This window comes from Taudactylus pleione, unplaced genomic scaffold (assembly GCF_031769625.1).
Source record: "Taudactylus pleione unplaced genomic scaffold, aTauple2 ptg000021l, whole genome shotgun sequence".
NCBI lineage: Eukaryota > Metazoa > Chordata > Amphibia > Anura > Myobatrachidae > Taudactylus > Taudactylus pleione.
In genome coordinates, this window is record NW_028284423.1 from 8,240,577 (window position 1) to 8,384,755 (window position 144,179).

Below are 144,179 nucleotides of genomic sequence, written 5' to 3' on the forward strand. Positions count from 1 at the left end.
ATCACCTTTCTTCCATTTTTCGTGTGATGCCCTGGGAGTGGTCCTTGGCTGGATTCTTTTGGGCTCTCCTGCGCCTCGGACATGAACCCCTTAATGTTAGGGATGCCGGTATAGAGGAGCCTTGACGTTGGCCCGGCGCTTAATCATATATTTGCAAATGTCTGCAACCAATACCTCTGAATTGCTATTATCATGTAGGATTCAAGTATTTTTGCTAATATTGCTGCAGTGTGCTGGAGGGAATCTCTTTTTTTTCTGTGGTTCAGTGTAAACCCCGCCCTTTACAAGCACCTGGGCAATATCATTAAGCTGATGTGAGCGACCACCATAATTTCTACTAACATCACTGCCAGAATCACGCCCCAGAATACCGTTCAGAGTTTGGTACATAGGGGTCAGACGGCAGTCCGCATTGACATTAATTGTGTCTGCAGTCCACACCGCTAGTTAGCTTTTTGCATTAGGCTGTTGTTACATATTTTGCATTAGCCTGTTGTTACATATTTTACATTAGGCTGTTGTTACATATTTTGCATTAGGCTGTTGTTACATATTTTGCATTAGGCTGTTGTTACATAGACGGGATACATATAATTATGCAGAAACTATATTTTGTGCATATTTATATGAAACACCGGTTTGATAAAAAGACCCCATAAACTGATTGCCCAAGAATGGGAGTCAGGCCAGATCTGAGCATAAACACTTATTCTCCTGACACTCTTTTCGCTGTATTTTAAAAACAGCTTTATCAAGGGTCTTAAATGGTTGGGTGTTGCCACTTTGCGAACTTAACATGTTGGATTTTCCCTCCCTCCCCAAATAGGTGCTCAGGAAAATTTGCAATGTTTCACTACCATACTAAGTGGTAATGTGAGCAGCTAAACATTGCGTCTAAATTGATTCCCCACTATAGAGGGAGATTTAGTTATTTGAGATGTGCTGCCATGATGTTTGTGCACATGATGATAGAATATAGCAGCCCAACATCGCTATCATTCCTGCACATATCTGTGAGAAAATTAGCGCTGATACAGGTCCGACCAGTTTGACCGTTCGGGGAGGAACTTTGCGGCTGTTGCTGATGACCAAACCTAAACTTTAAAGTGCCCTATAATGCAAGTATAAGATGTCTGGAAATAATACATGTACTGTGCATGTCCCTTATATGGTGCATATAAAGTTGTGACTTGTGAGTGTTACTAATACCCTTTTCATTTAAAGTCAGTTGTAGTGCTGGGCTAGGTTAGTTTTTTTTTTTTTTTGTCAGAAACCACCAGTCTCTTGGTCGTTGTGCAGCCGCTCTGATGACAGATTCCATTTAGAGCCAGAGATGTTTCATATATACAATAACCAATGTTTAAATCTCTCCAGCAGCTTGATGGTTATTGCACAACGATGTCACTCTTAACAAGGTGGAAGTGTAGATTATAGCAGGGTAATCATCACAGCAAGGTAAGGATGGCTGCAGCATCAGTTCGTTTTGTAACTCAGTGAATCGCCAGAAATAATGAAAGAAAGGCTCCCCGCTTAGTCAGGGGGCCTGGCGTATTTTGAGGTCACGCACCTATTGTGTGAATGTGTGTTAGCTGCAGGAAGTTGAAGCTGCTGAAGAGTCTAGACAGTGCTGACCTTGGAAGCTTAAAAGGCAAGACTAGAAACAGAAAAGATAATGAAATGTCTCCTGGGAGAGCCAAGCTAAAAGCCAGATTGCATGTTGGCCATAATTTTCCAATACTTTTCCTCCCAATGTGAATAATATCTGGAAAGTGAAGTGATATTGCTTGTAATATTTCCATCACTGCTTTATAGGCTGATGCATTGGTTGAGGAGTATGTGCCATAGAGGAGTAAAGATGATTCAGATTTGATTTTCAAATTCTGTAATAAAAAATGTATAAATGGAAAAACTAATGTTGTTATTATGTGCTCTGTATTATTATGAGAATATATTAAATTTGTGACTTAATAAATGTATAAACTCCCATAAATAAATACTGGTTCATTTCACAACTCACAGATGCACAAATAGTATTTCCTACAGATCCTGCTTCTATATGCCCCTGTGTAGATAGCTGCTTGGTTTCAAATCAACTAAAAAGATCTTGTTACATCACTCCTTGCTGTGACAGAATAGGCAGCTAACCTGATGATGATTGGAAGTAGTGTTTTACTGTATTGAAAGGCTGTGTCTTATATGAATTGCTTGTTAGAGTCAGTGTGACATTGCTCTGGGTACCCAGTTGTCAGTCAGGCCTTGTTCTGGGAGCACAAACAACAAACTCCCAACTGTCCTGATTTCAGCAGGACAGTCACGCTTTTCAGAGGCTATCCCACCCAGGGGCAGTCGGTAGGTTAGGAGGACACTCTGGCACCACTGCCCTGCATAGCAAAGCAGCGGTGAATGAATGCTGTGGGAGACAGGGGGCAGCGCAGCAGCTGCTGAAGTGCTGGGCTCACACCCAGGCAGGCATGACACGCAGTCACGCCCCCAAAAGATAATCCATCAGGGGGGTGGCCTCGCAGGTACAAGGCTACACCTCTTTTAATCGGGAATGTTAAATGTTGGTGGGTATGCAATAAGATGACTGTAAGAGGGAGATGCAATTCAAAGCAATGATAGCAAAGTACCAGAAAAAGGTCGGGACCTTTGTTGCCACCTACATCTCTAGAAACGCCCCTGAGCGTATCTCATACAGAGGCGTGTTTGGTGTATGTCATACACAGACATATCTGATGTGTCTCAGACACGGAAGTACTTAGTGTCTCAGACAAAGGAGTATTTAGTGTCTCATGCACAGGAGCAGGGGCGTATTTAAAATGGCTGGGTCCAGGGGGCCCGCACCGCACACACCCTGCACCCATATTTTAATACTTACAACTCCGAAGCCCCACATTGCAGCCGGTTTCAGCGCTGTAGAAAACACGGGGAAATGGCTGCCGCACCATTTTCGCGATGACTTGTGCATGCGCTGTAGACTCTGGGCACAGTCTGAGAGAGGAGGGGGCCCAGACAGAGACTGCACATGGGCCCCCTCCTCTATTGAAACACCCCTGCACAGGAGTATTTAGTGTATTATGCACAGGAGTATTTAGTGGCTCATACACAGGAGTATTTAGTGTATTATACACAGGAGTATTTAGTGTCTCATACATACACAGGAGTATTTAGTGTATTAAACACAGCAGGATTTAGTGTATCATACATACACAGGAGGATTTAGTGTCTCATACATACACAGGAGTATTTAGTGTATCATACACAGGAGTATTTAGTGTATTATACACAGGAGTATGTAGTGTATTATACACAGGAGTATTTAGTATCTCATACACAGGAGTATTTAGTGTCTCATACACAGGAGTATTTAGTGTCTTATACACAGGAGTATTTAGTGTATTATACACAGTAGTATATATTGTCTCATACACAGGAGTATTTAGTGTATTAAACACAGGAGTAATTAGTGTCTCATACACAGGAGTATTTAGTGTATTATACACAGGAGTATTTAGTGTCTCATACACAGGAGTATTTAGTGTCTTATACACAGGAGTATTTAGTGTATTATACACAGTAGTATATATTGTCTCATACACAGGAGTATTTAGTGTCTCATACATACGCAGGAGTATTTAGTGTCTCATACATACACAGGAGTATTTAGTGTCTCATACACAGGAGTATTTAGTGTATTATACACAGGAGTATTTAGTTTCTCATACATACACCGGAGTATTTAGTGTCTCATACACAGGAGTATTTAGTGTATTAAACACAGGAGTAATTAGTGTCTCATACACAGGAGTATTTAGTGTATTATACACAGGAGTATTTAGTGTCTCATACACAGGAGTATTTAGTGTATTATACACAGGAGTATTTAGTTTCTCATACATACACAGGAGTATTTAGTGTCTCATACACAGGAGTATTTAGTGTATTAAACACAGGAGTAATTAGTGTCTCATACACAGGAGTATTTAGTGTATTATACACAGGAGTATTTAGTGTCTCATACACAGGAGTATTTAGTGTATTATACACAGGAGTATTTAGTGTCTCATACACAGGAGTATTTAGTGTATTATACACAGGAGTATTTAGTGTATCATACACAGGAGTATTTAGTGTATTATACATAGGAGTATTTAGTGTCTCATACACAGGAGTATTTAGTGTCTCGTACACAGGAGTATTTAGTGTATTATACACAGGAGTATTTAGTGTCTCATACACAGGAGTATTTAGTGTATTATACACAGGAGTATTTAGTGTCTCATACATACACAGGAGTATTTAGTGTCTCATACACAGGAGTATTTAGTGTCTCATACACAGGAGTATATAGTGTATTATACACAGGAGTATTTAGTTTCTCATACACAGGAGTATTTAGTGTCTCATACACAGGAGTATTTAGTGTCTCATACACAGGAGTATTTAGTGTATTATACACAGGAGTATTTAGTGTCTCATACACAGGAGTATTTAGTGTCTCATACACAGGAGTATTTAGTGTATTAAACACAGGAGGATTTAGTGTCTCATACATACACAGGAGGATTTAGTGTCTCATACATACACAGGAGTATGTAGTGTCTCATACACAGGAGTATTTAGTTTCTCATACACAGGAGTATTTAGTGTCTCATACACAGGAGTATTTAGTGTATTAAACACAGGAGTAATTAGTGTCTCATACACAGGAGTATTTAGTGTCTCATACACAGGAGTATTTAGTGTATTAAACACAGGAGGATTTAGTGTCTCACACATACACAGGAGGATTTAGTGTCTCATACATACACAGGAGTATTTAGTGTCTCATACACAGGAGTATTTAGTGTCTCATACACAGGAGTATGTAGTGTATTATACACAGGAGTATTTAGTGTCTCATACACAGGAGTATTTAGTGTCTCATACACAGGAGTATTTAGTGTCTTATACACAGGAGTATTTAGTGTATTATACACAGGAGTATTTAGTGTCTCATACACACACAGGAGTATTTAGTGTCTCATACATACACAGGAGTATTTAGTGTCTCATACATACACAGGAGTATTTAGTGGCTCATACACAACAGTATTTAGTGTATTATACACAGGAGTATTTAGTGTCTCATACACAGGAGTATTTAGTGTCTCATACACAGGAGTATGTAGTGTATTATTCACAGGAGTATTTAGTGTCTCATACACAGGAGTATTTAGTGTCTCATACACAGGAGTATTTAGTGTCTTATACACAGGAGTATTTAGTGTATTATACACAGGAGTATTTAGTGTCTCATACACAGGAGTATTTAGTTTCTCATATACAGGAGTATTTAGTGTATTAAACACAGGAGTATTTAGTGTCTCATACATACACAGGAGTATTTAGTGTCTTATACACAGGAGTATTTAGTGTATTATACACAGGAGTATTTAGTGTCTCATACACAGGAGTATTTAGTGTCTCATACACAGGAGTATTTAGTGTCTCATACACAGGAGTATTTAGTGTATTATACACAGGAGTATTTAGTGTCTCATACAAAGGAGTATTTAGTGTCTCATACACAGGAGTATTTAGTGTATTAAACACAGGAGTATTTAGTGTCTCATACATACACAGGAGTATTTAGTGTCTTATACACAGGAGTATTTAGTGTATTATACACAGGAGTATTTAGTGTCTCATACACAGGAGTATTTAGTGTATTAAACACAGGAGTATTTAGTGTCTCATACATACACAGGAGTATTTAGTGTCTTATACACAGGAGTATTTAGTGTATTATACACAGGAGTATTTAGTGTCTCATACACAGGAGTATTTAGTGTATTAAACACAGGAGTATTTAGTGTCTCATACATACACAGGAGTATTTAGTGTCTCATACACAGGAGTATTTAGTGTCTCATACACAGGAGTATTTAGTGCATTATACACAGGAGTATTTAGTTTCTCATACACAGGAGTATTTAGTGTATTAAACACAGGAGTATTTAGTGTCTCATACACAGGAGTATTTAGTGTCTCATACACAGGAGTATTTAGTGTATTAAATACAGGAGGATTTAGTGTCTCATACATACACAGGAGGATTTAGTGTCTCATACATACACAGGAGTATTTAGTGTCTCATACACAGGAGTATTTAGTGTATTATACACAGGAGTATTTAGTGTCTCATACACAGGAGTATTTAGTGTCTCATACATACATAGGAGTATTTAGTGGCTCATACACAACAGTATTTAGTGTATTATACACAGGAGTATTTAGTGTATTATACACAGGAGTATTTAGTGTCTCATACACAGGAGTATTTAGTGTATTATACATAGGAGTATTTAGTGTATTAAATACAGGAGGATTTAGTGTCTCATACATACACAGGAGTATTTAGTGTCTCATACACAGGAGTATTTAGTGTCTCATACACAGGAGTATTTAGTGTATTATACACAGGAGTATTTAGTGTCTCATACACAGGAGTATTTAGTGTATTATACACAGGAGTATTTAGTGTCTCATACACAGGAGTATTTAGTGTATTATACACAGGAGTATTTAGTGTATCATACACAGGAGTATTTAGTGTATTATACATAGGAGTATTTAGTGTCTCATACACAGGAGTATTTAGTGTCTCGTACACAGGAGTATTTAGTGTCTCATACACAGGAGTATATAGTGTCTCATACACAGGAGTATTTAGTGTATTATACACAGGAGTATTTAGTGTCTCATACACAGGAGTATTTAGTGCATTATACACAGGAGTATTTAGTTTCTCATACACAGGAGTATTTAGTGTATTAAACACAGGAGTATTTAGTGTCTCATACACAGGAGTATTTAGTGTCTCATACACAGGAGTATTTAGTGTATTAAATCCTGAAGGATTTAGTGTCTCATACATACACAGGAGGATTTAGTGTCTCATACATACACAGGAGTATTTAGTGTCTCATACACAGGAGTATTTAGTGTATTATACACAGGAGTATTTAGTGTCTCATACACAGGAGTATTTAGTGTCTCATACATACACAGGAGTATTTAGTGGCTCATACACAACAGTATTTAGTGTATTATACACAGGAGTATTTAGTGTTTTATACACAAGAGTATTTAGTGTCTCATGCACAGGAGTATTTAGTGTATTATACACAGGAGTATTTAGTGTCTCATACACAGGAGTATTTAGTGTATTATACACAGGAGTATTTAGTGTCTCATACACAGGAGTATTTAGTGTATTATACACAGGAGTATTTAGTGTCTCATACACAGGAGTATTTAGTGTATTATACACAGGAGTATTTAGTGTATCATACACAGGAGTATTTAGTGTATTATACATAGGAGTATTTAGTGTCTCATACACAGGAGTATTTAGTGTCTCGTACACAGGAGTATTTAGTGTCTCATACACAGGAGTATTTAGTGTCTCATACACAGGAGTATTTAGTGTATTATACACAGGAGTATTTAGTTTCTCATACACAGGAGTATTTAGTGTCTCATACACAGGAGTATTTAGTTTCTCATACACAGGAGTATTTAGTGTATTATACACAGGAGTATTTAGTGTCTCATACACAGGAGTATTTAGTGTCTCATACACAGGAGTATTTAGTGTATTATACACAGGAGTATTTACTGTCTCATACATACACAGGAGTATTTAGTGTCTCATACACAGGAGTATTTAGTGTCTCATACACAGGATTATTTAGGGGCCTATTCATCATTACTAAAATTTTGTTGGAGGTAATTAGGTTTAGAACTTGCATGGAGTTCTACCTAATACCCGGAGGAATTGATCATTCCTTCTCTCCATAAGTATCTATTCCGAAAAGCTGTAATTTTTGCGATGACAGCTCTTTGAAAAATAGATACTTTTCCCTGCCTAGTCCTATCTTACTGCAGCTGTAGTCAGTGCTGCGCATGCGCCGTTATGTTCTCAAAAACGGCGCATGCGCAGCACTGATTACAGCTGCAGTAACTGGATATAAAAAATGTCCCAGCACCGCCACACACACACACACACACCCACCCCACCTACCCGACTAGCTGTCAGGCTGCAGCCACGGACCCCGACCTCCCGCCTGGACCCAGCAGCTACAAGGACGGCCAGGCAGAGGTAGCTCTAAATTTTTTTTTTAGTTATAACTTTATTATATTCTCCCCGTCGCAATGCTGCTGCCGGGCAGCGTCTCCCCTCCCCTCTGTTCCCTGGTGGCACTTGTAAGTGCTTCTTTATTTAACTGTTTATAGTAAATACAGTTAATTGAAGAAGCACTTACAAGTGCAATCGGGGAACAGAGGGGAGACGCTGCCCGGCAGCAGCAGCAGCATTGTGGCGAGGAGAACATATAGCCGGAGCCAGAGAAGGGGGACCAGAGCAACGGAGTGAGCCGGAGGAGGAACTGCCCAGTTGAAAGCAGGTATCACCCGCTATACGCCACCTGAGAGTGGCGTATAGTAACACCATCAAATTCTGAAAATACATAATTTTCGGACTTTGATGAATAGCCTAATTTACATATCCCCATAGCATTATGAGTCACACAAGAAATAAATGCTTTCGGACTTTGAGTGTGGTTCCAAAGCACAAAAAGTTATTATTCAATATAAAAACAGATGGTTACACGCTGTGATCTAAATACAATTAGCGCAAAGAATTATACAGACCCAAGGTATAGTCATTACATACGCAGGTGCTCTAGACCCAGATCCCGGCATCCACATAGAAACCTCCGTCAACAGCAAAGCAGAAGACTGGCATCCAGGTTTAGAGAGCCCACATATATACTCTAGCAGAGATAGGCAATACAATAGAACAGTTTGGCATGATTCCATTGGTTCTTCTTCGTGGTTCTTCTGTTACAGTACAGTTCATAGGTCAATTCGAATGGATACAATCCAGCCTCCAACAGCTCTTTGTGTCCTATTTCCCGCTGCATAATAAATCTAAGCTGGCTACATTACAGGGTACATTTTAATGTTTATCTCTCTATGGTCCATAGTTTGCAGACACATGTTGCGATCTTCTCACCAATGATACTGGAAATCTGCAAAGACACAGTGGATCAGTACAACACCAAACATGGTCTGCTTACCATGTACTAAACCTTAGATATCAAATGACATTAATTTCACAACATTAATAATACTGAATAAACCTTGAATATTACACTTTAATGCTAGGGAACCTTTTTATGTTAGTGTGCAGTGTGTAAGTATTGGGGTATTGAGAAAAGACACTAGTTTGCGTTGTGCGACTACGTCTTTGTGGAGTACACCATGGTATGTGTTTTGCAGGGTTGATCATTTTATATGTTTTAGTGACTGTCTGTATTTATATGATGAGGACTTTTAACTTCTTTCTATTGCATGGGAATCGCACGACGCTAAATAATAGCATCGCCGTATGTACTTATAATGGGCGAGATTCACTAAAATGGCGCTGGGCAGCCAGTCGCAAAATGGCGTCTCATTGCCATTCGCAAAATGGCATTGTGAAGATTTAATTTTAAACCGATCCTGTCTCAGCCAATTATCCAGCTTCGACAGTCCACCCTTTGATAGCAAACAACATGCTATCATACTCCGATTTTAAAATTAATTTAGGCTTACATTATGACATATATTATATAATGTTATATTATGGGATGGCACAAGGTGGTTCTTAGACCATCAATAATGTGTCTCTAGGAGGGGACATAAAACTACCCTTATACGCACACAGCGGATCTTGGAAGATCATGGGAAAGATGTGGGGATGCACCAATCCTATAAACGAAGTCTTGAGGGGGAGTAGGGACTTACATTATTTAAGATGTTTTAAAGTAACATTTTAAGAACACATTTCATGCATGTCTAAATCTTATACATTGTATGATGGTACCTTCTAGTTCAGGGTTGTAATGCAGTCCTACATTTACCTCAGTATTCATATTGTTACTACTGGCCACCATCATAATTTCATTCTTTTGATTCACCTTATCTTTACATTTTCCACATTTCAGCACAGTAGGAACACACCTGACACATAAGCCAATTACTATGATGACAACCAGTATGAGGATCAGGAGTTTACCTATACTCGCAATCATTTCCTGGACACACTCTCCTAGACCTGAGAACCATTTCACTGGGTTCAACCAAGAACCCCATTCCTCTACCTTCTCCTCTACTTCAGCCACTGAAGCATTATGGTTCTTTTGAAATTCCCATTTTAACTGCAGAATTTCATCCATCTTCCGGTCTATTACCTCCTTGGGATAGCTGGTATCGTTTGTAATGTAAGTGCAACATTTTACACCAAATTGGGTGGCCAAAGTTACGCAATACCCTCCAGTGACAGCTGTTAGATAATTTAACACTAGTCTATGTTGCACGAGTTCTTTCTTGTAAGCTTACAACTCCTTACCTGTATACCTGAATGTGTCATCATACATCTCGGTGATATTATCTATTAATTTAGCAAGAGCTTAGATATATCTAAAATTTAGTGTACCCTGAGTGATCCTGGTGGGATCCAATGCTACCAAAACTTGAAAGCCAGTTGTCTTACTAATTAAATGTATGGCTTTATGCACGTCACCAGGTATCATATTTCTTTTTTCTCTGTGTTCATACTGTGTGAAGATATGGTGATGGTGTGTTTTTATGAATACTAAGCATTTCACCATGTGTAAGGGTCATAACCTCTGGAAGTACTCTTCCCAAATAACACAAACCTTCGGAACACGGAGAGAGCCACTTATACGCTTTCCTTCCACATATAAAATATACATCATCGGGGAGAACATAGGGAATAGAATGCATCATGATGATCCAACACATTTCCCTCACAAACGATCCTATCTCAGGTTTTCCCATCTGGCTAATACCTGTTTCTGGTTTTATAACCCTAGCACAGTACCCTTTTGGTATTCTGCTAACCATTTCTTTGGTGTTACTTAGTGTATATTTATACCGGAAGTTTCTTCCACCTGACCTAATTGTGCGTAACAGTTCTTAATTCATAGGCACACAATCAGCTATTAGTGAGAAGGTCATCGTCTGGTTATTCCCAGTCACCTCCCAACTTCCTGGTTCATTGGAGTTGGTGATGTTCAAACTACCTGGTACTGGTGGAGTTTAAAATGGGGTGGTTTGGTGTTAAGAAACTTTCCATCCAGTGTCTTCCCTATTTGTAATTCTAAAATGTCAGAGACATTTAATGGGAATGGCACTAATCCTACATTATGCTGTCCTTGGGGCACGTGAGAGCACACCCAACAGTCGGTTTGGTTCAAAATTTTGCCCACCATGGTATGAAAATCCTCTAAAGGATACCCACCCCAATACTGGTTATACTTTGGTTGGCACTGTTGGATGCATCTCTCATTGACTATGGACCCACAGAACTCACACATACAATAATCCTCATACGATAGACCTTCACACTGTCTCTGAGTATCCAGAATAGCAGATCTCCTAACAATTACTGTACTGGGTTTGGTCAGATACTGCCCTTGTGACTGTATTGCTCCTTCTCCTGACTCCACTCCGTTGATATCACCATCAGTTCCCCTCTCCGTCCTCTGTCACAGAAACCAGAGATCCCAAAACAACCCAAGCTAATGAGAACTCTGGGAGAAAACACAAAAATAACCTACATTATCTGCCTCGATTCCACCTTGTCTCTCCACCAATTAGTTGACCTTCTTAAAGTAAGTGGAATGGACCCAGGTATCTCTCACCGCCACCTTCAATGTTGTACTCATCAGCAACACCTGATATGGACCTTCCCACTGATCAGTCAAACAACCTGAACACAAGAAATTTCTGATCATAACAAATTCTCCAGGTTCAACATCATGACAGTTTGTTTCAGGCATATCATGTGACAACGATTTCAGTTTCTGCTGTTGCTGTTTTAACTGTTTACTCATTGTTATAAGATACCTTACAGTTACCTCGTTGTTACCTTTAAAATCTTCCTGCGGACTTATAATCAAATGAGGTTGTCTACCAAACAGTATTTCAAAGGGGGACAGATTGAGAGGGGGTCTAGGAGTTGTTCTGATACTATGAAGGACAAGTGGTAGTGCTTCTGGCCAATCCAGTCCAGTTTCCGACATGATTTTACTTAATTTGTTTTTAATAGTCCCGTTCATCCTCTCTACCTTGGCACTGGCTTGCGGTCGGTAGGGGGTATGAAGTCGACTATTAATACCCATCATCTTACACATATTTTGGAAAACATCACCTGTGAAATGAGTACCCCTATCACTCTCAATAATTCTAGGGATACCATATCTGCATACAAACTCCTGAAAAATTTTCTTGGCAGTAAACGCAGCAGTATTAGTGGCAGCTGGGTGTGCCTCAACCCAATTAGAAAACACATCCGTGCACACTAATACATACTTGAGATTCCTGCAGGGTGGTAATTGGATGACATCAATTTGTATTGCCTGAAAAGGTCCGTCGGTCGGAGGAATGTGGGATGGTTCGGTAGGGATCATTTTCCCAATGTTTTTCCTCAAGCAGGTCAGACAGGACATTGCTCTCTTTCCCGCTTGAGAAGAAAAACCTGGTGCACACCAGTATGCTCTCACCAATTTGCACATACCTTGCTTTGCCCGGTGAGTCAGACCATGTGCTGCCTCAGCCAGGCTTGGGTAGTACGCCTTGGGGGCCACTGGCTTACCTTCTCCATCTCTCCAGAGTCCAGAAGACTCTTGCCCTTGGACTTCCAGACTGCCTTTTCCTGAATGATACATTTTGCATCTCAATTCATTTCAGCATATCAATCGTTTGAAAAGTCATCATTTGTTCAGTTGGTACATTCATTTGGCAGCTTCGTCTGCCCTGTTGTTGCCCAGTGACACCGGATCGTCCTCACATGTATGGGCTTTACACTTAATTACCGCCACTGTCTTAGGCAATTGGATTGCTGTCAATAGTCCTTTTATATGTCTGGAATGTGCAATTGGTGTGCCTTCTGCTGTCATAAACTTTCTCAGGCGCCATAGAGTGCCGAAATCGTGTACTACCCTGAAGGTGTACCTAGAGTCAGTGTAGATATGAGCAGATTTACCTACCGCTAATTCACGCGCTCTCTTTAGTGCCACCAGTTCCACCACTTGGGCCGAGTGTGGTGGGCCTAAAAGTTCAGCTTCTATAATGTCCTCGTCAATTAACACAGCATAACCTGTACATAACTCTCCAGTGTCAGTTTGTCTATGACAACTCCCATCCGCGTAAAATGTCACAGCTACATTTTCTAAAGGTGTATCCCATATGTCAGGTCTTGTAGTAAAGGTTTGATTGATATATTGCATACAATCATGTGCATCAATATACCTGCAGAACTCACCTTTCGCCAGTGACTCACCTCTCTCCACCCTTTGTGCATCATGTTGCACATATGGTAAATATGTAGCTGGGTTTAACATACTGCACCTTTTGATGGTGATGTTTGCAGGTGCTATTAGGGCCAGTTCCTATTTTGTGAACCTAGCTGAGGAGACATGTCTGGTTTGGGCAGAGCTTAACAAAGCAGATACAGCATGGGGAGTATAGACAATCATATCATGGCCTAGTACCACATTCTCACTCTTACTGACCAATAGAGCAGTTGCTGCTACACTTCTTAAACACGTTGGGAGTGATCTTGCCACAGTGTCCAATTGTGCACTGTAGTATGCTACGGGCCTACTGGAATCACCATGTTTTTGTGTGAGGACACCTGCTGCACAACCATCAGCTTCAGTGCAATACAAATCAAAAGGTTTTTCATAATCAGGTATACCCAATGCAGGTGCTCTTGTCAGACTATCCTTAAGATTAAGGAAAGTCTGCTCTGATTCCTCTGTGTGTATGACACGATCGAGCTTTGAGGAAGAGACTAGGGCCCTTATTCAGAGGCGGTCGGAGGATGCAAGCGGTCGCTCAGAAACTGGGCGGCCGCTTGCATCCTGACCGGCCGCCTCTGTTTCGGTCGTTAGGCTGTGGGTTAACACCCACAGCTCTAATGACCGCTAGGGTGATGGTCGGGATGGTCATTGACCATCGCGACCATCGGGGCTTACGACGAGACCCTAGGGTAGGGTCTCACTTGTCGTAAGCCCTGGAGAGCTTCTGGCTCTGTCAGAGCCGGAAGCTCTCCACTGACATCACTAGTGATGTCAGTGGGGCCTCCCCCAAACAGCAGGCGTTCCCATGGGAATGCCTCCGTTTGGGCTGCCACCCCCCCGGCCCGCCTTCTAAATGGGGCGAGCTGTCAATCAACATTGACAGCTCGCCCCCTTTGGAAAGAGACCCGCTACGACCGGCGCTGTCGGTTGTAGCGGGTCTCACGCATGTGCATGAAGGAGCCGGCTCCCTCGTGCGCATTCGCACTAGACAAACATCGAGGCGGCCGTGCGGTCGTAGACCGTACGGCCGCCTCAGAATAAAGCCCTAAATCCTGTAATGGCAGAGCCAAAATAGAAAAACCTGGGATGCTCATTCTGTAGTATCCACACATTCCCAAGAAGGTATTTGCTGTTGATTCTGCGGCAGTGTCATGGTCTGTATGGCTTGGATTCTGTCATTTGTCAGATGTCGTAACCCCTGGGTTAGGCATACTTGTCCCAAGTATTTAACCCTGGACTGGCATGGCTGTAGTTTGTCCTTAGCAACCTTGTGTCCTGTTTGCGAGAGACGAAGCAGTAAACGTTTAGTATCATTTAAACATGACATAAACGAATCAGAACATAACTATAAATCGTCCACATATTGTATTAGAACAGATCCATTGGCAGGTTGAAAAGATTGTAAACAGTCGTGTAAGGCCTGGGAGAAGATACTGGGGCTGTCTATGAAACCCTGGGGCAATCGTGTCCATGTGTATTGTATACTCCTGTATGTAAAAGCAAATAGGTACTGACAGTCAGGATGAAGAGGTACAGAGAAGAAAGCAGAACAGAGGTCAATGACAGGGAAATGGGTTGCATTTGGTGGGATATGCATAAGAGTGACAGTTGGATTTGGCACTATGGGAAATTGGCTCTCTACTACCTTATTAACCCCTCTAAGGTCTTGTACCAGCCTATAACCCCTCCCACCACTCTTCTTCACAGGAAAGATGGGACTGTTGGCTACACTTGCTGTACAGACTAAAATTCTCTGCTGTAATAACCGCTCAATTATGGAATAAACCCCTAACTCTACCTCCTGTTTTAATGGGTACTGGGGAATTTTTGGAGCTTGCCTACCGCTTTTTAGATTTACCATTATGGGAGCTACATTTGCCATTAATCCAGTGTCCTGTCCATTCTTGGTCCAAAGTGAATCTGGAATTTGGGATAACATTTGATCTACCTGAGATGGATTTTTAGCTGAACCGGTAGAGTGATACATTATCCTTTGGGGAGTGTCCGACATATCCCTCACCTCATGCACAACTCTCTCTGGGATATCTAGAAATATACCATCAGGGGTACAATACATGACACATCCCATCTTACATAACAAACCCCTTCCCAGTAGGTTATTAGGAGCCGCTGCTACCAGGAGGAACAAATGCTTGGTATGCAATGGCCCGATAGTGACCTCTGTGGATTTGGTTAAAGGATAATGTTGCACTTTACCTATTACACCCATTGCTGGTACTGTCTCGCTGGTCACCTGTAAATTAGCTGGAGATTTTATCACTGACCTGGTCTTGCCTGTGTCTACAAGAAAAGGATATTTAGTACCAGCTACATCAACCATCATCACCGGTTCTTCCCTAGTACTTCCCATTAACCTGACTATCTGTAGACTACAGGTATGACCTGACCCCTAGTGTTGACTCTCACTCTCCAATACAGCATTTAAGGCCACAATTGGAACTGGTGACTGTTGGAAATTTCCTGTACTCTGTGTATATCCTTTATGTGGATATCCTGGTACTCCCTGGTTAGGGGGTCCTACCTTCTTCACCTTACAGTTCCTACTTACATGTCCAACTTGGTTGCAGTTAAAGTACCTTCCTGAGCGGGGTGGCTGAAAGGGTTGCTGTGTGGGTTGAGCGGTAGGGAAAGATTGTGGGTGTGGATAAGGATTTTGAGGGTAATATGGTGGCTGTGGATAGTATGAGTTTTGTGCCTGTGTGTGATAAGTGGGGTAGGGTTGTGTTTGCGGTGGTGCAGGATTGGTGAGGACATGTAGCTGTGCAGGTGCATGTGTGTGTGGTGGCTGTGATGTTACAGTCATTCCTTCTAGAGCTTGAATATTAACAGCCATTAGCTTCTTGCTCTGGGTCTCTCTCTTTTTGAGGATGTTTTTATCATGTTCAATAGCGGATTCTATGAGTGTGTCTACAATAACTCCTCTCCAGCCAGGTAGTGAGGTCTGTACTCGGGTCTTTAGATTGTCTTTTAGACCATCCATAAGTACCGTGATCATCATTCCCCTGTGATGAGTGCTATCTTTAATATCCTCTATCCCAGTGCACTGGGTGATAGCCTGCAGAGCTCGGTTACAATAATCTTCTGCAGATTCACTCTCTTTTTGTTTTATGGTGAAAATTTTACTCCAGTTAACTATTGCTGGAAAATATACACCCAATTGACTTATTATTCGGGTAATGTTACCTTGGTTACTCTCGTCTGTTAAGGGACCATCTCCATCCAATATGCAATCCGTGATAAACTTTTTCACGTCGGTATTGTGTGGAAGACAAGCCCTTAACACCACTCGCCAATCTTTATTGGTTGGCTCATGAGCACTACCCAAATTTTTCAAAAATCTTTGGCATTTAGCTAATTCCTGTTTAGGATCAGGGAAATCGTTCATTATGGAATTTAGCTCCGCTCTTGTCCAAGGACAATGCATTGCTAACTCCCTTGTGGGCACTACACCGTTCGCAACCGCATTCCCATGTTGACCTTGTTACCTGGCTGGGGATTGAGTTTATTACTGCTACGTATGTGGTTAACAATTTCCTCTATGGGTGCAGTGGATGTTAACACTTCCTGTACTATCACTGATGAAGATGGGGCCACCACTTGTGCTTGTTGTGATGGAGCATCTAACATGTGTACAGCATTGGAAATGGCAGACATAACAACACGTTCATCATCTGCATCATAAACATTTTCATTGTGATTACTCAAGAGAGGGTGCAAGTTACTTGTTAAATTTTTATGGGTTTTTACTACGACTGTACCTGCACTCCCATCCACATAGGGCGGTGGTGGTGCACGTGAACCACCCACAATACCTTCCACAACGCTACCTTGCTGCACATGCACGCTATTTCGCATTGCGCACGCACTGCAGTTTAGCGCCGCATCTGCACTCTCCTGTAACGTGCTCGCGACGCTAGTTTGTGTTGCGTACACACCTTTAAGCCATGCGTCCCCCTCATGCTGCCACAACTTTAAACACTCGTTATATTTTACCTTTTTCATTCGAGAATACACCCTACAGATGCTCTCGGACATTGTTCAATACCTCCTTATCAAAGCTGCCAATTCTAGGGAAAGGTCTAACACTCTTCATCGTCATTTTAAACCATACATCACAGTATCTAGTTGAATAAGCACTGTACCTAGTATGCATAATATGCCGTGCGGACCCAAGCGGCGCTTCCAACAGCAACACATCATCTAACATCACTACCGTTTGCTTCACTCCCATTCTGGGAGAACCCTAAGCTTTTCAATAGAGATTTAGACTGGTGAAAGAAAGTCAAGATACTTTCACTTTACCTGTGGACGATATTAACAGGATACGCCCACACACCTAATCCCTTTTTGACTACCTTTCAACTGCTAGCATGTAGGCATTCCAATAACACTTACCCTTTTCAGTGATTTCGTCCACCCTCTACTCAGTTCACAATCACAATTTAGCCACAACTGTGCGGTTCAATTACAATGCTCAAATAACCCTAACTGATCACTGAATACTGCAATCACACTGAGAGCCGAAACTACATCAAAGACAATAACTACACCTGCTTATGTGTATAGACTGCGGTATCTACTACCGAGCCACTAGGCCAACACCAGGCGCCTAGCACTTAAGGGTCCTACGATACCCTTAACTAGGGAACATGTTACGCCTACCAACAAATATTCACTGTTACACACCCTTTTCCTGCGCAGAAAAATACACGTTTTCCCAGACTATGGCAACACTGATCAAGATATTTACAACAATGCTATCAATGCAATCTCAACGGCTTTGTTTAAAACACATGGCAGCAATACAGGAAATACTTATACGCTATTGTGCGAGTAGTCGCATACACAATAATGCGACTACTACACAAAACGTATTATTACCCTTACGCTATTGTGCGACTTCCCCTTTTTAACATAAAAAAAATCTATCAATGAAGGAAAACAAACTTTTTCCTCCCTTGTCCCTGGATTCTAATAAGCGCTCCTTAAGCCATAATAACGGGTAGCGGACTCTCAGCAACAAAGTGGTAGCAGATTTTCAAAGGCACAATGCATTCTCCTGCTATGGCACCTCCACACTTTTGCTGAGAGAATGCTGACCGAGTGTTACCAAGTGACCGGTAGCGTGATTTCACACTACGAGCCCCCAACTATCGATTCCTGCTTGTCTATACCTTCTAAAATTGTCGCTATTTAGCGTTATGAGTCGCACAAGAAATAAATGCTTTCAGACTTTGAGTGTGGTTCCAAAGCACAAAAAGTTATTATTCAATATAAAAACAGATGGTTACACGCTGTGATCTAAATACAATTAGCGCAAAGAATTATACAGACCCAAGGTATAGTCATTACATACGCAGGTGCTCTAGACCCAGATCCCGGCATCCACATAGAAACCTCCGTCAACAGCAAAGAAGAAGACTGGCATCCAGGTTTAGAGAGCCCATATATATACTCTAGCAGAGATAGGCAATACAATAGAACAGTTTGGCATGATTCCATTGGTTCTTCTTCGTGGTTCTTCTGTTACAGTACAGTTCATAGGTCAATTCGAATGGACACAATCCAGCCTCCAACAGCTCTTTGTGTCCTGAATCCCGCTGCATAATAAATCTAAGCTGGCTACATTACAGGGTACATTTTAATGTTTAACTCTCTATGGTCCATAGTTTGCAGACAGATGTTGCGATCTTCTCACGATGATACCGGAAATCTGCAAAGACACAGTGGATCAGTACAACACCAAACATGGTCTGCTTACCATGTACTAAACCTTAGTTATTTCACAACATTAATAATACTGTATAAACCTTGAATATTACACTTTAATGCTAGGGAACCTTTTTATGTAAGTGTGCAGTGTGTAAGTATTGGGGTATTGAGAAAAGACGCTAGTTTGCGTCTTTGTGGAGTACACCATGGTATGTGTTTTGCAGGGTTGATCATTTTATATGTTTTAGTGACTGTCTGTATTTATATGATGAGGACTTTTAACTTCTTTCTATTGCGTGGGAATCGCACGATGCTAAATAATAGCATCGCCGTATGTACTTATAATGGGCGACATTCACTAAAATGGCGCTGGGCAGCCAGTCGCAAAATGGCGTCTCATTGCCATTCGCAAAATGGCATAGTGCAGATTTTAAACCGATCCTGTCTCAGCCAATTATCCGGCTTCGACAATGCATATTTGGTGTGTCTCATACATAGGTATATATATACATACTTTAATAAAAATATGAACATTGCATTTAAACTGAGTATATTAAAATAAATGGCTGAAATAAATCATAATATGTATTTACTCTGGAATAATAATATATAATAAAAATTCATATAAACGGCAACTTTATGTACTTACAGATTGGCCACAGCCCCCTAGTGACTGTCATGCCCCTTTAGGCCACCACTTCTTTATTTAATGGGCCTCTACCATTGAATTCCCCCGTTAGGCCCTTCATGCCCCAGAACTATACTAGATAATAAGGGCAATATCTCACAATCATGCATTTGCCTATCATTTTGAGGCACGCACATAAACAAAATGCAGAACAATATGACATTTTGGCTAGATGAACTTGTAGTGCACAGATCAGCAATTATAGGGACCTTATTGTTTCACAGTAATATGTACTAAAAAGATAATATAAAAATGAATTCATAATCCCGTGCAGTTACAAATGTCCACGAAGAGGCCAGGACCGGCTCTCATAATGAGTGTCACTAGGGATTAACATGGACATTATAGACAAGTTACAGATAATCATGTGAGACAGGTAGTTAATATTTATTCTGTTTATGAAATACAGTTTGTCTTACTAATATTCATCATAGGAAAATGCTAAATACAGGAAACTTGCTGTTTGTCTACTTGTTTCAACACTGAACATTAAATCATGCAGTACACTCGGCCTGACTCGGGGCCTGATTCAGAGACGGACGCTATTTGCGCTCGCTCGTTCAGAAAAAGGGTCCGGCTATTTAAATTGAGCGCTCGCTCTTTGCGGTCTGTTGACGCCTCTATGTCTGAACGAGCGAACAAAACATGCGCTCGCTATTTTTTAAAAAACGCCCCCTGGCCGCTCGCATCCTACGTCATCTCCGCTATTTATTAGATTAATCGAGTACATCGAAAGGCATCTCAACTGCTCGCAGTGCTTGTGGTAGCATTTTCCTACCGCAATCATGCGAGCAATTCAGGCTAAAAGACAACCAAGTGACGTGGTCGATGACGCTGCTTTGTTAATTATGCATACCCTTAAAACGCCCGTTTTGACCATTTGGCACGCCTGCGTTCGTATCTCCACTCCCCGTTTTCAAGCACCTTCCCCTGTTACCACCCACAAACGCCTCATTCTGTCACTCAAATTAGCAGGCATTCGCTATTTTGCGAGCACACAATTTACGACTGCAATGACTGGTTCGCGCATGCGTATTACAACCCATATGCATGCGCAGTTGTGCGAACATCGCTCGGAGCGAACGAGCGGCCGCTTACGAGCGGCTCTGAATCAGGCCCTCAGTACGGATCGCAACTGCGAATGCAATAGGGATTACACACGCAGTCTCACAGCGAAAATATGCTAATCCTCTGTGATCGCTATGCCGCCGCAGCACAACATAAGGACACCCACCTTACCTTACACACATCCATAATAGTTAGCAAGACTACAAAACCATCGGTAACTTCAAGTAAAATCGCAGCCTCACGCACACTTGCACAAGCTCTGACCTTACTCAGGAATTGCTAACCTCGTCACACGCAGTAAGTACACAAGCTGCATATGGCATCGCAGTGGATAATTTATGCACGCCCATGCACCCATGCAACGGCGTTCAAATGCACTGGCACGCCTGCGTTCGCCGACCACCCAGTCACCACCCATAAACAGTACTTCCTGTCAATCACTCTGCGATGGGTCTGCGTAGTGACTGCAATCGCACTGGAGTGCTTGCGCACCACGATGCACATGCATGCGCAGAACGCAACAACCGGTCGATTGCATGCGTAATCGCAGTTGCGATTCTTGCTGAATCAATCCCTCTGTCATTTAGACTAGTTTATTGCAAAAATAATAGTAATAAATATTTTATTAATGGTGATGATTTGTCATTGCAAACAATTTGTACTTTATTTTTTGTGTGTTCTAATTAGTTTGTTTGTTTAAAATCATGGCTATCTGCCATGCGTTCTCAGTTGTTTTGACACCATTGTCTTAAGTAGTACAATCCTTCTTTGTTTCCATGTGTGAGCTGACATGATGTGGAAAGTGTCCATCTCTACAAAGCTATTGCTGCTATACTTTGTGTTTAGAGGGAGGCTACAAACTGGTTATCAATTTGACCATTTCATAGGGTTATCAACTTTTAATTTTCGCGTTCCCGGACAGGGTTACAACCAATTTATTTGTCAGATTTCAGGCCATTTTCTTACCCCTCTACTCTAATAAACACTTGCCTCTTTATATTAGAGATGTGCAGGTTCGGTTTTACTCGGATTTACTCGGATCTCAAGAACTGCAGTTTATTGGCTATCGGCTATCACATGTTTTGGATAGCCAATAAAATAAATACAAACTAATCCGAACTTGCAATAAGTTTTGCGTAAAGAACCAAGTAAATCCGAGTAAAACCGAACCCGCATATCTCTACTTTATATACCAGAGCCGCCTCATGCCTCTTTGTATGGCATCAGAACCTCTCATGCCCCTTTATAATATGCCACTAATGCCAGAGCCCCCTTATCCCAAATCCATTTGACTCTTCTTCCTATATGGGCTGTTGGCTACAAAGTGGGAGGAGTCAGAGGGATGTGGGCAGAGGCAGAGTAGCAGATGGGACCATAATTTTCAGACACTGCCCATCCAGGATTGCCAAATTTCGGGATTTGGACAGACATGTGGCTTCTGGGCTGTCCGGTGGAATCCTGGAGAGGTGACATTACTATCGCAAGTCCCATTCGCAAACATCCACTTCTCCTTTAACATTTGAACCAATAAAAATAGAATGTTGTTGTGAGTGTTCTTGTTGTGAGTGTATTGTAGTGTGATATTCTGCATTGCAGCATGCTGTTATTTTTAATTGTGTGTTCTTATTTTTTGCAGTCCTTGGGTGTGTAAATGAGAGAAAATGTATATTATAGCAAATGTTTTGTTTTCATTTATCTTTTTCTATGTGTGTGTAGTGAGACCTGTCCTGTGATATCCACCAAATATTTGCAAGATGGGCCAATTATTCCTTATCTATTGACAGGTGATTCAGAGGTGGATGCAACCGCATCTGTGGCACTGATTCAGAGACGCTCGCTATTTGTGAGCACTCGCTCTGAATCAGGGCTGGACTTTTTTTTTTTTTTTTTACCGGTCTCCAGGCCACTCGCTAAGCTGTGGTGACCACCCACAGCTTTAGCAGGCAGCCTGGTGATGGCAGTGACCATCGGGCTTGCGACGAGACCCTTGTGGTAGGGTCTCGTCCACCGCAAGCACCAGTGTACTTCCTGCTCTAATAGAGCAGGAAGTTCACTATTGACATCAACATCGACAGCCACCCCGTTTTGCTGCGAGCCCCGAACGAGTGAAGCTCTCACTCGCTCCGGGGCTCGCGCACGCGCAGTGTGCACGCCATGCGCGTGCACTGCCCGGCCATCGACCCGCTTGCGAGCGCTATGCGCTCGCGAGAGGGTCTGAATCAGGCCCTGTGTCTTTATGCAAATGCTGCAGATATTTCTGAGCCTACTGAGATGTTCACTGGCAGCATTACTATTCCGTTTCAAGTCGTGCGCGACCCCTGTGTTTTGGTTTTGGTTCTAATTCATCATCGTGTTTTAGTTTTGCCAAAACTACCCTCAAGTGTTTTGGTTTTGGTTCTGGATTTTTTTTTTTTTTATTTCATAAAAAGAGCTAAAATCATGTAATTTGGGCTGATCCTACAGCATTAACTTCAATAACATGAATTTCCAGTCATTTCCAGTAATCTTTGACCACCTCATGGCTCACAATATTGTTTTCACCCACACTGGCCAAAGGCTGCAGCGAGCTGACTGACTAAACTACAAAGCAACATGAACGCTCCAGTAAAGTACAATAATATACACTGCCTGTCAAACACACACAATCTTGGAAAAGACCTTTATGAAGAGTGGCACATGATGGAATTGTCCATTTTGTATATTAAAAAGGACATGTACTATTTAACAAAGCAAGGATTTCAGCGACAGGGACTGATCTGCAATCTCCTGTTACTGAATTGGTGCAAATGTAAACTGGTTTTCTGCAAATGAAATCACATGTCTGTAGTCCTCTGCTTTATCTGTTAGTTTCTGATATGTTTATCGATCTGTATGTGTACTTCTAGAACTCATAAAAAAAGAGTTAGCAAACACGGTCAAGAGTATTGGACACTCTGCAATATCACAGCCTATATTGAGCTATTGGCCCAAGATTACAGCATGAGTAAGTTCTGAAATGACTGCAAACAGTAATTATCCTATTGAAATTGATTGAGTAGGATCATTATCAGGCATAGATGAAAAGTTGGTCGGTAGATGACTGCTATCAGCCAGTGTGAACAGATCTCTTTCATCTGCAATGAAGCTGAAAAAGAACTGGAAAATGATCTTAGTGCTCGAATCTGCCAATCTGTTAGTGGGAGCATCAACATTTGTACAACAGTCAGATACCTGAAGGTCCATTTATAGAGCTACCTTTCATTTATATTAGAAACTTTACAAAGGTTGGTATAATAATTGAAAGAGTGGAATTTGTTTTTAATCAAGCAGAAAAGGCAGCAGTGTGAACAATGGCAATGGATAAGTACAATGAAATGTATATAGTCAGGGCTGTCAAGAGCTTGGGTGAGCTTTGTTACAAGGAGAGGTGCGTGACATTGAGTGGGCTGGGCTGTGCCATCGTGGGGGCATGGTTTCAATGCCCCAACAAGCCTGTGCCCCCCTGAGAAACCCATCCCACACCCCTCTCGGCATCACTGCATGTGAAGTCTGCAGTAGATTCAACTGGTCAGGGCTGCCATCTGGAAAATACTGAATTCATTATAAATCTTTAGGCAGTGCCCCCTTGGTCTCCCAGTTTTATTTATCTATGTTTCTTCACTGTACAGCAAATTGTTCGGTAAATTTCCATACGTACTTTTTGCCACCAAACCTTATATAGTGCAAATTCAGGATTTTCAGAGGGGGTTTTCCCAACGCATGTATGGAGAGTCCTATTTAACATGTAATGCGGAAATACTTGTACCCCTGCAATACTAGTTCGTAAATTGATATGCTCCTGAGGAAGCTGGATGGGATTTGAACCAGCAAAATGCGTTGAGCTTGATATTGCACTTGGAGGTACTCCATTCCGCCATTGGCTACTATCATCTTTGGACTTTAGGAAACCCTTGTTGACTTTGGCGAACTATTGCCTTTTCGGAGGAGGACAACGACAGCCCCACCAATATCTACATCGGCCAATGCATGTTGCCAGGGACTGTGAAAAAAACACCTTATTTGATTTCGGTAACTCTTTCGCCTAAAGGGATATTTAAGTCCTAATTTACTTTATTAGCCTATATGACTGTGTTTTTTTTTGGAAGGAGGATCCACCAAGGATTTAGCAGACATGATTTATTCATACTAATATGTGGCTTTTTTATTCATTTATTTCATTATATTATGTGCATAACTTTTTTTTTAATGTGTTTTTAGGGTATTAAATTTGAATATTATTACGACCTAACTGTCCATTAGTAATTACGTTTATTCACATATAGCGCTTTTTTTTTTCATTCCTAGTTCTTAAATTGTCATCTCAGGATGACAGTGACATATTAATAAAGTTAAAAATTTATTTTAGTCTTTGAAAAAATATATTTTAATGAATGAAGTTTTGTAAATATTTTTTTTCATTTGTTTAATAAATGTATTCTGCGCCTGCACAGCTGCAGGGGTGACTGGAGCTTGAGGGGGGCAAGTTCTTGACAAATCGAAGTTCCTTCAAATGTGTGCTTTAGGTACATATGGGATGAGGGGTGACAAGGATGACAGAATGCATAATTAAACATAATTAAACAAAGACACAAACACCTACTATGTAGAGACAACGACTAATAAACACCGGAGGGGGGTAGACGGGGGAAAAGGGAAAGAGGCACAGGCAGATGTGTCCACATACATACATGCAGATGTGTCCACATACATCTGTTCTCAAATTGTGCCAAATAGTTCTACTTGGCATGCTATGGACTTTGCGAATTAGCCATGTCATGCGACTTTTTCTTAAAATATGCATCTTAATGTACTATGCTAATCATAAGTACTTACACTATTAGCGACCCAGATTATGTACTTTTTCCTGAATTTTGCGTCTTAATTCACAAATAGTGTACTAAGTATTGTGTTTAGGATTAGTATTTTTTGTTGCAAAGGAATTGGTATAAAAAGTAGCAGAGTAAGCAGTATGAGTGACCCGCGCCACGCATCGTTATGCTCTATCGTCTCTTTATACCAATTCCTTTGCCACAAAAAAATACTAATCCTAAATACAGTGTTTAGTACACTATTAGCGACTTAGGGCCTGCTGAAATTCAAATACTGCAGGTGGCATCTTAAGGGAAGAGACACCCCTTGTCAGCATCTGTGAACCGAGCGATGTAACCAAGGTCGCAGCCTGGGATCACCATCGTGACCATCGGTTTACACGGGCTGGCCGGCTTGCGAGGCCAGAAAGTCTGCATCCATGGACACAGACCTTGGCCTCGTCCCTCTTGGAAAGTGGGGACAAAACGCCCCCGTATCTGGGAACACCGGCACTCTCCGCCAGTGTATTGAAGCCAGGATGAGGAGGTCTTACTCCATCCATGGATTTTAGAATATTTTTTGGCAGTGTATGGGTTGTTGTCTGGTGATCACACCAGACAATAACCTGTAAGGGAACACATATGGCTTCATACTAGGGGTGAGCGGGTTCGGATTTCTGAAATCCGAACCCCCCCGAGCCCCCCCGATCCGAGGCAGATCCGAGTCAGGCTCGACTTTTCCCGCCTGACTCGGATCTGAAATCGAGGCAAAACGTCATCATCCCGCCTTCCGAGTCTCGCGGGTTTTGGATCCTATATAAGGTACCCGCGTCGGCGCCATTTTCTCACTCGGCTGTGGACAGTGAAGAGGGAGGGTGGGAGTTAGGGCTGTGTAGTGTAGTGTAGTGCTGCTGTTGTCCACTACTTCAAAGTCCATAGGGGCTGACTGTGTTGTGCTGTGCTGCTGTTGTTAATAGGGGCTGTGTCCACTACTTCAAAGTCCATAGGGGCTGGCTGGACTGTGTTGTGCAGTCAGTTCTCCATAGGGGCTGTGTCCACTCCAAAGTCCTGTGCAGTGTCCCAGTCCTAAAGGGGTGCTGTAGTGTTGTCCAGGGGGTGCTCTGTCCATCAGGGGTGCTCCCCCAAGTGCTAAAAAAATAATATATTTTCTGTGTTTGTGAATTGTGTGCGCAGTAGCCGCACGTGCATCAACAAAGTAGTGCCAAGCGTGCGCCTGTGTCATAAGTAAAGGGCCGGCTGGCTTGACCGTTAAAGGGTGCTGTAACCCCCGAAAGTACACTCCAGTCCAAACCAAAAAAAAATTATATTCTGTGTTTGTGAATTGTGTGCGCAGTAGCCGCACGTGCATCAACAAAGTAGTGCCAAGCGTGCGCCTGTGTCATAAGTAAAGGGCCGGCTGGCTTGACCGTTAAGGGTGCTGTAACCCCCGAAAGTACACTCCAGTCCAAACCAAAAAAAAAATTATTTTCTGTGTTTGTGAATTGTGTGCACAGTAGCCGCACGTGCATCAACAAAGTAGTGCCAAGCGTGCGCCTGTGTCATAAGTAAAGGGCCGGCTGGCTTGACTGTTAAGGGTGCTGTAACCCCCGAAAGTACACTCCAGTCCAAACCAAAAAAAAAATTATTTTCTGTGTTTGTGAATTGTGTGCGCAGTAGCCGCACATGCATCAACAAAGTAGTGCCAAGCGTGCGCCTGTGTCATAAGTAAAGGGCCGGCTGGCTTGACCGTTAAGGGTGCTGTAACCCCCGAAAGTACACTCCAGTCCAAACCAAAAAAAAATTATTTTCTGTGTTTGTGAATTGTGTGCGCAGTAGCCGCACGTGCATCAACAAAGTAGTGCCAAGCGTGCGCCTGTGTCATAAGTAAAGGGCCGGCTGGCTTGACCGTTAAGGGTGCTGTAACCCCCGAAAGTACACTCCAGTCCAAACCAAAAAAAAAATTATTTTCTGTGTTTGTGAATTGTGTGCGCAGTAGCCGCACGTGCATCAACAAAGTAGTGCCAAGCGTGCGCCTGTGTCATAAGTAAAGGGCCGGCTGGCTTGACCGTTAAGGGTGCTGTAACCCCCGAAAGTACACTCCAGTCCAAACCAAAAAAAAAATTATTTTCTGTGTTTGTGAATTGTGTGCGCAGTAGCCGCACGTGCATCAACAAAGTAGTGCCAAGCGTGCACCTATGTCATAAGTAAAGGGCCGGCTGGCTTTACCGTTAAGGGTGCTGTAACCCCCGAAAGTACACTCCAGTCCAAACCAAAAAAAAAATTATTTTCTGTGTTTGTGAATTGTGTGCGCAGTAGCCGCACGTGCATCAACAAAGTAGTGCCAAGCGCGCGCCTGTGTCATAAGTAAAGGGCCGGCTGGCTTGACCGTTAAGGGTGCTGTAACCCCCGAAAGTACACTCCAGTCCAAACCAAAAAAAAATTATTTTCTCTGTTTGTGAATTGTGTGCGCAGTAGCCGCACGTGCATCAACAAAGTAGTGCCAAGCGTGCGCCTGTGTCATAAGTAAAGGGCCGGCTGGCTTGACCGTTAAGGGTGCTGTAACCCCCGAAAGTACACTCCAGTCCAAACCAAAAATAAAATTATTTTCTGTGTTTGTGAATTGTGTGCGCAGTAGCTGCACGTGCATCAACAAAGTAGTGCCAAGCGTGCGCCTGTGTCATAAGTAAAGGGCCGGCTGGCTTGACCGTTAAAGGGTGCTGTAACCCCCGAAAGTACACTCCAGTCCAAACCAAAAAAAAATTATTTTCTGTGTTTGTGAATTGTGTGCGCAGTAGCCGCACGTGCATCAACAAAGTAGTGCCAAGCGTGCGCCTGTGTCATAAGTAAAGGGCCGGCTGGCTTGACCGTTAAGGGTGCTGTAACCCCCGAAAGTACACTCCAGTCCAAACCAAAAAAAAAATTATTTTCTGTGTTTGTGAATTGTGTGCGCAGTAGCCGCACGTGCATCAACAAAGTAGTGCCAAGCGTGCGCCTGTGTCATAAGTAAAGGGCCGGCTGGCTTGACCGTTAAGGGTGCTGTAACCCCCGAAAGTACACTCCAGTCCAAACAAAAAAAAAATTATTTTCTGTGTTTGTGAATTGTGTGCGCAGTAGCCGCACGTGCATCAACAAAGTAGTGCCAAGCGTGCGCCTGTGTCATAAGTAAAGGGCCGGCTGGCTTGACCGTTAAAGGGTGCTGTAACCGCCGAAAGTACACTCCAGTCCAAACCAAAAAAAAAATTATTTTCTGTGTTTAGCCGCACGTATATATCAAATCGATATAACATAAATGGAGGACCAAACTTTCTCCGATAAAAATAAAATAGAGAAAGATCAAGAACCACTTCCTCCTAGTGCTGAAGCTGCTGCCACTAGTCATGACATAGACGATAACATGCCATCAACGTCGTCTGCCAAGGCCGATGCCCAATGTCATAGTAGAGGGCACATACAATCCCAAATGGCAAAGTTCAGGAAAATGACGTTGAAAAAGACATTTAAATCAGCTGAAGAGAAACGTAAACTTGCCAATATGCCATTTACGACATGGAGTGGCAAGGAACGGCTAAGGTCGATCCCTAGTATGTTCATGACTAGTGGTTCAGCTTCACATGACGATGGAAGCCCTCCTCCCACTAAAAAAATCAAAAGAGTTAAGCTGGCAAAAGCACAGCGAAGAACTGTGCTTTCTAAGAAGATATCACAAATCCCCAAGGAGAGTCCAAGTGTGGTGGTGGTTGCGATGCCTGACCTTCCCAGCACTGGACGGGAAGAGGTGGCTCTTTCCACCATTTGCACGCCCCCTGCAAGTGCTGAAAGGAGCACCCACAGTCCACTTGCTGATATGCAAATTGAAGATGTCACTGTTGAAGTACAACAGGATGAGGATACTGGTGTAGCTGGCGCTGAGGAGGAAGTTGGCGAGGAGGATTCTGATGGTGATGTGGTTTGTTTAAATCAGGCTCCGGGGGAGACAGTTGTTGTCCGTGGGATGAAAAAGCCCATCACGGTCATGCCTGGGCAGAAGACCAAACATTCCACCTCTTTGGTCCGGCAATATTTCTATCCAAATCTGGACAACAACTGTCTTGCCATATGTACCATATGTAAAGGTGAAATAAGTAGGGGTAGGGACGTCAACCACCTAGGAACATCCTCCCTTATACGGCATCTGCAGCGGGTTCATAAAAAGTTACTGTCAAGTTCAGAAACTTTGGCTAAGACCGTAAGCAGTCCAGGGACACCTAAATCCCGTTGTCCTGTTGTATCCAAGCGCCTGCAAACCACACCGTCAACTCCCTCCTCGTCAATTTCCTCCTTAGTCAGGATCGGAAGTAGTCCTGCAGGCCATGTCACTGGCATGACTGACTCTCCTATCCGGGATTCCTCTGGAGGATCCTGCATTGCTACGCCTACTGCTGCCGCTGCTGCTGTTGCTGCTGCTGGGAGTCGTTCATCATCCCAGAGAGGAAGTAGGAACACCACTACTTTTACTAAACAATTGACCCTCCAACAGTCCTTAGCGAGGAGGATGAAGTACGACAGCAGTCATCCTGAAGCAAAACGTATAACTGAGGCCTTGACTGCTATGTTGGTGTTAGACGTGCGTCCGGTATCCGCCATTAGTGCAGTGGGATTTAGACAATTGATGGAGGTAGTGTGTCCCCGGTTCCAAATCCCATCTAGATTCCACTTCACTAGGCAGGCGATACCGAGACTGTACAGAAACGTCAGAAAAAGTGTCCTCAGTGTCCTTAAAAATGCCGTTGTACACAATGTCCACTTAACCACGGACATGTGGACAAGTGGAACAGGGCAGACTAAGGACTATATGACTGTGACAGCCCACTGGGTAGATGTATCACCTTACGCAGCAACAGCAGCAGCGTCACCAGTAGCAGCATCTCAGAAACGCCAGCTCGTTACAAGGCAGGCTACGCTGTGTATCACCGGTTTCAGTAAGAGGCACACCGCTGACAACCTCTTAGAGAAACTAAGGGAAATCATCGCCCAGTGGCTTACCCCACTTAGACTCTCCTGGGGATTTGTGATATCTGACAACGCCACCAATATTGTGCGGGCATTACATCTGGGCAAATTCCAGCACGTCCCATGTTTTGCTCACACAATAAACTTGGTGGTGCAGAATTTTCTGAAAAGCGACAGGGGCGTGCAGGAGACGCTTTGGGTGGCCCGAAAAATTTCTGGCCACTTTCGCCATTCAGCGACTGCGTGCCGAAGACTGGAGCGCCAGCAAACACTCTTGAACCTGCCCCGCCATCACCTGAAGCAAGAGGTTGTGACGCGGTGGAACTCAACCCTCTATATGCTTCAGAGGATGGAGGAGCAGCAAAAGGCCATACAAGCCTATACATCCACCTATGACATAGGCAAAGGAGGGGGTATGCACCTGACTCAAGCGCAGTGGAGAATGATTTCCGTGTTGTGCAAGGTTCTCCAGCCCTTCGAACTTGCCACACGTGAAGTCAGTTCAGACACAGCCAGCTTGAGTCAGGTCATTCCCCTCATCAGGCTTTTGCAGAAGCAGCTGGAGAAAGTGAAGGAGGAGCTAAGACGGAGCGATTCCGCTCGGCATGTGGGACTTGTGGATGAAGCCCTTCATTCGCTTTGCCAGGATTCCAGGGTGGTCAATCTGTTGAAATCAGACCACTACATTTTGGCCAACGTGCTCGATCCTAGGTTTAAAGCCTATGTGGTGTCTCTCTTTCCGGCTGACACAAGCCTGCAGAGGTGCAAAGACCTGCTGGTGAACACACTGTCAGCTGAAGCGGAACGTGACACGTCAATGGCTCCTTCTTCATTTTCTCCCGCAACTGGGGCTGCCAGGAAAAAACTTAGGTATCCTAAGCAACCCGCTGGCAGTGATGCAGGGCATGCAGGACCAAGTTTGGACATCTGGTCCGGACTGAAGGACCTGGCAACAATTTCTGACATGTCTACTGTCACTGCATATGATACTGTCACCATTGACAGAATGGTGGAGGATTACATTGGTGACAGCATCCAAGTAGGCATGTCAGACAGTCCATACCTGTACTGGCAGGAAAAAGAGGCAATTTGGAGGCCCCTGTACAAGCTGGCTCTATTTTACCTGAGTTGCCCCCTCTCCAGTGTGTACTCCGAAAGAGTGTTTAGTGCAGCCGGGAACCTTGTCAGCGAAAGGCGTAGGAGGTTGCTTCCACAGAATGTGGAGAAGATGATGTTCATCAAAATGAATTATCAGCTCTTCCAGGGAGACCAGCCTCCAGAAGGTACAGAGGGACCTGTGGTGGTGGATTCAAGTGGGGACGAGTTAATACTTTGTGAGGATGAGGATGTACACACTGAAGAGGGTGAGGAATCTGTGGATGAGGAGGATGAGGATGACATCTTGCCTCCGTAGAGCCAGTTTGTGCAGGGACACATTAATTGCCAGCTTGTTTTGTGGGGGCCCAAACGAACCAATCATTTCCGCCACAGTTGTGTGGCAGACCCTGGCGCTGAAATGATTGATTTGTTAAAGTGTGCATGTCCTGTTTATACAACATAAGGGTGGGTGGGAGGGCCCAAGGACAATTCCATCTTGCGCTTCTTTTTTTTCTTTGCATTATGTACAGCTTGGGGCCTAGTTTTTCTAACTGCCATCCTGTCTGCCACTTCAGTGTCACTCCTAGATGGGTCACGTGTTTGTGCCGCCCACTCGTGTCGCTTAGCATAGTCATCCAGCTACCTCGGTGCAACCTTTTGGACATAAAAACACTATTGTGAGGTGTGAGGTGTTCAGAATAGACTGGAAATGAGTGGAAATTAAGGTTATAGAGGTTAATAATAGCATAGGAGCAGAGAAACCAACAAATTCTGTGATTTTAGCTGTTTTTATGCTTTTTTAAAAAAAAATACAGATCCAAAACACAAAACCCAGAACCCAAAACACGGAAGGGTGGTTTTGGCAAAACCAATCCAGATCCAAAACACGAAGAAAGATCCAGATCCAAAACCAAAACACAAAACACGAAAAGTGGCCGGTGCACACCCCTACTTCATACAGAGATGTACACAAACCAAATGGTTTGTACACATCCCCATTGGTGGGGCACCTGGGCAGGACTCGTTCTGTACATGTGCAGAATGGGTCCTGCTTCATTGCATGCAGTGCCCCCTAAGCTGTTTGGTGGCATTGCTGGCCTCCATTCTTCACTCCCATTTTCTGGGAGTGCTGAGGACTGGGTTTGCCTCACCTACGGAGCTGCGTGGGTAGCCACAGGGTTCTGCAATGCTGTAGGAAGGTATCCTGTCTCCTCAGATGCTGCATTAGAATATGTTAGCATCGCTGCTGCATCCAAAGACGCAGCAACAATGCTAACTGCATCCATCTCTGAATCAGGCCTATAGTTTGAAAGAGTAGACAACCCTCTTTCAAAGGAGTCCCAGCTCGAAAGGTTCCAGGATGCAGAAGATAGAGACATTAAGGATCTGATTCAGACCCGGTCGCTAAGAAGTGTTCACTCGCAGCTGGCTGATTTCCGCATTCTGCGCATGCGTATGCATCGCAGTGCGCGAACCAGTGTGAGAGATTGGGAAGCGGTCACTCGCTGTGCATAGACAGCCCAGCAGAGTGAGTGACAGGAGAAGCCATTTGTGGGTGGTAACGGGCAGGCCACTAGCATCGGGGGAGTGGAGGTGTGAACGTAGGCATGCCTGGGCACCTTAGTGCCATTTCAGAGGCTTGCATAATTAAGAGACATCATTATAGTACACGTCATCTGGTTGAATTTTACACTGAAGTGCTCGCAGTGCTTGCGGTATAGTCAACCTCAAGCTCTGCGTTTGCTTCCGATGGTACCATATGTACCGATGGTTGCATACACTTCCTGGGGATAATGTGCGCAAGTGGGCATATTAAGACAGGCTGGTGGGCATCTACATACACAAAGCGATCGCATGCCAGAACATAGTGGGCGTGCTCATGCCTTGCCATGCGATCGACTGACATGCCGTCACTTAGCTGAATTTGCATACACTGGGTGCGAGCGTACACATCTAGCGAGCGGCTCTGAATCGAGCCCTAAGTCCTATCCCCCCTAACACTGCACTTCAGTTTAGTATCTTTCTGCAATGGAGAGTAAGCCCTGCCCCCTCAGGACATCATTATGTGTTGCCGCAATGACGCCATTACAGCCCTCTTCCCCTGCTCCATGCCAGCTAGGTATGTATTTTATTTACTTGTTTGAAGTTCAGTGCTGATAAAGAGTGGGACTTGTCTTCAGAATGTTTCATGTATTTGTTAAAGACAAGTCCCACTCGACCTGTAGATAACAGGTAAGTATTTATTTGGGAAAAATCTTAACCCAAGGTTCTTGATCCATATGTGAAATACAATAAAAGTAACTCTACTGGAACAACAAGACACAAAAGCTTTCCCTGATGTTTTTTCTATCCTGAAATAGCTGGGCAGCTAGTTTCCGCATATTTAGTTTACCAGGCTATTCATCATCAGGGCTCCGGTAGGATCACCTGATATTCAGCAAACTCCGAAAACTGAAAGTTTTCGAAGTTTGCTTCCGAGAACAAGCACCGTCTTCAGACAGCACTTGTTCTCGGATCCCCGCTCCTTCCTATGGGAAGGAGTTCCGGGGATGTGAAAAGGGATATGAGCAGATCCCCCCGCCGCATACTCACTACCTCCCCGGTGGCTGTGCACTTGCGTGACCTCAGGTCACTCATGCGTACATGGGCTGATGGGGAAGAGGTAAGTAACGCTGCTACTTTTGTAGCTGCGATACTAACCAAGGGGACAGCTGCTTTTCGGAGAAGATGATGAACTGCTCTGGTGTCAAGTTTCCCCCACTGCGAGTTGGATACTTAAGTATCCCTTGCAGCTAGACCATTCCTAAATCATCGGAGGCCATGCGGCCTTCAATGATGAATAGGGCCCTTAATCATGGTTTATTTGGAGGTGAACATTGCTGGAGATGTCTGGCAGTTTGAAGAGCATCCCCGAAAAAATCCACTGGGGCTGAGAAGTTGCCTGAATGCTTCCCATAATAATAAATACTATATAATGTAATGTGACACTGTTTTGGACAGCTCTCTTCTACAGCAACATCTAAGCATGAATATAAAGCCAAAAAGAAAGTCCCATTTCAAGCTGTGCTCTTGTAAAGAATATTTTGATGTATCATCTGCATTATGGTGATATATTTCCAGTGATTACATTGAGCAGTCAGGTTTTGGAAGCACTTCAAAACGTGAAATATGGAAAGGAACATCGCATCGTGAGGACTGCAGTGCATTCTAAATATCTCTATCAAGAGGGAATAACTCTTCATTACTTTAAGTCAACAGATATCATCCTTCTTTTTTCGGAGGCCAGCAAGCTAAATTATTAGTGGACTTGCCAAGACTCTTGCACTTTTTATGTCACAAAATGTTTCGCAACATCTTCCTCTTGCTTTATTTTGATATGTTTGGTTTATGCCCCAAATATATGTGAATCAATCATTTAAAGGTTGACACTTAAAAGCCCTATATTAATGCGGTATAAATTATATGTATTTTTTCATCTATCTAATGAATTTTAACATATAACCCAATCTGCTCTAAAACTTGCACTACAGTCAACTATTTTCATGACCTAATTAGAGCAAGGACTGTATTGCTGCATCGATGTTGTAAATCATTCATAGATATTCTGCACAGAAATAAAAAAGCTATTTTTAATCACTTGAACAATTTTGCATACGCATGCAGAAGGTTATTACTAACAATTACATATATTTGGTGGTGACTACATTAAGGACAAATCCTACTCTATAAAAGTCATATGTCTGGATTGTATTATCAGGCAAAGTGATCCAACTAACTGAATAGAATGTTAAGTCACCCATTTGTTTTACCATTCTATTTGTTAACTTATCTTAACCTAAGCCTAGAAATGAACACACTGACACATGTAATGCAATTAAAGAGGTCACAGCCAGAATTTATTGATCGAATTTGAAATTGGTAATAGGTGGCAGGACAAAAGCAGTGCTCCGAGGCCACAGCCTTGCTGGAAACAATAATAAATAAAAGGAGGCGGATTCCCGCCCCGCGCAGACTGACCTGAGGTAGTACCATCCCCCCTTCGGCCCTTCCCTTGGACAGGGACCAGGTCGCCCTTATGGGCGGTGACCAACTTGCCGCTCTCAAAGGAAAGATGCTACCCAGGCACTCCTGCGCTAAATAATAGGCCGCCCAGGAGCACTGCTTCCCGCCAAAGCCCGGTTCATAGAACCAGGCCCGCCACCAAACTGTGACCCTTCAGTACCTAAAGGAAACTTCATAAGTCGCTGATAAACAGCTCTAAACCTACTCCCGTTAGGTGTACCCCATCAGGCCTATAGAAGCTCTCTTCTTCGTAACGTAAACGTGGATGCCGTATGACGCGGCCACCCACACTGAGGACAAAACGGCCAACTGCCATATTGACCTTACAACGAACTCCGTCTAATGCCTTACCACCCTGGGGTCCTCGCCAAACTCTCCGCGGAACAATGTCCGACCAAGCGATACGCACATTGGGCCAACGGTTAACTAGCACTTGCAAGTCATTCCTAACAGCGTGTATCAGCTCGATGCCTTTGCAAGTGACCAAATCGTTCCCCCCCAAGTGAATGACCACCCAGTCCGGGGCCCCGAACTTATCCTCTTACGTCCATAAGGCTTCCAGTAGTCGCTTCCAGCGCATACCGCAGAAACCCAACCAACGGACGTAATCTGCACCTAACAAAAGGGGGACCTGCAAAGCTAAGGGGTGCTGACCAGCCCAAAATATAAATGAGTGTCCTACAAACCACACCCGACCATTAGCATTCCTGGGTAACCCTGCAAGAAAAGTTACCTAGTCAGAAACTGAATCACAATATAATAAATAAATGCATCTTAAGGAAGGGAAACAATAGTTGGGTGACCCAGCTGAAGGTGAAAAACATAAAACCTCTTTGAGGGCAAAACTGAAAAGCCCCTCAAACTCCAAAGCGGCAGTAGGCATAAGGCCCCTGGGTTCCCCAACAAACTCGCAAGGAGCGCAGCTACTTAAGCAACTTGTCCACCCTTAAATACGTTTTATAAGCTAATGACTTCCATCGACCCAACTTTTGTAAGGTGTCGACCGAAGCACCATCAACCGCTGCGCAGGTTGCTGCCCCTATCCTAAATGAATGTGTCCCGAACTGGTCTGTGGGCAGGCCTAAGGCTATAAGGCAATTTTGAAACAGCTTTATGAACTGAAACTTAGATAAAGGTGTAAGGTTAACATGGACAAGCCACAGCGCGCCACTTGGAGGGCGAAGAGCATTAAAATGCCGCGCCAAGGCAACTGGGCAAATTACAGCATCTGAGTGTTCTTTGATAGAAATCCAACGACCCCTGCCAAGTTGGTCTGTCTTGGACCTATGAATTTTACACAATATCAATTCCGTCTTAACTACCACGTGTTTTAACAATAAACCCAACGTCGCGAAACTCTTACTAGACGCCACAAGCTCGCCGATTCTAAACGCCCCAAAATATGCCAATGAAAAAGCTAAACTAAAAAGATCTGATTCGTATTCGCCTAATGCAACCCCTGATACTGATATTCGAACGAGGTGATGGGGCCTCTTGACACCCGCCGTGGCTCTTTCGAGCCGCCTACAAAAGACCCGACCCATGGGAATGACTCTACAAGTGAAGTTAAGGAGGCCTAGCAACGACTGCAACTGCTTCAGCAAGACTTTCTTTGACAAAACAAACGCTTCAAGCAACTCCCCCAAACGTCGCACCTTTTCAATCGGCAAACGGCATAAACCTAGCACAGTATCTATTTCTATGCCCAAATACGTCAAGCGTGTAACCGGACCCTCCATCTTGTCCCCGGCAACAGGAACGCCTACCACTGTGAACAAGGCCTGCAAGGAAAAAAGCAATTCCTCACAAACCTGGGTATCCGCTGGCCCCACCAACAGAAAATCATCTAGGTAGTGGGTAACCCCCGCTTGCCCTGTGCCCGCCTGTAAGCACCATTGCAAAAAGGAGCTAAAACATTCAAAAAAGGAACACAAGATGGAACATCCCATCGGCAAGCATCTATCTACATAATAGAGCCCTGCAACTCTAAAACCCATGTACTTAAAAGATTCGGGGTGAAGGAGCAACAGCCGAAAAGCAGACTCGATATCCACCTTGGCTAATAAAGCCCTTCTCCCAAAACTCTGTACTATATCTAGAGCCTGCTCAAATGATTGATAAACGACCCGACAATCCGATCGATCTAGCGCGTCGTTGACCGACCCTCCCTCAGGGTAAGAAAGATGCTGTATCAACCTAAACTTACCCAGTTCCTTTTTTGGTACAACCCCTAAAGGCGATATGCACAAACCTTCCAAAGGTGGGGACGTTAAAGGGCTGCACATGCGCCCCAACCAGATTTCCGCTTCAATCTTAACTCGAACCACTTCCGGGTGTAGGCGTGCCGACTTAAGATTTCTTTTAGACACAACCGAGACCTCCCGTGTCACTGGTAAACGTAAACCTTCACTAAACCCATGAAACAAAAAGGCTGCTTCCTCCCTGAGAGGATAACGAGCCAACCAACTCTTCAAAGCCCCTAGGTCCACCTGCGAAGGTGCTTTACCTAACACCGCCCCGCGACTCGTCGGGCTGATCACCTCGATTTGTCCTTCCACCGCCGGTACGCCCGCACTCTTTAGCCGGGTGCCCGCTCCCGCAGAGCATGCATATGTGTCTGTACCGACAGCCCGACCCTCTATTACACTGCGCGTTATTATATGCGTAGCATTTTCCTCTGCCGGCTCCTGCACCGCCTGGGCGGGCCGGAAAGGGCTGTTTACACACTACCAAGGAATCCAAAGAAGCATGAGGCAGCTGGTTGACTTCCAGCCACACCTCTACGTCCTTGAAGCCAAACTGAAAATTCGCCTGCCCTTCCTGTTTTTTCCGGAATGTCTCATCATATTTCCACCAAGCTGTACCTTTGCCTGACAAGTGCATGCCGTGCACCATATGCATATACTTGAGAACATTCATGTACTCAGCCGGGCGTGACTCAAGGTATGAAGCTGCGAAAACGAACATCCCTGCTTCCCAATTCTCGAACGAACGGAAGCTTTCTTCCGCACCCGCGCCAGCTGATTTTGCCCGATCTAAAGCCTTTTTAGCATCGGCCGTAATGAAAAACATGTCCACGAATTTCCACTTCCTGATCCTTTCCCTAACTTTAGACCGCAAACCCCTAAGAATGGCCGTGTTCGCGCAATGCACCATATCCCCCGTAGCATCTGGGACCTTAGCTGCCGACACTGTGCTGGTCTTTTTGGGACTCCCCCGTTTCCCTTTAATCTTGTGCGCTAAGTATCGCATAAGCTTACGCGGCCTCTCTGATGAACTTGCAGAATCGCTAGAGTCGGTGGAAGATGAGTGTGTGCTGTGCAATGTGGAAACAGCATGCTCACCAGAAACTGCCATCGAAGGACCAGCCACTTCTTCCCGAGTGTTCGCCAACAGTCCCTCACTGCGCGGTGCGCCCACCACGACTTGACTCGCCGATGCCATCTCACCGTCCGTACGCTGGATCTCAGCAACCCGATTGGAATGCTCCGCAACTGCGACCTGGGGACTTGACGCAATCACAGGTGACTAAGACTGCACATCAACTCCCTCCGTGGAAAGGGGGGCATGGGGGGGAGGGTGGCAGGGGCACATGGACAGCTGCAGGTGGCTGGGGGGGCGGGGTGGGAAGGGGGGTTATCCATGGGCTGGGAATATGCCGCAGAAGTGGCTGGAGGAAGGACAAAAGGTGGCGGCAGGACTTGGTAATACGGACCGAACCCTTGTGAAAGGGGGCGGGCCCGGGGTTATCGCAGGGAGGGAGTACTGAAACATAGTGGGGGGCGGGGCCTGGTGGAGCCCGATGGGGGCAGAAAAGTAAGGTGCTACATTTGAAAAATGGGGTGGACCGTAGGGGCCGGGGGTGGTGAAATATGGTGACCAGCTGGGCTGCTGCGCTGCTAAAGGGTTGAATGCAAGGGGAGGTTGCTGCATGTTATAACCCCCGCTCCTAGATGTGGGGGGGGCGATGGGCAATAATAAGCTGGGGGGGCACTTAGGGCCCCAGACCTGATGGACCCTGTAACTGATGCCACGCTGCAGGGGGAACCCTGGTGGCTAAATAATAGCAGTGAGGGGTGAGGAGGAGGGGGCCCCCTCGCTCCTGGGGTAGAGGGGGCTTGAAGGGTGGAATGCCGAAATGCACAGGGCCCCCTGTGCGGGATCTGGGGCTAAAATGGCCGCCACGACCCTGTGGGCGGTTCCAACCGCCGATGCAGGGCGCGGGCTGGCCGAGGCAAGTATGGGGAGAGGCGCTGGGCTGCGGCCGCCCGTGCTGCTCGCGGTGCCGCCGGAGAGCCAGGCGGCCATCAGCTGTGAAGAGGCAGCGGGGGAGGTAAGGGAGCGGGAGCTGGCGGGGGGTGCGCGTGTGGGAACTCGGGCGGGCGCAGGCTCGCGACCTGCAGCATGGTGCGACCCGCGTCTAGTTGGAGGGGGGGCCGTGGATGTAAGGGGCCTGGAAGCCTCCATCAATCGCCGGGGGGGGGTGCTGAGCGGCGGGGTCTGGGATTATGAAAAGCAGGGAGGAGGGGGGGCAGTAAACTCAGAGGACAGAGGGGGGGGCTGAACACAGCAGGTGGATGGGATGTTAAACAAAAAAGAGGGGTTGGAAAGAAGGAGATGAAAGGAAAGAGGTGAGGTAAAGATAAGAATAAAAGAGATAGATAGGATGTGAAATAAAAGGGAAGGAATTAGACAAAGATATACAGCTATGTGAGATACTATATGGGTCACTTAGCCAGCCTGGTTTGAAGAAACTGGAAAAGAGGAAAATGGCTCCTCTTACCAAGGTATATATATGGGTAATTTGTAACCTCCCACAAATCCTATGATAGGCTTATCTCATCAACTGACCACTACCTAACCACACCTTACCCAGCCTTAACCCTTAACTAACTAACAGATTTTAAATATCAAACAGGGTGCTTATCTATCCTCAAACTTAGTTAAGTATTCGTGTGCATTACTGAGTTTCTTTGTTTCCCGTTTACTTTACAAATTCAATAGTTTATTCCTTATTACAAAACATCATCAAAAATTAAACTACTTCATATAATGGCCCCTATACACTACATAATATCTTTAACAATTTGGCTGATTCCGACACATTGGAAAGACAAATCGTTAAAAATGTGTAGTGTGTATGCACTACATCGTGTAGTGCGCGCTCCCGTGGGGTCGTCAGAGTCATCGCCTGATCTTACATGCAGCATATAGAAAGTATGGTGGTCGCTCACATCAGCTTAATGATATTGCCCAGGTGCTTGTAAAGGGTGGGGTTTACACTGAACCACAGAAAAAAAAGAGATTCCCTCCAGCACACTGCAGCAATATTAGCAAAAATACTTGAATTCTACATGATAATAGCAATTCAGAGGTATTGGTTGAATACATTTGCAAAGATATGATTAAGCGCCGGGCCAGCATCAAGGCTCCTCTGTACCGGCGTCCCTAACATTAAGGGGTTCACGTCCGAGGCACAGGGCAGCCCAAAAGAATCCAGCCAAGGACCACTCCCCGGGCATCACACGAAAAATGGAAGAAAGGTGATAGTGAAGTGTAAAGTATAGATGTCAAGATAATCAATAAGTGTTAATATAAGAAAGAATTAAAATTACATAAATAATAAACAAACAAATAGAAAGGTGATGAAAAAATATCTATGTGATTTAAGTGGTGATGCCCTGAAAAAGGCCCAGCCAGAGCAACTCCGGGGGCCCCACGCCCAAACGCTCACCCAAAATAATTATTGCTAAAAATAGTAGCACCCACTCCGGGTCTATTTGTTTGTTTATTATTTATGTAATTTTAATTATTTCTTATATTAACTGTATTAACACTTATTGATTATCTTGACACATCTATACTTTACACTTCACTATCACCTTTCTTCCATTTGTCGTGTGATGCCCTGAGAGTGGTCCTTGGCTGGATTCTTTTGGGCTGCCCTGCGCCTCGGACGTGAACCCCTTAATGTCAGGGACATCGGTATAGAGGAGCCTTGACGCTGGCCCGGCGCTTAATCATATATTTGCAATGTATGCAACCAATACCTGTGAATTGCTATTATCATGTAGGATTCAAGTATGTTTGCTAATATTGCTGCAGTGTGCTGGAGGGAAGCTCTTTTTTTTTTTTCTGTGCTTACATGCACATGTAAGATCAGGGATGCTGCTGACGATCCCAAGCAGCGCTATGCGGAGGGGGCAGCATATCGTGCGGTTGGGCACCAGATCGCCCAATGTGTACGGAGCACCAGATATGTTGGCGCTGAGATCGTCTGCGACATAGCTGGGTACACACATCGTTTAGTGTACCCAGCTTAAGTAACAGTCTATGTAGTAGATAGAGCACATCAGAGACTTTGCAATTTCTAGGATCCCTGTCCTGGAGTAACTCTTTCTTGCAGATAAACTATAGTATGAGCAATGGGTTTGTTGAATACAGGTTGAGTCTCCCATATCCAAATATTCCATAATACGGAATATTCCGAAATACAGAATTTTTTTAGCATGACTGAGATAGTGAAACCTTTGCTTTCTGATGGTTCAATATGCACAAACTTTGTCTATGGCACAAAATTATTACAAATATTGTATAAAATTACCTTCAGGCTTTGTGTATAAGACAGTGGTTTCCAAACTGTACTCCGTGGCACCCTGGGGTGCCTCAAGACACTTGCAAGGGTGCCTCAGGTTGGTGGTCCAGCACCAAATACAATTATTTATGGTCAATGTAATGTAAATTAGTGGATAAACAGAAGCTCAAACCTGTCCACCACCACATAACTGAATCGAAGGATGACAGGTAAGCACAATTTATTTCACTGTACTACTTTACTAAATTTTTCTGAATTTCTTAATAACAAAATTTTGGCTTAGGGGTGCCGTGAAAACAATGCTTTTACTCTAGGGTGCCGTGATTCAAAAAAGTTTGGGAACCACTGGTATAAGGTATATATGAAACATAAATGAATTTCATGTATGTACACAAACTTTGTTTAATGCACAAAATTATTAAAAATATTATATAAAATTACCTGCAGGCTGTGTGTATAATGTGTATATAAAACATAAATGCATTCTGTATTTAGATTTGGGTCCCATTCCCAGGATATTTCATTATGGTAGGCAAATATTCCAAAATATGGAAAAATCCAATATCCAAAATACCCCTGGTCCCAAGCATTTTGGATATGGGAGACGCAACCTGTAATTCAATATATCTTCTAATCTGCTTTAAAACATGCAGTTATCTGGTTTACGTTTAAGGAAAAGTCAATTAGCAAAAATGTAACATTTTGTTAAATTTAGTATTCTATCCGTAGAGTACATATTGTCCTAATATATATCTGAATTCAACTTCCAGTGTAAGCAGTTTAAATGTAAAAATTAGAAATGACAGATTTTTAAATGATTCATTTACAAATGGTAATATTTTGCACATTTGGCAGAAAACGTCCTGAAAAGCCAGGGTACTGTCAGAATTTTTTATAAGTAGCAAATTGGTTAGAAACACAAATGGTGAGGTGTGCATGTCTTCTGTAAAATACTATGCAATTGAAGGATTGCTAAAGAAAACAGATTTTTCTATCCCCAGACTGTGATTAACTGCTGGTAAAAACTTCCCCCGCAGACTAAATAACGGCCACTTACCAACACACAACGAAAACATGCCATTGGGACCTATATTGTATAAAGTCAATTATATTTATTGGCAAGTGTATATTCTGCTACACAACAAGAAACACATATTTTCAGGAGATTCTGAGGAATCAAGTCCAAATGCATTTTTTTATCTAGGCCATTTCCTGAAATATGGTTTGTCTGCTGATAGATCTGATAATGCATAATGTGACCTTGGTTTTACCTATAGCACATAATACACTTTGTGTTAGGATAGGCAAGGAATCTATCTATTCTCTATCTATTCTCTACTATCTATTCTCTACAGGTGGGTGATTGTATTCACTTATATATTTTGTGTTATTTACAGTATAGTTTACACATAACTCAGCCCCTTGAATGGCTTGATATATCCCTGTGATATGTATAAGATGGTCATACAGTATTCTGCCTATTGCCCACTTGCCTATTAGTGTTTAGCTTAAGGGTGAGCATAATTGATGCTACCCTTTAGATGCAGACTTATACAGCAAAATTAGGCTGCCATGCCGCAGTAGATATAGGAACTTACTAGCAGTGGCCGTGTTTGACTCGGGGACGTTGTGTTGCATCCCGGAAGTGACACACAATGGGGCATCGCTGTAACGCACGCCGCGTGTCTTCCGGGTGCATGGTACGCACGCCAGAAGTGTGGATTAGCATTACAGTGATGCGAGCTAGGAAGGAATATGCTACCCGATTTGTTGGATTGTGATAGCGGTGGCACTATGACCGGTAGGAGGTAAGGTGGTGAGTTGATGGGTTTGATCCCTATGGTATATAAATGAGTTTTACTCGATGGGTGTTTTGCTTCCGGACCCAGAGGGAACCAATGGGAGGAGTTAGCTTATTGAATAATTGATAGTGGTATATTAAGGAGCTCAGATGGGGCTAGAGTTGTGTGTTTGCACGGGTGGAGTCTTGAGAAAGGCCGCGTTCAGATGGTTGAAACGTTGACTATGACACCATTGATGTGAAACCAATAATGTAAAGTTGTTTATAATGACAAAGAGAAGCCCTGGTAAGTGAATCCTGCTGAATTGCAAATTTATGAATATGGATTTCGTGCCGATTGTGTACCAATGGATTGTCACCCCAGGTAAAGCATGAAGGTCTGCTACAGAGTGTGCTGGCTGCTGTTCTCTATGCTATAAAGGAGGACATATGTTCATTGTGGAGAGAAAAGGGACTACGGATCACTGAGGCTGTATTTGACCCTGGAGGCTCTTTAATGCAGTTCTCGACCTTACAAAATAATTACCAACTGCCCAATCACCAGTTTTACATGTTTTTACAATTGCGTCACTATATAACTTCATTACCCTTGGCAATGCCCTCATCATCTCAATCTGATCCATTTATCCCTCTTTTCAACTTTCTTTCACATAATCCTTACCATTTAAAACTTATATATTCTGATTTAGTCAACAGCCCTTCTGAATCATATAAACAGCAGTTATTTAATTCTTGGAAGCAAAATATACATACTCTTGATTCAGCTGAATCAATATTTCTGAGATATAGCTCTTCTCTTAAAATATTACAATCTTCTTATTTACAAGAGGTACATATCCGCACTACTTATCGAATGTATATTGCTCCGGCTCAGTGTAGACATATGATCTCTTCAGAAGCAGGTTGTTGCTCCAAATGTCATGTTTCCACAGCCAAATTTATACATTGCTTTTGGGAGTGTGGCAAAATTAAAAAAATTTGGTATAAGTTAATATCATATCTAAATAAAACATTTTCCCTTTATCTAGTTCCAGACAAGTTGGCTTGTCTTTTGGCTAACTTTTCTGGCTGGGATCTGGGGGGACGGAGGAAGCAGCTAATTCCTTTACTTACACTTTTTGTGACTGTCGCCAAAAAAATCATTTTAATTCACTGGGTTTCAAACTCAACACCTTCTTTAACCGAAGTACATCAGAAAATGCTCCAGCTGATGTATTTCGATAGAAGATCTACAATCCCTGATATTCAATCTGGAATAAAACGATTCCACCGGAAATGGGGTATCTATATCGATAGTTTGGAGGAATCATCTCAGGTCAAAATATATAAACTATTTGAATCAACAACTTGGTATTTATTGAGGAACTTGAATTGAGCTGATCAGTCGTCTAATCTCCCAGCGTATTTCCATTCCCTTCCAGTATTCTCCCTTTTAGGGTGTTTACCACAATGCTGATTTTGATTCAAATTGTTGAGGTTGTTGAGATACTCCAGTGTTCCAGACCCGATAATCGGTTAGTATTTTAATTGCTGTGATCCTCAGTCCCATATAATAAGTCCTAGTCCTTGCATCCAATATATATTTCCAATCCTCTCCAACTCTCCTCCTGTGTTTGCCTAATGTATCTCACCTTCCCTTGTCCTGTTAAGTCTGAGTCTGTTTTAGTCTGTCTCTGTTCCATATATCTTTCATTACTTAATTCTTTTTATTGTATTTTTATTTTTGTTTCTTTTCTCCATTCCCATAGGATTCATTTACTCATCAGGTTTTAGGATATCAGACCTTTATTATCCTCTGATATACCTTATAAGCAGTTGATAGATATTTTATGTTCTTATTGAACAGTTGTCACTGTGTCCTTGTTCTTATAGTAAACGGATTTAAGGCTACATTATATCTAATATTTAATACAAGATCTATTTGTATTCTCGGCTATGTAATTTGCCTCTATAAACATCGTTATACCAATGTTTGATTTATGGAACAAGATTTCTGTCTATTGTATATTTTGAAAAACTTAATAAAATGTATTGAAAAAAAAAAAAAAAAGGAGGACATATGTATGTGCTTCTTTAGCCAAGCACCCTGGCTGTTTGGTAATATTAATTTTGTTATGTGAAGTCCTGAATTCTGCATTCCGTTGAATATATTGCTACTTTTGACTGTCTATTACTCAAAAAGAGGATATGTTTGTTCTTTACAGCTAAGAAGAAATCAGAAGTATATACATACAGTATATACATGTTTTTTCCTCTTGTTTTTCTTCTTTTTTATTAAATTTTTATATGTCTTTTGAATTTTTGTATACATTTTTTTAAATGAGCCTCTGGGATTAATTGTATGTTTGTCTTGCTACAGATTTGAGGTGATTTTGAATTGAATACGTAAGATGGCAGCTAGCCAAAGTTTTTTGAGTGATGCACAGCTCAGTGATGCTGAGAATTTACAAATCGTCCTCATGGATGATGATGCGGCTAGAGTTTTATTCGAACAATTGGAGTTTGACACCTTACCTACACAGACACCCACAGAGATTTACAACAAATTGAGCACGTTAAGAAAGAGGGAATAGATCTAATCCTGCATGTACAGTTTTTGTCCGAATACTATAGAACTAAATGATTCCCTAGAGGGTTTAGGATAAACAATGTGCCCACCTTCGGCCGCAGGAACCCAAGTTTCTGCAGCCGATGGTGTGGTATCCTCAATAAATGGTCCCTCGATCTACTGCTTTTGATAGTTGAGGAGGTAGATGTAGAGCTGAACAAGATACTGAGTGAGATTTCCTTATTTGATAAGGATTTCGGTAGCATACTGAGTGCTGACAACACAGAACCTTGGCTAGAGAAACGAAATATTCAAATAGAGAAATATAAAGCAGAGATTGTGGAATTTAAAAGGAAAAAATTAGAAATGGTGGTATATGATTATAAAAACCATACCGTTTACCGGTGGCTAACAGGTGATAGCAACATGGGTCAGCCAGCCTTTAGAGGATGCTATAGACGTCCAGTTGGGAGGTTGAGATTGGACACTACTACATCAAACTCGACATCTGAATCAGAGAGTACAGATGCTAGACCTCCATCCAGTGATTTCTTAGAGATGGCCACAAGATCACAGATAACAGTCCCCGGAAAAATCACCGAAGGCCATACTCGAGGAGGGGTAAACACAAGTGGCCGCCCCCCGCGGCAAACGGGGGACAAAACATTAATTTTTAATTTATCCTCATGGGACCTCAATATGGCAGAGTTGACTCTTCTCTCTAGGGGCCTCAGTTTTGTCCCAACATGTAAATTTGACAGCTTTAATTGGTCTATTGACCACTATAGGATGGGGAGAAAGCGGAGGCTCAGAGTTTTTTTCAAAACGAACAGAATAAGATCACAGCAACTATGTGTAGATTTAAAAAACCCAGCTAATTTGATCCACCCTCCAACAACCCGAGCATCAAAACATTCCTGAGGATGGTTGATGCTGGAGTTAAGGAAGTCACCTCCAAATAAAATCTTTGATAATTTAAGTAAAGCAAAGAGATTTCTGGCTTGAAAGCTCTTCGTGATGACTACTCAGTGGTGATCTGGAGAGCGGATAAAGTGGGAGTACTTGTGCGCCTCGATGCTGTTAAATATGACCTGGAATTTAGAAGGCAGTTGGATGATGGTGATACCTATGAGAAGGTATCCTTCAATCCTATGCCTAGGTTTAAGAAAAGGCAGATTGTTTAATTAAAGTAGCACTTGTGGAAGGATGGATTAATTAAATGTGCTGAATTTTTGACTACAGAGTTCCCAATAGCTCCAATACTTTACACCCTCCCGAAGGTGCACAAGTCACTCGAGGGTCAGTTCTTCAGCCCTTAGCAGAATTAATAGATTATTATCTGCAAGACTGTGTAATACAATCCAAAAGTTATGTAAGAGATACTGGCCATTTCCTCGAGGGGATTAGTTCGCTTATTCACTTACCGGACCATTTTTTGTTGGCCACTTTGGATGTGAGCTCCCTCTACACCATCATCCCCCAGTTGAATTTCTACTTACATTATTGCGTACAGTGTTAGAATGTAATCACTTTTTATATGGTGAAGATTTTTATATACAAAAGTCCGGGACAGCCATGGCGTCGATTTATTGATGACATCTTTCTGATATGGCAGAATGATGTTAGGTCTTTCCAACATATGGTTGAACACTTGAATAACATCGATTTCCCTGTGCATTTTACCTCCTCAATTAATGACCATCAGATGAATTTTCTTGATGTTCTGCTGTTTAAAAAGGATGGAAGATTAACTTACTTGCTATATTGTAAGCCAACTTATAGGAATACAACCCTATTAGCAACCAGCCACCATCCGGATGCTCTAAAAAACAACCTACCAGTAGCACAATTCATGGGGGTTCTCAGAAATAATTCTGAAAGAGATCTTGCGGAGATGCAATTGAAAGAAATTGGGCAGCGTTTTTCAGCACGAGGTTACAGTAAAAGATCATTGATAAAAGCCTCACCAGGGCACATCATTTATTAAATGGGGCTAGAAAACCTACATCTCTATCCATCCAAGAGGACAGGCTTATATTAAGTGTCCACGGTGACACAGGATTACGTGCGATTCAAAGGTCTGTAGAAAAACACTGGCCACTCCTCAGTACAGACACCAGCCTGAGTAAGGTTGGAAAAATACCACCCCTGATGAGTATTAGAAGAGGAGCTAATCTAAAAGACCTCTTGTATTGAATGAATTCTCCGACAATGCAAGGTCCACCTGAAAACTGGTTGTCCATGAAGAAAGGATGCTTTCGCTGCCTAGTCTGCACCACCTGCAGTACGCTGATGGTTGGGAGTTCGTTTCCACATCCGCAGAGTGGGAGACGTATTCAGCTAAGGCATTGTATGTCATGCCAAATGGACCATCTGATATACATTCTATTATGTCCATGTGGGCTAATGTATGTCGGCAAGACAAGCAGGACTTTCCGAGAGCGCATGACCCAGCATAGGTCAGACATTATGCATGCCTATGAAAGAGGCACTACGAATAAGTCAGTGGTGGTGCATTTTTTACAGCAGGGACATCAAATATCTTCAATAAAATATATTATGATAGAGTGGGTCCCCCCTCCAAAGAGGGGTGGTGACAGAGTTTGCATGCTGTTGAGAAATGAATCCAAATGGATACACCAATTGGTTGTGGTGGCTCCACCTGGACTGAATGAGTATAATCATCTACATCACTTCCTATGAATTAAAAATAAATTTTATCCCTAAGTTCCTATATGAGAGAGATATAGACATATATTTCCTTGCAGATCTTTTCAAATATTTTTTCAAGTATTTCCTTGTGGTATATATTTTTTCCCAGATACTCATTAATTTAATTGTATATATTGTTTTTAATATTGTCTTTGTTAATTGTTGGTGATGGTATTCACTTATATATTTTGTGTTATTTACAGTACAGTTTACACATAACTCTGCCTGCCCCTTGAACGGCTTGATATACCCCTGTGGTATGTATAAGATGGTCATACAGGATTCTGCCTATTGTCCACTTGTCTATTAGTGTTTAGCTTAAGCGTGAGCATGATTGATGCTACCTTTAGATACAGGCTTATACAGCAGAATTAGGCTGCCATGCCGCAGTACATATAGGAACTTACTAGCAGTGGCCATGTTTGACTCAGGATTCTTGTGTTGCGTCCCGGAAGTGACGCATAATGGAGCATCGCTGCAACGCACGTTGCATGTCTTCCGGGTACGTGGTACGCATGCCAGAAGCATGGATCGGCATTACAGTGATGCGAGCTAGTAAGAAATATGTTACCCAATTTGTTGGTTTGTGATAGCAGTGGCACTATGACCGGTAGGAGATAAGGTGGTGAGTTGATGGGTTTGATCCCTATGGTATATAAATGAGTTTTCTTCAATGGGTGTTTTGCTTCCGGACCCAATGGGAGGCGTTAGCTTATTGAATAAGTGATAGCGGTTTATTAAGGAGCTCAGATGGGGCTAGAGTTATGTGTTTGTCTTGTCCTCTGCACGGGTGGAGTCTTGAGAAAGGCCACGTTCTGACGGTTGAAACGTCGACTATGACACCATTAATGTGAAACCAATAAAGTAAGGTTGTTTATAATGACAAAGAGAAGCCCTGGTTAGTTAATCCTGCTGAATTGCAAATTTATGAATATATATATATATATATAGGCAGTCTGGAGCTCAGGGTGTTGCTGGGCCTTGTAGTGCATTGGATGTGGTAGAGAATAATACACCGATGGATGATAGCGGTCCTGAAGGAACACCAGGGAGTAAAGACACATGGAGACATCAAAAGTTCACAGTAGCACATGTCAGGTTGGGGTTGTCTGAGCTTCGGCAGATCCTAGTGATTGACGGCTTAGTACTATCTGTCAGTTGCTGGGGGGAAGCACTGCAGGAGCGCACTCCTTCCAAGTGAGACCAATGTGCACCTTTGTACACAAGTGGTCAATGGGCATCTCAAATCCTGGCGGCTGTGGCATTTGCATATTTTGTTGAACCGCCACGTACAAAGAACCAGCCACAACATAATTAGTGTTCATCTCTGAATTAGGCCCATAATGTGAACTGGGGGCACTGCAATGTGGGATAATGTGAAATGGGGCCACTGCAATGTGGCATAAAGTGAAATGGGGACACTGCAATGTGGAATAATGTGAACTGAGGGCAGTGTGTGGCATAATGGAAACTAGGGGCACTACAATATGGCATAATGTTAACTGGTGGCACTGTGTGACATAATTTGATCGGTGGACACTGTATGACACAATATGAACTGGGGCACTGTGTGACAATGTGAACTGAAAACACTATAATGTTTTATAATGTGAACTTGGGCACTGCAGTTGTGCATAATGTGAACTGCGGCCAGCTCGGCATGACCATGTGTTTTTAGTCTTTAGTGCTTTTGCTGCATTATGAATTTTCTGTCTTGTCTGAAACGTAGTAAGAGACATTTAATTGTACAATAGATACTGGATCATCTCCAGTTTTTGAGGTGCTTGGACAAAGGTCCCCTGCTTAAACAGACCCAAAGTCAATAAATGATTGAAACACCAGCCAAATGGTTCATTTCCAGGAGTAAGGCGGATTTAGAAAAAAGATATAATGGACTGGATGAAAAATAGTTTAGGTAAGAGAAATTTTCTCTTACTATTCTAAAACATTCTCACCCTGCAAGATACCACTCTTTCTGCATTATTTATTATTTTATGCATATCTTGTGAGGTAACAGATAAATCACAAATAATATATGTTTGGTGAGATTGCAAGAGCTGGGTAGGCATTTAAAAAAGGGAAAATCAATGGAAAATAGCATCTTGGCTAAAATATTGGAGGTTAAATTTAGGGCACCTCTAAAAAAATGAATATAGTTGCTAAATTGAAAAATCAGAAAAGCAATGAATTTCATTGAGCAGTGTAGATCTGTATTTCGTAAAACATGTATTTCAAATTAACATTAGGCACATAGAAGTTGTAGAGCCTCAACCTTATTTATTTTTGTAGAAGACTGCTGTGATTTTGTTTGTTCAAGGACTAAAAATTGATTATGTATATAATCTGTATTATGGAATGATTGGTAAGTGTACAGTAGATTAATGGTGCTCACACACATACTGATGTGCACACGATCAGCCGATGTGTACTATTTGTGTAGGATTTCCCTTGAAACTCTCCCCGGCAGCTCTGCACATGATGTCCACACGATATGCACACAATTTGGTATCCAATCTTCATACAATCTCTCCTGCAGTCAGACTTTCACAGTGCATCGCCTCCTAGATTGTCAGATCTGCCCTACTGCACGACAGATCTGAAGATGCGATGTGCGACCAGCGGGGTTGCGCATCGCATCGTGATCGTGAGTGGGGACTCACGATTTCTTCACGATTTTGGCATATTTTACACGATCTGACGTTCCATTGCGTCGGAATCGGACATATCGGGTAAAATATCGCTATGTGTGTGGGCAGCTTAAGTCTATTAGATTGATTCAACAATAAGTATAAAAGATAAGAACACTGGGAAGCCTTAGAGTAGGGTATCTTTTTAGGTGTTTGTTGCAGGTACTTTTGAGTCAGTAGTGAAGAGAAAGGGAAGTTCCAAGCAGGTGCATAGCTACAGCTGTGGCAGCCCGTGCAGATGCCATGGGACACACTAGTGGGGGGGCTGCCGACACATGTTTACCTGCTCTGATGGCAACCACACAGCTTTTTTCTGTGCATACACCCTGGCCATTGCATGCACAGTTGGGCTCCAATTAGCCTTTCCAATAGATTTGCATGCCCCTAATGCAATGGAATCTCTTGAATGTTTTTTATGCTTTTTATTTCAAGCACATAGAGATGTGCGTGGACCCCTGTGTTTTGGTTTTAGCAAAACCACACTCATGATTATGGTTTTGGCAAAACAACCCACAAGTGTTTTGATCTGGGTTTGGATTTGGTTTTGGATTTCTTTAAAATTGATAAAAACAGCTAAAATCATGTAGTTTGGACCTGTTTACATGCAATTCAAAACCGAGATTCTTTTTCTAAATCCAAGTTCTGAACTTACAGCAGACCCAAACCATGACTCAATTTAACACTGAACCCCAAAAGTGATATGAGCTGGGACTCGATTTGACTCGGAACCCTTAAGTTAGGGTGTGTTTGTTTTGCAGGAAAACCGAACCACACATCTCTACAAGCAAATTACTGCCAGCAACAACAACAGATGGACAACAATCAAGTTCAAAGTAACAAAGTAATGAAGAGCACAGCAAGCAGGTGCCTCATGCAATGATATGATTCAGTCTGTTCAGGCCTAGCTAACAGCACTAGACCTGGCAGAGGTTTCACAGAGCTTCTACACAGCACACTTTTTCACGACCAATCTACACTGGATTATGAGACCTTAGAAATTACATAACCTTGTCTAGAAAGGTGAGGAAGGGGTGAAACTGTGAGAATGTTGTCATTTTTCTGCTATCCACTATGCTTGCTTCCTGACTAACCAAGGTATGAGCCTGGCACTCCAGCCCTGTCTGACAAATCCATCCCAAAAAAGGCTTTAGAGTCAGAAATCACTTGGTCAATTGCATATCATGTATGTGTAACCACCTCAAAGGAACATGATCGCTGACTGGCAACCAGAGAGACTTGACTGCTCATTTTACCACAAGACACCTAATTTTTAGGGGCATATGTATCAAAGCTTGATGTGAGATAAAATTGTGAAATATATATCAACCAACCAATCAGCTTCAAACTATAATTTCTTAAACACAGCCTGCAAAATGTAAGTTAGAAGCTGCTTGGTTGGTGATATATGTCTCACAATTGTATCTCACATCAAGCTTTGATACATATGCCCCTTAGTGTGGAAAACTTTACTTGCCAACTTAGATAGAAGAACAGGTGCTCTATCCTCACACAATCCAGACTGAAATTAATCAATAGCACATGTCCATAGCACTGGATTGTAGAACAATCTGTCAACCAAATTCAGGAAGCCTAAGTATATATTTTACACTGGGAACTTTTTTTTATTGTATCAAATGACTTCTGGCAGTCCAGTGAACATAATTAATTTTCATAGGGCATAAGTCTTCAAATTGGTTGTAAGACTGGTGGCTTGAAGGTTTTAAGGATCAACCATAGCCTATTCATGAGCCTTCCAGCCTTTATTGTAAATTGCTATATCATCCAGATATGCTGCTGATTATTTTTGGTATTGATAAAGTACTGTATTCATGAGGAACTGAAAGGATGTCTAAACACTGTGAAGTCCAAATTGCATTGTTTTGAATTGGAATAGCTCCAATTGCAAAGCAAATGCACTTTTCTACTTTTCCACCATGGCCATCTTTATCTTTCAATAGCCTTTCGTAAGATTCAAAGACAACATTTATTAGACATAGCCAAGATGTTCAAGGAGCTCCTCAACATTAGGCCCACGACAGGTGTTACACTTACAATTGGAATCCATGTAAAATTAGTGTAGCTATCAGCCGTTGGGAGAAAGACAATGGTGCTACATTACTGTCTTGTGAACTACTCAAGGGTCCCTATTGTAACTTTACTTGAACTTCCTTTTGTATGTGGTCTTTTTCCCTTTCATGTAGCCTACAAGGTCTTTGATGAACCATGATCCTTAATAACATTACATTGTTATGCTTTACTAGGATGGTTTTCACTAGAATGTAAGAGAATAAGTTTGCAAATTCATTGATTAAAATACTTAAATATAATTTTGGTCCTAGGAGGGAATAAATTATCAAGAACATGGGATTCTGACTTTTTGATCCCATAATCTAAGGGCCTAGATCAACATCATGCACAAGTAGCTATATAAATAGAGCCTTTTTCAGGCCTTTAAGAAGTTAATATAGTAAAAGAGTGTTATTAATCACATAATCAGATCACAGAATGCATGAAACATAAACCCACAATATTCAAACAGTCTTTAGTGAGCATATCAGTACTGCAAGCCTGTTAGAAATGGTTATATTTATTTTTGTATGAACAGGATACAACCAGCATAGAAATGATGTATGGAAACAGTGACTCATCAGTTTGCAGTGCAAAGCTGTAACAGGTTCAATTAAACAGCGGGAGTCAGTGGCAGGGAGATGAGGCAGTCCAAGGGAATCAAGTTAATATGCAGAGATTTGTATTAGGGAACCAGACAAACTGCAGCACTTCCTGTGGTGAGTGGTAATTAACAATGATATCCAGTAAACTGATAGAGGTCTGTGATTGAGGATGTTTTCACTTGCAGGGATGAATGTTAGCAGACAGGAGATCCGGTAAACATGCAATGGTCTGTTGTTGTAATGAGAGAATTAGTTTTCACTTGTAGAGATGAATGGTAGATTACATGAAATCCAGTAAACATTCAGTGGTCTGTGGTTGTAGATGAGAGTAACTGTTTTCACTTGCAGAGATAAATGGTAGCTGACAGGAAATCCAGTAAACATACAATGGTCTGTGAATAACCAAGGCCAAAGTAATGCAAATGACTAAAAAGGTACAAGAGTACACTGAAGATTAGGACACACCAAATGTCCTGGAGCTGCAGACGTATGACAAGCCCAGGTCAGATTAATACCAACACTGAGAAGTCATGGAGACTTGGCTATAAAGGGACTTGATTGACTCACCTGGCTCACTCCCATGACTCACACAATCATCTGCACAAAATGACATGCAATGCACAGAGAGCTGCACAGCATGTAAACTTGAAGACTATCTCTGGGCCACAGTGTCCTGAATAATGCGGCCCCTTCCACGAGTTCTAACAAAGGGTTTATTTTTTTTCATTATTAATGTTTATTTATAAATCGCCATGAATTACACAGTGGTGTACAGAGAGGAAACTCATGTTAATATGTGGAAAATACACCATGCACAGATAGGGCCGTGGATGGGAATTGAACTCCTGACCCAAGTGTTATGAGGCATCAATACTAGCCACTGTTGATTTTGTATGCAGCCTTATGGGGCTGAAAATAAAAATCTGTGAGTCCGGAGATACCATTAGTGTGGCCTATAGCCGCACTATCTAGCATCTAGAGGGAACTCGTGGCTATAGAGTTAAGCCCTTAGTATATCAAGTGGCATTGTATGCTCCCTAGGGGTGGGGTCTACTAATTGCTTATCCCATTTGTTTATGTTTTTCAAAAGCTCCTGAGAGTCTGATCATCGGAAGTTTTGACCGATAGATTTAAAACAGCAATAGTATTAAATGCTAAACAAGTCTGAGTTGGCATTTATTTCTGTTGGTGTTTTAAATGTATCAGTCAAAGATAACAATGATCGGTGGCTTTGTCAGCCTTTTGGTTAGTAAATGTACCCCATAGTGGGACTGATTCTGAGTTTGATGGAGTCGTGTCCGTGTATGCGTCTATTGGTGGTCACCAGTCTGTGACTGTATGCAAATACTGCTACAAAGGTCTTCCCAGGTGCACATCCATGCATCCGAATATGTAAGGACTGAGACGCCCACTGTCAGCGTCCGTAGGTGCAGAAAGCCCCATTGGTGAGTCTTTAGATGCCATCATTGTTCGCACAATTGCAGCAGCCTTATAGCAGGTGCAGTTTCTCCATCCAAGTATGACCTCTTATGTGAGCGGTTGAGCATCTGTGTAAGCAGCCACAACCCGCAACACTCACATAAACGCACATAAGATAAACCATCTCTGTGCATGCGCTAAGCCACCTTCCTGTCACCGCCTAGGAACGCCCACTACAGTTTCAATGCACTTCTCAGTGCGTGCATTTGAAATTCCAACTGTGACTCTGAGTCAGGATGCGAGGACAACAGCAATCAGATTTTACTGAAGCCAAATCTTGTTACAAGCCTCCAGCTTTCAGCCAATTCATGCCTAGTTTTACCAAATACTATCACTGTCAGGAATGTGATTGCCAGGTCTCGATGCAAAGACCGCTCAGTGGCACCGAGCGTGAATCCCATCAGTCTCAAACTCTAACTCGAGTGTGGACTGATACTTCTCCTGCAGTAATGCATGATCCTCCCATACCATCAGAGAGGACGCCGGTTCATAGGCTTCTGCCATCTGATGTTGGATCGACCATCAGTCCTCAAGTCTGCTGGGAATCTGCCGCCAATCAGCGACAGGCACTACCTATATAAATCATTCATGGATGTTCATGCAGTACCTGTACAACGTCTTCTCAAGTCCTAGTATTTGGCTCCTAATATCATCTAGTCTTTGACTTTGTTTATATCTCCGTGTCCTGCTCTTTGTCTAAAGACGCTACTTTGGGTACAAAACCAGGAGCACCTAAAGACGCTACTTTGGGTACAAAACCCGAAGCACCTAAAGACACTATTTTGGGTACAAAACCCAAAGCACCTATAGTCGCACACCTGCGCATTTCATCCATATCTCCGTGACGCATCTCAGTGTACTACATCTGGAGTTCGACGCACCGTTGTGTACTCAAGACCCACACTCATCGCAAGCCAAGGTCATCACAGTCTAGCTGGATATACCTCTGTACCTTTGACCTAGGATCCCCGTCTTGTCTTACTGGGTGAACCCCGGTGACTCGGACTCAGGATTCCTGCATCCGTCTAATGAGGATAACTCGGCGTCATCTGACTAGTGTCCTGCTTGTTGTGGAGTTCACGCACTAATACCAGTCGTCCCACTCCTACTACACTGCCATCTTCTCGTCACAGATTCTCAAGAATCGAGTTCTTATCATTCTGGACTTTTTGCTCTGGTTCTACCCATCATTCCCCACTCTCCTCTGTTTGTTCAATAAAATCTCGCATTCTTTAAAAATCTACTAAGATTGAAGTCTTATTTCTCCTATGAGGAAAACTATCTGAAACCTCCTCAGTTCTTGATACCACGGTCTCAGCCCGCAGAGTCTAATCCATCACAGGAGGCCAACTTTCCTAGAGTCGTGACAATCACAATATATTATGTTCAGGTCAACCAATGGTGGTAACTAGCTTCTATAAGTGTATGTTAGTAAATCTGATATCAGAACTTCAGTGCATATGCAACAATACAGTAACATTGCATTCATGCTAAAATATTACATATTGCACCATCTCTTGGCAAATACTTTGTTATAAACCTTGACCAGTGATAGACATTATAACAGCAGAAGCATCACTGTAACAATTACTTTGTCTTATAATATTTTTTGCTTGCTAATTGTAATGTTGTGACACACCAACACACTGCAACTTCATTCGTTTTGCATAAGAAATAAAAATGTTTACATAATTTAGAGATTGTGGGACTGATGCAGTGTGAGTAGCATATATTGCATAAATTCGCATTGTGCATTTAGAAACAATGTACGCACATAAATGCGCCCATGCAGATATGTGGGTTTCTGCCGCTTACTTTGGCTATTTGCAGGTCACACAGATATCACACACATGGTACACACTGATCATTATACATTGGTCACACAAAAATCACACTACTGATACACATTAACAATGACATCTCCCTCTGCACACCAGCTTTTCCCTCACATGAAAATCTGCCCATCAGATTTTCGCACGTCAGCATTCTGTTTCTGTGTTGAAGGTTAAAAGAGCTTTGGGGCATGCTTTAAAACTATTTTCAACGTAATTAATTAGCAAAATAGCTACAGACAACTAGTGGTATGTAACAGCTTGGGCAAATATTTGTTTGCTATGACAAATGTCCCTCTTCATTTTGTGACATCATCACTTACTTTGGGTTACATTACACTATAAAGCCACTTACAAAAAGTAAGCACTATAGCAAATGCTGTGTTTTCCAGTAGCCCATAGGTCCTCTCCTGCAACCCTGGTCTCCTCAGCAAAATATGAAAAACTTTATTTTACCATATTTTTTAAAATACACATCACTATTATTTAGTAGACATTTACTAGTATGTTCGGCTCTGGAGAGAAAAACAAGAATGAAAGGATAGTCTACTTACCTTAACACTATTAGCCTACTTGTATTACAGAGACAGGACACGGAGGAACAGACATTATATACTGATCGATTTTGGAGCCAAAATAAAAAGCTACACAATGTCTTCACCTTAATAGTAAACCAACCTTTTATAAGTGCCCAGGGATATGAGCTGGACATTAACTGGCAATAAATCCTCTGGTCAGTGGTTATTTTTTGCAGTTTGAAATATCTTAAGGGAACATTAAATAAATCCATGGACTACGGCACTTATCTTAGGCATCATGGGAAGAATAAAACATGTTGGTTTATATTTCAGAGATAACATCACTGGTATTTTATGCAGTGTCTGAGGACTTTGGAAAGACACTATAGAGGGGCAAAAAATGTGTGTAGTGCAATGTTGGTGACTCTTCACAGCAGGTAAATTCTCTAAGGCTGTCGTTGTCAACATTCAAAAGTTTACAATCAGCCAAACCTCATGCCCTGGTGGTTTACCAGTTTTTAGTAAATTGGCTGAATTCATAACAGTTATGACTATAGTATAGCTCCCTCCAGTATATATAATATTGGTGGCAGGTACACATTAACACAATCTACAGGGACAATTTGCTGCTGAGCATAGGCATCTATGCACAAAAACATTTTTACTCTCTATAAAGAGTAAAGACAATGACATAAGCAGTACAGCTAAATATTTAATGAAGTGAGTTTGAAGGGAGGCTCTTTTTTAAGAAAGTTATTGCTTGACCAAGGTGATTATAAGTCAAATAAACAAATATATAAATACTAATATTATTTGAATTTCTTTATATAATTCATCAAATTATTTCTTGTACAAGTTGAAATGTTACATACCTGGGCTCTGTTGATTTGGCTTCTCAGCGATTCTAATGAATGAGAGGGACCTTGACAAACCCTTTCTGAGAAGGAAACAGGATCTCCAGCCATTGACATGTAAATGCATCTGGGGGCCACTGAGATTAGTGGATTGCTGGTAAGTACCCTTTTGTATTTGATTCTCATTATTTCCACCCAAAACTAAATGTTTAGGTTTTGGTGGAAATGACTTGTAACTTTCATATCTATCTAACAGTCCTAAATTTTGACCTTTGTACATATTTTTACATATTTGTAATCTAGGTTTAATATCAATCTAAAACCTCATGCAAGTCGAATTTTTATCTGTAAGAGTACTGAGACTAACACTCCAAATCTAATTTTATTATCCCAAGTCCTTAATAAACACAATGAAATGATTATGGAAACAAATGTAAATTTGTGGTAATTTGAGGCCACTTTAAAAAAAAAAAAAAAAAAAAAAGATAATTTATAAAAAATCTATTATTTTTTATTTAAAAATACTTTAATTAAATTTGGGGTGCGTAAACTAACAGAAATGTTGATTTTGGGGTAATTTGAGGCCTTTTTTTTAAACACCCAAAAATTACATGTAATTATTTGGCCAATTAAGCTAAATGAAAACTTCCAAATGCCTAAGTAGTCATTAGGGAGGCTGTCCAAGGGATTCTGCACTGTGTCCCGACATTTTTACCTTAAAATCAAGATTTACCCTACCTTTTCACACCCTCAGGGGGGTGTGCGCAAAAAACCCCCAACACATTTCTCTTGGGGAAAAAAATATGAGTATAGAAATTGGACTGCAACTGCAATTCGCAGTGTGAGTTTGCTGTAAGAACTGCATGCACAAGCCAACTAGCACCTAATTGGATTGACCCCTCAATGTCTGTTACTGTTCGTTTTGGTACATTTGTAAACCTAAATAAAGTTGTTACAAAAAAAAACAGACCTGGTCATGCTGAGCAATGACATCATAATCATTGCTGCTAACAATGCTGCATTATGACTCATACACACCTATAAGAGGCTGACACAGCAGCAATATACCCTCAGCCTACATCTGCCACCAGGAGGGTGAGTATACCTAATATTACTTTATCACACTGCTTTGTTTTACCTTTAATGGGCATAATTGGAATCAAAGTAGGGGGATATCAACCTGACCAGTCACCAGGATCATCACTAATGCCCAATGGGGTAAAATACAAAGGGCTAGAATTACTAATATCTGCCACATAAGGGAATTGCCATTGTTTTCTGTGAGCCTTTATTAATAATTAAAAAATATGGGGGACAGATTACTTAGCACGAATCATAGAGACATTAATAATTATTATCACAATATACTGTATATGGACATAATAATTACTATAACAATAAAAAAAATTAGGTACGCAGCATTATTACATTTTACATTACAATACCGGGGCCGCACATTTTACATTACTAAACTATGGGGACACTGGGAAACTGTATTTATTTATTATTTACACATGCTGTAAAGACCACATAGCGCAAACTGCCTGTCACAAGCACCTGGTGTTCTGCATTGTTTCCAGCAGTTTGAAAAAAATGCTTCTTTATATATATATTGAGGTTGGTATTTACTTTTCTGTTTTTTGCTAAATCAGGATGGTGATTTTTAAAGTGGTTCTTTGTGAATCAGTGTTTTTTTTTTTAGTCTAGCAGATTGATCATAAAACTAGAAATCTTGTTCAAATAATCATCATAACTGGGAAACAATTAAGGCTATGAATAAAGTGAGATTGCAGCGACCTGTCCTATCACCCTGCTCTGTATGTCCCCCACAGACCAAAAAAAGGTCCAAATAAATAACTTTGGACCACAGCAAATTATAGACACACAGATGTGTCCTACTGTATCTTGGCTGATTGTGCTGCAAATGAGTCACTGGTGCGAACGTGGCGCAGGTACCCTTTCGTGGGAGTTCGAATTGCTCCATGCGTGGCACGATTTGCCGTCCAAGCAGCAAAGATGCAAGAGGACATGTCTGTAGACTCTAGTACAGGCCTGGCCAACCTGTGGTTCTCCAGCTGTTGTGAAACTACAAGTCCTAGCATGCCTTGCCACAGTTTTGCTATTACGGAATGCTAAAACTCTTTCAAGGCATGCTAGGACTTGTAGTTTCGCAACAGCTGGAGAGCCACAGGTTGGCCAGGCCTGCTGTAGTATGTATAGTGTATACTGTAGGTACAACACAATTATTAATTTAAACTAGGGGTGTGCACCGGCCACTTTTCGTGTTTTGGTTTTGGATCTGGATCTTTCTTCGTGTTTTGGATCTGGATTGGTTTTGCCAAAACCACCCTTCCGTGTTTTGGGTTCTGGGTTTTGTGTTTTGGATCTGTATTTTTTTTGAAAAAAAGCATAAAAACAGCTAAAATCACAGAATTTGTAGGTTTTTCTGCTCCTATGCTATTATTAACCTCAATAACCTTAATTTCCACTCATTTCCAGTCTATTCTGAACACCTCACACCTCACAATAGTGTTTTTATGTCCAAAAGGTTGCACCGAGGTAGCTGGATGACTATGCTAAGCGACACGAGTGGGCGGCACAAACACGTGACCCATCTAGGCGTGAAACTGCAGTGGCAGACAGGATGGCAGTTTGAAAAACTAGGCCCCAAACTGTACATAATGCAAAGAAAAAAAAGAGGTGCAAGATGGAATTGTCCTTGGGCCCTCCCACCCACCCTTATGTTGTATAAACAGGACATGCACACTTTAACAAACCAATCATTTCAGCGCCAGGGTCTGCCACAAAACTGTGGCTGAAATGATTGGTTCGTTTGGGCCCCCACAAAACAAGCTGGCAATTAATCTGTCCCTGCACAAACTGGCTCTACGGAGGCAAAATGTCATCCTCATCCTCCTCATCCACCGATTCCTCACCCTCTTCAGTGTGTACATCCTCATCCTCACAGACTATTAATTCGTCCCCGCTGGAATCCACAACCACAGGTCCCTCTGTACGTTCTGGAGGCTGGTCTCCCTGGAAGAGTTGATAATTCATTTTATGAACATCATCTTCTCCACATTTTGTGGAAGCAACCTCCTACGCCTTTCGCTGACAAGGTTCCCGGCTGCACTAAACACTCTTTCGGAGTACACACTGGAGGGGGGGCAACTCAGGTAAAATAGAGCCAGTTTGTACAGGGACCTCCAAATTGCTTCTTCTTCCTGCCAGTACAGGTACGGACTGTCTGACATGCCTACTTGGATGCTGTCACCGATGTAATCCTTTAACAGACAGACGCACGCTTGTCGCTGCTGCTTTGAGGATGCAAGTGCAGCTACAGCCCACACAATTCACAAAGACAGAAAAAAAAAGAACAATATTTTTATTGTTTGTGTAGCACACTTTGAGGGTGTCACCACCCTTTAACAGACAGACGCATGCTTGTCGCTGCTGCTTTAAGGATGCAGGTGCGGCTACAGCCCACACATTTCACAAAGACCGAAAAAAAAAGAACAATATTTTTATTGTTTGTGTAGCACACTTTGAGGGTGTCACCACCCTTTAACAGACAGACGCACGCTTGTCGCTGCTGCTTTGAGGATGCAGGTGGAATCTAGACGGGATTTGGAACCGGGGACACACTACCTCCATCAATTGTCTAAATCCCACTGCACTAATGGCGGATACCGGATGCACGTCTAACACCAACATAGCAGTCAAGGCCTCAGTTATACGTTTTGCTTCAGGATGACTGCTGTCGTACTTCATCCTCATCGCTAGGGACTGTTGGAGGGTCAATTGTTTAGTAAAAGTAGTGATGTTCCTACTTCCTCTCTGGGATGATGAACAACTCCCAGCAGCAGCAACAGCACTAGGAGGAAGTGGTTCTTGATCTTTCCCTATTTTATTTTTATCGGAGAAAGTTTGGTCCTCCATTTATGTTATATTGATATATACGTGCGGCTAAAGCGCACACAAACACAGAAAATATTTTTTTATTTTTGCTGGAGAGTAGTGCACTTTGTGGGTTACACCACCCTTTAAGAAATGAGCCAGCCGGCTCTTTACTTATGGGACACAGGCGCACGCTTCGCGCTGCTCCTTTGTTGATGCACGTGCAGCCACAGTGCACACAAGTCACAAACACAGAAAATATATATTTTTTTGGTTTGGACTGGAGTGTACTTTGGGGGTTACAGCACCCTTTAACGGTCAAGCCAGCCGGCCCTTTACTTATGACACAGGCGCACGCTTGGCACTACTTTGTTGATGCACGTGCGGCTACTGCGCACACAATTCACAAACACAGAAAATATATATTTTTTTGGTTTGGAGTGTACTTTGGGGGTTACAGCACCCTTTAACGGTCAAGCCAGCCGGCCCTTTACTTATGACACAGGCGCACGCTTGGCACTACTTTGTTGATGCACGTGCGGCTACTGCGCACACAATTCACAAACACAGAAAATAATTTTTTTTTTGGTTTGGACTGGAGTGTACTTTGGGGGTTACAGCACCCTTTAACGGTCAAGCCAGCCGGCTCTTTACTTATGACACAGGCGCACGCTTGGCACTACTTTGTTGATGCACGTGCGGCTACTGCGCACACAATTCACAAACACAGAAAATAATTTTTTTTGGTTTGGACTGGAGTGTACTTTGGGGGTTACAGCACCCTTTAACGGTCAAGCCAGCCGGCCCTTTACTTATGACACAGGCGCACGCTTGGCACTACTTTGTTGATGCACGTGCGGCTACTGCGCACACAATTCACAAACACAGAAAATAATTTTTTTTGGGTTTGGACTGGAGTGTACTTTGGGGGTTACAGCACCCTTTAATGGTCAAGCCAGCCGGCCCTTTACTTATGACACAGGCGCACGCTTGGCACTACTTTGTTGATGCACGTGCGGCTACTGCGCACACAATTCACAAACACAGAAAATATATATTTTTTTGGTTTGGACTGGAGTGTACTTTGGGGGTTACAGCACCCTTTAACGGTCAAGCCAGCTGGCCCTTTACTTATGACACAGGCGCACGCTTGGCACTACTTTGTTGATGCACGTGCGGCTACTGCGCACACAATTCACAAACACAGAAAATATATATTTTTTTGGTTTGGACTGGAGTGTACTTTGGGGGTTACAGCACCCTTTAACGGTCAAGCCAGCCGGCCCTTTACTTATGACACAGGCGCACGCTTGGCACCGTGCGGCTACTGCGCACACAATTCACAAGCACAGAAAATATATTATTTTTTTAGCACTTGGGGGGAGCACCCCTGATGGACAGTCCAGCCAGCCCCTATGGACTTTGAAGTAGTGGACACAGCCCCTATTAACAACAGCAGCACAGCACAACACAGCCAGCCCCTATGGACTTTGAAGTAGTGGACAACAGCAGCACTACACTACACTACACAGCCCAGCCAGCCCTAACTCCCACCCTCCCTCTTCACTGTCCACAGCCGAGTGAGAAAATGGCACTGACGCGGGTACCTTATATAGGATCCAAAACCCGCGAGACTCGGAAGGCGGGATGATGACGTTTTGCCTCGATTTCAGATCCGAGTCAGGCGGGAAAAGTCGAGCCTGACTCGGATCGGACTCGGATCGGGGGGGCTCGGGGGGGGGTTCGGATTTCAGAAATCCGAACCCGCTCACCCCTAATTTAAACTTGTTTTGATCTTCATTTTATTCTTCAATATAGTTTATTTTTCGTTTGTAGTTTCTTCATTGTCAAGATGTCCATCCACTTGGCCCTGCTAGAGACCTGCGCGGGTCCTAGCTTGTGCCTTCTTCTATTGCGAGGCGTCCGCTATTTTGTGTATGACATCACTTCCGGGTGACAGCCTGTTGAATAGAGAGGTACAGCCCTATTGTTATATATGTTATAATAGGGAAACCACGGAGCTGCTTCTGTCATTCCCTGCATCCCTTTATGAGCACTGCAGCAGATTTTCAGCATGTCCCTCTACAGTATCTTCGAGCCTGTGCCCACCCCAAAAAGCTGAAGAGGACATGGGTAAGCCCCTAAATAAGGGTTTTCCTGCTTTTTTTTCTAAAAGTTTTCCTGGCAGTTTTCCCAAACCACAGATTCATACATTTTGTGATTTATAATTTTATTATGAAAAAAATCTGTACAACGATTTTTATTTTCATGGCTTTCTGTCTTTTTCATCTTTAGTAAATTTTACGGTTTTAAAACCACCTAATAAAGTGCAGAAAACTGACAGTCTTATAAAACCCGCCCATCCGTAAATCTGTACTTTGACATCTCAAGAACACTACAGACCAGAAGATTAAGATTCCTTTTTATTGTGTTAGTTATCAGGGGCTGGGTGGCCCCCGATAATTAACATTCTACAGTATTTCAGCGTGAGCATCGGAGCAATTTATCATTGCTCCAGCGCAGAGACAGCAGATCCAAAGATCAGCTGTCCCCGCGAATACTTTCACCGATAATTTAGTAGCTGTGAAAATTACCGCTGCCAAGTCTGACTCAGCAGTGCTATTGTGTGTGTGTGTGTGTGTGTGTGTGTGTGTGTATGTGTGAACTGGAGTTCACGCAGGCGCACAAAGCCCTGGTGTCCGATGGAAAGGAGCCAGGCAGTGGCGGAGGGATTTGATTGGATCCGTCTTTGCAACCCAAGACTGGGGAAAAAACGCTATCTGAAGATTGTGAATGTTCCCGCAGTCAAGCTCAGAAAATGTTTTGTTTTTGTTGCTTGATGAATTTAGGTCCCCAAACTAGTGTATGGGGACAGCAAACCAGATCTGGGCTGAAAGGTAAGCAGGAGATATCAGATATTTATTCGGGGGGTTTGTCAAAACGCAGATTCTTATCAGGATGGCGATATTATGATGATATTCAAGCTTTTTAGCCTTTTTTAAATCTGGTTGTTTTACAACCACCAGAAAAATTCTAGAAAACCTAGTTTGAAGTGAAAAGTACAGACCCATTATTATCCCAATTATATAATGGGCTCCGGATTTATAGATTTTGTGGTTTATAATTTTATTATGAAAGAAATTGATACAGTGTCTTTACAAGGTTCCTAGCTTTTCTGCCTTCAGTAAATCTTGTTGTTTAAAACCACCAGTAAAAGAGTATAAAGCCAACAGTTGTACAAAACACGCCCATTTGAGTTCAAGTTGATCAGTTGCAGCTTCTTATAGAGGGGATAAGAAAGAAACCAGCCTTTTTTCTCCTTTTTTTCCCTTACTTTGAAGTGTTGAGAACACTACATTATGCTTCTGGTAGCATTATCATCCAAAATATGACCTTTAACATTTTTATTAAGGTTCACTAACTTTATAGCTGTATACCTATTTGACTTCAAATTGACCCGGATCAGATGTTAGATAGAAAAATAAATCATATTGATACACGGCAGATTATAGAGGTAAGTACAGCACAGTTAATTATCTAAGCTTGATTTGATGCTTTATTGTAGTTACTTGAATGTCAAGATGTCTCTCCAGTTGGAACTGCAAGAGACCTGTGCAGGGCCTATGTCACAACCGGGCTCTCGGAAAACCTCTGATGAGGTTAAGAACCGGGGGGTTTAGGATAGTTGTGGGAAAAGACAGGAGTGACAGGCTAAGTCTCCTAATTGCGGCCAAACCCAGGTTTGACTAGACCTGCCTCGAGGCGCGGAGTCTAACTCACTCCAATTGGGATTTGGTTTTACGCTGCACCAAGTGAGCAGGTCGTGGCCCTCTGGACAGGTACCTGGGAGTGACAGAAGACTGAAATATATATATATATATATATTTCATATATATATATATATATATATATATATAAAACTAACACAGGAAACACTAAGAATACAGTAACATAAAGGAATGGCTAGAAATGAAACACTGGGACTGAATACTCATAGATGTTCCGGAGACATACTGAATGTGCAGGGATGAAATTATACTGAGACAGGAACAAGGTACATGAAGATGCCACTTGGGGCACACTGATGGTGTAGATGGAACTTGTACTGAATACAGGGACGAAGTACACAAGGATGCCACTTGGGGGCGTACTGGAGGTGTAGACGAAACTTGTACCGAACACAGGCACGAAGTACACAAGGATACCACTTGGGACGCACTGAAGGTATAGACGGAGCTTGTACTGAAGCACAGGGATAAAGTACACAATGGTGCGTACTTTGTACACTATGGTGTGTATTTAGTACACAAAGGTGCGGCTCCGGATGCACCAGCAGATGACCTTGGAATAGTACCCAAAGATGTGTATTTTGTACACAAAGGTGCGACTCCAGACTCACAAGCAGAGGACTGCAAAGGATACACAGTGGAGCAACTTGAGACACACAGGATAAACTTGTACAGAACGTGGGGACTGCATACACAGAGGTGTGACTAGAGACACGCAGGAAACCAGGAACTTGTACGGAACATGGGAACTAAGGCCCTGATTCAGAGCTGGACGCTCTGAAAGAGCGCTCGCTCTGAATCAGGGCGTCTTTTTTTTTTTTATGGAGCGGCCTCCTGGCCGCTCGCATAGCTGTTGCCACCCACAGCTATAGCGAGCGGCCATGATGATGGTCACGATGGTCAAGACCATCGCGACCATCGGGCATTTGCGATGAGACCCTTGTGGTAGGGTCTTGTGGCCGCAAGCCCCAGAGAGATTTAGGCTCTAACAGGGCCGCCCCCAAATGGCATGTGTTCTCATGGGAACACCTCCGTTTGGGCAGCCTCCCCCCGGCCTGCCCACCAAAGGGAGCGAGCTGTCACTCAACATCGACAGCTCGCCCCCTTTGGTGCGAGACCTGGAGCAACGGATTGCTCATCGCTAGCCGGGTCTCGCGCATGCGCACGACAGAGCCGGGTCCATCGTGCGCATGCGCTGTGGGCCACCATCGACCCGGTTGCGAGCGCTCAGCGCTTGCGACCAGGTCTGAAAATCAGGCCCTGAATACACAGAGTTGTTACTGGAGACACGCAGGAAGCCAGGTACTTGTATGGAACACGGGGATTGAATACACAGAGTTGTGACTGGAGACACGCAGGAAGCCAGGAACTTGTACGGAACACAGGGACTGAATACACAGAGTTGTGATTGAAATTAGCAACACTGAGGAAAGTAATACGGCCTCTGGAACATGAGACGGTTGTCACAGGGAAACACTATGTGCAGTCATACAGCAATGTTGAACAGCAACTTCCTGTTGCAGGAGTCGGACCTAAATACCCCTAGGCAGTTGGTCATTGGATCATGAGATCAGCTGGGAGAATAGCAGGGCTGCCATTGGAGGAGACTGATCAGGTAAGATGAACCAACATGTCTGCGCCCATACCTGCTAACACAGGAGTAACACAGGAGTCACATGGAAGTCCAAACGGACCCCAGGGAAATCCTCAGCCATAACCCACCACTACCACTGGCGTCTGAACACATTGGAGCCTAAAGACACCAGTTCAGCAGTGAGTAAAGGCCGATCCCAGGCCGGATCCTGACAGCCAAGCTCTTTGGACCTTTTTCTATTGTGAGGCACAAAGCATTGTGCATGGTGTCATTTCTGGGTCAAAGCCTTTTGAAGGGAGAGGTACAACTCCTTTCTTTTTATGGGGAACCTCAGAGATGTTTCTCTCGTTCCCTGCATCCCTTCAGGATCACTGCCTCAGATGTTCAGCATATACTGTTTTTATGAATCCTGAACCCCACAAAACGGAAGAGCACCAGTTCTAGGTAAGCCCCTAGATAGGAGTTTTCTTTACCTTTTTGCTGGTGATCTGACAAATCACAGATTTGTATATTTTGTGGTTTGTACTTTTAATATGAAAAAAATCTGGATACCTATTTTTTGCAGATATTTTTCTAGCTTTTTTCTGACTTTTGTAAATCTGGTTGTTTTTTTAATTTGAAGTGAAAGGTACAGCCCCATTATTATACTTATTACAATAGGGAAACCTCTGAGCTACTGTACTTCCATTTTCTGCATCCCTTCAGGAGATCCGCTGCAGATTTTATAGCATATCCTGCTATCACAGATCCTGAGCCAACCCCAAAAAACTGAAGTGGATTTGTTCTAGGTGAGCCCTACATTTGGGTGATTCACATGACGGACAGAGCAATAAATCATTTTGGATACCTGTAGATTAGAGATACAGTAGGTACAGCACAATTAATAGTCTAATCTTGTTTTGAGCTTGTTTTGTAGGTTTTTAGTATCAGAACGTCTCTACGGTTGGACATGTTACAGAGCTCTACATATCTTAGCTTCTTGGACCTTATTCCATGGTGAGGTGCACATGGCAGCACATCACACAGCATTAGTATGTGCATGATGTTACTTACCGGTCACAGCCTTTTGAAGGAAAGGTACAGCCCCGTTGTTATACCTGTTATATCAGGGAAATCTCAGAGATCCTCCTGCCATTCCCTGTATCCCTCCAGGTGCACTGTTACTAATCATTAGCATATCCTGCTACCATGGAGCCTGAGCCCACCCCAAACAGTTAAAGAACCACTGCTATAGGGGATGAAGAATTCATATATTTTGGTGATCTTGAAGTTTTTTGCAGCTTTCAGGCCTTTAGTAAATGTGGTGGTTTTAAAACCAACCACCTGAAATAGCGCAGAAAATCCACGGTTTAACAAAACCCACTCTTTAGTAACTCTTGCCCAAGGTATAATTATGTGAGTTCAAGTTGATCGGTTGCAGATTCTTTTACAGGGAAGAAACAGACCATCATGGTCCTTATTTTCATTACAGTGAATCCTACGGACCGAAAGAATAAGTAAACAAAACACTTTTAATGTATTTTATTTAGCTGTATTTTCTTTTTAGCTGTAATCATGATAACTGGGGAAAACATCAAGACTACAAATACAATGAGGGTGCGTCTACCTGCTGTATCTTCCCCAGAGACCAGTTCACAGATGTTGAAGTAACAATATTTGAGTTCAAATTGGCCAATATCAGATAATGGACAGGGCAATCCCCTTCCATCAATTATCACTCTATCTCCTCCTGGATCTCCCATCACACTATATGTTTCTAAGCCTCTCTGCACAGCCTCTTAATGCCCAGAGGGAAGGGCCAGTCTTCCAGCCATGGTTCCCCAGAGGTTTCCCCCACAGGGGGTTTTTCTTCTCCTGAGTGCTGGAGGATCTCTTAGTGAGTCAGAGGCATCTGCTGTCATGGTCCTTTTACAAATATACTGCTTGAGCAGCCATAGATCATTTTGGTCATTAGTTACTCTAACTGCAGAGATAAAGGCCAGTACTAACAAAGCAATGTATTATAATAAATATACTTTCATGAATTCTGTGACTCTTGTGGAATTTGTTTCTCTAACAAAACCCTTACACACAGGATATACTGTAGACACATGGAAAAGATGAGGGTGTTGCAAATCACTAGATGGGTAAGAACCACCAAGAAGTGGAACAAAAGATTAGAAATAATAGTAATAGTGGGAGAACTGATAGCTGTATGCAATTACCAATTCTGCATAATGTGAGATACTGTATAAACTTGCAGTGTATGACAAGGGGTCATTGGTCCTGATTCAGAGATGTAGCTATTCCGATGTTTACACAGTTAAGTGATAATCGGCAATCTGAGCATGTGTCTGAGTTGCACGGCACATGCATCAAGGTACATTACCATAGTCGCTCATAACAACTATTTACTTGCAGTGTAATTGACAGTCAGGAGCATTTGTGGGAGGTAACGGGGAGTAACGGCATAGAACGTAGGCGTGTCATGGGGAGTGTGTCACATCCTGTGTCTGCGATCCTGTATGCAAGAAAAATGTCTCTGGCATCTTTGTTCCCGCAATCATTCTGCTCAACCACAGGGTTACTCAGAAATTAGATAATCATACTGATACTGCTGCATCTCTGTACACAGATGGTTGGCATTGTGAAGCCACAGGTGGCCGTGCCATTACATTCCATGGCATCTGCGACATTTGCACATTTTTGCACAGCAGCTGTATACGGGAACGCAGCTGCGATGGTATTAGTGTACACCTCTGAGTCACGCCCATTATGAGCAATGATTAAACCGACATTTCAGCACACAAATAGTGACTAGTATGCTGGGCTGATGCTCCAAGCACATTCCTGGCACCAGCAAACAGGCAACATGTTCTCAGAAGTATTTCTACATGACACTTGTGCAGATTCAGAAGATGCCTGATAAGCTTGTTTCTATGTCTCATTATTAATCAGGCTGATCTTTATGTCTGACATCTATAGTACACAATATAGAAGCAACATTGCTGACCCTCAGGGCTTGATTCACAGGCGGACACTATTTAATTTGCAGCGGCATCTTTGTACGCAATGGTAACGCAAAAATATGCTAATACTGCAGCTGAAGAAATTTTTACAGAGATGCCCACCAGCTTTGTCTGTAATCTTCCGCTTGTGTCCAAAGAGGCATCATCGGTCACACATCGGTCACACCATTAATCTTCTGACCTACCCTACGGTTGCTCAGAATGTCCATAAGAAGTAAGCTGCCACTGCCAGTGATGCTGTGTACACAGATGCAGCTGCTGGCTGTGACACCCCCACAAAGCGCTCACGAAATACTCGTGCTTGACTAGCTGCCCTGTTACTTCCCATATGTGTACACTGACTGCGAAATCACTTTACGTCCAATTTCTCACTGCAACAGCCATCGATAACCAATCCCGACACATGCACAGAAGCATGCGCTGTATAAAACATCACTGAACTGCGCAAACATTGGAATAGCGCCACCTAGTGGGTGTCTCAATACAAATTCCATCTACTGCAACATTTGCATATTATCGCACAACCACTGTGTATGGGATTGCAGCTGCGACAGGATCCATATCACCCATGAAATGACACATGGTTTAATAACCGATGATGTAGGAAGTGGCTGCTTCCCAGTTCCCCTCCCCAGGGTGTGGCTTCTCTCATGCATAGCTAAAGCTGCCCTTGTACTGTATGTACGCTTACATACTAACCACCAGAGGAGAGTTTTATTTTTGGACACAGCGCTATTTTCTTGTTTTATTTTCTGGGTTTAATTCTCCATTTTTATATACGTGTGAAATCCATTTTTTTTTTAACATTACATAAAATGTACATACTGTTATGGCGATACCTGAGAAGTGATAAGACCTCTAGAATAACTAATAGAGGTCCTCACCTATAGCAGCCAACTTTCCTTTAAAGCTAAACACACTTACCGGTACACAGGTGCCCCAGGACTTCCAGTCCAAGTAACAGAGGTTAATCACTAATTAGGTATTTTTATAGTTTATAGGACACTAAACCCAGTCTTTTGAGGTTATCAGCTAAATAAGTCAAATATAAGCAAAGGCAGAGAATATAATGCTAACTATTGAAATGATTACATATAATACTATCTACTAGCAACATACGGGTTACAGTGGCATGCAGATATGCAGTGATCAGGGTTACCTGCAGATGGATAACCAGTATATAGTATGGATTTGTTTTGAATTTCTTTGAAGGATTGAATGATGCACTCCCTCCTCATGGTACCGCGTCAAGTTCATGAGAGACATTTCCATCCTATTGGTTTTGTGAACTTCTGTGAGTTGCTTCGGAACCCAGTGTGAACACTTTTTCCTGTACCCCAGTTGCTCATGAACGATGTTGTGCACAGTACCCACTGATATGTTCAATTCGTCAGCAATATCACTCACTCAAATACTTCTGTTCTCCTGAATCAAGCCTCCAATGCGGCACAATTTGTCATCTGTGGCGGATGTACTTGGCCGGTCGGATCGCTGGTCATCTTACACGTCTATCCTGAAGTTATCAAATGCAGTGCACCAAACCCAAACCCGTATCTGTGACATGATGTTATCACTGTACACCTCAATAAGTTTGCGATGAATTTCAGTGTCTGATGTGTCCTTTAGACACATAAATCTGATCACACTACGTAACCTCAATGTTTGACCATGTTACCGCCAGCCCCGCCATCTTACAGCTGATGTTGGGACCGTATGACTGATATGATGCGCAGTCTAATGGCCGTGAGGGGAAGCAGTGGTCTATCTGCTCTGACCTGGAAGGAAAGTAGAATGAAATAGAGAACATTACACATTTGAAAGTTCTTGTTACCTTATTGAACCACCCTCGTATATATTATTTGTATACAGCTGCATAATGAAATTGGCGCTATATACATAAAACATTTTAATACTAATACTTAGTACTTATATCAAAACAGGCAGGCCGGATCTTGGAGCATTTTCCAATGTCCAGTGGAAACCAGTATCAGTCAGCTTAATGACTTTCTTGCCATTGTTGGTGTCTTTGCTTCTGATCCAACCATTGGCCTCTCATATAAACATCACAGTGATTATGGACATAATGAACATTCATCCTGTCTCTGTAAATTTCAGTGATGTGAGAAGCCCTCACACAATGTACCAGTTAACATATTAAAACTAGAAATGTGCGGTTCGGTTTTCCTGAAAACCGAATACACCCAAACTTTGGGGTTCCGATTTGAATCAAGTCCTGGCTCGGATCACTTTGGGGGTCCGTGTAGAACCGAGTTCTGGCTTGGGTCTGCTGTAAGTTTGGAACTCTGATTTAAAAAACAAATCTCTGATTAAGGATTGCATGTAAACAGGTCCAAACTACATGATTTTAACTGTTTTTATCTATTTTAAAGAAATCCAAAACCAAATCCGAACCAAAACACTTGAGGATGGTTTTGCCAAAACCAAAACATGGGGGTCCGCGCACATCTATAATTAAAACATGTATATAAATATATATTGTACTTTTCTCTAGAATAAACTTGGTAGATTCTATATTTAGGATACAGTTGCAAATTACTGCTCGAGTTCTGCAAATGGGGAAATAGAGCATTAATGTGATTTTGCCCGTGGCTCACTAATAATTCAAAGTGGCCCTGATTACAGTTATTATTATCGGGAAAAAAGATGACATTGTATGCAGTTTATGTCAGTCACCTTGATAATATTCAACAATGACATGAAAAACCACTGATTAGCTTACTAAATCGTGAGTTTTCATTTTAGGATGATGGTGTTAAACTCAACATGCTTCAAGGTGTTTAAACAATGTTTATTTTTAATGTGTTGTCATTATTTTAATACATTTTGTAAAACATAAAGCTGACACAGACGCATAGGTGACAAAACATTTAAGTTCTCCTCTTTAAAATGGCTGATGATGCGGCACCTGTGATTGAGCTTCTCACTGGAACCTGCCATTGCACAACCCCCTCAACAGCGTCACACATCCACAGTTCTATGCAGATAAACCACAGAGCCCTTTGACCTTCCTGGATTGACCTGCCTGACACTCCAGGAAGTTCAAAAACCATGTCATTTCTTTCTAAGTGATAATGCAGCTATTTGGTTGTAATAGTATATGTTTTCATTTTTTTTTTCAATTAGAAATTTATGTTACTTTACAAAATTTGATGTGAAATCTAGCAGAAATAACAATAGAAACAAATGTGAGAGAGGCTTTAACAAATGTCCTGGGGCAGTGGTTCCCAAACTGGGTGCCATGGCACCCTGGGGTGCCTCGGTGCACTTGAAGGGGTGCCACAGGTTGAAGGTGTAGGACCAAATCTCTGAAATCTGGAAAAACCAGAACTGGTGGCTGACAATCATAAAATATGAATGTAAATAGATCGCAACCACAACATAACTGAAGTTAAGGCCACATAACTGAACCTAAGAATGACATTGTGAAAAAATTGCTGATGCTCTAATGCGCCATGATTCAAAAAAGTTTGGGGACCCATGTCTTGGGGTATTCTAGGAGGAGAAGAGACCCATATATCACAGTCTAATATTTCATGAGTTAAAAAAAAAACTTATTTAATGTAATAATCTTAATACCAACTGTAATATTTTTTTATCATTAGCACTAATCCAAACGCTGAATCGATCCCAAGATTTAACACTAAAACTAACATAAAGCCAAACTCTAGCCAGATTTTTACTGTACTCCTAGATCAATGTCTAAAACGTTCTCATCCTAAATGAGTCTTGTGGGTATATTTACTAAAGTGAGAGTTTTTAGAAGTGGAGCTGTTGCCCATAGCAACCAATCAGATTCTAGCTATTATCTTCTAGAAGGTGCTAGTTAAATGTCAAGTAGAATCTGATTGGTTGCTATGGGCAACATCACTTCTAAAGCTCACTTCTAAAAACTCTCACTTTAGTAAATTTACCCCCAAGAATCCTTAGTAAATTATAGAAACTTAATACCACGAAAACCAAGGCTTTGGCATGTTACACTGTAAATATACCCCTTGATCTCTGAAAGTGGCTTTGATTACAATGAACTTATCATAAAAAAAACAGAGGCGTAATTAGGGTTTTTGGCGCCCCCTAAAAAAATGCTATATTTACAAATATGAAACTTTTTTTTCTACTAATAACGAGGTCCTGGCTTCTTATTTGTTTACTATTGAAGCCAAGGGCAGCCCCAGGGTGTTTGTTTTTTTTTACAAATGAAATATGCCTTACAGCTAGACCAGGCCCATGGAAAGTGGGCAGAGATAATTAAGGATGTTACAAGTGCAGGCCCGCCATCCTCCTTAACATGGCTGAGTGTGAGTGGTAGACAAACAGAGACAGATTAACACCCCATGGGGCCCTAGGCAAGATACCATGACATCCAGATTACAATTTACTATATATATAATATATATTTTTACACGTAGTAAAGTTTAGTTATATTACAAGTTTACGTATGTTAGATTAATGTACCCCGTGCTCCACATAATACTGAAAAAACCAGTTCCACATAAAATACATTGAAAAGCTAGTTCTATTAAAATACATTGAAAAATCCAGATCCACATAAAATACAATAAAAAGCCAGATTTGGCAGTAAGGAGGTCATTGCTGACTGTTGTAAGTGCAGCTTCAGCGGAGTGGAGAGAATGGAAGTCAGACTGAAGTGAGTCAAGCAGGGAGTGGAAGGAAAGAAAGGTAGTAAGTAGGGGTGAGCGGGTTCGGATTTCTGAAATCCGAACCCCCCCGAGTCCCCCCGAACCGAGTCAGATCCGAGTCAGGCTCGACTTTTCCCGCCTGACTCGGATCTGAAATCGAGGCAAAACGTCATCATCCCGCCTTCCGGTTCTCGCGGGTTTTGGATCCTATATAAGGTACCCGCGTCAGCGCCATTTTCTCACTCGGCTGTGGACAGAGAAGAGGGAGGGTGGGAGTTAGGGCTGGCTGGGCTGTGTAGTGTAGTGTAGTGTAGTGCAGAGTAGTGTTGTGCTGCGCTGTGCTGCTGTTGTCCACTACTTCAAATTCCATAGGGGCTGGCTGTGTTGTGCTGTGCTGCTGTTGTTAATAGGGGCTGTGTCCACTACTTCAAAGTCCATAGGGGCTGGCTGCACTGTGTTGTGCAGTCAGTTCTCCATAGGGGCTGTGTCCATTCCAAAGTCCTGTGCAGTGTCCCAGTCCTAAAGGGGTGCTGTAGTGTTGTCCAGGGGGTGCTCTGTCCATCAGGGGTGCTCCCCCCAAGTGCTAAAAAAATAATATTTTTTCTGTGTTTGTGAATTGTGTGCGCAGTAGCCGCACGTGCATCAACAAAGTAGTGCCAAGCGTGCGCCTGTGTCATAAGTAAAGGGCCGGCTGGCTTGACCGTTAAAGGGTGCTGTAACCCCCAAAGTACACTCCAGTCCAAACCAAAAAAATATATATTTTCTGTGTTTGTGAATTGTGTGCGCAGTAGCCGCACGTGCATCAACAAAGTAGTGCCAAGCGTGCGCCTGTGTCATAAGTAAAGGGCCGGCTGGCTTGACCGTCAAAGGGTGCTGTAACCCCCAAAGTACACTCCAAACCAAATAACAAAATATTTTTTCTGTGTTTGTGAATTGTGTGCGCAGTAGCCGCACGTGCATCAACAAAGTAGTGCCAAGCGTGCGCCTGAGGCATAAGTAAAGGGCCGGCTGGCTTGACCGTTAAAGGGTGCTGTAACCCCCAAAGTACACTCCAAACCAAATAACAAAATATTTTTTCTGTGTTTGTGAATTGTGTGCGCAGTAGCCGCACGTGCATCAACAAAGTAGTGCCAAGCGTGTGCCTGTGTCATAAGTAAAGGGCCGGCTGGCTTGACCGTTAAAGGGTCCTGTAACCCCCAAAGTACACTCCAGTCCAAACCAAAAAAATATATATTTTCTGTGTTTGTGAATTGTGTGCACAGTAGCCGCACGTGCATCAACAAAGTAGTGCCAAGCGTGCGCCTGTGTCATAAGTAAAGGGCCGGCTGGCTTGACCGTCAAAGGGTTCTGTAACCCCCAAAGTACACTCCAAACCAAATAACAAAATATTTTTTCTGTGTTTGTGAATTGTGTGCGCAGTAGCCGCACGTGCATCAACAAAGTAGTGCCAAGCGTGCGCCTGAGGCATAAGTAAAGGGCCGGCTGGCTTGACCGTTAAAGGGTGCTGTAACCCCCAAAGTACACTCCAAACCAAATAACAAAATATTTTTTCTGTGTTTGTGAATTGTGTGCGCAGTAGCCGCACGTGCATCAACAAAGTAGTGCCAAGCGTGCGCCTGTGTCATAAGTAAAGGGCCGGCTGGCTTGACCGTTAAAGGGTGCTGTAACCCCCAAAGTACACTCCAAACCAAATAACAAAATATTTTTTCTGTGTTTGTGAATTGTGTGCGCAGTAGCCGCACGTGCATCAACAAAGTAGTGCCAAGCGTGCGCCTGTGTCATAAGTAAAGGGCCGGCTGGCTTGACCGCTAAAGGGTGCTGTAACCCCCAAAGTACACTCCAAACCAAATAACAAAATATTTTTTCTGTGTTTGTGAATTGTGTGCGCAGTAGCCGCACGTGCATCAACAAAGTAGTGCCAAGCGTGCGCCTGTGTCATAAGTAAAGGGCCGGCTGTAACCCCCAAAGTGTGCTGTAACCCCCAAAGTACACTCCAAACCAAATAACAAAATATTTTTTCTGTGTTTGTGAATTGTGTGCGCAGTAGCCGCACGTGCATCAACAAAGTAGTGCCAAGCGTGCGCCTGTGTCATAAGTAAAGGGCCGGCTGGCTTGACCGTTAAAGGGTGCTGTAACCCCCAAAGTACACTCCAAACCAAATAACAAAATATTTTTTCTGTGTTTGTGAATTGTGTGCGCAGTAGCCGCACGTGCATCAACAAAGTAGTGCCAAGTGTGGGCCTGTGTCATAAGTAAAGGGCCGGCTGTCTTGACCGATAAAGGGTGCTGTAACCCCCAAAGTACACTCCAAACCAAATAACAAAATATTTTTTCTGTGTTTGTGAATTGTGTGCGCAGTAGTCGCACGTGCATCAACAAAGTAGTGCCAAGCGTGCGCCTGTGTCATAAGTAAAGGGCCGGCTGGCTTGACCGTTAAAGGGTGCTGTAACCCCCAAAGTACACTCCAAAACAAATAACAAAATATTTTTTCTGTGTTTGTGAATTGTGTGCGCAGTAGCCGCACGTGCATCAACAAAGTAGTGCCAAGCGTGCGCCTGTGTCATAAGTAAAGGGCCGGCTGGCTTGACCATTAAAGGGTGCTGTAACCCCCAAAGTACACTCCAGTCCAAACCAAAAAAAAAATTATTTTCTGTGTTTGTGAATTGTGCGCGCAGTAGCCGCACGTGCATCAACAAAGTAGTGCCAAGCGTGCGCCTGTGTCATAAGTAAAGGGCCGGCTGGCTTGACCGTTAAAGGGTGCTGTAACCCCCAAAGTACACTCCAGTCCAAACCAAAAAAAAAAATATTTTCTGTGTTTGCGAATTGTGTGCGCAGTAGCCGCACGTGCATCAACAAAGTAGTGCCAAGCGTGCGCCTGTGTCATAAGTAAAGGGCCGGCTGGCTTGACCGTTAAAGGGTGCTGTAACCCCCAAAGTACACTCCAAACCAAATAACAAAATATTTTTTCTGTGTTTGTGAATTGTGTGCGCAGTAGCCGCACGTGCATCAACAAAGTAGTGCCAAGCGTGCGCCTGTGTCATAAGTAAAGGGCCGGCTGGCTTGACCGTTAAAGGGTGCTGTAACCCCCAAAGTACACTCCAAACCAAATAACAAAATATTTTTTCTGTGTTTGTGAATTGTGTGCGCAGTAGCCGCATGTGCATCAACAAAGTAGTGCCAAGCGTGCGCCTGTGTCATAAGTAAAGGGCCGGCTGGCTTGACCGTTAAAGGGTGCTGTAACCCCCAAAGTACACTCCAAACCAAATAACAAAATATTTTTTCTGTGTTTGTGAATTGTGTGCGCAGTAGCCGCACGTGCATCAACAAAGTAGTGCCAAGCGTGCGCCTGTGTCATAAGTAAAGGGCCGGCTGTAACCCCCAAAGTGTGCTGTAACCCCCAAAGTACACTCCAAACCAAATAACAAAATATTTTTTCTGTGTTTGTGAATTGTGTGCGCAGTAGCCGCACGTGCATCAACAAAGTAGTGCCAAGTGTGGGCCTGTGTCATAAGTAAAGGGCCGGCTGTCTTGACTGTTAAAGGGTGCTGTAACCCCCAAAGTACACTCCAAACCAAATAACAAAATATTTTTTCTGTGTTTGTGAATTGTGTGCGCAGTAGTCGCACGTGCATCAACAAAGTAGTGCCAAGCGTGCGCCTGTGTCATAAGTAAAGGGCCGGCTGGCTTGACCGTTAAGGGTGCTGTAACCCCCGAAAGTACACTCCAGTCAAAACCAAAAAAAAAATTATTTTCTGTGTTTGTGAATTGTGTGCGCAGTAGCCGCACGTGCATCAACAAAGTAGTGCCAAGCGTGCGCCTGTGTCATAAGTAAAGGGCCGGCTGGCTTGACCGTTAAAGGGTGCTGTAACCCCCAAAGCACACTCCAAACCAAATAACAAAATATTTTTTCTGTGTTTGTGAATTGTGTGCGCAGTAGCCGCACGTGCATCAACAAAGGAGCAGCGCCAAGCGTGCGCCTGTGTCCCATAAGTAAAGAGCCGGCTGGCTCATTTCTTAAAGGGTGGTGTAACCCACAAAGTGCACTACTCTCCAGCAAAAATAAAAAAATATTTTCTGTGTTTAGCCGCACGTATATATCAAATCGATATAACATAAATGGAGGACCAAACTTTCTCCGATAAAAATAAAATAGAGAAAGATCAAGAACCACTTCCTCCTAGTGCTGAAGCTGCTGCCACTAGTCATGACATAGACGATAACATGCCATCAACGTCGTCTGCCAAGGCCGATGCCCAATGTCATAGTAGAGGGCACATACAATCCCAAATGACAAAGTTCAGGAAAATGACCTTGAAAAAGACATTTAAATCAGCTGAAGAGAGACGTAAACTTGACAATATGCCATTTACGACACGGAGTGGCAAGGAACGGCTAAGGTCGATCCCTAGTATGTTCATGACTAGTGGTTCAGCTTCACATGACGAAGGAAGCCCTCCTCCCACTAAAAAAATCAAAAGAGTTAAGCTGGCAAAAGCACAGCGAAGAACTGTGCTTTCTAAGAAGATATCACAAATCCCCAAGGAGAGTCCAAGTGTGGTGGTGGTTGCGATGCCTGACCTTACCAGCACTGGACGGGAAGAGGTGGCTCTTTCCACCATTTGCACACCCCCTGCAAGTGCTGAAAGGAGCACCCACAGTCCACTTGCTGATATGCAAATTGAAGATGTCACTGTTGAAGTACAACAGGATGAGGATACTGGTGTAGCTGGCGCTGAGGAGGAAGTTGGCGAGGAGGATTCTGATGGTGATGTAGTTTGTTTAAATCAGGCTCCGGGGGAGACAGTTGTTGTCCGTGGGATGAAAAAGCCCATCACGGTCATGCCTGGGCAGAAGACCAAACATTCCACCTCTTTGGTCTGGCAATATTTCTATCCAAATCCGGACAACAACTGTCTTGCCATATGTACCATATGTAAAGGTGGAATAAGTACTGGTAGGGACGTTAACCACCTAGGAACATCCTCCCTTATACGGCACCTGCAGCGTGTTCATAATAAGTTACTGTCAAGTTCAGAAACTTTGGCTAAGACTGTAAGCAGTCCAGGGACACCTAAATCCCGTTGTCCTGTTGTATCCAAGCGCCTGCAAACCACACCGTCAACTCCCTCCTCGTCAATTTCCTCCTTAGTCAGGATCGGAAGTAGTCCTGCAGGCCATGTCACTGGCATGACTGACTCTCCTATCCGGGATTCCTCCGGAGGATCCTGCATTGCTATGCCTCCTGCTGCCGCTGCTGCTGTTGCTGCTGCTGGGAGTCGTTCATCATCCCAGAGAGGAAGTAGGAACACCACTACTTTTACTAAACAATTGACCCTCCAACAGTCCTTAGCGAGGAGGATGAAGTACGACAGCAGTCATCCTGAAGCAAAACGTATAACTGAGGCCTTGACTGCTATGTTGGTGTTAGACGTGCGTCCGGTGTCCGCCATTAGTGCAGTGGGATTTAGACAATTGATGGAGGTAGTGTGTCCCCGGTTCCAAATCCCGTCTAGATTCCACTTCACTAGGCAGGCGATACCGAGACTGTACAGAAACGTCAGAAAAAGTGTCCTCAGTGTCCTGAAAAATGCCATTGTACCCAATGTCCACTTAACCACGGACATGTGGACAAGTGGAACAGGGCAGACTAAGGACTATATGACTGTGACAGCCCACTGGGTAGATGTATCACCTTACACAGCAACAGCAGCGGCGTCACCAGTAGCAGCATCTCAGAAACGCCAGCTCGTTCCAAGGCAGGCTACGCTGTGTATCACCGGTTTCAGTAAGAGGCACACCACCGACAACCTCTTAGAGAAACTGAGGGAAATCATCGCCCAGTGGCTTACCCCACTTAGACTCTCCTGGGGATTTGTGATATCTGACAACGCCACCAATATTGTGCGGGCATTACATCTGGGCAAATTCCAGCATGTCCCATGTTTTGCTCACACAATAAACTTGGTGGTGCAGAATTTTCTGAAAAGCGACAGGGGCATGCAGTAGACGCTTTGGGTGGCCCGAAAAATTTCTGTCCACTTTCGCCATTCAGCGACTGCGTGCCGAAGACTGGATCGCCAGCAAACACTCTTGAACCTGCCCCGCCATCACCTGAAGCAAGAGGTTGTGACGCGGTGGAACTCAACCCTCTATATGCTTCAGAGGATGGAGGAGCAGAAAAAGGCCATACAAGCCTATACATCCACCTATGACATAGGCAAAGGAGGGGGTATGCACCTGACTCAAGCGCAGTGGAGAATGATTTCCGTGTTGTGCAAGGTTCTCCAGCCCTTCGAACTTGCCACACGTGAAGTCAGTTCAGACACTGCCAACTTGAGTCAGGTCATTCCCCTCATCAGGCTTTTGCATAAGCAGCTGGAGAAAGTGAAGGAGGAGCTAAGACGGAGCGATTCCACTCGGCATGTGGGACTTGTGGATGAAGCCCTTCATTCGCTTTGCCAGGATTCCAGGGTGGTCAATCTGTTGAAATCAGACCACTACATTTTGGCCACCGTGCTCGATCCTAGGTTTAAAGCCTATGTGGTGTCTCTCTTTCCGGCCGACACAAGCCTGCAGAGGTGCAAAGACCTGCTGGTGAACACACTGTCAGCTGAAGCGGAACGTGACACGTCAACAGCTCCTTCTTCATTTTCTCCCGCAACTGGGGCTGCCAGGAAAAAACTTAGCTATCCTAAGCAACCCGCTGGCGGTGATGCAGGGCAACCAGGACCAAGTTTGGACATCTGGTCTGGACTGAAGGACTTGGCAACAATTTCTGACATGTCTACTGTCACTGCATATGATACTGTCACCATTGACAGAATGGTGGAGGATTACATCGGTGACAGCATCCAAGTAGGCATGTCAGACAGTCCATACCTGTACTGGCAGGAAAAAGAGCCAATTTGGAGGCCCCTGTACAAACTGGCTCTATTTTACCTGAGTTGCCCCCCCTCCAGTGTGTACTCCGAAAGAGTGTTTAGTGCAGCCGGGAACCTTGTCAGCGAAAGGCGTAGGAGGTTGCTTCCACAGAATGTGGAGAAGATGATGTTCATCAAAATGAATTATCAGCTCTTCCAGGGAGACCAGCCTCCAGAACGTACAGAGGGACCTGTGGTTGTGGATTCCAGTGGGGACGAGTTAATACTCTGTGAGGATGAGGATGTACACACTGAAGAGGGTGAGGAATCGGTGGATGAGGAGGATGAGGATGACATCTTGCCTCCGTAGAGCCAGTTTGTGCAGGGACAGATTAATTGCCAGCTTGTTTTGTGGGGGCCCAAACGAACCAATCATTTCAGCCACAGTTGTGTGGCAGACCCTGGCGCTGAAATGATTGGTTTGTTAAAGTGTGCATGTCCTGTTTATACAACATAAGGGTGGGTGGGAGGGCTCAAGGACAATTCCATCTTGCACCTCTTTTTTTTCTTTGCATTATGTACAGTTTGGGGCCTAGTTTTTCAAACTGCCATCCTGTCTGCCACTGCAGTATCACGCCTAGATGGGTCACGTGTTTGTGCCGCCCGTGTCGCTTAGCATAGTCATCCAGCTACCTCGGTGCAACCTTTTGGACATAAAAACACTATTGTGAGGTGTTCAGAATAGACTGGAAATGAGTGGAAATTAAGGTTATTAAGGTTAATAATAGCATAGGAGCAGAAAAACCTACAAATTCTGTGATTTTAGCTGTTTTTATGCTTTTTTTCAAAAAAATACAGATCCAAAACAAAAAACCCAGAACCCAAAACACGGAAGGGTGGTTTTGGCAAAACCAATCCAGATCCAAAACACGAAGAATGATCCAGATCCAAAACCAAAACACAAAACACGAAAAGTGGCCGGTGCACACCCCTAGTAGTAAGGCAGTTGTAGACAATACGCTCAAGGAGCTTGGAGGCAAAAGGGAGGAGAAAGATAGGTTGGTAGTTAGAGAGATCAAGGGTAGGTCTTTTAAGAATGGGGGAGACAAGGGCATGCTTGAATGCAGAAGGGACAGTGCATGATGAAAGGGAGAGAGTAAGAAGGTGGGCAAGATGGGAGCAGGCAAAAGGAGAGAGATAGCGGTGGAGGTGGGAGGTGATAGGGTCAAGGGGGAGGTGAAAGGGAGGGAGGACCGAATGAGGGCCATGACTACCTCTCCTGAAGCAGGGGAGAAAGATGTCAGAGTAGGTGAGATGGAAGGGAAGAAATTATCAGGGAAGGGAGGGGGTGGAGAGCTGGGGGTTTTGTGTCCTGACGTATGGATTACATTTTAGATGTATAGTAGGTGAGAAAGTGTGGAGAGAGTGTGGAAGGGGGGTGAGAAGGGGGTGGATAGAGGATGGAGTTAAAAGTGGCAAAGAGACACCGGAGGTTAGAGGACTAGGAGGAGATGAGGTTCTTGAAATATGACTGTTTAGAGAGGGAAAGGGCAGCACTGTAGGATGAAAGCATACATTTAAAATGGAGAAAGTTAGCCTTAGAGCACGATTTCCTCCACTGTTGCTCGGCTGTACGTGAACACCTTTGTAGGTATCTGCTGCATTTGGAATGGCAGGGTTGAGGTGTGGATCTGCGAGGGTGAGTAGTGATCGCCAGAGCAAAACAGTTCAGTGCAAAAGTAAGGGAGGCATTGTATAAGGAAGCTGCATGCTCAGGAGAGAGAGAGAGAGAGAGATAGAATCGGGGAGAGAAGAGAGTCGAGTAGGGAGGATAAGGAAACTGTGTCAATAGCGTCAATGTTACACTTAGTAATGGTAGCCTTTGGAGACAGAGGCAGAGAAGAAGAGAGTGATAGGTTAGAGAGAAGGTGATGGTCAGAGAGGGGGAATGGGGAGTTGGAGTAATCAGTAATATCACAACGGTGAGTGAAAACCAGATCAAGAGAGTGGCCACTCGCATGGGAGGATGAGGAGGTCCATTGGGAGAGACCAAATGAAGATGTAAGGTTAAGGAGTTTAGAGGCATAGGAATCTGTAGGGACATAGATTGGGATATTGCAGTCACCTAAGGTAATAGAGGGAAGATCTGAGGAGAGAAAGTGAGGGAGCCAGCAAGCAAAGTTTTCTAGGAACTTGGAAGGAGGGCCAGGGGGACGGTAAATGATAGCTACTCGCAGGTGTACTGGTTGGAAGAGGCATATGGCAGGTGTAGAAAATGTAAGAGACGGTTCTGAGGGTATGAGTTGGTCATTGTAGCTGGGGGATAGAAGGACCCCAACACCACCACTATGACTATCCCCGAGGCGGGAGGTTGAGAGAATGTGAGGTCTCCAGAGGAGAGAGCAGCAGGAGAAGTGGTGTCAGAGGGGGAAATCCAGGTTTCAGAGGTAGTAGGAGAGATGTGAATTAGATTATTAGGGTAGCTGTAGCATTGAGGTGATACGAATTTGAAGGCAGAGTGTTGGGATAGTGCGGGCACCTGAACTAGAAAGGGAACCTGTAGAAGTAGGGAAGGAAGGGAGTTTAGTGTGATGCCAATGAAGGTGTGGTGAGGTGCTAGGGAGAGGAGGGTGAGTGCAAAGCTTAGTGGTGGAATAGTGGGACCATTGTGGGGGAGAAAATAATGAAAGTGGAGTAACAGGAGAGGAGGGGGAGGGAAGCAGAGGGGAGGAATACAGACAGAGGAGGGGAGAGAAGGGGAGGAAGAAGGAGACAAGGGGGCAGGATAGAGGTGGGAACAGGGGTCAGAATATTGGATAAGGTAAGCACTGAGTTAAAGGAGAATTGAAGAAATTATGGTTATGATGATGTGGATGAGGTAAGAAGGGGGAGGAAAACTGGAAGTAGGAATAGTGAGAAAGATAGTGCTAAAGATTTGCAAAAAAGCTGGTGAAAGAACACTGCTTGTAAATGTGCATGCACACAGTAATTTTTGATTTTTATTGAGGGGAATATATGCGAAGATCTAATGGTTTCAGAAAATTAGTAATAAAGAAGACTATATTAGTACAGTAGTTTGAAGTTGTGAGGCTAGGCAAAAAAGCAATGGTAGATCAGCCAGTATCAGCAGGATTAAAAAGGTAAATTGGCATTGGTACAGATATGAAATTAGAAGTGACGAGATAATTTCTTTGCAATGATCAAACAAGGAGTTCAGTGTTGCATGTCCTGGTTATGCAGGCAGCAGGTGTTTGTTGTGAAGGGGTAGTGAACTCACACTTGATGCTCCATAGTGTCCAAATGCAGTGTTAATTGCAGGTGAGTTATGGATGTTGAAATGTTCTCCCTCTGTTTTCCTGTGGTTTAATGCTGAAATTTTTTTTTTAAATCTATTTTGTACTTGTGAAATTTGCACTTATGACAATCTGCTAACTACAGCCAAGGCCTACAGCCTAGTAAATTATATTTAAGTAGAAATGTAGCCAAGTGTGCACCCTAATTAATGACAACTTCCCACTGGCCAGCCAATACAGAACTAGCAATAAAATGGATTAAACAAAACATGTAGCACATGTAGGACTTAAGATCAATCATGCCTACTCCTAATCTAAGGACAGGATATAGTACTTATGGTAATTTATATATAATAAACTATTATAAGGCACTTGCAAACTTCAGATAACAAATTCGGTTTACCTAAATATATATTTCAAACAAAGCAGCACAACAGGAGTAATGGTCTGCAGCAGAGTTCAGATAGGAGGGGTCAGTTCAATCAATAATGCTGTAATGCTGAAATGTTCTTAAAGTTTATTTTGCACTTGTGAAATCTGCACTTATGACAATCTGCTAACTACAACCAAGGCCTACAGCCTAGTAAAAAGAATGTCGGGTAAGCTGTCCGGCTGCGCCCCCTGCTATGCAGATCTGGCCGCTCCCTCCCGGAAGGGGCAGCCAGAATGTCAGTAATCCTGCTACACAGTGCCCAAAATTCACATGTCACACAATAGTGCTCCTAATACACCTTACGTCTCACAATAGTGCCCCCAATTCATATTTCGCCAAACAGTAGTGCCCCCTATTCACATTACACTATACAGAAGTGCCCCTTACTCACATTTCTCCACATACTGTAGGTTGTGCCCTTTATTCACATTACACCACACAGTAGTGTCCCTTATTCACATTACACCACACAGTAGTGTCCCTTATTCACATTACACCACACAGTAGTGTCCCTTATTCATGTTATGCTACACAGTAGTAGTGCCCTTATACACAGCCGTACAGTAGTAGTGCCCTTATATACATAGCCACGATAGTAGTGCCCTTATACACAGCCACACAGTAGTAGTTCCCTTATACAGAGCCAGACATTAGTAGTGACCCTTATACACAGCCACACAGTAGTAGTGCCCTTATATACAGCCACACAGTAGTAGTGCCCTTACACACAGCCACACAGCAATGCCCTTATACACAGCCACACAGTTGTACCCTTATACACAGCCACACAGTAGTGCCCCTATACCATACATGCCTACCCTCCCGGAAGTCGCGGGAGGCTCTCGATTTTTTGAGTAACCCCCACACCCCCAGAAGTGTAGGCACTTCTTCCGCATTCTGCCCAATTCCTAGTGAAGTGGACAGAATAAGGAGAATTTACTTGCAGACCGGCGGGTCTGCGAGTAGGGGGCGTGACCTAATGACGTGATGATGCATCATTTGGCCCTACCCCTTATTTAAATATGCGCCATCTGTGGCAAATTGTCACAAGGGGGCGGGGCTTAGTGATGTGCCCCGACCGGCCCTGCCCCAAACACCTCCCACCTGCTTCTCCTCCCCGGGCTACTCCCGGGGAGGAGAAGACAAAATGTTAGCAGGTATGCCCTATACACAACGACTGGTGATGGAGGAGCGGCATTAAGAGCACCAGGCGTAGGGGTCAGAGGACGAACCACTGCAGTATAGACATCAGGGAGACCACACGAACCCATCCTGGGAGGTGACTGTTTATATCCCTGTGCATGCTATTTTGGGTGTGAGCTGTCCTACACCCCAATATATCTGGTGCGCTGCTACCTTTATGTGTTTTATGGATATTTTTATGTTTTGAATAAACTGTACTTCACTATATACTACTTTTTATTTTTTTGAGGAACTTTGGCATATTTACTATTTGAATCGTTTGAATATAAGAAAGACGGTGAAAAGGAACATTATAGGAACTCATTCCGAAAAAATTTTCCTCATTTACTAACTTTTTAAGATCTGATACCTACCTCAGAGGAGTACGGAAACTGCAAGTACTGTGTTTATTGGTGTTAATAGGGTGTAAGTGGCCACCCAAGCATTTCCTGCAGCACCATTGTATTGGCGCGCTCATTTCATTGTGAATTATTGGTTACAGGTAAGACAGCTCCTCTGCTCAGAGCTTTTGTTCCCGGTGGCAACAGCACGAGCAATTCCCAGAATGGAGGAGCCGGTGAAGGCATCAGGGGATGTGTCCCCTCCTCTCAACTGGCCAGACACAGTGAGATGCTGCTGACAACGCTGCTAAGCTGGAAATCAGTCAGACGCTTTTAATTGGCTGAGCTGTGGCCCTTTCTTGTGATTGGTCCAGGTGGATGAGTTCTAAACTGGCTGCTGGCTGGCAATGGCACCCAGGGCACATGCCCTGCTCGCCCCACACTAGTTACGCTACTGGAAAAAATATATTATCTGTTTATGACAGCCCCCTTAATAATAGCTGAAAAAAGTGTAATCATAAAAAGAGCAATGTGTTAAACTTCATTATAAACTGGGAAATAAAATCTCAATAGAGGTCAGGAAGTGTCAGAACCTTCTGTGCACAGCCCAAATGTTCCCACAAACTCGTGTGGCGATCACCTGCTCCACAAATATAAACACTAAATACACAATTGAGGGAAGTAGGTACACAATAGGGCGCTCTAAATGTACAAAAATTTTTATTATTTCAACATATAGACAAAAGATAATATGTTCCCCTAGAATCGTAGTTCTTCTTATAGAGTCTATAAAATCTTGTGATGTAGCCTGGAAATTCACACGTATATCCTCTCCTCATTGTAAACGATGCAACATCTGAAAAGAAGGAAAATGTCACTATATCAATCACCAGCACTTTATTATCAACAAAATAAAGGGGAACAGAGTGTGTTGGTATGAAACACCCCTCTACACAAGCAGTGCGTACCCCACTTACAAGGGGAGGTGACTAATGATTCCTCAAAAGGTATCTTTCCACTCCAAGATCACCCAGGTGTGTGGTTAATCAATAGTGCAGTCTGCGTACCATAACTCACTTATGGAAATAAAGATGGTAACTTATAAAGGTATCTCTTGATATAACAATAGCGTACCCCAACTTGCTCTAAAGACAATTAGACTCTGCACATCAAGGTTTCTTTTTCTGGTATGGAATGGCCAAGTTGTATGTCTTCAGTTCATTATGTGGTTCACAAAAAATAATGTGTCTCTCAGTATCGAATAGGACATAGTCCAAATAAAGATATATTTATTTAATAAAAAACAAGTCTGACAAGAAATGACATAACAAACATCAATCCATTCCTCCAAAAATGGCACTTTGAAAGGTCTCATGCCAAGTAAAAACAACAATAAAATTCATGAAAGGACATAAAAAGACCACAAAAAAAAATTTAACATGCAAAAAAATGTATCAATCTTTCAGCTTTGAGGATAAGTCACCCATTTGTTTTACCATTCTTTTTGTTAACTTATCTTAACCTAAGCCTAGAAATGAACACACTGACAAATGTAATGCAATTAAAGAGGTCACAGCCAGAATTTATTGATCGAATTGAAATTAGAAATAGGTGGCAGGAAGAAAGCAGTGCTCCGAGGCCACAGCCCTATGGAAATCAATAATAAATAACAGGGGCGGATCCCCGCCCTGCGCAGCCCGACCTGAGGAAGTACCATCCCACCTTAATTGGCACAGCCTCGGCCCTTCCCTTGGACAGGGACCAGGTCCCCCCTTTGGGCGGTGACCAACTTGCCGCTCTCAAAGGAAAGAATGCTCCCCAGGCACTCCTGCGCTAAATAATAGGCCGCCCAGGAGCACTGCTTCCCGCCAGGCTGCACTTCTACCTGTTGGAAGAAAACACTGAAATGTACAATCCAACAAAACAAAAAAAAGCATACAAACCAGCTTAGTCGGGTGGGTGGGTGGGTGTTTGCAGAAACTGGAAAAGAGGAAAATGGCTCCTCTGACCAGGCTATTTATATGGGTACCCTGAACACTCCCACAAATCCTACGATAGGCCTATCTCCCCCAAATGACCACTACCATAACCACACCTTCGCCCAAGCCTTAACCCTTAACTAACTAACAAAACTAAATATCAAACAGGGTGCTTATCTATCCTCAAACTTAATTAAGTATTCGGATGCATAAAAGATGTATATGTATGGCTTCAGGAACAGTTCAAATTATCATCAACATGCCTGGAGCTTTTGTCAAGGCAAATCATTAGTCACCTCCCTTGTGAGTGGGGTACGCACTGCTTGTGTAGAGGGGTGTTTCATACCAACACACTCTGTCCCCCTTTATTTCGTTGATAAAAAAGTGCTGGTGATTGATGTAGTGACATTTTCCTTTTCATATGTTGCATCGTTTACAATGAGGAGAGGATATACGTGTGAATTTCCAGGCTACATCACAAGATTTTATAGACTCTATAAGAAGAACTACGATTCTAAAGGAACGTATTATCTTTTGTCTATATGTTGAAATAATTTTAATTTTTGTACATTTAGAGCGCCCTATTGTGTACCTACTTCCCTCAATTGTGTATTTAGTGTTCATAATAAACTGGAACTGAATAAGCTTAGCAATAAAGGAGTTATCCCTTTAGGAAAATAGTATTAAACCATTGTCATAGGTCAAAGTAGAATTTTAAGGGGCAAAGTTAAAGAAGATGGGCGAGAGAAAGTAGTAATACAAGGGGCAAAGTTGCAGTCGATGGTTTGGAGAAGGTAGAAGTGTGAGGGGTGAAGCTGAAGTCAATGTACAGGCAAACAAACAAGACTCTGAAAACCAACAAGTGAATGCATTCTGCAACCTTCTGCTGCATGTGTACACTGCTGCCCATAAACGTCACTCGCCATATCGCTCCAGTCACTGCCTGCTCACTGCGTGGGCGAGTTTGGTGACAGGCACAGTGGGGCTGATTCAGAGTTGCATGCAGGTCAGCCGCATTACGTGCACTTAAATAAATACAGCACACCATTGTGTTCACATCCGCCTGATCCATCTGCTTGTGTAAGCAGCTGCCATCACTATCGGTGTGCGTTATTATCCGGGAGAGGCCAGCCAGAAAGTCAGCAAGCCTGCAAATAATATTCCAGGTCTTTCTCCGTATGTACTCTCTGAACTCTGTTTGCACCAGGTTTTGTCTGATAGTAAATATAACATGAACAATCTATATATTGTTCTTTTCTTGTTTTTTTTAATTGTTATTGTCTGCAGTAGGGAGATACTTTCTTATGATTTACTGAAGAAAAATTCTATTTTCCAAAATCATTGCACTCATGTAGAAGAGCCTTTTCTTTTCCAGTAATTAGCTGGTTACTTTCAAAAAATGTTATTTTTTAAAACTTCTACAACCACGTAATTTCAGCTTCATTTATGGCACAGACACACTGCAAAGATTAGCCAGTGTTCTTAGTCATAGGTATAATTTTAGGACTGAAAGGGAAGTCATCCCACACAATATGTGCAGGCCGGGTGATTTTGATTATTTCCATTGACCGTTTCTTTTATTCATTTTGGCCTTCTCAGATTTACTCTCTAGCTTTATACAACTGTGACATCAGTATAGATCACTCCACATCAGTCATACTAAGCCATTTTATGTACCTCTATCTATTCAATATTATTTTTCATATCTGTTATTCTGTTTTGTTGACAATAGTCATGGATTAACCTCTTATAACCTTATAATAGATGAATTAACCTCTTATAATATATATGTACATCATGTACATTATTATGCAAAGAGCTAACTCAGTGACATCAGAATCACTATGGACAAACGAAAAATAGAAATGGACAGTTGTGCTGCATGTGACCTCTTTGTGTGGGACCAGTTGCTTATCCTTGAGCTTAGCTAGTGCCACAACTGTTAATGATAGGTGTGCCAGAAAAGAATGAACGATAAGAAGGCACAGAATGTATTATGACAGTGCCTTATGTGTTCATTCACCAGTTGTGTTATCTAGGAGAACTGCAGTCTAAACATTCAGACACATTGCCCAGAATGAGGTTAGATAGAGAAACGTTTTCACTAGGGGTGTGCACCGGCCACTTTTCGTGTTTTGTGTTTTGGTTTTGGATCTGGATCTTTCTTCGTGTTTTGGATCTGGATTGGTTTTGCCAAAACCACCCTTCCGTGTTTTGGGTTCTGGGTTTTGTGTTTTGGATCTGTATTTTTTTGAAAAAAAGCATAAAAACAGCTAAAATCACAGAATTTGTAGGTTTTTCTGCTCCTATGCTATTATTAACCTCAATAACCTTAATTTCCACTCATTTCCAGTCTATTCTGAACACCTCACACCTCACAATAGTGTTTTTATGTCCAAAAGGTTGCACCGAGGTAGCTGGATGACTATGCTAAGCGACACGAGTGGGCGGCACAAACACGTGACCCATCTAGGAGTGACACTGCAGTGGCAGACAGGATGGCAGTTAGAAAAACTAGGCCCCAAACTGTACATAATGCAAAGAAAAAAAAGAGGTGCAAGATGGAATTGTCCTTGGGCCCTCCCACCCACCCTTATGTTGTATAAACAGGACATGCACACTTTAACAAATCAATCATTTCAGCGCCAGGGTCTGCCACACAACTGTGGCTGAAATGATTGGTTCGTTTGGGCCCCCACAAAACAAGCTGGCAATTAATCTGTCCCTGCACAAACTGGCTCTACGGAGGCAAGATGTCATCCTCATCCTCCTCATCCACCGATTCCTCACCCTCTTCAGTGTGTACATCCTCATCCTCACAAAGTATTAACTCGTCCCCACTTGAATCCACCACCACAGGTCCCTCTGTACCTTCTGGAGGCTGGTCTCCCTGGAAGAGCTGATAATTCATTTTGATGAACATCATCTTCTCCACATTCTGTGGAAGCAACCTCCTACGCCTTTCGCTGACAAGGTTCCCGGCTACACTAAACACTCTTTCGGAGTACACACTGGAGGGGGGGCAACTCAGGTAAAATAGAGCCAGTTTGTACAGGGGCCTCCAAATTGCCTCTTTTTCCTGCCAGTACAGGTATGGACTGTCTGCCATGCCTACTTGGATGCTGTCACCGATGTAATCCTCCACCATTCTGTCAATGGTGACAGTATCATATGCAGTGACAGTAGACATGTCAGAAATTGTTGCCAGGTCCTTCAGTCTGGACCAGATGTCCAAACTTGGTCCTGCCTGCCCTGCATCACTGCCAGCGGGTTGCTTAGGATACCTAAGTTTTTTCCTGGCAGCCCCAGTTGCGGGAGAAAATGAAGAAGGAGCCGTTGACGTGTCACGTTCCGCTTCAGCTGACAGTGTGTTCACCAGCAGGTCTTTGCACCTCTGCAGGCTTGTGTCGGCCGGAAAGAGAGACACTACATAGGCTTTAAACCTAGGATCGAGCACGGTGGCCAAAATGTAGTGGTCTGATTTCAACAGATTGACCACCCTGGAATCCTGGCAAAGCGAATGAAGGGCTTCATCCACAAGTCCCACATGCCGAGCGGAATCGCTCCGTCTTAGCTCCTCCTTCACTTTCTCCAGCTGCTTATGCAAAAGCCTGATGAGGGGAATGACCTGACTCAAGCTGGCAGTGTCTGAACTGACTTCACGTGTGGCAAGTTCGAAGGGCAACACGGAAATCATTCTCCACTGCGCTTGAGTCAGGTGCATACCCCCTCCTTTGCCTATGTCATAGGTGGATGTATAGGCTTGTATGGCCTTTTGCTGCTCCTCCATCCTCTGAAGCATATAGAGGGTTGAGTTCCACCGCGTCACAACCTCTTACTTCAGGTGATGGCGGGGCAGGTTCAAGAGTGTTTGCTGGCGCTCCAGTCTTCAGCACGCAGTCGCTGAATGGCGAAAGTGGGCAGAAATTTTTCGGGCCACCCAAAGCGTCTCCTGCACGCCCCTGTCGCTTTTCAGAAAATTCTGCACCACCAAGTTTATTGTGTGAGCAAAACATGGGACGTGCTGGAATTTGCCCAGATGTAATGCCCGCACAATATTGGTGGCGTTGTCAGATATCACAAATCCCCAGGAGAGTCTAAGTGGGGTAAGCCACTGGGCGATGATTTCCCTCAGTTTCTCTAAGAGGTTGTCGGCGGTGTGCCTCTTACTGAAACCGGTGATACACAGCGTAGCCTGCCTTGTAACGAGCTGGCGTTTCTGAGATGCTGCTACTGGTGACGCTGCTGCTGTTGCTGCGTAAGGTGATACATCTACCCAGTGGGCTGTCACAGTCATATAGTCCTTAGTCTGCCCTGTTCCACTTGTCCACATGTCCGTGGTTAAGTGGACATTGTGTACAACGGCATTTTTCAGGACACTGAGGACACTTTTTCTGACGTTTCTGTACAGTCTCGGTATCGCCTGCCTAGTGAAGTGGAATCTAGACGGGATTAGGAACCGGGGACACACTACCTCCATCAATTGTCTAAATCCCACTGCACTAATGGCGGATACCGGACGCACGTCTAACACCAATATAGCAGTCAAGGCCTCAGTTATACGTTTTGCTTCAGGATGACTGCTGTCGTACTTCATCCTCCTCGCTAAGGACTGTTGGAGGGTCAATTGTTTAGTAAAAGTAGTGGTGTTCCTACTTCCTCTCTGGGATGATGAACGACTCCCAGCAGCAGCAACAGCAGCAGCGGCAGCAGTAGGCGTAGCAATGCAGGATCCTCCAGAGGAATCCCGGATAGGAGAGTCAGTCATGCCAGTGACATGGCCTGCAGGACTACTTCCGATCCTGACTAAGGAGGAAATTGACGAGGAGGGAGTTGACGGTGTGGTTTGCAGGCGCTTGGATACAACAGGACAACGGGATTTAGGTGTCCCTGGACTGCTTACGGTCTTAGCCAAAGTTTCTGAACTTGACAGTAACTTTTTATGAACGCGCTGCAGGTGCCGTATAAGGGAGGATGTTCCTAGGTGGTTGACGTCCCTACCCCTACTTATTTCACCTTTACATATGGTACATATGGCAAGACAGTTGTTGTCCGGATTTGGATAGAAATATTGCCAGACCAAAGAGGTGGAATGTTTGGTCTTCTGCCCAGGCATGACCGTGATGGGCTTTTTCATCCCACGGACAACAACTGTCTCCCCCGGAGCCTGATTTAAACAAACCACATCACCATCAGAATCCTCCTCGCCAACTTCCTCCTCAGCGCCAGCTACACCAGTATCCTCATCCTGTTGTACTTCAACAGTGACATCTTCAATTTGCATATCAGCAAGTGGACTGTGGGTGCTCCTTTCAGCACTTGCAGGGGGCGTGCAAATGGTGGAAAGAGCCACCTCTTCCCATCCAGTGCTGGGAAGGTCAGGCATCGCAACCACCACCACACTTGGACTCTCCTTGGGGATTTGTGATATCTTCTTAGAAAGCACAGTTCTTCGCTGTGCTTTTGCCAGCTTAATTCTTTTGATTTTTTTAGTGGGAGGAGGGCTTCCATCGTCATGTGACGCTGAACCACTAGTCATGAACATACTAGGGATTGACCTTAGCCGTTCCTTGCCACTCCGTGTCGTAAATGGCATATTGGCAAGTTTACGTTTCTCTTCAGCTGATTTAAATGTCTTTTTCAAGGTCATTTTCCTGAACTTTGTCATTTGGGATTGTATGTGCCCTCTACTATGACATTGGGCATCGGCCTTGGCAGACGATGTTGATGGCATGTTATTGTCTATGTCATGACTAGTGGCAGCAGCTTCAGCACTAGGAGGAAGTGGTTCTTGATCTTTCTCTATTTTATTTTTATCGGAGAAAGTTTGGTCCTCCATTTATGTTATATCAATTTGATATATACGTGCGGCTAAACACAGAAAATAATTTTTTTTTTGGTTTGGACTGGAGTGTACTTTGGGGGTTACAGCACCCTTTAACGGTCAAGCCAGCCGGCCCTTTACTTATGACACAGGCGCACGCTTGGCACTACTTTGTTGATGCACGTGCGGCTACAGCGCACACAATTCACAAACACAGAAAATAATTTTTTTTTTGGTTTGGACTGGAGTGTACTTTCGGGGGTTACAGCACCCTTAACGGTCAAGCCAGCCGGCCCTTTACTTATGACACAGGCGCACGCTTGGCACTACTTTGTTGATGCACGTGCGGCTACTGCGCACACAATTCACAAACACAGAAAATTATTTTTTTTTTGGTTTGGACTGGAGTGTACTTTCGGGGGTTACAGCACCCTTAACGGTCAAGCCAGCCGGCCCTTTACTTATGACACAGGCGCACGCTTGGCACTACTTTGTTGATGCACGTGCGGCTACTGCGCACACAATTCACAAACACAGAAAATAATTTTTTTTTTGGTTTGGACTGGAGTGTACTTTGGGGGTTACAGCACCCTTTAACGGTCAAGCCAGCCGGCCCTTTATTTATGACACAGGCGCACGCTTGGCACTACTTTGTTGATGCACGTGCGGCTACTGCGCACACAATTCACAAACACAGAAAATAATTTATTTTTTGGTTTGGACTGGAGTGTACTTTCGGGGGTTACAGCACCCTTAACGGTCAAGCCAGCCTGCCCTTTACTTATGACACAGGCGCACGCTTGGCACTACTTTGTTGATGCACGTGCGGCTACTGCGCACACAATTCACAAACACAGAAAATAATTTTTTGTTTGGCTTGGACTGGTGTGTACTTTCGGGGGTTACAGCACCCTTTAACGGTCAAGCCAGCCGGCCCTTTACTTATGACACAGGCGCACGCTTGGCACTACTTTGTTGATGCACGTGCGGCTACTGCGCACACAATTCACAAACACAGAAAATAATTTTTTTTTTGGTTTGGACTGGAGGGTACTTTGGGGGTTACAGTACCCTTTAACGGTCAAGCCAGCCGGCCCTTTACTTATGACACAGGCGCACGCTTGGCACTACTTTGTTGATGCACGTGCGGCTACTGCGCACACAATTCACAAACACAGAAAATTATTTTTTTTTTGGTTTGGACTGGAGTGTACTTTCGGGGGTTACAGCACCCTTAACGGTCAAGCCAGCCGGCCCTTTACTTATAAACAGGCGCACGCTTGGCACTACTTTGTTGATGCACGTGCGGCTACTGCGCACACAATTCACAAACACAGAAAAAAATATTTTTTTTGGTTTGGACTGGAGTGTACTTTCGGGGGTTACAGCACCCTTAACGGTCAAGCCAGCCGGCCCTTTACTTATGACACAGGCACACGCTTGGCACTGCTTTGTTGATGCACGTGCGGCTACTGCGCACACAATTCACAAACACAGAAAATAATTTTTTGTTTGGTTTGGACTGAAGTGTACTTTCGGGGGTTACAGCACCCTTTAACGGTCGAGCCAGCCGGCCCTTTACTTATGACACAGACGCACGCTTGGCACTACTTTGTTGATGCACGTGCGGCTACTGCGCACACAATTCACAAACACAGAAAATAATTTTTTTTTTGGTTTGGACTGGAGTGTACTTTGGGGGTTACAGCACCCTTTAACGGTCAAGCCAGCCGGCCCTTTACTTATGACACAGGCGCACGCTTGGCACTACTTTGTTGATGCACGTGCGGCTACTGCGCACACAATTCACAAACACAGAAAATAATTTTTTTTTTGGTTTGGACTGGAGTGTACTTTCGGAGGTTACAGCACCCTTAACGGTCAAGCCAGCCGGCCCTTTACTTATGACACAGGCGCACGCTTGGCACTACTTTGTTGATGCACGTGCGGCTACTGCGCACACAATTCACAAACACAGAAAATAATTTTTTTTTTGGTTTGGACTGGAGTGTACTTTCGGGGGTTACAGCACCCTTAACGGTCAAGCCAGCCGGCCCTTTACTTATGACACAGGCGCACGCTTGGCACTACTTTGTTGATGCACGTGCGGCTACTGCGCGCACAATTCACAAACACAGAAAATAATTTTTTTTTTGGTTTGGACTGGAGTGTACTTTGGGGGTTACAGCACCCTTTAACGGTCAAGCCAGCCGGCCCTTTACTTATGACACAGGCGCACGCTTGGCACTACTTTGTTGATGCACGTGCGGCTACTGCGCACACAATTCACAAACACAGAAAATAATTTTTTTTTTGGTTTGGACTGGAGTGTACTTTGGGGGTTACAGCACCCTTTAACGGTCAAGCCAGCCGGCCCTTTACTTATGACACAGGCGCACGCTTGGCACTACTTTGTTGATGCACGTGCGGCTACTGCGCACACAATTCACAAACACAGAAAATTATTTTTTTTTTGGTTTGGACTGGAGTGTACTTTCGGGGGTTACAGCACCCTTAACGGTCAAGCCAGCCGGCCCTTTACTTATGACACAGGCGCACGCTTGGCACTACTTTGTTGATGCTCGTGCGGCTACTGCGCACACAATTCACAAACACAGAAAATAATTTTTTTTTTGGTTTGGACTGGAGTGTACTTTCGGGGGTTACAGCACCCTTTAACGGTCAAGCCAGCCGGCCCTTTACTTATGACACAGGCGCACGCTTGGCACTACTTGGTTGATGCACGTGCGGCTACTGCGCACACAATTCACAAACACAGAAAATAATTATTTTTTTGGTTTGGACTGGAGTGTACTTTGGGGGTTACAGCACCCTTTAACGGTCAAGCCAGCTGGCCCTTTACTTATGACACAGGCGCACGCTTGTCACTACTTTGTTGATGCACGTGCGGCTACTGCGCACACAATTCACAAACACAGAAAATATATTATTTTTTTATCACTTGAGGGGAGCTCCCCTGATGGACAGTGCACCCCCTGGACAACACTACAGCACCCCTTTAGGACTGGGACACTGCACAGGACTTTGGAGTGGACACAGCCCCTATGGAGAACTGACTGCACAACACAGTCCAGCCAGCCCCTATGGACTTTGAAGTAGTGGACACAGCCCCTATTAACAACAGCAGCACAGCACAACACAGCCAGCCCCTATGGACTTTGAAGTAGTGGACAACAGCAGCACTACACTACACTACACTACACAGCCCTAACTCCCACCCTCCCTCTTCACTGTCCACAGCCGAGTGAGAAAATGGCGCCGACGCGGGTACCTTATATAGGATCCAAAACCCGCGAGACTCGGAAGGCGGGATGATGACGTTTTGCCTCGATTTCAGATCCGAGTCAGGCGGGAAAAGTCGAGCCTGACTCGGATCGGACTCGGATCGGGGGGGCTCGGGGGGGTTCGGATTTCAGAAATCCGAACCCGCTCACCCCTAGTTTTCACCAATATAGAAATGGAAAGAAATCCTCTTTGAGTTAAAAACATATAATTCATTTACCAATTTCAAAAGAGTTGACTATTTTCGGTGTTGTATGTGCATTTATGTATTACATTTTATAGTGCATACAGTAACTGGTGAACCCTTTTTCCATTTTTTATATATATATACTGACAGTAGTTTGAACTATTTAATTAAGCACTGTGAGCTTTCATACTTAGGGCTATGCAAGGGGAAGTTTCACATGTGATAAGTAAATGTAGGATTCTCACTGCTTAAAACCAATACTTAAATAGTGAAATTAGCTGTTCAGACAGACCTTGAAATAAATATAGAAACCCAATAGTGCACTTATTTGCTCTTTACTGCATTCTGCAATATGGCTGTAGCTGGGTCTCAGTCATACCCCAGAGATAGGATATGACCACCACAGCACCTGAAAAGGTCATGTCCAATACTGTGATGCTAAGTGGGTTAATCCCGGAGTGATACACTCAGGGGTAAATTTACTAAGATTCGCGTTGGTCCCGATTTGATCCGTTTTTAAACACGGATTGGCTCAATCAAAAACAGCCGTTTTTTTCACACAAAAAATCGTGAATTTACCAAGCTCCCGTGTTGGTCAGGATATTGTTGTCTGATAGTTTATTTGATCGATGCTGTCTGTGTTAAAGCCCTGAGTTTACTGCCCGAGTTTCCTTCCCAAACAAGCAGCCTGCACATATCCTTGACAAAGTGCTTGTATGCATGAAACGCGTTGGATACCTGGGAGCCGCAATACCGCGCCACCCGGAAGTGCCATCTCAAGACTTCCGGTTCAGCGGACAACATCGCAGGGGGAAAGAAGATCGTCCCAGTGCAGGGAAAGAGGAACCGGCAACAACAGATGGAACCGCTGCCAAAGGACTCAAGGTAGAAACAGTTAGGAACCTGCTGTGCCTTACCATAGCGCACGGACTCCGCACACTAGTGTCCCATCCCCAGCACTCGGCTCCCGGAACCCGCTCACTGAGGAGCTATAAACATACTCAGCCAATTGGTGTTTTCAACTAAAATAAACATCTATTATTATTATTTTCAATTTTATTCTTATTATTAATTGTATTTATTTTTAGTTTACTTTTATCTAATTTTATTTTACTTTACTTTATTTATATATTTCTTCTATTTTCTATTATCTTTTATCTACACATTCTGTCTGCCTCATTTTAACTTAAATCCATATATTACAGTGCACATTTACTTTATCTATTCTACCTCTCTCTATATACATACATCCATTTCCTCCCAATACACTTCATGTACATCCCATCTCCACTCATTCATCCCCACATCATACTCATACACACTTTACATGAGAGCGCTCTATTTACTTCAATATTAACGTTATTTCTATAATCATCAGAGCTGCTAACAAGGCAAGTGCAGTTCAAATAACCCACATCTAGAGTCACAGCAGTAGCAACTGCTGTAACCTTCCTAAACAAGTTTGGCGAGCTCAACAAATAATTTCCCAATTGGCTGCAAGGTATGGAGAACATAATCGAAGTAGGGGGACCAATGCATGGGCAAATAATAGGTTATCAGGTCGGCAACCACATCATACTCTGCAAAACAGCCACAGTTTACTGGACGCACCACGGAACCCCAATAAATATATCTGGATTATACTGGTAAAATGGTCTCATTGCATGTGATAAATCCATGAACACTATTTACACCAGGGGTGCCCAACCTGCAGCTCTCGATCCGCATGCGGCTCTTTTGTTTTTGTGATGTGGCTCACGGCTCAGCAGACCCCCACTGGAACTGTGAACGATGACTTCTGAAGCGACCAGAGGCTAAAGAAGCCTCTGATCACTTCAGAAGCCAGCGTTCCCAGTGATGCAGTGTGCGGGTGACGTCATAACATCACCCGCGATGTGAGGAGCCTGCGTACCTGCTGGATCTAGTTAGATCCAGTCAGCGTGGCAGCGACAGCGAGAGCCCTGACAGCGTGGTCCCGATGAGTACTGTGCTGGGTCACAACTACAGGGGGCCCTGCATATGGGGCACAATTACAGGGGGGCACTGCATATGGGGCACAACTGCAGGAGGGCCCTGCATAAGGGGCACAACTACAGGGGGCACTGCATATGGGGAACAACTACTAGAGATGTGCGCCGACCCCCGTATTTTGGTTTTGGATCTCCCCTGGTTTTGGATCTGGATTGGTTTTGCAAAACCTCACCTCCGTGTTTTGTTTTTTTTGGGGTTTTGGATGTGGATTTTTTCTTAAAAAGTCATAAAAACAGCTAAAATCACATAAAATTGGCCTATTTTTGTTCCTAAAGTATTATTAACCTCAATAACATTTATTTCCACTCGTTTCCAGTCAATTTTGACCACCTCACAGCTCACAATATTGATTTTTTCATCTAGTTAAGGGCCAAAAGATTGCATCCAGCTAGCTGACTCACAACTGATTGATAAATAGAGTTGAGGACTGTGCAAAGATGATGGTTGGGGTACCCCTTGAGGATTGAAGAATTGATAGTTGGTGCAGACACTGGCTGAAGTAAGAAGAGTTGATACTTGATAATTGGTGCAGCCACTGGCTGAAGAATTGATAGTTGGCGCAGCCACTGGCTGAAGTAAGAAGAGTTGGCACTTGATAATTGGTGCAGCCACTGGCTGAAGAATTGTAAGTTGGCGCAGATACTGGCTGAAGTAAGAAGAGTTGATAATTGGTGCAGCCACTGGCTGAAGAATTGATAATTGCTGCAGCCACAGGCTGAAGTAAGAAGAGTTGATACTTGATAATTGGTGCAGCCACTGGCTGAAGAATTGATAGTTAACTGTTGATGCAGCCTCCGGGCTGAGTAGTAGTGGAATACAGAGCTATGATTAGGAAGGAACCAGTCCTGCAACAGCCTTGAGGGCTGGAACTCTTGGCAAGTTGCGGCTGTTACAGCCTTGAGGGCTGGTGAGGAGTGACGACAGGTGGCCTTTGGGCCAGGATGCAGGATGCGGCCTTTGGGCTGTGTAGCAGCCTTGAGGGCTGAGAACCCTTGGCTGAATCTCAATGTTGTGCGACTTGTGCTGCCAGGTTGACACAACAAGCAGCAATTGGTTCAGAATTTTGTTTAAAAAAAATTAAAGGGGCATGCAGGAGATGCTGTCTGTGGCCTTTACAATTTCTGGACATTCATAAATTATAACATTAAAAATGTCAGACAGCAATGCCCCAAACAGCATATAATGGAAAGGAAAAAGGTGCAAGATGGATTTGTCCTTGGGCCTTCCAACCCACCCTTATGTTGTATATATGAAACAGGACATTCACAGTTTAACAAACCAATCACTTCAGTGACAGGGACTGCCACTTGTGGCTGAAATTATTGGTTTGTTTAGACCCCCACAAAACAAGCTGCCAATGCGCAGTGGACATTGGTGGCAATGATCCCATACACAAACTGGCTTTACAATACGTTAGATTAGATGTCGTCATCGTCATCCCCATCAGTGTGTGCATCCTCCTCCTCTTCACATAATATGAATTCATCCCTGCTGGAATCCACCATTACAGACGCTTCTGCATTTTTTGGACTTAAGTGCTGGTAAAGATCTTCCTGGTGGACTTTGTAATTCATTTTGATGAACATCATCTTTTCCACATTTTGGGGAAGTAACCTCCTATGACGATCACTGACAAGGTTCCCGGCTGCGTTGAAAACTCTTTCAGAGTAGACACTGGAGGGTGGGCAACTTAAGTACAGCAAAGCCAGTTTGTGTAAGGAACTCCAAATTGCCTCTTTTTCCTGCCAGTAGTGAAAGGGACTGAGTGACATACATATTTGGATGCTATCCCTAAAATAATCATCCACCATTCTCTGAATGGTGACCGTATCAGACAAAGTCATGGTAGACATGTCACTCATCGTAGCCAATTCTTTCAGACCCAACCAGATGTCATTAGGTTTTGCTGTCTGATCTTCATCACCACCAGCAGTGGGTCTCTTAGAAAAATTTATTTTTTTCCTGGCAGCTGTAGAAAATGAAGGAGGAGATGCTACCGTGTCATGTTCTGCTTGAGCTGACAATTTTTTCACCACCAGCTCTTTGCATCTTTTCAGATTTATGTCCGTCAGAAAGAAAGACAAAAGGTATGACTTAAACCTAGGATCAAGTATGGTCACCAAAATATAGTGATCTGATTTCAAGAGATTGACGACCCTTGGATCCTGTCAAAGCGAATGAAGGGCTTGATCTACAAGTCCGACATACTTAGCGGTATCACTCTGTTTCAACTCCTCCTTCAGTTTCTCCAGCTGCTTTTGCAAAAGTCTGATTAAGGGAATGACCTGACTCAAGCTGACAGTGTCTGAACTAACTTCACATGTGGCAAGTTCAAAGGGTTTGAGAACCTTGCACAACATGGAAATTATTTTCCATTGCTCTTGACTAAAGTGCATTCCTGCTCCTTTCCCTATATCATAGGCTTTAGTGTAGCCTTGGATGGCCTTTTTCTGCTCCTCCATCACCTGAAGCATATAGAGGGTAGAGTTCCACCTAGTTACTACCTTTTGCTTCAGCTGATGGCAGGGCAAATTCATCAGTTCTTGCTGGTGCTGCGATCTTTGAAACGCAGTTGCTGAATGTCGAAAATGTCCAGATATCTTTCGGGCCACGGAGAGCATCTCCTGCACGCCCCTATAATTTATTTAAAAATGTTGCACCATCAAATTAATTATGTGAGCAAAACATGGGATGTGTTCGAATTCGCCCACATGTAATCCTCGCACAATATTGCTGGCATTGTCAGAAATCACAAATCCCAAGGAGAGTCCAAGTGGGGTAAGCCATTTTGCAATTATTTCCCTGAGTTTTTCTAAGAGGTTCTCAGCGGTATGCCTCTTAGTGAAACCGGTGATACATGGCGTAGCCTGCCTCTGAATGAGCTGGCATTTGTTAGATGCTGCTGTTTGCACTGTTGGAGGCAATACACCTACCCAGTGGGCTGTCACAGTCATGTAATCTTTAGTTTGCCCTGTCCCACTTGTCCACATATCTGTGGTTAAGTGGACAGTGGGCACAACGGCATTTCAGAGGACATTAATAAGGTTTTTTTTAATGTCCTTGTACAAATTGGGAATTGCTATTCTAGAGAAATGGAATCTAGGAGGGACATGGTAGCGGGGCAACAGGACCTCCATTAATTGTCTGAAACCCACTGCATTAATGGCGGATACTGGATGCACATCTAATACCAGCGTAGCTGTTATGGCGTGAGCAATCCACTGTGCAAATGGGTGTTTGCTGTCATACTTATTCGCCAATACAAAGTATTGTGTGACAGTCAATTGTTTGGTTGAACTTGAACTACTAAAAGTAGTCTTCTTCCTGGTCCCCTTCTGGGATGAAGATCCACTCATAGCAACAGCAGCAGCAGGCATAACACTCAAGTATCCTTCTGAGGAACAACGAGTCAGTCCTTATGATATTGGATGCAGGACTACTTCCGATCACGAATGAGGATGTTGATGATGATGCAGATGTTGGTGGTGGAGATTGCAGGCGCTTGGATCGAGATAGAAGGGAGCAGCTAGGTGACACTGGACTGATTGTTGTTCGTTTTTAAGTCCCCAAAGTTTCAATACCTTTTTCAATTTGATGAATGTGCTGTAAGTGACGTAACAGGGAGGAGGTTCCAATATGGTTAAGGTTCTTACCGCTACTCACTGTTACATGGCAATGGTTACAAATGGCTTGGCAAAAGTTGTCCGGATTTGGGTGGAAATGAGATGTGGATTTTTTGGTCCTTTGCCCAGGCATGTCAACAATGGGATTTTTCCCACCATGGGCAACAAATGTTGCCTGACTTACAGTTTTTACACAAACATCCTCGGCATCAACATCCTCATCATCATCAACATCCTCATCATCCTTGTTGTTATCACCAACTACATAAATATCCTCCTCGTGCAATTCCACAGAAGAATCCTCGATTTCTACGTCAGCATGTTGACTTGTGCTGCTCATCCCCAAACTTGCAGAGGGCACACAAATGGTTGAAGGAGAATCCTCTTCAAGTACAGTATTAGAAAGGTCAGGCTTACACATGGCAACCGCAGACACACTTGGACTCTCCTCGGGGATTTGTGATTTTTCGGAGTCCACGGTAGGTTCCGTGGTCTTACTCGTCTTAACAATTTACATTTTTTTTGTACCTCTCCTAGAAGCAGAGGGGCTTAAATCATCACTAGAACCACCAGTCATAAATAATAAAGGCCAAGGCCTTATCCTTTCCTTGCCACTTCGTGTAATGAATGGCATATTGCCAATTTTTGTTTCTCTAAAGCTTTAGATTTTTTTTTTTAACAGGCTATGGGCTCTATTTACTACAATCCGCATATTGAATGCAGATTGTATTGTGCTATTAACGACTGAATTCACATTGCGAATTCAGGCAATATCACAGGGATTTACTACAAATCCCTTGCAGGGACAGAGCTTGCGATAAAGCTCTGTCCCTGCGAATCCCCTTCGGAGCCTTATCACGGTACTTTCGCAAAAAATACCGTGACTAAGTGCCCGAGCATGCGCCGACCGGTCGCCGCTGCTGACCCCCCCGCGCTAAGCCCCAACGCCGTGATCGCGGACTCCCTGCGACCCCCCCTCCCCCCCCACAACCCCCTCTCCCTTAATTACACTTACCTGCATGATTAGGGCCTCCGTGATGTTCTCCATGCCTTCGGTCAGGTGATCTCCCATACTGCACTGGGATCCGATCACCTGATGACCGGGCAGCAGTGCACTATGGGAGACCAGCTGACCGGAGGGGAGTCATCACCGAAGGCCTGATCACCGGTCCCTGGAGTCAGGTAAGTAAATTATTTTTTTTACTATTTTTTTTTTCTTTTTTTTACAGTAATCAGCTTGCAGTCTGTTTATACCACACAGCTGATTACTGGTACAAGACTCCCGGTTCTGCTTTCCACGTTAGAGCAGAGCAGGAGTCCGGTTACCGGGGGAGACCCTGGATAACGCCACCTCCAGGTGGCGTTATTATCACAGGGCTTTCCCCGATATTACATTTTATTTTTAGTAACTTTGGTCAGATCACATTTCCCATTACAGTTATGGGAAATGCGATCTGCTTTACAAAAAATAAGTGATAATTAGTGCTTGGAGTAGAATTTTACGAATTCTACTCCAATTGCCCTGTAATAACTATAGGTGATACTAAAATAATGTGAAAAGGGTGTGAAAATACCCCTTTTCACTTTATTTTAGTCAAAATAATGTTAATAAATAGAGCCCTAAAAGTAGATTTTTTTACATGGCCTGACTTAAGCCCTGGTGCATCAGCCTTCATAGATGACGTTGATGGCCTTGCATCATCATCATGACTGCAGCCAGCAGCTACAAGACTGGTATGTGGATCCTGCTCTCCTGTCATGTGACTGTCCTCCATACTCTGGGCCTGATTCAGAGTCGCTCGTAAGCAGCCTCTCGTTCACTCTGAGCGATGTTCGCACAACTGCGCATGCATATGGGTCGTAATGCACATGCGCAAACCAGTCATTGCGGTCGGAAATCATGCGCTCGTAAAACAGCGAGGGGCTGCTAATTTGATTGACAGAATGTACCGTTTGTTGGTGGTAACAGGGGAAGGTGCTTGAAAACGGGGGAGTGGAGATCCGAACGCAGGCGTGCCAAACGGTTAAAAGGGCGTTTAATGGGAGTGCATAATTAGTAAAGGAGCGTCATCGACCACATCACTTGGTTGTCTTTTAGCCTGAACTGCTCGCAGTGATAGCGGTAAGAAAAACCTACCACAAGCACTGCGAGCAGTTCAAATGCCTTTCGATGTTCCCGATTAATCTAATAAATACCGGAGATGACGTGTGATGCGAACGGCAAAGGGGCGTCTTTACAAAATAGCGAGCGCATTTTTCGTTCGCTCGCTCAGACATAGAGGCGTCAACTAACCTCAAAGAGCGAGCGCTCAATTTAAATAGCCGGTACCTTTTTTTGAACGACCGTCCGCAAATAGCGTCCGGCTCTGAATCAGGCCCTCACTGAGGTCTTACAGCAGTGTCACCAAGCAATTATAGTGCAGCTGAGTTGCGGCTAACGCACAAAACCACACACACACACACACAAAATTGATTTTATTTTTACACATGTCAGGTGTGGCTAACGCACACACACACACAAAAATTGGTTTTATTTTTACACACGGCAGGTGTGGCTAAGACGCACACACACAAAAAAATTGGCTTTATGTTCACACACGGCAGTGGTAGCTAACCCGCAAACACAAAAAATTGGTGTTATTTTTACACACGGCAGTGGTAGCTAACACGTACACACAAAAAATTGGTTTTATTTTTACACACGGCAGGTGTGGCTAAGACGCACACACACAAAAAAATTGGCTTTATGTTCACACACGGCAGTGGTAGCTAACCCGCAAACACAAAAAATTGGTGTTATTTTTACACACGGCAGTGGTAGCTAACACGTACACACAAAAAATTGGTTTTATTTTTACACACGGCAGGTGTGGCTAAGACGCACACACACAAAAAAATTGGCTTTATGTTCACACACGGCAGTGGTAGCTAACCCGCACACACAAAAAATTGGTGTTATTTTTACACATGGCAGGTGTGGCTAACACGCACCCACACAGAAAATAGTTTTTATTTTTACCCACGGCATTTGTGGTTAACACGCACACACAAAAAATTGTTTTGTTTTGTTTTCACACTGGGAGGGAGGGGGGAAGCACCCTTGAATGAGGCAGCAGCCCCTTGATAAATGAGACACAGGCAACACACCTGCACACCTACGTTTCTGAAAATAATAAGTGTGTCTAATGCACACACAGATATAAACATTTATATATTTTTATTTTTTTTCACACTGGGGGTGAAGAGCACCCCTGATGGACAAAGCACCCCCTGAACAACAGAACAGCCAGCCAGCCCGTATGGGCAACAACAGCCAGTCAGCCCTATGGACAGGACAACAGCCAGCCAGCCCTATGGACAGGACAACAGCCAGCCCCTATATGGACAACAGCCATCCAGCCCCTATATGGACAACAGCCATCCAGCCCCTATGGACAACAGCCAGTCAGCCCCTATGGACTACAGCCAGCCAGCCCCTATGGACAGGACAACCTCACATCAGCCAGCCAGCCCCTATGGACAGGACAACCTCACAACAGCCAGCCAGCCCCTATATGGACAACAGCCAGCCCCTATGGACATTAAGCAGCCAGCCCCTGAGTGACTGACAATGACAATACAACTGTAGCCAGCCTCTATGCACAGCAGCACAGCACAGCTTCCTCCCTCTTCATTCACTCTCCATAGCCGGAATGAAAAATGGTGGCGATCGCGGGACCTTTTATACAATCCAAAACCCGCGAGAATCCGACAGCGGGATGATGACGTTTTGCCTCGTTTTGAGATTCGAGTCAGGCGGGAAAACCCGAGCCGACTCGGATCTGACTTGGATCCCCTAAGTTTGGGTGGGTTCGGATCTCTGAGATCCGAACCCGCTCATCTCTAACTGCCAATGGCAATCTTAATCCTGACGTCGGTATCCAGAAGGATGCCAGCCCAAACGAGGTAAATCCTGCCCTTAGTGTTAGCCGTGAGGGGCGGGAGTGTTAGGTTTAGGGAACGTAGCAGGGTTAGGTTTAGGGGGGCAGGGGTTAGGGTTAGGCACCCCTTCGAGTTTAGGCACGAAGGGGGGAGACTTAGGTTTAGGCACTAACGAGGAGGGTTAGGGTGCGGGGTGGGGAGGGTTATGATTAGGCTACAAGAAGGGAGGGTTAGGGGGAGAAGGGGGAAGGGTAAGTATTCTTACCCGACCCCTGTCGGTATACCAACTATCGGGATGTCGCTGTCTATATTTTGACAGGAGGCATCCCGACAGCCGGCATTACATACCCATTCCCATATTATAGTTGAAAGACGAATACTTTTCTTTTACTTGACCATGATTTGGTTTATTTAGTCAAATAAAACTAAATATTCACCTTAAATGTGACTCCATTTCTGCAAGTCACCACTTTCTGAAGATGCATGTTAGATGGCTCACCACATGCATAAGACTGGAGCGAGTCCCACAACCACTGGAGAAAGGAGCAATAAGAGGAGCTTTATGCTTACTTCTATACTATCACTTCCATAGAACTACACCATTTAAGATTGTATTTGTTTCAGAATAAATATTCTGAGTGAGTTGACAAAGATTTTCTTTTTATTCATGTGCGATTTAAGCCCTTACACATCTGTACTTCATTCCCACTCACAGAGGGAGACACAGGGCTTGATTCAGCAAGGAACACAAAGGAGAGAACGCACGCACTTGGCCGATGTTTTTGCACTGCACGTGCGCGAACAAGCCAGTGCAATCGAGTTATGGTACGCAGACTGCACACAGTGTATATGCAGACCCTTCAGATATTTTTTCACAGTACTTGTTTACAAAGTGGGCTACGGCCCAAGGAGTCACAGTGCACAATCTTATTCACATTACACCACACATGGGGGGTCATTCAGACCCGGTCGTTAGTGCCGATGCGCTCGGACCGGGTTGATGGACCCCCACAGAGCATGCGTATGACGGCACCGGCGCCGTCGTGCGCATGCGTGAGACCCGCTACGACCGACAGCGCCGGTCGTAGCAGGTCTCGATCCAAAGGGGGCAAGCTGTCGATGTTGATTGACAGCTCGCCGCGTTTGGAAGGCGGGCCGGGGGGTGGCAGCCCAAACGGAGGCGTTCCTATGGGAACGCCTGCCGTTTGGGGGAGGCCCCACTGACATCACTAGTGATGTCAGTGGAGAGCTTCCGGCTCAGACAGAGCCAGAAGCTCTCCGGGGCTTACGACAAGGGAGACCCTACCCTAGGGTCTCGTCGTAAGCCCCGATGGTCGCGATGGTCTCTGACCATCGCGACCATCACCGGAGCGGTCGTTAGAGCTGTGGGTGTTAACCCACAGCCTAACGACCGCAACAGATGCGGGCGGTCAGGATGCAAGTGGCCGCCCAGTTTCTGAGCGACCGCTTGCATCCTCCGACTGCCTCTGAATGAGGCCCATAGTGCCCCTGATTCACATTACACCATAAAGTAGTGTCGCTTATTTATGTTACGACACACAGTAGTGCCCCTTTTACACAATGCCCACAGTAGTGACCATTTTACACAATGCCCACAGTAGTGACTCTTTTACACAATGCCCACAGTAGTGACCCTTTTACGCAATGCCCACAGTAGTAATGCCCCTTATACAATACCCACAGCAGTAGTGCCACTTATACAATGCCCCCAGCAGTGGTGTCCCTTACACAATGGCCTCAGTAGTGGTGCCCCCTATGCAGTCCCCTTAGTAGTAGGGCCCCCTATGCAGTGTCCCCCATTAGCAGGCCCCCATTAGTAGTATGCCCCCCATTAGCAGGCTCCCAGTAGTAGTATGCCCCCTTTAGCAGGCCCCCCAGTAGTAGTATGCCCCCCAGTAATGCCCCCTTACACACACACACACACACACACATAAAAAAAAAAACTTACCTGAATCCCCGCTCCCGCCACCGTCCGTTCTGCTCTGCTGTATAACGCGCGGAGGGAGCCGGAAGATAGAGCTCATGAGTGAGCTCCAACCGGCTCCCTCCGTGCAGCAGCCAATGAGAGTCTGTGTGACTCTCATTGGCTGCTATTACAAACACACAGCTGCCGCTGGCGGCTGTGTGTTTGATCTGTGTAGGGCAGACCGCTACACACAGCGGTCTGCTCTACACTAGAGGAGCCCTGACGTCGGATTCTCTCGCGAGAATCCGACATCAGGAGGCTGCGGCTTGGTCTCGAACGGGGATCCGACTCAGGCAGGGAACACCCGAACAGCGTTCGGGTGGACTCGGATCCCCAATGTTCGGAGCGGTTCGGATTCCACAGAATCCGAACCGCTCATCTCTAGTTATAACGCCGTTATAGGGGCATGCATAATTAAGGCAGTGCGGCGGCATATGCAGCCATACTGTAAGTAGTACACATGAAGCGGCCAAATTCCTGCGGCAGGTCAGGTCAACCACTATTATGCTAATGTGTCCGATGGTTCTCGATGTTACCGATGTTTACGCTATCTTGCGTACTGATCAGGCTGTGAGTAAAGGGAGATGGGCTGCTTAATATGGGGCTGGGCGTCTGCATCTTGTGCTGCGGTCTCCGTGCGTATGCATTGATTAGCATATTCTCGCAGCGGATGGGTGCGTGCGTCTGCTAGCGTGTGCGTTCCTTGCTGAATCAGGCCCACAGAGAGTACTAAGTCGTTTCTCTCTCTTTTTTCCCTATTACATGGATATGACGTACTCGGTGTGAAATGTTCCTAGGGATGAAATGGAATAAAAGATTAATTGAAGTGCTTGTTTATGTATAGTTCGATATGAGCATATTACACTTATGTACTTTTCCAGAATGGTGTGCACTGTTTTGTTTTGCTTCTTCCTTTTTATGTATGGAGGACTTACAATGGAACTGATCCACTAAAGAGAACATGCACCAACGTTCACATCATAAATATTAAACTGATAAAAAGCTAACTATATTCTCCTATTATGTGAGCATGTACACTTATATTTTCACATACTATGGGTCTTATTCAGAGTTGGACACAAATGTAATCGGAAAATGCAGCTGCAGCACCATCCCTCTTCTGATGCAGATCTCCTGGCCTCTGCAGTGTGATTACACAAGACATCCTGAGTAACCTAAATGTTACTCAAATGTCCGATGGTCATGCAACGTGATACGATGGTGCATCTCTGGGCGCAGCAGGGGATCACAGAAGCCAGCAGGAGGCATCTATTTACACAAGACACCTCTTGCGGCTATTCCATATTGTAGCACAGCAGCTGTGTACAAAGACACAGGTGCTGTGCTACAGCGCACATCTCTGAATTAGGTCAGTGTCCCTTAGACCTAGGGAGTGTTACTTTTACATGAGAAGTGAGTGGTCAACAGTATTAAATGCACCATACTGGTATATGAGAATTCACTAAGGGCTCTATTTATTAACATTATTTTTACTAAAATAAAGTGAAAAGGGGTGTTTTCACATCCTTTTCACATTATTTTAGTATCACCTAATTTTACTGAAGGGCATTTGGAGTAGAATTCGTAAAATTGTACTCCAAACCCTAATTATCACATATATTTAGTAAGCAGATCTCATTTCCATAATTGTAATGGAAAATGTGATCTGGCCAAAGTTACTAAAAATATATTGATAATAAATTCCGGGGGATGCCCTGTGATAATAACAGTACCTGAATATGGCGTTACCCAGGGTTTCTCACGGTTCCCCGACTCCTGCTATGCTCTAATGCTCTAACAGGCAGAGCAGAGTTGGGAGCCGGGTCCCAGTGATCAGCTGTGTGATCAAAATAGACCACAAGCTGATCAGTGCAAAAAAAAAAAAGTAAAAAAATGTATCACTTACCCTCCCCTGCAAGGGATTTTTAATAAATGTTAATATTAAATATTATGCTTAAAATAAAAGTAGTCCCGATTGCATATTTTATAACCAATGACAATGGTCTGCTATCGCACAAAAGGACACAGGAAATATAGAATGGGGATGTGCAGAGTGGTAAAATGGGTATGATTGTGCCAGGAAATTTATCACACATTCATTTATTTTACAGTTTGTAAATTAAACCTATTGGATAATATTCTATATATTGTTTCATTGTAGATTTTCAAATTTCAACCTTCTGTTTGCACACGAGTCTAGTTGTCCATATAGGGCCTGATTCATTACTGAACGCAACTGCGAATGCAATAGTGATTAGGCACTCAGTTCAACTGCGATAGTATGCTAATTCATTGCGATCGCAATGCCGCCGCAGCACTACATAAGGACGCCCTCTTTACGTTATACACATCTGTAATGTTTAGCAAGACTGCAAAACCATCGGTACAATCGAGTACCATCGCAGCCTCACTCACACTTGCACAAGCTCTGACCTTACTCAGAAATTGCTACTGGCACGCCTGCGTTTCCCTGACCACTCCCCCCGTCACCTCCTGTCAATCACTCTGCGATGGGTCTGCATAGTAACTGCGATCGCAGTGGCCGGTTCACGCACGCACACTGTGATGCATACGCATGCGCAGAACGCAACAATTGGCCGATTGCGTGCGTATTAGCAACTGCGTTCCTTGCTGAATCAGGCCCTCAGGGCATTCATAAGTACACACCAATATTTCAGATTTTGTAACTGCACCTGTAAATTCAATCCACATCAACTTTTGTGGGATTGCGGTTCTTACATGAAGTACACATAGTGGAAATTGTAAAAAGGCTACTTTATCTTACTATAACTTTAGGGACACCCCCTTCCAGGAGTGAAGCTATGCTTTCTTTCACCCAGGGCAAAGAATTCAAGGATGCAGCATCGGATAATATGCGATAACATCAGCCGGCTAAGTGACCCATGGGGTCATGCAAAATGGCTGCTGCAGGTACAAAAAAGACGCCTCAGATACAAAAAATTCAGCCAACGGAGATCCTGGCCTCTTCCCTCCCCTCCAATGGCGGCGACATGCCGCAGTTTCAGGCCGCAGATACAAAAAAGCCGATGGAGATCCTGGCCTCTTTCCTCCCCTCCAATGACGGCGACACGCCTCCGTTTCAGGAAACAGAGGCCATCGCCGCCCCCTCCCCGCCCACAAAAGGCGGCAGACTGTCAATCACTGACAGTCTGCTGCCGCTCTGCGTGCGATCATGCAGGACCCGTACTGCGCTTGTGCAGTACGGGTTCGGAGCCTGCGCAGATACCCGACCATCAGGAATCTGCATTCAGCAGTGCACTTACATGCACTGCTGAATAAGGCTCTGAGACTGAAAGCTTAATATATGGTTGCAAGCAGGCTCCAGCGGCCGAATGGTAAATCAGCTGCAGATGCATCCGACTCAAAATGAGACAATATACCCACACAGCTTGTACGATTCAATAGAATTGGCAAGATCTGTCTGCAGACCGGAGGCCTGCTCAGATGGTTGGTGTATGAATATGTGTGTACTGTGATTCATAAGTAACATCAATCATGTAGGGAAGTCTAGCATTGTACAATGTTCCTCGGGCCATATAAAATCTAGGTTGGTATGAATAAAGATTTTTTTCATTCATATCAGTGTATTCCTCCTTATTGAGGTCATGCTATGCATAGTAACATCTTGCTTCAGCTATATGTATCACGCTCTGCTGCTCCACAGATAAATATTTGAACGATACTGAGCGTTCTCCTTTGATTCATGGGTATTTCACAAAATACTGTATAGTCTGTGGAATGTGAGGCTTATTGCAGTGGATGCAGGCTGATTATAATCCCATTTATATAGCTATGGATACACAATATGAGGAACTAAATGCCATTGATGAATCTATTAACAGCATGCGACAACATATCACTGAATAGTAATGTAGAGCAGAATGTCTTTCATGTTTTACAGTTCCTGGGTTTTTTCATTATAAGACTTCTGATTCATTTCACACTAATAATATTTGTTTATACGCCATGCTGTCTTGGCATCTTATATGTAACTCATGCTTATGAAAGTGCTTATTTGGTTTCTAAGGGCTTGTAAATGTGCTAGAATTGTAGAAGATTGATGTTTAATGTGTGATTGCAAGCTCAGGTAATACTGAATATGCCGCAGGCTACCTCAGGGCTCATTACAGTCAAGCATATTAAAAATTGTTTACATAAACAATTCCCGAGCAAATATATTTATTTCCTTATCTGGAAAAGACACTGCTATTTCCATGTTTATTTGTTTGTATGTTTTTTTTTTGTAAGTATGTGACATATATGGAATCTGGCATAGAGATTAACAGCTGCAATAACATTTAGCAAGTGATCAGATGCTGTCATTTTATTAGTGGGGGTTTAAAAAAATGAAATCCATAAATAAAGCAAATATCTGATGACTACATTGTATTATATCATATGTTTTGCTGGGTTAGCCGTGCACTGGAGTTTACAAATGTTACCCAAGGTAAATAGATAGTTACTGTGATACAGGCGGCTAGCTCATACCCAGCAGACTATATTATTATTTCTCAGTTGAATAAATACTAAAATGTCAGCAGTAATCAGAAATAGAATGATCACAGACAGGGCCGCCATCGGAGGGGGGGGGGGGGGGGGCGGCTGGGACGAGCCCGGAGAGAGAGGGGGATCAGGTGGCAGCGGTGCCGAATGCATTCAGCACCACTACCGCCTGGGTCCCCCTCTCTCTCTCTGGAAATGCCACCAGTGCTGTTTCTGCATGCCTGGCAGAAGACACCAGGTATGCTGACCCTGGCCTTTGCCCCCCCCCTCTAGTCCAGCCAGCCTTCCCTGTGCTCCCCCTTAGTCCAGCCAGCTGGCCTTCCCTGCCCTGCACCCCCAGCAGTCCAGCCAGCCTTCCCTGCGCATCCCACCTAGTCCAGCCAGCCTGCATTCCCTGTCTTGCCCCCCCCCCCAGTCCGGCCGGCCTTCCCTGCCCTTTGCCACCCCAGTCCACCCTTCCCAGCCCAGTGCACCCTTCTTGTCCAGCCTTCACTGCCCTGTGCCCCCCATTAATGTCCAGCCTTCCCTGCCCTGTGCAACCCCCCCTCTACCATGTCTAGTCTTCCCTGTGCCCCCAATAAAGCCAGCCCCCCGTCCTGCACTTCCCCTTCATTACAGATTTTTAAGTGGATCTGGTTATTTCAATGTATTTTATGTAATTCCAGCTGCTCTTTTCTTTACATAGGGAGAAAGAGAGAGAATCGACGTTGCTTACCCTATATATTTAGTATAGATTCTGGTTTTCTGTGTGTGATTTTTTTATTTTTTTATTTCATATTCTTTTATTATTTTTCCCATGTCAAAACAATAAGACAAGTACAATTATCTCAGACAACATATATAATACATACACAGTGCACATCATAGGTGTTAACCGTACACTCTATACAGTTACATACTGTAGCGGGTAAGTTCAGACGACCAATGGGAGACTAAGATGATGTAAACAGGTAAGCTTTTTATTCCAGGCATGAAAAGGCATAGCCAGTGTAATGACTTCTTATGGTGCATACACACGGTCAGATCAGACAACGATAAAGATATCATTGTCTGATCGTCCTGCATGTGCTGGATGATCGTTATTGAACATCCAGCACAGCACCAACCCCCAAACGACTAAACGACCCACGATCAACGATCGCGGGTCCCTATAGTAACCTGGTCGGTTGGACTGCATGCACGGGCGATGGTCCGTCGTTTGGGGTTTGGAAGGGGCTAAAAAATGGTCGAAATAAACGATCTAACGATAAACTATATTGTTACCATTTATATCGTCCTACTAAATCTGACCTTGTGTATGCACCATAACATAAGGCAAACACAGGGCCTGATTCAGAGACGGACGCTCTAAACGAGCACTCGCTCTGAATCAGGGCATTTTTTTTTTTTATTTTGTTCGGCCTCCTGGCCGCTCGCATACCACCCACAGCTATTGCGAGCAGCCATGTTGATGGTTGCGATGGTCAAGACCATCGCGACCATCGGGCTTGTGACGAGACCCTTGTGGTAGGGTCTCGTGGCCGCAAGCCCCGAGAGCTTCTGGCTCTAATAGAGCCGGAAGCTCTCTCACTGACATCACTGGTGATGTCAATGGGGCCGCTCACAAATGGCAGGCATTCGCTTGGGAACGCCTCCGTTTGTGAAACCAGCCCCCGGCCACGCCTATCAAATGGGGCGAGCTGTCAATCACCATCGACAGCTCGCCCCCTTTGGTGCGAGATGTGGAGCGACGGAGCATCCATCGCTAGCCGGGTCTCGCGCATGCGCACGACAGAGCCGGCTCCATCATGCGCATGCCCAGTGGGCAAACATCGACCCGGTTGCGAGCGCTCAGCGCTTGCGACCAGGTCTGAATCAGGCCCACAGTTCAGGAACAATAATACAGCTTACACGAGACAGCACTTCAAGCAAGCAGAGTATTCCCAGCACAGTCATGGTTCAGATTGTTCAGCATAGAGAGAGCTGCTGAAGTTGCAACCTCTTCCTCACATTTCCACTTAAACTTACCAGGTTTTTATACCTTAGCTGGTCTTAATTGAGGTAAGGGTGTGGTTCCTCCCTTTCCTCAGAATTTGGGAGAGAGCCACTCATACTGAAACACAATAACAGATCAATGCAAAACAAAAACACAAAAAAAAAACCATACAAAAATATATATATAATATTTTCTCTCCTCTCCCCCCCCTCCCCCACACCCTCCGCCTTAGCCAAACAAACTACAAAATGGACATGGTAGATTAATCTAACTCTGAGAAATTTGTCTAATATTTCAAATTAATCCATTTATACCAGATTTTATCCGCTTGTCTGACCAAATATGAATTCTACTCAAACGCCAGGGTGGTACTTACTAACGATATCCTTTTTTTTTTTTTTAAACAGATTTTTATTTTATATGAAAGTAAGGCATACAGCAAATAGAAATCAAATACAGTGTTGGATATAAAATAATTGGAGAACATCCAAAATATACACCTGAAATATATTACTTAAACACAAGAAATACCTTCAGAAATCCAAACATAGTAATAAAAGATAAGATACAAAAAACGAAAAAAAAAACACAAAAATAGACACATACAGCCAGAAAATTATTATTGTAATAAGAAAAGAAAAGAGAAAAAAGAAAAAGAAAATATAATAATGAAAAATCAATAAATAAAAAGGGAGGAAGAGATAGAAAGGTCAGCAGAGACCGGGAGTAAGGGGAGATTGAGACTGAAACCAGGGAGACCAAATCACCTGAAACTTAGCAACCCCATTATTTTGTAAGCTAACACAATATCCATTTTTTTAAACACTGAACCTTCCTGGGCCATCCATGTACAGGCTATACATACTTTAGCTAGGCTGCATAGATTCACAATATATTGTTTAGCGTGTCTATCCAGCCCATTTTCATCAACTATGCCCAGTAAACACACATTTTCTGAAAAAACAGCCCTCGGAACTCCAGTATCTGATATAGCTCCGAATACTTGAGTCCAGAGAAGTAGAACCTGTGGACAATCCCATACCAAATATAAGAAAGTACAGTCATCGGCCCCACTTTTAGGGCACTTAGAGTTTGTCCTACTGCAAAAACTTATGTAAACGTCTTGGAGTAATATATTCCATTTTCCATTCATCCTCTCATAGGGCCCCCAAATCATTCTCCCATTTAGTTCTAAGATCCAATAACTCCTCTGAATGATAAGCATCCAGCAAAAAAAAATACAATTTGAATAAATTTGGAAATTTGGATGAGTCAGTAGTCATTATACACTTTTTTAAAGAGTCAATACTATCTGGGTGACCCCCCGAAAGTTGAGCAGACAAGGCATGCCTAACTGAAGAAATCTAAAAACAATAAGCAGTGGGAATGCTAAACTCTCATTGTAACTGGGATAATGATTTCAACACCCCTGAAGACTATAGTTCACCCACTGAGACCACTCCCCACTCACTCCAAACCTCACAGACTTGAATTCCCTCTAATTCGGGCAATATCTTGGAGTGTCAAAGAGGTATATCTGGATCTATGCCTCCTTCACCCACAGCTTCCTAGCGTATTCCCAAACTCGAGTGGTCTGGGCAATAAGAGGAATGTTATTACAAACTACCTTGCCACTCAGCAACATTTGTAACAATATTTAAGAAATTCCTAGTTGTACAACCATTAATTTAGGCAATGCTTACAGATCTAGATCTCTGATCCACCACCATAGGTGAGCCAACTGGGCGGCATAATAATTTAAACGCAAATCGGGTAGCGCAAGTCCACCCTGTATTCTAGGCCTTGTCAGTACATCAAGCTTTATTCGGGCCCGCTTTTCAGCCCAAATCAGAGATGAAATCAAGCTATCTATCTGTCTAAAGATTGCTATTGGGAGATATAGAGGAGAATTACAAAAAACATACAATAGGTTAGGGAGTATCACCATCTTGATTAAATTAACTGGACCCGTCACAGATAAGGGTAATTTTATACAGCATCTCGCCGTTGTTTTTAAATATTCCAAATGGGGTTTAACGTTTAACTGAATATAATCTTGAGATGTATTTGAGACCCATATATCCAAATATTTAAATTTGTCTACCCACTGTACTGGGAAGGTAACTAAGGGATTAGCCGGTCATGAACCCCTTAGTGGATGGATATAGGTTTTGGGCCAATTTATAGATAGGATTGAACAGTTACCATATTAATTAATAAGATCAAGCACTATAGGCATAGAAAACTGATAATCCTTAATAAACAGCAACAAATCATCTGCATATAATGCCAATTTATCTGTCCTTGAGCCCAAATCAAGTCCCTGTATACCCTGATGCGATCGTAATAAGCAGGCTAAGGGCTCGATTGCAATGGTAAACAATGCCGGTGAAAGAGGACAACCTTGTCTTGTTCCACATGCTACGGGAAAGGAACATGAAATAAAACCGTTCAGGCATACTCAAACTTTTGGAGCAGAATATAAAAGATGCACCGATTTTATAAATATGGGTCCTATGCCAAAGCTTTTCATAGTCTCCCATAAAAAAGGCCACTCAACTGAATTAAATGCCTTATTAGCATCTAAAGAAACAATTACTAATAGTGATTCTTCTTCATGGGAGACTTAGCTATTTCAATGTATTTTATGTGGATCCGAGGCTTTTTCAATGTATTTTATGTAGCTCCGGCTTTTCTTGTATTTATATTAGGGGTGAGCGGGTTTGGATTTCTGAAATCCGAACCCCCCCGAACCTCCCGATCCGAGGCCGATCCGAGTCAGGCTCGACTTTTCCCGCCTGACTCAGATCTGAAATCGAGGCAAAACGTCATCATCCCGCCTTCCGGGTCTCACGGGTTTTGGATCCTATATATGGTACCTGCGTTGGTGCTATTTTCTCACTCGGCTGTGGACAGTGAAGAGGGAGGGTGAGAGTTAGGGCTGGCTGGGCTGTGTAGTGTAGTGTAGTGTTGTAGTGTAGTGTAGTGCAGTGTAGTGCAGTGTTGTGCTGTGCTGCGCTGTGCTGCTGTTGTCCATAGGGCTGTGTCCACTCCTCCAAAGTCCATAGGGGCTGGCTGGACTGTGTTGTGCAGTCAGTTGTCCATAGGGGCTGTGTCCACTCCAAAGTCCTGTGCAGTGTCCCAGTCCTAAAGGGGTGCTGTAGTTTTGTCCAGGGGGTGCTCTGTCCATCAGGGGTGCTCCCCCCAAGTGCAAAAAAATATATATTTTGTCTTTGTTTGTGAATTGTGTGCACAGTAGCCGCACGTGCATCAACAAAGTAGTGCCAAGCGTGCGCCTGTGTCATAAGTAAAGGGCCGGATGGCTTGACCGTTAAAGGGTGCTGTAACCCCCAAAGTGCACTCCAAACAAAATAAAAAATATTTTCTGTGTTTGTGAATTGTGTGCACTGTGGCTGCATGTGCATCAACAAAGGAGCAGCGCCAAGCGTGCGCCTGTGTCCCATTAGTAAAGGGCGGGCTGGCTTGTCCGTTAAAGGGTGTTGTAACCCTCAAAGTACACTCCAAACAAAATAAAAAAATATTTTCTGTGTTTGTGAATTGTGTGCACTGTGGCTGCATGTGCATCAACAAAGGAGCAGCGCCAAGCGTGCGCCTGTGTCCCATAAGTAAAGGGCCGGCTGGCTTGTCCATTAAAGGGTGCTGTAACCCCCAAAGTACACTCCAAACAAAATAAAAAAATATTTTCTGTGTTTGTGAATTGTGTGCACTGTGGCTGCACATGCATCAACAAAGGAGCAGCACCAAGCGTGCGCCTGTGTCCCATTAGTAAAGGGCCGGCTGGCTTGTCCGTTAAAGGGTGCTGTAACCCCCAAAGGGCACTCCAAACAAAATAAAAAAATATTTTCTGTGTTTGTGAATTGTGTGCACTGTGGCTGCACGTGCATCAACAAAGGAGCAGCGCCAAGCGTGCGCCTGTGTCCCATAAGTAAAGGGCCGGCTGGCTCATTTCTTAAAGGGTGGTGTAACACACAAAGTGCAATAGTGTCCAACAAAAATAAAAAAATATTTTCTGTGATTGTGTGCGCCTTAGCCGCCCGTATATATCAATATAACATAAATGGAGGACCAAACTTTCTCCGATAAAAATAAAATAGGGAAAGATCAAGAACCACTTCCTCCTAGTGCTGTTGCTGCTGCTGGGAGTTGTTCATCATCCCAGAGAGGAAGTAGGAACACCACTACTTTTACTAAACAATTGACCCTCCAACAGTCCCTAGCGAGGAGGATGAAGTACGACAGCAGTCATCCTGAAGCAAAAAGTATAACTGAGGCCTTGACTGCTATGTTGGTGTTAGATGTGCGTCCGGTATCCGCCATTAGTGCAGTGGGATTTAGACAATTGATGGAGGTAGTGTGTCCCCGGTTCCAAATCCCATCTAGATTCCACCTGCATCCTCAAAGCAGCAGCGACAAGCATGCGTCTGTCTGTTAAAGGGTGGTGTAACCCTCAAAGTGCGCTCCACAAACAATAAAAAAATTCTTCTTTTTTTTGTCTTTGTGAATTGTGTGGGCTGTAGCTGCACCTGCATCCTCAAAGTAGCAGCGACAAGTGCGCGTCTGTCTGTTAAAGGGTGGTGTAACCCTCAAAGTGCGCTCCACAAACAATAAAAAAATTATTCTTTTTTTTTTTGTCTTTGTGAATTGTGTGGGCCGTAGCTGCACCTGCATCCTCAAAGCAGCAGCGACAAACGTGCGTCTGTCTGTTAAAGGGTGGTGTAACCCTCAAAGTGCTCCAAAAAATAAAAAACTATTTTTTTTATGTTTGTGACTTGTGTGCGATGTAGCCGCACGTGTATCAACACAGTAGCAGCGCCAAGCGTGCACCTGTGTCATAAGTCAAGGGCCGGTTTGGACATCTGGTCCGGACTGAAGGACGTGCCAACAATTTCTGACAAGTCTACTGTCACTGCATATAATACTGTCCTCAAAGCAGCAGCGACAAGCGGGCGTCTGTCTGTTAAAGGGTGGTGTTACCCCCAAAGTGCGCTCCAACAAAATAAAATAAACTTCTTTTTTTCTGTGTTTGTGTGTGAAATGTATGCGCAGTAGCCGCACCTGCATCCTCAAAGCAGCAGCACCAAGCGTGCGTCTGTCTGTTAAAGGGTGGTGTAGCCCCCAAAGTGCGCTCCAACCAAAATAAAATAATCTTCTTCTTTTTTTCTGTTTGTGTGTGAAATGTATGCGCAGTAGCCGCACCTGCATCCTCAAAGCAGCAGCGACAAGCGTGCGTCTGTCTGTTAAAGGGTGGTGTAACCCTCAAAGTGCGCTCCACAAACAATTAAAAAATTCGTAGTTTTTTTTCTGTCTTTGTGAAATGTGTGGGCTGTAGCTGCACCTGCATCCTCAAAGCAGCAGCGACAAGCGTGCATCTGTCTGTTAAAGGGTGGTGTAACCCTCAAAGTGCGCTCCACAAACAATAAAAAAATTCTTTTTTTTTCTGTCTTTGTGAATTGTGTGGGCTGTAGCCGCACATGCATCCTCAAAGCAGCAGCGACAAGCTTGCGTCTGTCTGTTAAAGGGTGGTGTAACCCCCAAAGTGCGCTCCAACCAAAATAAAATAATCTTCTTTTTTTCTGTGTTTGTGTGTGAAATGTATGCGCAGTAGCCGCACCTGCATCCTCAAAGCAGCAGCGACAAGCGTGCGTCTGTCTGTTAAAGGGTGGTGTAACCCTCAAAGTGCGCTCCACAAAAAATAAAAAATTCTTTTTTTTCTGTCTTTGTGAATTGTGTGGGCTGTAGCCGCACCTGCATCCACAAAGCAGCAGCGACAAGCGTGCGTCTGTCTGTTAAAGGATTACATCGGTGACAGTATCCAAGTAGGCATGTCAGACAGTCCGTACATGTACTGGCAGGAAAAAAAGGCAATTTGGGGGCCCCTGTACAAACTGGCTCTATTTTACCTGAGTTGCCCCCCCTCCAGTGTGTACTCCAAAAGAGTGTTTAGTGCAGCCGGGAACCTTGTCAGCAAAAGGCGTAAGAGGTTGCTTCCAGAAAATGTGGAGAAGATGATGTTCAGAAAAATGAATTATCAACTCTTCCAGGGAGACCAGCCTCCAGAACGTACAGAGGGACCTGTGGTGGTGGATTCCAGCGGGGACGAGTTAATAGTCTGTGAGGATGAGGATGTACACAACACAGAAGAGGGTGAGGAATCGGTGGATGAGGAGGATGAGGACGACATCTTGCCTCCGTAGAGCCAGTTTGTGCAGGGACAGATTAATTGCCAGCTTGTTTTGTGGGGGCCCAAACGAACCAATCATTTCAGCCACAGTCGTGTGGCAGACCCTGGCGCTGAAATGATTGGTTTGTTAAAGTGTGCATGTCCTGTTTATACAACATAAGGGTGGGTGGGAGGGCCCAAGGACAATTCCATCTTGCACCTCTTTTTTTTCTTTGCATTATGTACTGTTTGGGGCCTAGTTTTTCAAACTGCCATCCTGTCTGCCACTGCAGTGCCACTCCTAGATGGGCCACGTGTTTGTGCTGCCCACTCGTGTCGCTTAGCATAGCCTTTTGGACATAAAAACATTATTGTGAGGTGTGAGGTGTTCAGAGTAGACTGGAAATGAGTGGAAATTAAGGTTATTGAGGTTAATAATAGCATAGGAGCAGAAAAATCAACACATTCTGTGATTTTAGCTGTTTTTATTCTTTTTTTTAAAAAAATACAGATCCAAAACACAAAACCCAGAACCCAAAACACGGAAGGGTGGTTTTGGCAAAACCAATCCAGATCCAAAACACGAAGAAAGATCCAGATCCAAAACCAAAACACGAAAAGTGGCCGGTGCACACCCCTAATTTATATAGGGATAAAGTATTTTATGTGGATCCAGGGCTTTTTCAATGTATTTTATGTGGATCCAGGGCTTTTTCATTGTATTTTATGTAGCTCCGGCTTTTCTCTTATTTATATAGGGAGAGAGAGAGAGAATCGACGCTGCTTTCACTATATATTTAGTATAGATTCTGGTTTTCTGTGTTCATGACTTTACAGCAGTTTTCTCTCCTATATTTGTATAGTTCCAATATATAATATGATAAATTAACATGTTATAATAACAACTGTCCCCACAGACCGAACTTTAAGAATTTTCAAACTGGTTTACGCATCAATTGATGCCCCACCCCTGAAGTAGCTCCACCCACAGTATCCACAGCTTCGCCCACCTCTGCCCCATGCCCCAGGGAAAGGGGGGTGCCTATTTTGTCAGTGCTGGGCCACACATTTTCTGATGGCAGCCCTGATCACAGTATTAGCCTATATATGGTGATATATACCTAAAACCAAACCAGAACCGATAGCAAGTTAGAGCAATCTGCAGGGCCTCTTAGATACATTGGGGCTTAAGCAGAATTGAATACAAGTCATCCACAATTGGACCTGTATTGTGTGCATAGAGAAAATATAGAAATATTCACCTGTACGATGAGTTGTACACAATTAAGTGACTATAATGCCTCTATCCATGTACAGTACTTGTTGTTTCTATACCCATCATCAATATCAGTGTACACTTGCTCCAGCCCTAAGCTTGGTGCAAGTCACTTTTCTGGAAACAGGCAAATATTCACGTGCGTACAACTCGACAAGGTCGCAATTCCATTTGCCTCCCCCAGCTATACTTTACCTATTGTAATTAGGGATGAGCGGGTTCGGATTTCTGAAATCCGAACCCCCCCGAGCCCCCCCGATCCGAGTCGTATCCGAGTCAGGCTCGACTTTTCCCGCCTGACTCTGAATACGAGGCAAAACGTCATCATCCCGCCTTCCGGATCTCGCAGGTTTTAGATTCTATAAAAGGTCCCCGCGTCGGCGCCATTTCTCACTCCGGCTGTGGACAGTGAAGAGGGAGGGTGGGAGCTAGAGCTGGTTGGGCTGTGTTGTGCTGCTGTTGTCCATAGGGGCTGTGACCACTCAGTCCATAGGGGCTGACTGGGCTGTGTTGTGCTGCTGTTGTTCATAGGGGCTGTGACCACTCAGTCCATAGGGGCTGACTGGGCTGTGTTGTGCTGCTGTTGTCCATAGGTGCTGGCTGGGCTGTGTTGTGCTGCTGTCATAGGGGCTGGCTGGGCTGTGTTGTGCAGTCAGTTGCAGTCATAGGGGCTGTGTCTACTCCAAAGTCTATAGGGGCTGGCTGGACTGTGTTGTGCAGTGTCCCATAAAGGTTGTAGTCCTAGAGGGGTACTGTAGTGTTGTCCAGAGGGTGTTCTGTGCATCTGGGGTGTCCGGCTGGCTTGTTCGTTAAAGGGTGCTCTAACCCCCAAAGTGCACTCCAAAAAAAATAAAAACAAATCTTTTTTTGTGTTTGTGAATTGTGTGCACAGTAGCCGCATGTGCATCAACAAAGTAGTGTCAAGCGTGCGCCTGTGTCATAAGTAAAGGGCCGGCTGGCTTGACCGTTAAAGGGTGCTGTAACCCCCAAAGTGCTCTCCAAACAAAATAAAAAATAATTTTCTATGTTTGTGAATTGTGTGCACTGTGGCCGCACGTGCATCAACAAAGTAGCGCCAAGTGTGCGCTTGTGTCACAAGTAAAGGGCCGGCTGGCTCGTCTATTAAAGGGTGGTGTAACCCCCAAAGTGCACTCCAAACAAAATAAAAAATTATTTTATGTGTTTGTGAATTGTGTTCACTGTGGCCACACGTGCATCATCAAAGTAGCGCCAAGCGTGTGCCTGTGTCATAAGTAAAGGGCCAGCTGGCTCATCTGTTAAAGGGTGCTGTAACCCCCAAAGTGCACAAAAAAATATATATATATATATTTTTTTGTGTGTTTGTGAATTGTGTGCACAGTAGCCGCACGTGCATCAACAAAGTAGCGTCAAGTGTGCGCCTGTGTCATAAGTAAAGGGTCAGCTGGCTTGACCGTTAAAGGGTGCTGTAACCCCCAAAGTGCACTCCAAACAAAATAAAAAATTATTTTCTGTGTTTGTGAATTGTGTGCACTGTGGCTGCACGTGCATTAACAAAGGAGCAGCGCCAAGCGCCTGTGTCCCATCATAAGCCCCCAAAGTGCACTCCAACAAAAAAAAAACATTTTCTTCTGTGTTTGTGAATTGTGTGCACTGTACGTGCATCCACAAAGCAGCAGCGCCAACCGTGCGTCTGTCTGTTAAAGGGTGGTGTAACCCCCAAAGTGCCCTCCAACAAAAAAAAATCATTTTCTTCTGTTTGTGAATTGTGTGCACTGTACGTGCATCCTCAAAGCAGCAGCGCCAAGCATGCGTCTGTCTGTTAAAGGGTGGTGTAACCCTCAAAGTGCGCTCCACAAAAAATAAAAAATTCTTTTTTTTCTGTCTTTGTGAATTGTGTGCACTGTAGCTGCACGTGCACAAACAAAGGAGCAGCGCCAAGCGTGCGCCTGTGTCCCATAAGTTAAGAGCCGGCTGGCTCATTTCTTAAAGGGTGGTGTAACCCACAAAGTGCACTAGTTTCCAACAAAAATAAAAAATTATTTTCTGTGTTTGCGTGCGCCTTAGCCGCACGTATATATCAATATAACATAAATTTAGGACCAAACTTTCTCTGATAAAAATAAAATAGGGAAAGATCAAGAACCACTTCCTCCTAGTGCTGAAGCTGCTGCCACTAGTCATGACATAGACGATAACATGCCATCAACGTCGTCTGCAAAGGCCGATGCCCAATGTCATAGTAGAGGGCATATACAATCCCAAATGACAAAGTTCAAGAAAATTACCTTAATAAAAACATTTAAATCATCCGAGGAGAAACGTAAACTTGCCAATATGCCATTTACGACACGGAGTGGCAAGGAACGGCTAAGGTCTTTCCCTATGTTCATGACTAGTGGTTCAGCTTCACATGACGATGGAAGCCCTCATCCCACTAAAAAAAATCAAATGAGTTAACCTGACAAAAGCACAGCGAAGAACTGTGCGTTCTAAGAAGATATCACAAATTCCCAAGAAGAGCCCAAATGTGGTGGCGGTTGCGATGCCTGACCGTCCCAGCACTGGACGGGAAGAGGTGGCTCTTTCCACCATTTGTACGCCCTCTGCAAGTGCTGAAAAGAGCACCCACAGTCCACTTGCTGATATGCAAATTGAAGATTTCACTGTTGAAGTACAACAGGATGAGGATACTGGTGTCGCTGGCACTGAGGAGGAAGTTGGCGAGGAGGATTCTGATGGTGATGTGGTTTGTTTAAATCAGGCTCCGGGGGAGACACATTTGTTGTCCGTGGGATGAAAAAGCCCATCACGGTCATGCCTGGGCAGAAGACCAAAACATTCCACCTCTTTGGTCTGGCAATATTTCTATCCAAATCCGGACAACAACTGTCTTGCCATATGTACCATATGTAAAGGTGAAATAAGTAGGGGTATGGACGTTCACCACCTAGGAACATCCTCCCTTATACGTCACCTGCAGTGCGTTCATAAAAAGTTACTGTCAAGTTCAGAAACTTTGGCTAAGACCGTAAGCAGTCCAGGGGCACCTAAATCCCTTTGTCCTGTTGTATCCAAGCTCCTGCAAACCACACTGTCAACTCCCTCCTCGTCAATTTCCTCCTTAGTCAGTATCGGAAGTAGTTCTACAGGCCATGTCACTGGCATGACTGACTCTCCTATCCAGGATTCCTCCGGAGGATCCTGCATTGCTACGCCTACTGCTGCCGCTGCTGCTGTTGAGGCTGGGAGTCGTTCATCATCCCAGAGAGGAAGTAGGAACACCACTACTTTTACTAAACAATTGACCCTCCAACAGTCCTTAGCGAGGAGGATGAAGTACGACAGCAGTCATCCTGAAGCAACTGAGGCCTTGACTGCTATGCTGGTGTTAGACGTGCATCTGGTATCCACCATTAGTGTAGTGGGATTTAGACAATTGATGGAGGTAGTGTGTCCCCAGTTCCAAATCCCGTCTAGATTCCACTTCACTAGGCAGGCGATACCGAGACTGTACAGAAACGTCAGAAAAAGTGTCCTCAGTGTCCTGAAAAATGTGGTTATACCCAATGTCCACTTAATCACGGACATGTGGACAAGTGGAACAGGGCAGACTAAGGACTATATGACTGTGACAGCCCACTGGGTAGATATATCACCTTACGCAGCAACAACAGCAGCGTCACCAGTAGCAGCATCTCAGAAACGCCAGCTCGTTCCAAGGCAGGCTACGCTATGTATCACCGGTTTCAGTAAGAGGCACAACGCCGACAACCTCTTAGAGAAACTGAGGGAAATCATCGCCCAGTGGCTTACCCCACTTTGACTCTCCTGGGGAATTTGTGATATCTGAAAATGCCACCAATATTGTGCGGGCATTACATTTGAGCAAATTCCAGCACGTCCCATGTTTTGCTCACACAATAAATTTGGTGGTGCCAATTTTCTGAAAAGCGACAGGGCCGTGCAGTAGACGCTTTGGGTGGCCCAAAATATTTCTGGCCACTTTCGCCATTCAGCGACTGCGTGCTGAAGACTGGAGCGCCAGCAAACACTCTTGAACCTGCTCCGCCATCACCTGAAGCAAGAGGTTGTGACGCGGTGGAACTCAACCCTCTATATGCTTCAGAGGATGGAGGAGCAGCAAAAAGCCATTCAAGCCTATACATCCACCTATGACATAGGCAAAGGAGGGGGTATGCACCTGACTCAAGCGCAGTGGAGAATGATTTCCGTGTTGTGCAAGGTTCTTCAGCCCTTCGAACTTGCCACACGTGAAGTCAGTTCAGACACTGCCAGCTTGAGTCAGGTTATTCCCCTCATCAGGCTTTTGCAGAAGCAGCTGGAGAAAGTGAAGGAGGAGCTAAGACGGAGCAATTCCGCTCGGCATGTGGGACTTGTGGATAAAGCCCTTCATTCGCTTTGCCTGGATTCCAGGGTGGTCAATCTGTTGAAATCAGACCACTACATTTTGGCCACCGTGCTCGATCCTAGGTTTAAAGCCTATGTGGTGTCTCTCTTTCCGGCCGACACAAGCCTGCAGAGGTGCAAAGACCTGCTGGTGAAAACACTGGCCCTGATTCAGAGCTGACGCTCTGACAGAGTGCTCGCTCTGAATCATGGCCGTCCTTCTTCATTTTTAGAGCGGCTTCCTGGCCGCTCGTACAGCTGTGGGTGACCACCCACAGCTATAGCGAACGGCCAGGAAGATGGTCGCAATGGTCAAGACCATCGCGACCATTGGGCTTGCGACAAGACCCTTGTGGTAGGGTCTCATTGCCGCAAGCCCTGGAGTGCTTTCGGCTCTATCAGAGCCATAAGCACTCCCACTGACATCACTTGTAATATCAGTGGGGCCGGCCCCAGATGGTAGGCGTTCCCTTGGGAACGCCTCCGTCTGGGCAGCCATGCCCCCGGCACGTCCACCAAAGGGGGCGTTCTGTTACTCACCATCGACAGCACGCCCCCTTTGGTACAAGACCCGGAGCGACGGCTTGCCCGTCGCTATCCGGGTCTCGCGCATGCGCACGACGGAGACGACTCCATCGTGCGCATGCGCACTGGGCCAACATCGGCCCGCTTGTGAGCGCTCAGCACTCGTGAGCGGGTCTGAATCAGGCCCACTGTCAGCTGAAGCGGAACGTGACACGTCAACAGCTCCTTCTTCATTTTCTCCCGCACCTGGGGCTGCCAGGAAAAAACTTAGGTATCCTAAGCAACCCGCTGGCAGTGATGCAGGGCAGGCAGGACCAAGTTTGGACATCTGGTGCAGACTGAAGGACCTGGCAACAATTTCTGACATGTCTACTGTCACTGCATATGATACTGTCACCATTGACAGAATGGTGGAGGATTACATCGGTGACAGCATCCAAGTAGGCATGTCAGACAGTCCGTACCTGTACTGGCAGGAAAAAGAGGCAATTTGGAGGCCCCTGTTCAAACTGGCTCTATTTTACCTGAGTTGCCCCCCCTCCAGTGTGTACTTCGGAAGAGTGTTTAGTGCAGCCGGGAACCTTGTCAGCGAAAGGCATAGGAGGTTGCTTCCACAAAATGTGGAGAAGATGATGTTCAGAAAAATGAATTATCAACTCTTCCAGGGAGACCAGCCTCCAGAACGTACAGAGGGACCTGTGGTGGTGGATTCCAGCGGGGACGAATTAATACTCTGTGAGGATGAGGATGTACACAACACTGGAGAGGGAGAGTAATCGGTGGATGAGGAGGATGAGGATGACATCTTGCCTCCGTAGAGCCAGTTTGTGCAGGGACAGATTAATTGCCAGCTTGTTTTGTGGGGGCCCAAACGAACCAATCATTTCAGCCACAGTCGTGTGGCAGACCCTGGTGCTGAAATGATTGGTTTGTTAAAGTGTGCATGTCCTGTTTATACAACATAAGGGTGGGTGGGAGCGCCCAAGGACAATTCCATCTTGCACCTCTTTTTTTTCTTTGCATTATGTGCTGTTTGGGGCCTAGTTTTTCAAACTGCCAACCTGTCTGCAGTGTCACTCCTAGATGGGCCATGTGTTTGTGCTACCCACTCGTGTCGCTTAGCATAGTCATCCAGCTACCTCGGTGCAACCTTTTGGACATAAAAACACTATTGTGAGGTGTGAGGTGTTCAGAATAGACTGGAAATGAGTGGAAATTAAGGTTATTGAGGTTAATAATAGCATAGGAGCAGAAAAACCCACAAATTCTGTGATTTTAGCTGTTTTTATGCTTTTTTTCAAATACAATACAGATAAAAAACCCAGAACCCAGAACCCAAAACACTGAAGGGTGGTTTTGGCAAAACCAGTCCAGATCCAAAACACGAAGAAAGATCAAGATCCAAAACTAAAACACAAAACACGAAAAGTGGCCGGTGCACACCCCTAATTGTAATGTTCCATTACTACCCAGTTACCCCCATTCAGCCGCAAGTGGAGATGCAACTGAGTTGTGTGCAACTCCAACTCACCTGTAGTTGGGGTGCCGTAGGGCACTTGCAGAGGTGCTACGGGTTGATTCTCCGGTACCAAATCAAATTATTTATGGTACATGTGATAGGCAAAACCAGTGCTGGTAGCTGCCAATCATAAAATATGTGGACAAACAGAAGCACAACTCTGTCCAACACCACGTAACTGAACCTAAACATTTACAGTAGGGGGGAATTCAATTAGCTCCGTTAACAGGGGGTGAAAAAGGGTGGTGGCCTCTGGCTTTAATGCCTAGGACTATTCAATTCCAGACCCCTTTTCACCCAAGACTCTTTTTAACAGCCTTTTTAACGGGCGTTAGCACATAGGGCAGAATTCAATGGTACTCAGCCCCCTTCGTGCCCGACGGAGCTATTCAATTGTTGCTCCTGTCAGGCGCAGTTACCCGCCGGCGCACAATTTCAGCTCGCACCCCCAGGGAGGTGTGAGCTGAAATGGGCGTAAAGTGACCAGTTTGGGCACCCAAACTGCACTTTTCACGATCGCGTCCAGCATCTTGGTCGGAGGTAGCCATTTTATGCTGCTAAATCAACCTCTATGGGCACGAACGACACGAGACCAGGCGCGCTAAAATAATTGTATTCTGCCCATAGAATCCGTGATAAGATCACGGACCAATGGGTTTACAGGATCTTAGCACCCATTAACTGGCTATTTATCCCCATTAAGTGCAGCCTGTGGGCTACCTTCGGGGCTAATTGAATATCTTGTGGGATCAATTAGCCAATAGTAAATTACCGTGGCTTACTGAATTCCCTCTATAAGCACAGTTTACTTAATTTTATAATTTTTGCTGAATTTCTCAATAAAAAACTTTTGTCCTGTGGGTGCTGTGAAAAAAATGCTGATACTCTAGGACGGGAATGAGCAGAAAGGCTAGTTGATGGCACAACAAAATGGCTGTATGGTTCAATCACTGGCCGGCGGCCAGGAGGGGAAGGGAGCCATTGCACTATTTGTGCTCTTTATTGGACTCTAATTTACCAGCTCCAAAGAAATGCACATTTTGAAAGCTATGAGTTTATAAAATATGCCAGTTGTCAGGATTCTGCCTGGGATCGACTGTTACTTACCGTGGCGCCAGCTTCCCCTCACTAGCGTGAGCAGTGAGACGTCAGGTGCAGCAGTGGGTGACTTGCTGAGTATTCTCCCCGGGGCCCAGGTGACTGTCACGCAATCATCCATATCGGAGTTCCTGCAGCGATGGTCATGGGCGCAGCCATCTTGGCTGAATCACCTGATGGATCTTTATCCAGTGGTAGCTGTGTCAGTTCTCAGCTGATTTGCTCATCCAATGTACAGCTACCTGGGGGTATAAACAGGACTCCAGGTGAACAGGAAATTGCCTGATCAACTTTGTTATTCCCAGATGGCTGCTGTTTGCTTCGTCCAGGCTTCACGTGCAATCTTCCAAAAACTCTTCCCAGTGGTATTTCCAGTATATGCTCTGTACATCTCCTATGTACTGAGTCCTAGTGATTATTTACAAAGTGCCATATTCTTGTGCAGCAGTGTGATAGAACATCTTTGCCTGTATATTATTTACAAAGTGCCCTATCCTTGTGCAGCAGTGCTACAGAACACCTTGCCTGTGTGTGCTAATTCAAGTGCCTTTGCCTGAGTAATATTTACAAGTGCCATATGCTTGTATTTGTCTGTGTACAACTTCAAGTGCCACCTTTTGGTGCAGCAGTGCACCAGAATACCGTTTGCCTGTGTACTCGGTACGCACAATGGTGTACAAGTACAGATCCTCCTTCACCTCGAGTCAGCAGCATATCCTCATTCTCCAGTGTTAGCTGCAGAACGTACTATTCAGTGGATTTCCATCCTCTGGCATGCCACAGTACCTCTTCAGGAAACATCTCTATTGTGCCTATCTGTACCAGTGGTACAGAGATTATATTACCAGTGAGCCAAAGTGGTGTGTCTTTCTCTATTCCCACTCGCATCCGATCCCTGACCTCGGGACCGCAACCTGCTTGCCGGGTACAGCTGAAACCCATATGGTTTTTTGACCTACGATGTCGCTGACGATGCGTGGAAGCGTGCATCGTCAGCGATATAGCGGGTATACACAGGTCGATGTGCCAGATATGTCATCCGATTCACCATCTACACACTAGACATATCGTCTAGTAAAGTGGTCTCCAACTTTAATTCAGTGGTGAGCTACTTTAGATAAATGAAACCTCCTGCAGAGTTACTAAAATTGTAGAAAAAAAAATCTGGCTAATAACAATTGAATGTCATTTAATAATAAAAAATAAAAATGCAGTTAATTATTACAGTGATATTGTTGAAGTTTGTAAATAAAATGTAAGCACAGGCACATATCACTGTTAATTACCAGCTCCAAGGAGCTACGTGCAGTAGATGAGCAAAAGATATAGGCAGGGCTGCTCTGTGATTTTCCAGCAGGGCTGGGCGGTAGTCACTCGCTCCACCGTAGCGTAGATTCCATGGGTGGAACCACAGGGAAGAATGTCAGGTGATTGCTGTAGAGGCTGCGGCAATCACCTGATGTGCTTCCTTGTGGCTCCACCCATGGAGTCGATGCCACAGGGGAGCACACGTCAGAGGTCACTTCCTCTTAGTTGATACAGCGGTACTGCAGCTAGGTGTGCTACCAAAATAAAGACCACGAGCTACAGGTTGGAGACCACTGGTCTAGTGCACATGTTCTCAAACTCGGTCCTCAAGACCCCAAACAGTGCATGTTTTCCAGGTCTCCTCACAGAATTGCAAGTTAAATAATTAGCTCCACCTGTGGATCTTTTAAAATGTGTCAGTGAGTAATGAATACACCTGTGTAATGGAATGTCTGTGATGCAATATGTACTGTGAAAAGTGTGCTTTATATAAATTATAAATACATTTTAAAAAGATATTTGAGAATTGTTGTTTGGGTTTGCAGCCCTATGGTGTTATGTACTGAATTTTGAGTATATAGCACCATTGATATTAAGGTTTGTTGTGGCAGGTCTGTAACTTCCAGACACTTGATGCCCCTTAGAACAATGTGATCCTTGTCGGTTACCAGAAAATCTTTAGTTAGTCGGCTAGGAAACAGAAAAAAACTGTTTTGTTTTTATGCGCCCTCTAGTGGTTAGTTTTTGTGTGTGTATGTATGTATGTATGTATATATTTTATAAGGGCACAGTTGTGCCCTTATATTAAGGCTGCATCTAAAAAAACTGATTTCTCCATAGAGAATTCCAGAGGGAGGGCAGGGTGTTCAAGGGGCTACACCTCAAAAGCAATTAGGGATACAGATCTGAAATTTGGTATGGCTGGGTAGAACTGTCATTTGGTGCTGCATGCCAAATTTCAGGCAAAAACATAAATATTGAGGATTAGGGAGTACTCTAAAGCTCCAACTGTCACTTTTTTCTGACATTCTCAATTAGGACAACTTTTCTGCTGTAGTCTATGGGTTTTTTTGGGAAGGCAAAACTCAGGGTAGGGGTGGAATTTAGACTTGGGGTTTGTTTTATTAGGCAGCTATTGTGCCAGGGTACGTGCTTTTGGGGTTCAGGTAAATTAGAAAGTTACAGCTTTTAAACTATTACCTAAAGAATGCACCATTGTAGAGATAGGACTTTTCAACTTGTTGCGCAGCCGCAGTTGGAGCCTCCAGCAGGTGTAATAACTGTGGCTTCACTTGGGTGCACAAAGATGGCCATTGTTTGCAGGCTTTAGCGGTGGTGGGCTCGGGGAAAAGAAGCTGGCGTTAGCTGCAGCGGGAGCCGACGGAAAGGCGTGGGGGGTAGCGGGCGTTAGCTGCGGCCAGAACCAGGAGACAGTAGCAGGCTTTAGTGGCGGCGGTGCGGGCGGCGGTGCCGATGGTGGTGGGGCAGGCGTTAGGACCCGGGGGACGTAGCAGCACACAGAATGCAGGCTCGGATCTTGTAGATCTATAATACCTGCTTCTGTGTTTAATTTAAAAAAAAATGTCATGGCCCCGCCCCCCAGAAAACAAACAGCACCGGGATTTGGAGCCCAAGTACTGGTTGCCAAAATACAAGGGACAAATGACGTAGAGGTCCCCCGTATTTAGCGCAACCAGCACAGGGCTCTGAGCCGGTCCTGGTTCTGGAAATACAGGGGGAAAAAATGTGTAGGATCACCCTGTATTTACCAGAACCAGCATTGGACTCCTTCTAGCGGGGGGGGGGGGTGATGCCACAGCCAGGGGAGTCCTTTCACCGGGCACCCCAGTCGCAGCATCACCCCTGACCGCTAGTCAGCCCAGGCCGGGGATCCCTTGGGAGTTGGTGACCCCCCCAATAAAGAGGTCCCCCTCCTCTGGGCACCCCAGGCCCAGGCTGATAGGCTATCCCCAGCACCCCTGGGTGGTGCGTTCTGGGTTGATTATGTAAAGTGTGGTGCATATGAAAATATAAATATTGTCTTTTGCAGTAGTACTACAGGTCTTAGTGTATTCAGGCCAAATACGATCCATGAATTCCCAGACAGATTCCAGACAGATGAATCCTTTGCTTGTAATAATCTTTGGTAATTCCTGGCAAAGGTGGGTGTTATAGCCAGACACTTTGAAGGCTGTAACTTTGAACTGCTTTATAGAAAACATGTGAATGAAACCTTTCCACACTGCAGAACATGATGGAGAAATCCCTTCAGCACCTAGAGCATCTTTTTTCATGTTCTCTGAGGCCTCTCCTGACTTTTGTTTACATTTTTGAATAGAACAGTTTTAGAATTTAGGATGTCTACTCTATATAGGTTTGTAAATAAATATAGGCTTTAGTTTAGAGCATATAACTTTATAAGCTGTTAGGATAACATTTCTGCTATGTTTAAGATAAAAAAAACAACTTTTTGTAACCCAATAACTTAAAAAAAAGTTTTCATTGCAATATTCATGCAGCCCCTTGACAGACAGCAGCACAGCACCCCTGCGCACCTACGCCGATGACAGTGACAGCCAGGTTGTGTGGCTGACACGCACACAATAACAATTGGTAATTTATTATTCTGGGTAGCAGCCCCTTGACAGACAAGAGCAAAGCACCCCTGCACACCTACGCTGATGACAGTGACAGCCAGGTGTGGCTGACACGCACACAAAAAAAATTTGACAAAAAAAGACAATATATTTTTATTTTTTTTCAGCTCCAGAACTTGGGCCCAGAGCACAGATTAATCACAACTGGAGTCGGGCAGCACTAGGTTGCAACTTGCGTTGCTGGCTGGATCTTGTGCGGTTCTGTGGTTAAGCCTAACACGCGCACACACACACAGAAAATTATAAAAGACACTTTGATTTTTGATTTTTTTTTAGCACGACTGGAGTCGGGTAGCACTAGGTTGCAATTTGGGTTGCTGGCTGGATCTTGTGCGGTACTGCGGTTAAACCTTACACACACACACAGAAAAATATAAAAGACACTTTGTTGGGGTTTTTTTTAGCACGACTGGAGTCGGGCAGCACTAGTTTGCAACTTGCATTGCTGGCTGGATCTTGCACCTTGTATTGCTGGCTGGATCTTGTGCGGTACTGCGGGTAAGCCTAACACGCACGAGCACACACACACAGAAAAATCTAAAAGACACTTTGATATTATTTGACTATATTTATATATATATATATATATATATATAAAAAATTTTAGCCCAGAGCTTGGCCCAGATGGACACAGCACCAGCACAGATGGATCTGCAGTTCTGCACCAGCCCAGATGGACACAGCAGACAGCAAAGCACCAGCCCAGAATGAATCAGCACCACCAGCCCAGGACACAGCAGACAGCACAGACAGCCCAGATGGATCAGCAATAGCCCATATGGATACAGCAGACAGCACAGACAGCCCAGATGGATCAGCAATAGCCCAGATGGTTTACTGTGTAGTTATAGGAGGGTTTTTCGAGTGGGTTTTCCAGATTTGGCGCTTGGTGTTAAGATCTTCTAAGCACAAACGTTCAAAGTTGTCAGTTCCATTTTTAAGAGCATTTTGCCACTCTGTTCTACCCAATGCGAGTTCCTCCCAGGTGTCATGAGTCAGGCCGCTTGAGGCCAGGTTAACGCTTCAGGAAATCCTTGTACCGCAGGTATTCACCCCCAGCCTTGCGCTTTCCACTTGAAAGCTCAGAGAAGAAAACCGACTTTGGCAACCTCGAGTCATTCATCCGCACTAGGGGCCTTATTCAGAGCCGCTCGCAAAAAGCGAGCACTCGCTCTGAATCAGGACGGCCGCTTTGTTTAAACAAACCCGGCCTCCTGGCCGCTAGCTAAGCTGTGGGTGACCACTCACAGCTTTTGCGAGCGGCCAGATGATGGTCGCGACCATCGGGCTTGCGACGAGACCCTTATGGTAGGGTCTCTTCTGCCGCAAGCCCCAGTGAGCTTCCGTCTCTAATAGAGCCGGAAGCTCACTACTGACATCACTCGTGATGTCAGTAGGGCCACCCCCAAACGGCAGGCGTTCCTTCGGGAACGCCTCCGTTTGGCCAGCCACCCCCCATCCCCGCCTACAGAAAAGATTCACTGCTCCGAATGGAGCAGTAAAAGAGTCGGGAGACAGATGATTTTCTGATCAGCTGTCTCCGCGCCGGATCAATGATGAATTGCTCTGGCGCTCGCGTTAAGTTGGAATGTTAATTATCGGATAATTAACATATTGAATAGAGCCCAGTGCCTCTAAGGAGCAGATTAAATTAGCAGTCTTCCTGCTCACCCACTTTTGGTAGCCCTGAATTTGTGGATTTTCTTGATTGCAGCCCCATAGGGCTGAGCAGGAAGGGCTGTATACAAAAATCGGCACGTTTGGTGCGAGATCGGCAGATAATGCAATGGCATATTACAGGGTTCACGTGTAACTGAATCGACCCCTTAACACTGAGAATGAGATGCTCTCTGCTGCTCAGAACAGGCTTTCCTTGAGAACAGGTAGGTGACATTTGCTTATTTTATATATTTTTCTTACCTCCATTCAATAGCAATTTTTTGCTTCCAATTAAATTTTTTTATATTAAACAATAACACTGGTCAAATATTTGGCATATATGCCATTTTTGTGTACAGTTAATACAAATTAAATCAATATCTCACACAAGAAACTGGCCTGGGATTTCTCTTTCTACAGTGAGTTCTGGGACATGAGGTAATTGATGTCACTTTAAGTGATGTGCTTAGAGATTGTTGTTACTTTAATAAATACTCAGATGATTGATCTGCCCACAGAATTAGACAAGCCATTGATTTTTTTCCAGGCACCAACTAAACTTCTAAACTTTCCACTTTGACATCCATGGTTAAATCAGTTATGCTTGTCACACTATCATGACTTTCTTGAGACAAGCAAGGGTTAAAGGGGTACTACAATTTAAATAAAAAGTGTATTTATATGTTGTCTTCTCTAATATATAGGGTAGTGTCCTATATTTAATGTTACAGAAATAAAGTTTTAGTCAATGATGTACAGGTCTATTTTATTCGATTTAGCACATCAGCTGAGCCGGGATATGTTTAAGAAGCCGGCGGCCGCAATCCCGACCACCGGCTTCCCGAATCCTCTATCCCGCCTAGGATTAAATGACAGGCGTCTAAAATCTAGACGCCTGTCATTTTCCCGACGACGGGAGACAGGCGCCCGGCATCCCGATCGCAGGGATGCCGGGCGCCGCGAGCGGACAGCCGCGGGGGGGGTTAGGTTTAGGGCACCCAGGGAGGAATTAGGGTTAAGCACCCCCCCGGGAGGGTTAGGCTAGGGGGTAGGAGGGTTAGGCATCCCCGGGGGGGACTTAGGGTTAGGCACCCCCCGGGGGACTTAGGTTTAGGCAGCGGAGAAGGGGGGGTTAAGGTTAGGCACTTAGAGGGGGGATTAGGGTTAGACACTTGGGGGGGAGGTTAGGGTTAGGCATCCCTAAGGAGGGTTAAGGTTAGGGGGGTAGGTTAGGTTAGTTTATACTTACCTTAGGGACGATCTGGATTTCCAGCGCTGTTGGGCTTCCGCTGCCGGGCTCTGCTCATTTGTCGGGCTGCCACAGCCGGGAATCGAACTGCCGGTCATGCGGCAGCCGGGATCCCATACTGAATGCGCTGAGTCACATCACTTGCTGAATTTACTCAATTAACCTAACTCAGGTTACCTGGACTATGCACAACACTACCAGCTAGTTAATAAAACAGCTAGTTATTTTGAAACACGTTGAGCAATAACAAGTCATTGACAGAAGAGCCTGTTCATTATTATGTGTTTGGGGCAGTGGATACTTAAGCTGCGAAAAGCAGCTGTCCCGCTGTCCTTATCACTGACACTTTCACCTCTAACTACTAGCGGTGAAAGTTTACATTGCCAGGCAGTGTAATGCTGGGTACACAGTCACACTGGCAGATATATTGGCCGATCAATTGATCAGCCAATATATATCGGGTTTGGCCAGTGTGTACCAGCGATGTCCGTGAACAACGTCGTTCACAGACATATCGCGACGGCTGTGCTGCAAGGTCATTGCCCAATATATCTTCAGATATATTGGGGCATCGTACTGTGTGTATGGGTGGTCAGCCTACCGCCCCTACAATTGCAGCGGCGGCCACAGGGAGGAGAGCCAGCGGAACCCGACCCCCTCCAACACACAGAGCACAGATGATGGTTGTTCAATGTGTACGAGCAACCATCATCTGCAGATATATCTACAGATCACTTGATCTGCAGATATATATCTGCTAGGTGTATACCCAGCTTAAGTGTGAATGGGATAACTGTGTTCACTCATGCACACAGAGAGGATGACTGGAGACTGAGGGATCCGTTAAGAACCCTCTTCACACTCTAGAAGTTATTTCAATAGGAAGGAGCAAGCCTTTGCTGAAAAGGTGGAAGGGGGCACATTAGGCCCCTAATAATGGGCTGTTACTTAAAGCATGTGGAAACTAGTGTTTCCGCCATACTTGCCAAGTCTCCCTGATATAGTAGTAAACTCCCTGATCCCTGAAGAGTCTAGCAATCTCCTTGATTGCACCTTATCCCCATTTATGTTTCTGTTATATACATGGAAAAAAATATATAGATATACAGTATATACATTCAAATGGGATCATCAGTGCCATTTCCCTGCATTGGTTATAAGATACAATAATGTATCAGTGCACAAGTATATCTTACTGAGCAACAGCTGCTGCTTTGGGGCTCGTTTAGATTTGGATCCAAGTCAACTTTATGGCACCATGCTGGATATAGTAGTCCCCCAGACAATGTAACCACCAGGAGGGAATACACTTTGCCAAAGTATATATGATGTTGAGTGTGTCGCACAGTTGTTTGGTGCAGTTTTTGGAGCTGTACCACACGTAGTATAGCTTAACTAGTTCATTTAAAAAGGTAGAACAACAAGAAGCATCAGACACAGTGAATGCGGACGGCATCCATTCACTGATGGGATAGGGCTGACGGAGGGCTGGGCTTTACCCCCAGCATGACGTTATTTGGAGGCGTGCCGTGCGGGCACGCCTCCAAATAATGTCACGCAGGGGGTGTGGCCTATGGTAATTAGGCCACACACTCAATTTTGGTTGCGCTCCGACCCCTGGAGCCGGCCCTGGTCCTACGCGTGCACAGACCCAGAAATACTGGACATGTATATAAGCCAACGGCTTTACATGGATCAGCCCTGATATTCCTAAATCACCATGGGCTCTATTTATTAACATTATTTTTACTAAAATAAAGTGAAAAAGGGTGTTTTCACACCCTTTTCACATTATTTTAGTTTCACCTGTAGTTATTACAGGGCAATTGGAGTAGAATTAGTAAAATTCTACTCCAACCCCCAGTATCACTTATTTTTAGTAAAGCAGATCGCATTTCCCATAATTGTAATGGGAAATGTGATCCAACCACAGTTACTAAAAATAAATTGTAAAAAAATACCGGGGGAAGCCCTGTGATAATAACGCCACCTGGAGGTGGCGTTATCCAGGGTCTCCCCCGGTTACCGGGCTCCCACTCTGCTCTAACAGGGAGAGCAGAGGCGGGAGCCGGTACCAGTAATCAGCTATGTGGTCTAAGCAGACCGCAAGCTGATTGCTGTAAAAACAAGAAAAAAAAATTAAACATTTTTTTTTTTACTTACCTGACTCCAGGGACCGGTGATCGGGCCTCCGGTGACGGCTCCTCTCCGGTCAGCTGGTCTCCCACAGTGCACTGGGGCCCGGTCATCAGGTGATCGGGCCCCAGTGCAGTATGGGAGATCACCTGATCGGGAAGCCCGGAGAAGATCACCAGAGGCCAGGAGGATGCAGGTAAGTGTAATGAAGGGAGGGGGGGTCGCGGGGGGGTCGCGGGGTCCGCGATTTGGGGGAGCGGGGCTTAGCGCCGGAGGCGGGGCTTAGCGTCGGTGGGGGGATAGTAGCGGTGGTCGGTCGGCGCATGCGTGGGCTCTTAGTCGCGGTATTTTTTCCGAAAATACCGCGACTAGAGTGCGGATGGGATCCGCAGGGACAGAGCTTTATCGCAAGCTCTGTCCCTGCAAGGGATTTATAATAAATCCCTGTGATATTGCCTGAATTCGCAATGCGAATTCACTCGGTAATATCACACTACAATCCGCATTCAATATGCGGATTGTAGTAAATAGAGCCCCATGTGTTGCCTGTATTACAGTCAATTACAAGGAAAACAACCAAATAGGGAAAAATCAGTTGTTGCACTCTCACCTTCTGGGTTGCAGAGTTCCAACTTCCAATGCTGTACTTGGGGCCTGATCAGGGCCAGCTCCAGGAGTCGAAGCACCCTGTGCCGGCTCTCGGCAGTGCGCCCCATTACCATAGGCCACGCCCCCTACGTGACGTTATTTGGAGGCGTGCCCGCATGGCAAGCCTCCAAATAACGTCAGGCTGGGGGGAGCGTCACTAGCTGGGCTGTCCCCAGCTCTCTCCCGTCTCACTGACATCCATTCAGAGTCCCGGGTCCGGCACGGGGGTCTCCAACCTCCCGATTTGATCAAACGCGGGCCATTTCGGCCCACGGGTGGAACAGTACTGTCTCGCTGAAATCGGGATGTTGGGGAGGGGTGCGCCCTCTATGGGTGGCGCCCCTGTTCGACCACAGTGGTCGAACACCCCTAGAGCTGGGCCTGATTTAACAAGGATCGCAGTTGCTAATATGCATGCAATCGGCTGATTGTTGCATTCTCTGCAAACCCATCGCAGAATGATTGACAGGAAGTGCTGTTTGGGGGTGATGATGGGAGGTGGTCGGGTGAATGCAGGCGTGCCAGTGCGTTTTAACTGCGTTGCAGGGGCGTGCATAAATTAGCCACTGCAATGCCCTACACAGCCTGAGGCCTGATAGCGTGCATGGAAGTTATCAATTTCTGAGGTAAGGTCAGGACTTGTGCACATGTGCTTGAGGCTGCGATGGTCAGGCCCTTGGTCCAGGCTTTGGTGGTCAGTGACCGTGTCCAGGGGGAAGAGTATAAAACCCCTTCAGTAGCCGTACCTGGAAATGACGGGTAAGGGCTGAAGTGGAGGTTTCTGCCCACACTTTCCAGGAAAATAAGAAAGTTGGCCCCTTGCAGGCTCGGTGGCTCACTTCACTCGCCACAAGAATATATTCCCCCTCTATGCCCACTTGGATTGTAGGGAATGACACTGGCTGATGATGTCATCGTACAGAAATGGAAGGGGTTCTATCTCATTCCGTGGGAAGGTGGTGTTGAGTGGGCAATGCTTGGGGTGGAGGGGATCTTGTGGGCCTATTTTCATGGGAGGCCTGGAGCTGTAGCTACACTCACCCCATTGTTAATCCAACCCTGCCTGTAATAAATATTTTTGACAAATTATTAGTTTAATTGTAAACACTCATTTATTTGGGCAGATAATGGGGAACTATAAATATTAGGTTGTGGGGGAGATAAAAATCATCTCTTTCAAATCTGCATAATGGATTTATATATGATACTATTTCCCCTAGCATTTTACATATAGTTTTTTTTAGACATACTTCTTGTTATACGAGTAACCTGCTATTACTGTGGTGTGGTACAGTGATGCATACATAGCTGGTAGTTAGGGCATAACTACAACTGTGTGAGCTCCATTACAACATTTTTAAGCTCTCCCGCACCCATACTTTGCAGCCTCCTAATGTGTGCTTTTCTGCAGTCTGCACTGTTGTAGACTGTCACAGCGCAGAGAGTGCGCTGAGCGCTCACCTCTCCCTTGAGCGGATGGGCAGCGGCTTCTCATTAGAAGTGTTCAGCTGTGGCAACTGTTGCAGTTAGGGTGGCATAGGCTCCT